The 142,286-nt window shown below is 42.0% G+C and overlaps 3 protein-coding genes and 1 non-coding gene across 7 annotated transcripts; 3 read left to right on the top strand and 1 right to left on the bottom strand.

Annotated features, from left to right (window-relative positions):
• Nucleotides 1-5,180: 5,180 nt before the first annotated feature.
• C10H11orf97 (chromosome 10 C11orf97 homolog) lies at nucleotides 5,181-26,090 on the top strand. 3 transcript variants are annotated; one of them, XM_058687441.1, is made up of 4 exons: nucleotides 5,181-5,500; nucleotides 10,462-10,566; nucleotides 22,085-22,193; nucleotides 25,778-26,090. In XM_058687441.1, exons 1-4 carry the CDS (start codon nucleotides 5,353-5,355, stop codon nucleotides 25,785-25,787), a joined length of 372 nt encoding a protein of 123 aa, XP_058543424.1. In that variant the 5' UTR covers nucleotides 5,181-5,352; the 3' UTR covers nucleotides 25,788-26,090. The 3 variants fall into 3 exon arrangements, with proteins under 3 accessions (XP_058543424.1, XP_058543422.1, XP_058543423.1); XM_058687439.1 differs by having other exon boundaries at nucleotides 5,183-5,500; nucleotides 22,085-22,277; XM_058687440.1 differs by having other exon boundaries at nucleotides 5,187-5,500; nucleotides 22,085-22,210.
• LOC131488991 (U2 spliceosomal RNA) lies at nucleotides 12,299-12,486 on the bottom strand. Its single transcript, XR_009250367.1, has one exon. It is a non-coding gene; the product is annotated as a U2 spliceosomal RNA (small nuclear RNA).
• Nucleotides 26,091-26,981: 891 nt separating the features above from the next.
• FUT4 (fucosyltransferase 4) lies at nucleotides 26,982-45,244 on the top strand. Its single transcript, XM_058686472.1, has 5 exons — nucleotides 26,982-27,052; nucleotides 27,319-27,331; nucleotides 36,332-36,406; nucleotides 40,757-41,003; nucleotides 41,137-45,244. The coding sequence occupies exons 1-5, from the start codon at nucleotides 26,982-26,984 to the stop codon at nucleotides 42,708-42,710; spliced, it is 1,980 nt and encodes a 659-aa protein (XP_058542455.1). The 3' UTR covers nucleotides 42,711-45,244.
• A 29,252-nt stretch (nucleotides 45,245-74,496) lies between these two features.
• Nucleotides 74,497-119,657, top strand: PIWIL4 (piwi like RNA-mediated gene silencing 4). Of its 2 annotated transcripts, XM_058687437.1 has the most exons (20): nucleotides 74,498-74,702; nucleotides 75,889-75,967; nucleotides 78,693-78,818; nucleotides 80,734-80,948; nucleotides 85,515-85,636; nucleotides 87,055-87,135; nucleotides 88,634-88,831; nucleotides 90,577-90,688; nucleotides 95,072-95,195; nucleotides 97,610-97,727; nucleotides 100,265-100,376; nucleotides 103,110-103,294; nucleotides 105,464-105,536; nucleotides 109,560-109,760; nucleotides 110,945-111,048; nucleotides 114,384-114,454; nucleotides 115,830-115,983; nucleotides 117,752-117,884; nucleotides 117,996-118,136; nucleotides 119,109-119,657. In XM_058687437.1, exons 1-20 carry the CDS (start codon nucleotides 74,634-74,636, stop codon nucleotides 119,223-119,225), a joined length of 2,535 nt encoding a protein of 844 aa, XP_058543420.1. In that variant the 5' UTR covers nucleotides 74,498-74,633; the 3' UTR covers nucleotides 119,226-119,657. The 2 variants fall into 2 exon arrangements, with proteins under 2 accessions (XP_058543421.1, XP_058543420.1); XM_058687438.1 differs by lacking the exon at nucleotides 109,560-109,760 and having other exon boundaries at nucleotides 74,497-74,702.
• The last annotated feature ends 22,629 nt before the right edge of the window (nucleotides 119,658-142,286 follow it).

The raw sequence follows: 142,286 nt of genomic DNA, 5'->3' as shown, positions 1-142,286 counted from the left end.
TTTTTTTAATTTAAAAAAATACTGAATTTTATGTACAAAACCATCAAAAACAATAAAATACTTTGGAATAAACAAAATGCAAAACTTTTGCTCTGTGACTACAAAAATTATTGAAAGAAATTAAAGAAGCACTAAATAAATGGACAGACATCGTGTGTTCGTGAATCAAAACACTTATTGTTGAGATGGCAACACTCTCCACATTGATCTATGGATTCAGTGCAATCTCTTTCAAAATTTTGGGTAGCTCCTTTATAAAAAATGACATGCTGAACCTAAAATTCATATAGAAATGCAAGGAACCCAGACGAGCTTGGAAAAAGCTTGAAAAAGAACAAAGTGGGAGGCCGCACGCTTTCGATTTCAAAACTTACTAGAAAATCATCTTCATCAACACATGTGGTACTGGCATAAGGATAGATATATAGATCAATGGAATAGAATTGAGAATCCAGAAATAAACCCTCACATTTATGGACTTTTGAGAGGGTGTCAAGACAATTCAGTAGTGGAAGAAGCAGTCTTTTCAGCAAATGGTGCTGGGAAAACTGGATATCCACATGCAAAAGAATAAAGTTAGACTCTTGGGGCACCTGGCTGGCTCAGTCTGTTGAGCGTCCAACTTCAGCTCAGGTCATGATCTCACAGTTTGTGGGGCTTGAACCCACAAGCTCTGCTGACAGCTCAGAGCCTGGAGCCTGCTTCGGATTCTGTGTCTCCTTCTCTCTCTGCCCCTCCCCTGCTCATGCTTTGTCTCACTGTTTCTCAAAAATAAATAAATGTAAAAAAAAAAAGTTAGACTCCTAACTGTAATGTTAATAAAAAAAATTAACTCAAAATGGTCAAAGACTTAAATGTAAGAGCTAAAACTATAAAACTCTTAGGAGAAAGCATGTAGGGGAAAAAGTCTTCACGATATTGAATTTGGCAGTGGTTTCTCGGATGTGACATCAAAAGCAAAGGCATCAAATGGAAAAACAGATAAATGTGACTACATCAAAATTAAAACTTAAAAAAATACTTATTCATTTTTGAGAGGCAGAGAGAGGCATAGCACAAGCAGGGGAGGGGCAGAGAGAGAGGGAGACACAGAATGTGAAGTGGGCTCCAGGCTTTGAGCTGTCGGCACAGAGGCCCATGCGGACCTCGAACCCACAAACTGTGAGATCATGACCTGAGCTGAAGTCGGATGCCTAACCGACTGAGCCACCCAGGTGCCCCTAAAACTTTTTAAAATACTTATTTATTTTTAAGATAGAAAGAGAGAGAGAAAGACAGAGTGCGATCGGGGGAGGGGCAGAGAGAGAGGGAGACCCAGAATCCGAAGCAGGCTCCAGGCTCTGAGCTATCAGCACAGAGCCTAACGTGGGGCTCTAACCCGTGAACCATGAGATCATGACCTGAGCTGAAGTCTAACGCTTCAGCCACCCAGGTGCCCAGGTGCCCCCAAATTAAAACTTTTTAAAATCAAAGGACACTATCAACAAAATGAGAAGGCAGCCCATGGAATAGGAGGAAATATTTACAAATCATATATCCTATAAGATATTAATATTCAAAATATATAAAGAACTCCTACAACTCAACAACAACAAAGAATCCCACAAGCAAAATACTTGAATAGCTATCTCTTCAAGGAAGATATATAGAGGGGCGCCTAGGTGGCTCAGTCGGTTGAGCGTCCAAGCCTTCATTTCAGCTCAGGTCATGATCTCAGGCTCGTGGGTTTGAGCCCTGCGTCGGGTTCCAGGCTGAGTGTGGAGCCTGCTTAAGATTCTCTCTCTCTCTTTCTCTCTCCCACTCCCCTCTCCCCTCCTTGCACACTCCCTCTCTTTCAAAAAAAAAAAAAATAAATAGAAAGAAGATATACAGATAGGCTATAAGAACATGAAAAGATGCTCAACATCACTAATCATTGGAGAAATGCAAATCAAAACCACAAAGAGATAACCACTTCGCACTCATTAGGACAGCAGACTATTATTATTTCTTTTAAAAAGGAAAGTAACAAGTGTTGGTCAGGATGTAGAGAAACTGGAACCCTTGTACGTTGCGGTTGGGAATGTAAAATAGTACAGCCACTTGAAAAAGTTTGATGGTTCCTTAAAAAGTTAAACTTGGAATTACCATATGATCCAGCAATTCCATTGTTAGATATGTACTCAAAAGAATTGAAAGCAAGAACTCAAATAGATAACTTGTGTATCAGTGTTCATTGCAACATTATTGGAAACAGCAAAGGTGGAAACAGCCCAAACGTCCATCAACAGATGAATAAGAAAATGTAGTATATCCATACATTGGAATACTATTCAACTTTAAAAAAGAATGCAGTTCTTATACATGCTATGACATACATGAACTTTGAAAACATTATGCTAAGTGAAATCAGCCAGAAACAAAAGGAAAAATATTGTATGATTCCACTTATATGAGGTACCTAAAGACAAATTCATAGAGACAGAAACTAGATTAGAGGTTCCCAGGGGCTAGGAGAGGGGGAAATAGGGAATTATCATTTAATGGGTACAGAGTTTCTGTTTGGGACACAGTTTCTGTTTGAGAGTGGTATCGGCTGTACAACATTGTGAATATACTTAATTCCATTGAATTATATGCTTAAAATTGGTTAAATTTTATGTGTATTTCACCACAATAAAAATAAAGCAGTTAGACCCCCGATTTCCCAATTCTGAGAAGCTAAATGAATGAATTCCCACCCGAGCAGAAGACTGGAGGTAAATCTGTGGAGGAAGCTAAAGAGAGGCCTTCTGGACTGGAAGGTACAAAGCACAATTGAGGGCAGGACCACCATACCAAACAGGGAAATTCTGTGAATATTTTCATACTGCATGTTGAGCCCTCGGTTGTCTTTTCCCACTCACTTCCTGGGGCACCGAAACCAGACAGACACCCTCCAGCAGGGAGATTGGAGGAATCACTCCACAGAGAGTCAGAGCAGTTCAAGAGATAAGAACTTAAAATACTGACATCAAGGGCTCCATAACTGAACGTCCCAGGCAGTCACCTATCACTAAAGCCCGTAGTCAGTAAGTCCCACTATATGCACAGATTCATATTTTCCACTGCTAGATAAGGCAAGACAGTCAAAGACCACTTGAAGATTGAGGATGATCACCTCCTAAGACAGAAACCAAAATAAACAGGAATAGGTGTCTTGGAGGAAGCAGCAATTATACAAGAAGAAACTAACATGGGAACTGAAGTATATCGTTAATATCCTCAGAGACATAAGATATTGTACCATGATACAAGGCCAAGATGTTTTGTAAAAAGAAACATTCAGAGGGCTCTGAGAAATTAAAAACATGACAGCAGAAGTGAAAAATAGAATTTAGAAAATAATATTGAGGAACTGTCCTAGAAAATAGTGTAAAAATAGACATACAAGACAGGAAAAAATAGGTCAGAATAGTAGATGACAAATCAGGAGCTCTAACATACAAATGATAGGACTTCCAGAAGAACAGAGAAAACAAAGAAATTGCAAAAAATAATTCAACAAAAATTCCCTAAAATGAAGGACATGAATTTCTAGATTGAAGCGATCTGTTGAGTGCCCAGCAAAATGGATGGAAAATTTATCCATATCAAGATGTATCCTCATGAAATTTGAGAATAATGAGAACAAAGAGAAGATACTCCAAGTTTCTAGAAAGAAAACACACACAAAAAAACAAAAAAAAAAACAAAAAAAACAGGGCCTGTACCAGCGGTAAGGAATAGAATGATTCTCTAATGGCAACATTAGATACCGGAAGACAATGACTTTAAAATTCTGAGGAAAAATGATTTCCAATCGAAAGTTCTTTACCCAGCCAAACTTCCACGTTAGTAGAAAGTAAAATAACGACACTTTCAAACTGATAGGACTTGGACATTTTATCTTCCATATACCATTTCTCAAAATGCTACTGGGGCCAGACTTCACCAAATAAGTGAGTAAACCAAGAATGAGAAAAGATGGGATACACAAAACAAGGGATCGAATGCAAGAGACAGCCAAAGGGAAATCCTTAGGCAGCAGCTGTGCAACTAGAGGTCTAGAGAGCAACCAGTCCAACCCTTTTTAAAAAAGATAAAATTGACAAAATTGCTCATGAGTTGGAACATATTAAGAGAGAGAGAGTTTAGGAATCCATCAGTGATCAGGACATTAAAAAGCAAGAAAATTAAAAACAAGGGCAGTTACCAACTCCAGGAAGTTAAAACGCTATTCAGAAGGGAAAAGTCACCATAGTATTATTATATAGCTCAGCTGTGACTAGAGTTAACTTAGTCATGGTAATACAAATGCTCTGGCCAAAATTTTGATTTATCTTTACTAGGGGTTTGAGGGGGCAGTGAATATATGGGAGGTGAGGAAAAGGAAGGAAAGATAAAGCCTTATTCTTTCAAAGTAGGAGATCAGCATATGATACCTAAAACTGAAAAACCTAAAAGCATCAAAATAAACACTTGGTTACGTGGTTGTAAATACTAAAGTGTCAGCCAAGAGACGTGAAAGTGGTTGCTTTGGGGATGAAATGGAGGCAGGTGGGGTCCCCTGCATTTGGTTATAAGTTTGTAGAACTATTTGACTCTGTAAAATAATGCACATTTACTCCTCATAAAAGTAACACCACATCGTAATTTTATTTTTCAATGACTGCAAAAGCAAAACAAAAGCAACCTCATGCCCCGAATAAAGCTCTAGGTTTTCCCGTTTGCTACTCAAATCAAATTTCTCTGAATTTGATAGTCTCATCTGTAAAAATAGTTACTATGTATAGATTGAAATAGATTGTGAATACAAAAGTGCTTGAAAACTACAAGAGTTGTTTAAAAACAACTTAGAATCCAAAAGTTTGGGATCCTCCACATGCATTTATTTGATCACGCGTGTAGCAGGGAGCGAGACAGGATGAGCTCAACGCACGTGAAACTAGCGACCTTACCCTGAACTCACCTGTCTAGTACCTGCTCCTACTCCTACCTGCTCCAGGGGGTGATCTATTCTTTGGGCCTGTGACCTCGGACAATTTCCTTAGCTTTCCTGAATCTCAGTTTCCCTACCTGGGAATAGTAAAGCTACTCCTGCGAAGTGGGAGTGAGAAACAAACGAAAGCCTAATGGAAAGTCCTTTGTTTTGGTGGGTAGGTAATCGATGCTCCCTAACTTCAGGGCCGCCCTGGGCGCGCGGGACACCAAGGGCCGTGGAGAAGCACCCTGAGAACTTCTGCAGCCGCGAAGATCCGCAGTCACTATGGCAACCGGAGACGCCCGGCGTTCCCTAGGTAGCGCGCGGAGGAGCGGAGAAGGCCGGGGGCAGCCGGCGAAGATCCCCGCGGCATGAGGCGGGAGGAAGCGGTGGCGGTGACCTCGGTGGCGGCGCCGGAGCCGGGCCGCGACGGGGAGCAGCCTCGGCCGCCGGCGGGACTGGGGTGCGGGGCGCGAGGGGAGCCCGGCGGCGGCGGACCCCAGGAGTCTTGCAAACAGTGTGAGTTCCCCTCCAGTCGCGCACCCGGCGCGGAGGGACGTGTGGCGTGCAGAACGCGTGAAATGGGGAATGGGGGGAAACCGCAGTGAGACTGGCTGGGGCCAGGAGGGTTTTGGAGGGAGGGGGCAGAGCTGCCGTTTCGGCAAAGGCAGGGGAGCTCATGGCACTGTGGTCGAGAGGATCAGGTCCCTTTCCCCAAAGCCTGTTTCACAAAAGGCTCCCTGAAGCCCAAGTAGCCTCCAACCTATAGGTAGTGGCATTGGCCTGGAAGGTATTGAAAAAAAAAAAGTGTGTGTGTGTGTGTGTGTGTGTATAAATTATAAAATTATAAATATAAAATCTGCATAGAAAATAAAATTATAAAATTATAATTATAAAAATCTGTAATATATAATATGAATTTAAAATTGTATATAATAAATATATAAGAATATATTTATATATTTATATATAATAAATATATATAAATAATGCAAATTATTTTATATACTAAGTATATGTAAATAATATAAATATATTTATATATAAAATACGTATTATATATTAATATATTGCTACATAATTCTATATGTTATGTACAATTATATATTATATATTGTATATGAATTATTATTTATATCTAAATAATACATATTAATTTCTATATAATAAAATGTATAGACATTTATAATCTGTATATATATAAATTATACACACACACACACACACACACACAGAAATACGTAGATCATTTTTGCCAATTCCTTCATTTTACAGACCAGGAAACTGAGGTCTAGATTAGAGGAAATGAAGTGACTTTCCTACAGTCGTTCAGTCAATGCCGGAGAAATACTTAAAACACTTAAACTCACATCTGTTGGACTCTCAGTTCATCAATTGTTACTACCTGAGGCTTTTAGAATCTCACAATTATGGGCCACATTTCAACACACGGTTTCCTCCTTTGCCCTGCCGAACACACAAACAATATTCGAGTGAGTAAAGGCAGCTCTGGTCCAGTCACCACCAACCTGGCTGAAACCTGAGTCTGCTCCAGACCTCAGCACTCATCCATGTTGTTCCGTGAATTTGCAGATGTTTCACAGCCCACTTGTGCTCTACAGGTTTTCAGTGAGTGCTGAGGAATGATGATGGTGAATATCATAGGCCAAAAGAGGAACACCAGCAGTTTCTAGCCCTTCTGCATTGCCTCCTTGATTGCCTCTCTAGGGACCGGCCTCAGGCTCTAGCAGTTCCTTCGGTGCCCAGGCAGACCCCAGGAGGGAGGGGTGGGCTCAGCTCCTCTGTCTCAGGGGGCCACACACTCTGCTCCCAGGACACCTCATTAAGGACCCGCAGAACCTGTGTCTCCTAATGAAAGGGCCTCTTCCCTCAGCATCAGCCCCACATTCCTTGGATTATTATCAACAGCATGGAGGGGTCTTACTTACAGCAATGAAATCTAGTATGTTTAAGTATACAGTATATTTAAGTACATCCTTATTCTGACTGAAATTCCATCTGGGAATTTTCCTTACTGCATGCCAGGCATTGGGCAAGCTGCAGAGAAGTGAGTACCGAATTAAGGCATGTGTCCAAACTTTCAGGAACTCACAAAGTCGGGGGTGGGGCATGTGGAGTTCTTGCTTCAGCCTTCCGGAGAATCTTCTCTGAAGGCCTCAGCCTAAGTAGAGCCAGGCTATTCACACCCACATGAAGTACCCATTCAATTTTCAAATGTTTCTTGGAAAGGTCTTCAGTCTCTCTGTAGTTTCTACTCCCTCATCACAGATCTGATCTGAAATAGACAGAGATGAAATGAGGTCCTTTTCCAATGAAACACCCTTAAATTGTATGAAGGTGGATATTTGAGCAGCCACCAAATCTTTTATAGACTTCAGTGTCATCTTTGAAATTCTTTGGAGCCCTCTCACCGTGCTGGCTAACCTCTTCCAACATTCTCCAGTTTATTAAATCACTGAATCCAGTATTCCAGATGTGATCAGATTAGGCTAGTGTGGTGGACGATAACCTCCCTTGAGCTGAACCTTATGCTTCTATTAAACGGATCCAGGATCACATTAGCTGTTTTGGCAGGCACATTGTATTATTAATATACATAACAAATGCAGTCTATGACATCCTTAGTTTCTCTTTCCTCTTTCGTCCAACTGAAAACATTTGGACACTTTTCCTACCTTATATTTATGCAGTTAATTGTCTCGTCCTAAAAACAAGTTAGTGTATTTATCTCCATCAATACCATTTTGTGAAATTTAGCATTTCGTTCCTGGTATGCAAGCAGCCCGTTGAGTCCTGAGTTTGCCATTCAGCAAGTCTGTGCCATTCTCACATTTGGTGAATTTATGGGCAATTCCTATACCCAAATTAGGAGGTGGTTCCAAGAGTTCCGAGTAGAGCCTCTAGAAGACCCTGATCTTTGCCATGAGTGCTCTGCCTCCTACAAATACACTTTATCAAATGCCTTTGTTGAAATGCGGATACATTATGGCTGCAACATCCCCCTAATCTAGCTGGTGTAGTAACTGGGGTTTGGGAATCAGGTAGGCTTGGCTTTTAATTTTTATGACTAGTTTTGTGATTTCTGAGAGTTGCTTTCTCAACGATCAAATTAGGAATAATTATCCCTGCCCATAGAGTGATTTTGAGAACGAGAGATGATATATGTAAGATGCTAACAACATCTGTATGGTAGCATTCAATAAATTATAGCAATTGTTAATTAGCTCTTAACAAAAGAAAGCCATTTAGTCTGGGATAACATGGTTTTAAGTAGGTCCTTAAAACTTGGTGATCACCGTTCTTCATTGTCTGTGACTCACAAGCCATCTGTTGACTAACCCACGCAAAATGTTGAAGATCAACATCCAGTTGCTATGTCAGAGTTTGTAGAATTGTTTCCTTTTTTCCTTCCTTCTCTCTTTTCCTTCCTTCCTTCCTTCCCTCCTTCCTTTCTTCCTTTCCTCCTTCCTTCTTGGAGCAGGGAATATTTGCCTAGACTAAGCTCCTTACCACTATAATTTTTAACAGTTCCTCAAAACCTTTGGTGATTTCCTCCAGAAATTCTTGTAGCAGCACAGCTGAAATTCGTCAAGAGACTTGAACTTAGAGCAGGTGATCTCTTCTGTACTACTGACCGGTTACAGGATTTTCTTCCTTCTTAGCCATGGTTCCTATACCCTTTCCTTCCTTCAGCTCCTAATTTAGCCAAAAACATTTAAACCAAAGTTAAGATTGAGTAATGCTAACTGCCACCTCCCCTTCATAGGACTCCTAACTTTTGGGAAACAAACGTGAGACCCAGAAAGTGTCTAATTTTACTTTGTTCATGTTTGAGGGCATGTTTGAGTTTTCATGACCAGGAATGACCCACATAGCCAGAGGCAACTGGTCTATTACCCCATTTGGACCAGTCTGTACACAAGTCAAATCTATTCACCAGTGTATCGGTTAGTCTGGAAAAGATGAGGCACATACCATTGTGAGTTAAAGTCACATCTTAAAATAGCTAAAGTATTTGGTTGTTTAGGTTTTCCATGATTCCTTGGATTGAGCTTTTGGGTATTAAGACTAGAACTACTTGTTCCCTTACATTGACAAGGCTGCATTGGGATTCATGCACAAGAATAGTCTTTGAACTCTATCTAATTTAACAATGCTGAGTTCTGCTTGAACACATATTTGGTCTATTATTGTGCCAGATTGTGTTCTAGGACTCGGATGGACTGAACAGACAACATTCCTGCCCTACAGTATGTATGGTCTGGTAAGGAAGGCATATATTCAACTAGTAGTTACGTAAATAATGGTAAATAAAGCAAATGAAGCCATATACAAATTGTAATAAATGAAATAAAAGAAAAGAGAGTATTATGAGAAAAAGTAACCAGGGACATTTCAAGATTGTAGAGTCAGGGAAAGTTTCCCCAAAGAACTGACATTTAAGCCTGCACTTGAAATTTGAGTAGAAGCTACTCAAATAATATTATATTATTAGGAGAAAGGCAGTTCAGGCCGAAAATAGAATGTACAAAGGCTTTGATGTGGGAATGGGCAGAAGGGCCATGATGAAGCTCAGAGACCAAGAGAGTGGGGCTGACAGGAGAGACCGGGGAAGACAGTGTCAGCACAGAGCTCGGGGCGGGGGGGTGAGCAGAAGAAATATTGCTAAAGTGCTTAGAACAAATAACCTAGTCCTCCACAATAGCAGTGATATCCTACAGGGCCAGGCTTAGAGGCCAGGAAAAAGTCATATGTCCATGTGTGGTTCATTACTACAATTCAGGTTGATCTGTAAAAGTAATGATTAAATAATGCTGGGGCTATTCTGTGTCGTGTATCTGGATTATAAACTTCATGCACACATCTGTCTTATTCATTGCTAGGTCCTCTGCCCCTAGCCAAATGCCTGGCACAGAGTAGGTCTTTACTAAGGGTTTATTGAATAGGGGCTTCTCGGTGGCTCAGTTGGTTAAGTGTCTGACTCTTGATTTCGGCTCAGATCATGATCTCACGGTTCATGAGTTTGAGTCCTGCATCGGGCTCAGTGCTGACAGTGTGGAGTCTGCTTAGGATGCTCTCTCTCCTTTTCTCTCTCTCTGCCTCTCCCCTGCTCTCTCTCTCTCAAAAAATAAATAAACTAAAAAAAAAAAAAGGATTTATTGAATAAATGAGTTATCTTGAAGCTAACGAAGGAAACTCCATCTATTTATTCATAATAACTGAAAGAGGTATCTGAAACTCACCACAAAAGTTCAGGAATTATGTGACAGCAAAAAGTCCCAAAGGAACCAAAAATTACAATGAAAGGGATTTTTCCAAAATAGAGCCTCAGGGGGAAATCATCTGCTCTCTGTATGGAAGGATGTGTCCTTTTAGAAAATAGTTATTCAGTAGGTATAATGGCCAGAAAGTTGGGCGTAATTTATGATAAGTAACTGATTTGATTCATGTCTTTATAGGGAAGAAATTCTTGTATTCAGAACCACATAAGCGAATTAAGGAAGTACTGGAAGAAGAACTTTATATTAAAAGAGATGAATGCCACATTAAAAATGCACCTGCAGGTAATCTCAGTGACAAACGAAGTGTAGTTCTGAAATGAAACTGAAATTACCTATTTGATGGGAGAGTGATTATTTTATCGATTACAAAACCATGACTATCAGAAGAAAAACGGATCCTTGGGAAATTCTTGAGCTAATTTTATAATTAGTTCACCTCTGTGCAAATAAGCTTATATTTAGGGAAAAAAATGAGCTGGGCGTCAGGATCTACATTGCTGCCCCACATTTTTGGTGGAGTTATTTAATTTAATGAGAAGTAGGATTTTTGCCAAGAAAAGCAAAATAACATCTTCAATCTTTATCAATATAGGTATGACCAATAACAGTGGTTCCCAGAGTTTAGATTTCATCAGAATTACCTGGGAGAGCATGTTAAAAGCAGAATGCTGGGACTCATTCCTACAGTAACTGGCTCAGTAGTTGGGGGGTGGGTGGGGAATGGGCGCAATTTGCATTTCTACCGAGCTCACGGTTGATGTTGAGGCTGATGGCGCAGGGACCAATTTGCAAAATTGCTGACCCAGAAGAATCGAAGTCATTTAAACAGGTCAAACAATCGGGGTGCCTGGTGACTCAGTTGGTTGAGTGTCTGACTTTGGCTAGGGTCGTGATCCTGCGGTTCCTGAGTTCAAGCCCCGTGTAGGGCTCTGTGCTGACAGCTGGGAGCCTGGAGCCTGCTTCAGATTCTGTGTCTCCCTCCCCCTGCCCCCCCCCCCCCCACTCATGTGCATGCTCTCTCTCTCTCTCAAGGATAAATAAACATTAAAAAAAACCATCCAAGAATTTTATTGTATATACACATAGTTTACGGGTTATATGGTCTGGGTATTGATAGTTCTCATTGATGGTTTGGGAAAAGATAAGCTCTAGAAGCCCAGAATCCCTCACAGATGTTATTTTGGAACCACTGGAGCCCCCTCGTTTTCGTGATTCCTTCTCAGTGACTACTGGGTGCACATTTCATGCTTTTCAAACAATCAGGTTTTTATTGCAAATCTCTTGGGTGCCAGCATTCCTAGAGGAAAGAAAAAGAACTGTAAGATGTGACTCCTATACTCAGAGAACTTGACATTTTCTGAGGAGGATTGTTGAATCCCCAGCGGGGCCCAAATTCTCTAAGGATTCCCAAGAGCTGATGCTGCAGGCCCAGAAGTGCATTTTTTCAGACTCTCCAATTTTTTTTCCCACTTTCCATCACAGAACCAGTCATACAAACAGATTTTAGGCCTCCTCTATTGCCCATTCTTACGAAAGGAGAGACCAGCAAAAATGGCCAGTTTTACTGATACTGTGTCTGGAAGGAAAATATAAAGTCTGGATGTAGAATGCTTCTACTAAACTGCTTCTCTGAAACTCTGCCCATATGTACAATTTCCCTAGTGGTTAACAAAATTTTTAAGTCTTACACTGTTTTATTTTGGGGTTATTTCATATACGCGCTTATAAATCTATAATGTATATACTAGCTAGATATTGTATTATTGTTATTGGTTACAATTGATTTTTTTGACAATATAAGTGATTAGGAAATATGATATGATTTATAAAAAATTCATTTTTCTAAGCCATCTTTGCAAATATCCTTCCTATAAAATAGAAATGCTTGGGCTGCATTTTTTGAAACAGCCACCAGAGGTCGCACAGAGGGGGGTCTTTTAGTCTAGACCGAGAACAGACTCTGGAAGATTAAAGTTTTATATATTTTTATTTTTATCTTCGTTTATTTATTTATTTTGGGTTCACCATTCCTGGAGATACTGCGATACCAGCTCGATGTGTGGACGGAGAGAGCTCCTATTCCATCTCCCTGCTCCCCAAATCCACTTAACGTACTGTCCTCAGGTAGAGGACTTACCAGGTATTTTAACTGACCAGAACACACGCTGCATTTGATCTTAGCCAAAAGCCCGAGAAAGCGATGGAAGGTTAAGTTTTAAAGGGGCTTTGCTTATGGAAAACAGGAACTACTGATTTTTTTTTTTCTTTTTCTGTTCTTAAAAAAAAAAAAAAAAAAAAATGAACAAGGCTGGCAGCTCTGTGTCCTTGGCCACAACAGGGAACTGGCACAGGGAGGGTGCTTAGTCTGAGTGTTGTCGCTCTGGGCCAGCCATTGAGCCTCCTACTGCGGGGTTTCCAGTGACAGTGACAGACTCCTTTGAATACACGATGAAAGCGATCACTTCTCTTTCTGGAGAGCACAGCTTGTCCCATACACGCAGAACTCTGCATAAAATTTTTAGGGGCTAGTGCGGCTTCCATAGCAGCTATTCCTACATGTTAACGGTAAGCACACTAGACCCGTTGCTTCCACTGCTGCACTTACTGTTTACTCCTTCACCCATTGCAAATAGGCTTCTGTTTCTGTGAATCCAAGGAAACCGTTCGTCTCCAGATGGTGAGTGACCTTCCTCTTGAAGGTCAAATCCGATGATCTTGAAAGTCAACTACAGCCCCCAAACTCATCACACTCAACTTCTCTGTAGCACCTGACGGAATTGTTGACTCCTTCCCTTTGAAAAGACTTTGTCCACTTAGCCTCCGGGTCACCATTCCAGTCTCCTGGTTTTGCTGGTGCTACTCTTTGTCACCTTTGCTGGCTGTCCCTCCTCCTCACCTCTAAACTTTGGAGAGCTCAGTCACAGGCCCTACCTTCATTTCTTGAGCGATCACATCCAGCCCCGCTGCGCTCATGACTCCCCAACTTGTATCTCTGGCCTCTGCTTTTCCCCTCAGATCCCCAAAGCTTAACTTAACTTCCCACCTGGGTGTCCGTTAGGCCTCTCAAACTTAACGTGTCCAGAACAGGACTCTTATTCTACACCACCCTTCAACAGCTCTTCCCCATCTCAGGAAATGACATCACCATCCACTCCATTGCTTAGGCCCAATATCTAAAAGTCAAATCTTCAAACTTCCTGTCCAGTCCCTTAGCTAATCCTGTTAAGTCTACTTTGGAAATACATCCTAAATCTCCCCAACTGCAACCTCGTCCAAGCCCCTTTCATGTCTTCCAAGCCCAGTAGTAGCACCCTATTACAGCTTCTACTGCTGTCCCCACCCCCCCCCCATTCTGTTCTCTACACAGAACCCAGAGGGAGCTCTCACAACATAACTCGTCGCACCTCACCTCCATACTCAGAACTCTCCGATGGCTCCTTATTACTCTTAGACGAAATCCCAGTCCCCTTGTGTGGTCTGCTCAACTTTCTGAAGTCAACCCTTATGGTTCCCCACCCCACCGTAGCCACACAGATTTTCCTGATGTTCTGGAACATGCCAAACCCTTTCCCACCTCAGAACCTTTACACTTCGCCCAGACCATCAAATGTCTTTCTCCCTTTTCCTTCAAGTTTCAGCTCAAATGTCACCTTCTTGGAGGTAACATCTCTACCAGGTTAAAATAGAGACTACCCACTCCTCCAATTACTCTCTAATGTTCTATACCACTTTCTTCTTTCTGCTCTTTAAAAGAAAAAATTACTACCTGTAATTAAGTATTTATTTGCATACTTCTTTACTGACGACCTCTCCCACATAAGCTATATGAGGATGGGGGCTTTATTTTGCTTACTACAAATCCTCATAAAAGCCATGTGATGTAGGTATTATGATCCCCATTTTATGGATGAGAAAACTGAGATTTTGAGAGGTTTTTGCTGTCCAAGGTGATGCATTAAGTGGCAAAACCAGATTCCAAACTCAGGTTTGACCCCCAAATCCCATTGGCTTTTATGCACTATAGTGTTTCCATGTTATGACTAAGTTCCATGGGTACTGTTCTGCCCGTGACTGGCTTGAGATTTCTGCAACACGAGACATAGTTGATATGTCAACTCATAGATGAGTTCTCTCCTTAAACCTCGTTTCTTCCTCACACTCCTTGATACTAAAATGTCCTTATTCTCTCACTTCTCTGCATGTTTCTTTTCATCCCCCTTTAAGAACTCTCTCCCACACATCCTCATCATCAAATATTAGTGTTTATCAGGGTGTTACCCACAGTTTTCTAAATCTTGTTCCATTGGCTTTCCCTGGATCATCACCACTATTCCCACTCTTTCTACCACTACCTCATTGTGATGTGCCTGTGTCTGAAATCTGTGTCTCCAGGCTAAGTTTCTCTTAGTGGATGTCCCATGTCCAACATCAGCACGTCCCAAACAAAACTCCTGCTTCTCCTCGGCTTCTTCCTTCCTACATATCACCTGTCCCAATGCATGACGTGGCCTAATGTCCAAGTCCAAAACCAGAGAGCCACCCTCCATACCCACTCCAGATCACCACGTCCCACATCTAGTGAGGCTGTCGGGGGCGTCTTAGTCTGGGTCAGGATCCCTAACTGTTGACTCCTCTGTCTGACAGGTTCATCTTGCAAGCAGATAGACATATTTATTTGTTCTGCGTTGTAATTTTTGAATTTATGAACCAGCTGTCAACATTTCAAAAATCAGGACTTTTTACATACAAATCTAGATGTTTAGATTATGTTGGGTGAAGAGGGAGACGGGAGGAGAAAGAGAGATGTGACGACCAAGTTGACGTTCACACCTGGCAGCAGTGGCTGGAGTTGGGTTATGCCACCCTAGCTGGCCTGCCCACTCTGTTCCCCCTTGCGTGCGAAGTTCCCCAGTCAAGTGGGGCATTTCACAAGCTATGTTCACACGTCCACTGCAGACTTTCTCCTTTCATGGTGGAAATGGGAAAAAAATGTGTTTCTCTGGCATCCATGCCTCCAACAAAAGTAGAACAAAATAAGAGTAGGAGAGCCAATTATTTCTTGCCTCTGGCCTGCTTTAAATAAAACGTCTAACTAGTAGATACATTATATATATACATATATATACAGATATATATATGTATATATCTACATATATGTATACATACATCTACATATATACAGATATATATATATATATATATATATATAATATATACATGTATTATATATATTTGAATTTATGACTATAGATAAACAATCTATACTATTTCTTAGACATACCCAAGTCTAGGAGGCGCCTGGGTGTCTCAGTCGGTTAAGCCTCCAACTTCGGCTCAGGTCATGATCTCGCGGTTCGTGAGTTTGAGCCCCCCTTTGGGCTCTGTGCTGACAGCTTGGAGCCTGGAGCCTGCTTTGGATTCTGTGTCTCCCTCTATCTGCCCCTCCCCTGCTCTCACTTTGTCTCTCTATCTCTCTCTCCCTCTCTCTCAAAAAAAAAAAAATAGACATTAAAGAAAATCTAAAAATATCTGAATTCTAAATATCTAAATCTAAATTCCAGGGACCCCAAGGTATATATGCATGCATGCAAGCATATTTGTGTAGCAAGGGTTGCATTAATTGGGTTTGTTTGCATTCCACATCCTCTCACCACAATCGGATTGAGGGAAGCGAGATTTCAGTAAGCATCCAGGCTGGAGTTTCTCTCAACCGTCGATAAAGCACCAAAACGCCAGGTCACGTAGCAAAGGGTGAAATTACCAAACAGCTTAGGCCATTTATCAAGAGGGGGGTTGGCCTGAAGTCAGGCAACTTAAATCATAGCATGTTTTGTTTGTGACCGAACTAATGATGACAATTATGGAAGTGCCCAGAAGCAGTGGACTTCACTTATTTCTGTGCTTTTTCTCTTTTCCTCTGGTTGAGTGAAATCGGTGTAAGATCAAAATTTTCTTTTTCTTGGGTTGAAGGAAGTAAATAAGAAGTCTAAGATGCATTAATTAGGTTTTGTGGACGTGTAACAGAGTAAACATTGCCCTTATTTTGGAATACTTTTGTTTGGGTGGCAGTAGGAGATTCAGGTTTGTCTTCTGGAGCCTTCAGCGAAATGAGCTACCTAGTTGTTCATGTGGTCGTGTTGTGGCAGCAGTTACTAAGAGTTGTGACGACGGGGGGCCTGGGTGGTGTAGTCGTTTAAGAGCCTGACTTCTGCTGAGGTCAGGAACTCGAAGTTCAGGGGTTGGGGCCCTGCGTCCGCCTCTGTGCTGACAGCTCAGAGCCTGGAGCCTGCTTCGGATTCTGTGTCTCCCTCTCTCTCTGCCCCTCCCCGTCTCATACTCTGTCTCTCTCTCAAAAATAAAACAAACAACAAAAAGAGTTGTGACGACATTGACATGGGCGAGATATCCCAGGTGGTTGTTACCCCTTACTTGGATCTGGGGAAGGACATCAGTGACCACAGGAAACATGGGCTTCCAGGCTGCATAGCCCTCTCTTCTCGGGGATTTTGATTCTTTCCTGGCTCCTTGTACAGAGATAGGTGGGCTCAGTGAGAAGCATTGGAGGCTGGGGTAAGGGGTAGGTGTGGGTCCAGGGTGTCTACGTATATATGATGGTGGTGGTAATCATAATAAGTATTATTAGTAACTAATAGTATTACTATTATATTTTTGCGGTTTTTATAAATTATATCTTTCAACCCTTGCAATGACCCTGCACTCTTATTATTCCCATTTTGCAGATCTGGAAGCTGAGGCTTAGGGAGGTACAGTGACTTACCCTTTGTCACACAGCACGAAAGGCTTTTCAGAAGCTGATGTCCTTGCTCTCAGCCATTGGCTTATAATGTCTGTTTTAAAACATAAGATTATTGGGGCGCCTGGGTGGCGCAGTCGGTTAAGCGTCCGACTTCAGCCAGGTCACGATCTCGCGGTCCGTGAGTTCGAGCCCCGCGTCGGGCTCTGGGCTGATGGCTCGGAGCCTGGAGCCTGTTTCCGATTCTGTGTCTCCCTCTCTCTCTGCCCCTCCCCCGTTCATGCTCTGTCTCTCTCTGTCCCAAAAATAAATAAAAAATGTAAAAAAAAAAAAAAAAAACCAAAAACAAAAAAAACCATAAGATTATTGGGGCACCTGGTGGCTCAAGTCAGTTAAGCGTCCGACTTCGGCTCAGGTCATGATCTCACGGTCCTTGAGTTTGAGCCCCGCGTCGGGCTCTGTGCTGACAGCTCAGAGCTTGGAGCCTGCTTCAGATTCTGTGTCTCCCTCTCTTTCTGCCCCTCCCTTGCTCGCACTGTCTTTCTCTGTCACTCAAAAAAATGAATAAATGTTTAAAAAATTTTTTAAATATTAAACATAAGGTTATGTTTTCTGAGGTTATTATTATTGAAATTGTATTGGTAGCAGATAGTATTCTCTTCAGTAAAAGAAAAGCTGTCACAATCTTTTCCAAGTTCTGCCTCAAGTTCAAACTTGAGGTAGAACAGTCTTCAGAGGATTTACACATTCCTGCCAGAAAGGACAGGGTCTGGCCTCTACTCAAAAACAGTCTCATCATCCTGACAAGCAAATGCCATTTTCTGCTCAAATCTTCTGTCAGATGAGAATGGAGTTTGGGGGGTGGGGGAGGGCACCTGGGTGGCTCAGCCAGTGAAGTGTCCAACTCTTGATTATTGGCTCAGGTCATGATCTCATGGTCTGTGGGATCGAGCCCCACATTGGGCTCTGCACTGACAGCATGGAGCCTGCTTGGGATTCTCTCTCTCCGTCTTTCTCTGCCTATCCTTCTCTCTCTCTCTCTCTCTCTCTTTTTCTCAAAACAAATAAATAAACTGTAAAAAAAAAAATTAAAAAAAAGAGAATGGAACTCATGGGAAAGTTCCAACTTATGGAACGTTCTGGATAGGTAAGAATTAGCCTATATCATCATGCACATATTCTTAGTGACTCCCTGAAGATTTCCCCCCTCCTTACAACTTTTTAAAATGAAGAGGTAAGCTTGTGAAACAGGTATTATCATTTATCATTTTACCATTTATCTTAAAACTATTTCTACATTTCTAAGAACTTCTGCAGAGGACTTTGTGGAAATAAATTAATGTTTTAATTTAATGTTTTCAAGTTGCAAGGGCTTTTATATTTTCCTGGCTACAACCTGCAGAGGTTATAGTAATCATGAAAAATCCGATTAATAACACTTACTAGTTTTCTGTCACACAACATTACCTTTTGCAATGACTTTCCCAAGTGTCCTGCCAAATCCATTGACTTGTGTCTATATGTCCCAGAATGCATAAAAACTGAATTTTCAGCTTTGCTTATTTATTACATTTAGTACCAATTTAGACAATGTAAAACATCGCTCGGCAAGCGTGGATATGTTTGTTATTCATTGATTCATTCAACGAAAATATTTTGTGTACCTACAATGTAAAGGAATTTACTAGACACCAAAGGCACGTTAAGGTAATTACAGAGCCTAGGAGTCACCAAAGATGAATTTAAATTGCTTAAATTTTCCTTCCTGTGGTCAAATCTCTTGACGATATTTACACAAAGGAAGCCCATATGATATGGCTCTAAACTCGCTTTTCAAGCTCCAGTGTTCTACTCAAACTTATCTTCCCTGAAAGACCAGGCCAGGTCCTCCTGGCTAAAATTTCTAGCATAAAGTCATGGTTTAGTAACCTTCACAGTCAGGACAAACACACACCTAGAAAGGTCTCTGAGTAGAAGGGGTTGGGGGCGGAGAAGGGAGGAGGGAAGAAGACGCTCCTGAAGATTCTGAGCTTCCAGAAGGGACTGAATTGCTTCCTCTCAGCTGCCCTTTCCTTTCTAGGTTGTGTGCCAGCCCTGTGGTCTCCCTGGCCCTCCTCCCCTCTTTGTCTTTTCTTCCTGCTCTCGGAATGCACATGCCCAGAACTGAGGGAGTTGGATTTCTCTTTCAAGAAGCTGCTTCAAAAGGCACTTGTGCTTCTTTCTAGGCTTTAAAAAAAATTTTTTTTTTTTAAAATGCTTATTCATTTTTGAGAGAAAGAGACAGAGCACAAGCCAGGGAGGGGCAGAGAGAGAGGGAGACCCAGAATCTGAAGCAGGCTCCAGGCTCCGAGCTGTCAGCGTGGAGCCTGATGCGGGGCTCGAACCCACAAACTGTGAGATCGTGACCTGAGCCGAAGTCGGAAGCTTAAGCGACTGAGCCACCCAGGTGCCCCTCTTGGCTTCCTTTTCTCCAGTTGAACATATCACCATCTGTAACTTCTTCATCCAAACATCAAGTCAAGTCAAAGCAGTGCTGTTTTTTTTCCCAGCAGCCTCTTTTCCTGAGTACAATAAATACTTACACATAACTATATTTTGCTTTGATTTTTTTGTCACACATTACTGAACATCTGCATTTACATTTGAGGTGTATTCCCCAGCAAGTTGTAAACCTCCAGATATTCCTGTGATTGCATTTGAAAGCTTAGTATTAGATTAGTATGATTTTTCTATCAAATTTAATGTGGTTTTTCTACATTAAATTTCTACATTCTGCCTCCTGATTTCAAATGGTTTTTCATTGGCCAGAACTTCCCACAATGTGGAACAAAACGAAATCTATTCCCTTGGTTTCTTTAAAAAAAAAAAAAAAATTTTTTTTTTTGATGTTTGTTTATTTTTGAAAGAGAGACAGACAGAGGGTGAGTGGGGGAGGGGCAGAGAGAGAGGGAGACACAGAATCCGAAGCAGGCTCCAGGCTCTGAGCTGTCAGCACAGAGCCCGACACAGGGCTCGAATCCACGAACTGTGAGATCATGAGTTGAGCCAGTCAGGTTAGCCTGGTGGCTAACCAACTGAGCCACCAGGGTGCCCCTATTTCCTTGGTGTCTTACCAGGTGTTGTACACACGGGGTATCTAATAAATACCTGTGAGCTCCTAAATCTGAGAGCATATTACCCAGAGGCTAGAGAGCAGCTCTTTTCTGTCTCTAGACAGGATAGAAGAGGAGGAAACTGGGTGGAACAGTGCAGAAAGATTTAGGTTAGGTATAAGGAACAGCTCAAACTTTGTAAGGTCTTGACAGAAGGAGACTGTGGAATCTTCACCGAAGGTCTTTGAGGGAGGGGGGAAAACTAACCTTGCCGGCTTCCGCGACTCCATTCAGGAGTGGGGAGGGAGAGGCAAGCGCTGACAACCCGCTTGGTGAGTCAGCTCATGGATTGTGCCTGTGGAAATTGAATCTGAGTCCCTGCTTGGATAGGAAGATTATTGTCCCTGTAAAACTAATAGCTACCATTTATTGAATGCAAAGCACTTTATTTCATCCAAATCCTATGATAATTCTTCAAGCTAAGTGTCATCCCTATTTCAAAGCTGGGGAAACTGAGACATCGTGGGTTAAATGACTTGCCCAAAGTCATACAACTGCTAGGTGGTGAAGCAAAGGCTGAAACCCAGATCCCCCCCTGAACACAAACACCGTGCCCCTGATCACCACATGGCACAGAATCCTTTAGGGAGGAATCAAATGTTAGCGTGGAGACCAGTGGGCCGCCGTGGACCTGTGGAGAATACTTGGCTCTAAGATTTGCAGCTTCAGAAATGGTAAACGCAACACATGGCACTAACCTGAATAACCTTACTTGACTTGGGTCACAGTTTTCTGCACGGTAGATTTTTACCAAAAGCTTGTTGATTGACTCTCGAGAGCCAAACAAATGCTTTTAGGATATGGAGGACGATCCAGTGCAAATCAAGGAACTAAAACAATACTTACCGAAGGATGTCAGGATTTAAAACTGCCGTCTGGGGGCGCCTGGGTGGCGCAGTCGGTTAAGCGTCCGACTTCAACCAGGTCACGATCTCGCGGTCCGTGAGTTCGAGCCCCGCGTCAGGCTCTGGGTTGATGGCTCGGAGCCTGGAGCCTGTTTCCGATTCTGTGTCTCCCTCTCTCTCTGCCCCTCCCCCGTTCATGCTCTGTCTCTCTCTGTCCCAAAAATAAATAAAAAACGTTGAAAAAAAAAAAAAAAAATTTAAAACTGCCGTCTGCAGGGCGCCTGGGTGGCGCAGTCAGTTAAGCGTCCGACTTCAGCCAGGTCACGATCTCGCGGTCCGTGAGTTCGAGCCCCGCGTCAGGCTCTGGGCTGATGGCTCGGAGCCTGGAGCCTGTTTCCGATTCTGTGTCTCCCTCTCTCTCTGCCCCTCCCCCGTTCATGCTCTGTCTCTCTCTGTCCCAAAAATAAATAAAAAACGTTGAAAAAAAATTTTTTAAACTGCCGTCTGCTTCGTATCAATGTGTAGTCGTCACGTTCTGAATATTTTGCTACGGTGTTTTTGCTGCGAGCTGGTTGTTTCCTTCAAGGGGAGATTAAATAGCATCGAGTGCAATGTATTAGAAGATTGTTGAATGTAGTTGATGATATGGTAGCTTTTAATTATATTATCTTTGGAAATGTTTGCACTTCTAGGAAATAAATCCGAATCAGATAGGGTTGGCTGCATGAAGTCTATGTATTAACTAATTTATTACTGATCCTTTGTGTTTTGTTATGTATGTTTCTATATTGACTTTTCATCTATTTCTTTAGGGCCAGTTAAATTATCTAATTAATAGCACTATAGAGGTTTAGTTGCCTGGGGGATAACTGAATGAACAAACTGGAATAAAAGATCAAATACTAAAGACCTTGGGTGGTTTGATTAATCACACAAAATAATGCTCCACCCAAATGACTGGAAAAATGATGACCACATAAATACTTGTAAAACATTTTGCGCTAAAAAGAAGCTAATAATTGTCATCTTGCTTTTGAAAATATTGACAGTGGCCCTGGAAGGGATTTGGAGCATTAGAAGGAATCTCCCTGTGGGAGTCTTGAAGCCAGGACTGCGGAGCAGAAACAGTATGCTGCCACAAGCCAAGTACTATTCGAGGCACGGAGGGCTGGGAAGTAAGATCCGGACACTCCTGACTTCTGCTGAAGCCCCTGAGGGCGCCAATTAGTTCACAGACCAGCGGTGCATGCTTTATTTCAAGTTCTCAATCAGAATTCAATCTTCTTTTGGTTTGCTTCTCTCAGGTCGCCTTTAGCTTAGCCGTGTAACCTCAGCGTGGAACTCAAACAGTTACAATTCAGCTAAGCAAATTATCCCACCGCTAGGATAGAAGTTCATCCTCTGAGTTGTACTCCTGACCCTTTCCTTTTTATCTAAGGAGGCCTTTGTGGCACACAGCCAGCCTCGCTGGGGAGGCATCTTGGGCTGTCCCTTTTTCCAGACGGATGATCTTTAGTTACCAGTGGAAATGGGGAGAGGGAAGAGGAGGGAATTAAGGAAGAATCAGACTACTACTTTGCTTGGCTCCCTTAGTGTCACCCCATTTGAGGTAAAAGGCCACCAAGCTGGGCCCAGTGCACTGTTCCTCACAGACACACATAAAGGTTGAAACAAAATATTATTCATTCCTCACTGTCATAGTCAGCGTCTGCCAGGAAATTGGTGGCAGGATGTGGAGAAAGCAGGGGTCTTGGCATGAAGCATAAGTAGTGTCCAGATATTCTAGGGACCTGAGATTCGGTTTACAAATCCTAAAAGTAGCTCTACAAATGGGAGGTTGCCCTAGGATGAAAAGAGATAAGTGAGTAAAAATGCCAAGCTTGGGTAATGCTGTGTTGTACTTATAATTCCAGACTCCTTATGTATAATAATCTCCTGAATTTTTACAACAACCACAGGAAACAGGTACGATTCATTTGATAGGTTAGGCAACTGAGGCACAGAAAGGGTGAATAATTTACCCAGAGCCACTCAGCTAGTGAGTAGAGGTTCCGAGATCAGAATCCAGACAGCCAGTCTCCAGGGGCCTTTAACCACTAGATATTAGAGCCTCTCTGAGTCAAACTGTGCCCAAGAGCTGGGGAGTCTGTTGAACCTAAGAGTGGGGTGAGAGCTCAGAAAAAGTGGCACAAAGGAGGAGGGTCTCCTGGGAGGCAGTCTCTAGGATCTGATTCAGTAGGGAGAAAAATGCAGTCACTAAGAGACAGAGACACAAGGTTAAAGAAAGAAAGAACCCTGGTTACTAAAGGGGATTCATTGTAGCAAAAAAGGACCAGTATGGAGACATGGGTTCAATAAGAAAGGACTAGTGGCCACCATTTGCCATGTGCCAGGCACAACAGTTAAGTGTTTTATATAGCTATGTAATCCACATGTTCACATAAGATGTGAGCTTTAATTTCCATTTTCCAGGTGAGAAAACTGAGGCACAGCGACATTACATTACTCAAGATCCTGTGTCTAAGAGGTGGTGAGGCCAGCACTACCAACCTGTGTCCGTCTGATTTCTGGGATGATGCTCTTAACCTCTGGGCCATCATGGCAGAGAATCTAGTCACTGACCCCAAGGGTGGAACCAGTGTGGGTGGGGTTCAACAGGCTGAGGGGATGTGGGGTTAGGATCCTGGGAGACGGCTCTACTCGAAATCCACAAAGATAGCAGTGTCCTGAAGTAATGTTGATTCAGCTCATGTCTGGGCCTCTTGCCCATTGGGGGCTGTTTATTTCAACTTTCCACCCAATTTGTCAGGTTCTAAGTATAGTGGGTAAATTCATCATTCCAAGAAAACTCACAAAGCAATTTATTTGAAAAAGTGAATGATTTGCTAAATGCCATATTATAAGACTGGTTTGAAGAACAAATTACCTTCACTTGAAGACATAAAAGTCCAACAGATGACCCAATTCATCAGTTGGGGACATAAGATTAAAAACACATGTGTTTCATTTTGACCATGATTGCATTATTTTCATCTGTACAAGTTAGGAGAGACTTATTGCTCCCCCTCATTTTCACTCATCCACACTTCCTTCCTAGCAGCCTCTAGGCCTCTATCGACAGCCCAGGTCAAGCACTAACAGTGATCATAATATCTTAGGTTATTATATCTATATAATCTTAGATTATAATTATTATAATCTATATATCTTAGATTATATATCTTAGGTTCATCTCTGTAAGTTATCAGCTGCGTTTTGCCATATGAAATCCTACTATCTGCTATACAGATCACAGCTGATCATTCTATGCGGACCAGTTTGGTAACAAGGAATTAGACTCTTCTCATTATCAATGAAAAAGGTAGACGCGAGGCACAGAAATATCATAGATGAACAAAATCCACAGATAGTTTTTAAAAACTGATCAGCAGTAAGGCATACGTATCAGAAACTCCATGAAAGCACAAACCACGTCTCTTCCACTAACGACCACGTACTTAGCAGGGTGCCTGGCAAAGTAGGTCCTCAGTCACCTTTTGTCATGAGAATGACCAGTGAATGACGAACCAGGAAGTACATGTTGGATGCCTACTCTATGTTCAGAATCATCTTGCTGCTAACTCATATGTGTCTCTCCCTCCACAAAAGTATATGGTTTTCCCTACTTGAGCCTGCTAAATTAAATAGAATGCAAAATAGAGGGAAAAGCAAGGGGACCTATTGATTTTAGTGTGTTCGTCATGCAAAGTTGCATGTATTGTGTAACAGCTTCGAACTGATGCTTTCAGTGACAGGTTTTCCACGGATTACAATATTTCCAGGACCTTCTCCCATAGAATATACTTCAGTGAGATAACTTAGCGGGTCCTCACCGCCACCTTTTTCCTATTCACTCGTGCTTCTTTTTCTCTTCCTCATGCACAACATGGTCATTGTAGTTGTGACTCTTCCAACATTTAATACACGCGCCTTAAAATTTAAATTTAGAATCACGATCATCTAATTGTACTTCTAAAACACGTTTCTGTTTGATACTGTGAAGCATCCGCTACCTTCCTCAGACCGACAAGTTTTATTCATGTCTTTGTATCGTTTCTTTCTTGTCGTGTGGCATATAACAACAGCAGCTAAAGTTGTCCAGCCCAGCACTTCTGAAGCTTTAATGTGCCTACAAATGACATGGGTGTCTTACTAAAACTCAGACTCCGATACAGTAGGTCTGGGGTGGGCTCTGAGATTCTGCCTTTCTAACCAGCTCCCAGGTGATACCAACGATGCTGGTCGGGACACTGTACTCTGAGAATTGAGGGTCCAGAAGACTGAGCGGCGGGTTCTTTAATTACCTGGATCGCACGGGTGTGGCTTTTACACTCTGCTCTACCAAATGAAGTGCTGTTGGGAACATGAAATCAAATTTAGATTAAAAGGGGGTTGGGACTGGGGCGCCTGGGTGGCTCAGTCGGTTAAGCGGCTGACTTCGGCTCAGTCGTGATCTCGCGGTCCGTGAGTTCAAGCCCCGTGTCGGGCTCTGTGCTGACAGCTCAGAGCCTGGAGCCTGTTTCGGATTCTGTGTCTCCCCCTCTCTCTATGACCCTCCCCCGTTCATGCTCTGTCTCTCTCTGTCTCCAAAATAAATAAACGTTAAAAAAATTAAAAAAAAAAAAGGGGGGGGGGGGTTGGGACTGAGAGCATTTCCCCAGAGTAAAAACTTGCTTATTTGTTCACTATTTTCTTTGCTCTAGGATAAGATGAATACATTTTTCCAGTGACAAGAAACTTCCTTCTCCTGATGCCTGAAAAAACAAGAGCCCGAGCTTGTTTCACAGTTTAAGATGTGTAAAAAAAAAATGTATGTTAGTCTGTAATTCTAATTATTGGTATTAATTCCCCTCTATAAATTAATCCGAGGCAATGGAAGACTATTGGCAAAGTTTGCTAAGCACCTGGAAACAAGGAAGAAGAATATTATATTTACTTTTAGTTGGCACATTTGGAATACATTGAGTTGCTAATTTAACTTATTTTATTAAATGTGTGAAACATGATAAAAACAAAGGCATGTTTATTGAGTCTTTACTTCAAGGTAAATACTATAAACCTTAACCCTTCTCTTAGTATATGTTCATCCATTAAAACAAACAAACAAATGGGGCCCCCCGGGTGGCTCAGTGGGTTAAGTGGCCAACTTCGGCTCAGGTCATGGTCTTGCAGTTCGTGGGCTCAAGCCCCGCATTGGGCTCTGTGCTGACAGCTCAGAGCCTGGAGCCTGCTTCGGATTCTGTGTCTCTGTCTCCCTCTGCCCCTCCCCCACTCACACTCTGCTTCTCTCTCAAAAATAAACATTAAAAAAAATTAAAAAGAAACAGATAGGGGTGCCTGGCTGGCTCAGTTAGTAGAGCGTGCAGCTCTTGATTTCGGAGTTGTGAGTTCGAGTCCCATGTTGACATGGAGGCTACTTAATAAACGAAACAAAACAACACAAAAATAAATCCAGGTATAGGTAAAGGTTAGTAAATGAATCATGTAGATGAAAGTCTCAGAGACAACAATTTCAATGCTAGTTTGGTAAGCTCATCATTTCTCTAGAATTTGTCTACTAAACAGTGTGGATTTTACTAATGCTATTGGGTTAAAAACAGATTAAAAAGAAGGAGGAAAAACTATTCTCCCCCTTCCCCTTGTCAAACGTAATACATGTGCTGTATAGAAAAATGGGAAAATAAAGAAATGTAATGGGAAACATATCGTCTAGAATTCAATTCCCAGAAACAACCACTGATAAAATGTTGACATAATTTTATTCTTTTTTCCTACGTGTATGTTCATTTTACATGTTCGAAATCACTCTGTATACTATATACATTCACTATCCCTTTTAACATAACATCATACAATTTCCCAGTCATTAAAATATAACTTTTTTTTTTTTAGTTAAGTAGCCACACAATGTCTCATGAGTTTCAGGTGTATAACATAGTGATTCAACAGTTCCATACGTTACGCTACACCTTCCACAAGTGAGCTACATCTGTCACCGGGCAACAGTGTTACAATATCATTGACTTGTGTGTTTCCCTAGTGTAGTGATTATCACGTTAGCCTAACTACCATCGGCTGTATTTTCTATGCTGTTGCTTTCGTCTCCAAACTTATTCAATCCCAAATTGGAAGCCTGGGTCTCCCACTCCCCTTCCCGTTTTGCCCATCCCCGCACTCTCCTCCCCTCTGGCAACCACCAGTTTGTTCTCTGTATTTACGGGTTTGTTTTTGCTTTGTTTTTTAGATTCCACATACAGGTAAAATTGTACCGTATCTGTCTTTCTTTGACTTATTTTACTGAGCATAATACCCTCTAGGTTCACTCATGTTGTCGCAATGACAAGATCTCATTCTTTTTTATGACTGAATCATATTTCACTGTGTATGTGTACCACAACTTCTTTATCCATTCGTCTGCTTTTTTAAAATTATTTTTACTTATTATTTTTGAGGGAGAGAGAGAGGGAGAGAAAGGGGGACAGAGGATCTGAAGCTGGCTCCACACTGACAGCAGAGAAGACCAATGTGGGGCTCGAACTCACAAACTATAAGATCATGACCTGAATCGAAGTCAGACACTTAACTGACAGAGCGACCCAGGCACCCCACCATTCATCTACTTTTTAAAGTTTATTTATTTATTTTGAGAGGAGGGGAGGGGCAGAGACAGAGAGAGAGAAAAAAAGAGAAAATCCCAAGCAGGCTTCCCATTCAGCAGGGAGCCTGAAGTGTGGCTCCATTTCATGACCTGAGCCGAAACCAAGAGTTGGATACTTAACAGACTAAGCCACCCAGGCACCCCTATTTTATTTTTATTTTACAGAGAGAGCAAACACTAGTGGGGGAAAGGGACAGAGGGAAAGAGAGAATCCCAAGCAGACTCTATGCTCAGAGTTGATTCTGTGAGCCTGGAACCACAACCCAAGCTGAAATCGAGAGTCAGATGCTCAACCAACTGAGCCCCTGAGGTGTTCCTAGCCATCATATAACTTTAAATGATAATTATATTTAAAAATTATATGTAGTAAAATTTTGCATTTATCACTATTTTTTGGACATTTGGGTTTTTCAGTCTTTCATTTTATACATAACTGTCATAATACTCATTCCTGTCCCCTTAAAAAATTCTTTTTCATAGGGGCGCTTAGGTGGCTCAGTCAGGTAAGCGTCCGACTTTGGCTCAGGTCATGATCCTGGGCTTCATGGGTTCGAGCCCTGTGTCGGGCTCTGTGCTGACAGCTCATAGCCTGGGGCCTGCTTCAGATTCTGTGTCTTCCTCTCTCTCTGCCCCTCCCCTGTTGGTGCTCTGTCTTTCTGTCTCCCAAAAATAAATAAACATTAAAAAAAATTTTTTTAATTCCTTTTCATAGTATTCTGGTTACATATCTCTCATTCTCTTTCCTTTCTAGGCTAAGCTTGTCTTAAAACTTCTTCCAGTTCTCAGTTCTCCAGTTCATTTCTCAGTTTTAATGTAATAAGTCAAGTCCACAAAGATTTGTTGACTGGGTATGTCCCTTCCCTATTTAAAAATATTTACACAGTGAAACAGTCAATAGTCCCTTAAGATCCAAACTTTTCCAGATTTAATATAAAAATTTCCATTTAGTAAATGCACACCAGAAGAGATCCTACATGTAAGCCAATTCCAGCCACCACCATGTTTATGGAATTCTCCATCGCTGGCTGCTTCAAAAATGGTGCTGTGGGCCAGTGGCTAAAATTGGAGAGATTACATTTTAAATCAGTCAAGAAATATAGCCCCCAAACTACCAGGAGTTGGGTAAAGCGTTCATTATTCTTACCAATCAAAAATCTTAACCTTCTAAAAATTCTTCCCATCACCTTTTTGCACCTATGTTAGGATACCACACAAAAAGTGCAGTGAGTGGGGGAGTGCTGACTTATTCATCCATTAGAAACGATGTCCTGTTTGCACTTGAACTCCAGGTGTGGCTTTACAAACTCACTCTCAGGGATTTCCTTCCTCACTTCCACTCTATTCCTGCCCAATAAACAAGCCCCGCTTTGTTCATTCTCAACCTCACTGCCTAGGCTGGGTCCTTGGCATCAGTCTCCCACTTCCTGATCAGCCGCTAGCTACCAGCACCAAGGACTGATCTCAAGGCTCTGTTTCCTAGCTAAGGTTTCTGTCCTTATTCTAGTTTGAGGTCCTGGCTCCTTTTGTGGCTAAATTCTGTTCTTCATTGCCCCATAGTACATCTTCCTAACTGGATTCCTGGACAGGATTTTTCATGCAAGCATTATGTATAATAGTGAATAACTGAAACCATCGAAATGCCAAAGATAGGGGATGGTTTTAACAGTTACAATATGATACATCTGGTTTTTAATTCAATAAGCATTTTCAATAAAAACTTTTTGAAAACCAGAATTACAAGGATACTCCTTTAAAGTGATAGAAATCTATAGCCATCTTAAATCAATAGCCATTTTAATACTCGATGAAATACACTAGAAACATTCCTTCTAAGGTCAGAAATGAAACAAAAAAAATTTTTTTTTCTAGAGCTGTTTGAAGCTTGCACTTTTAGTTTTCATTTTATATGCTCCCAGCCCAAGAGTCCTTGAATTTTTACAGAGTAGTTGCTCTGGGGTAACTTGGTGTCATAGGGCTTGCACCACACTTCCTAATTTGGCTAAATAGTCGTGGCAAAAGTATCTGTGAGCCACACAGATGATAAGATTAGAAGTAGATTCACAGAGCTAGAACAAAGAATCCTCAAACTTCTATGGAACCACAAAAGACCCGGAATAGCCAAAGCAATTCTGAAAAAAGAAAAACAAAATTGGAGGCATCACAATTCTGGACTTCAAGCTGTATTACAAAGCTATAGTCATCAAGATAGTATGGTACTGGCACAAAAACAGACACATAGATCAATGGAACAGAATGGAAAGCCCAGAAATGGAAGTACAACAATATGGTCAACTAACCTTTGATGAAGCAGAAAAGAATATCCAATGGAAAAAAAAGACGCTGTCTTCAACAAATGGTGTTGGGAAAACTGGACAGCGACATGCAGAAGAATGAAACTGGACATTTTCTTACACCAAACACAAAAATAAATTCAAAATGGTTCTCCTAAAGGAGAACACAGGCAGCAACTTCTTTGACCTTGGCTGCAGCAACTTCTTATGAGACATGACTCGGGCAAGGGAAACAAAAGCAAAAATGAACTATCGGGACCTCACCAAGATAAAAAACTTCTGCACAGGGAAGGAAACAATCAACAAAGTTAAACACGGCCTACGGAATGGGAGAAGATATTTGCAAATGACATTTCTGATAAAGAGTTAGTATCCAAAATCTATAAAGAACTTATCAAATTCAACACCAAAAAACAAATAGCCCAGTTAAGAAATGGGCAGAAGACTTTTCCAAAGAAGACATCCAGTTGGCTACAGACACATGAAAAGATGCTCAACATCCCTCATCATGAGAGAAATACAAATCAAAACCATGATGAGATACCACCCCACACCTGTCAGAATGGCTAAAATTAACAACACAAAAACCAGCAGGTGTTGGCAAGAATGCAGAGAAAGTGGAACCCTCTTGCACTGTTGGTGGGAATGCAAACTGGTCCAGACACTCTGGAGAACAGTATGGAGGTTCCTCAAGAAACTAAAAATAGAACTATCCAGCAAGGACACTATAAGGTATTTACCCAAAGGATACAAAAGTACAAATTCGAAGGGGTACATGCACCCCAATGTTTACAGCAGCATTATCAAAAATAACCAAACTATGGAGACAGTGCAAGTGTCCATTGACTAAAGAATGGATAAAGAACATGTGGTGTGTGTGTGTGCGTGTGTGTATGTGTGTGTGTGTGTGTGTATGTATGTGTGTATCACTCAGTCATCAAAAAGGATGAAATCTTGCCATTTGCAATTATGTGGAGGGAGCTAGAATGTATTATGCTAAGTGAAATAAGTCAATCAGAAAAAGATACCATATGATTTCACTCATGTGGAATTTAACAAAACAGATGAACATACAGGGAGAGGGGAGACGAGAGGGAAACAAGCCACAAGAGACTCTTAATGATAGAGAATAAACTATGGGTTGACGGAGGGAGATGGGTGGGAAATGAGCTAGATGGGTGATGGGTATTAAGGAGGGCACTTGTTATGATGAGCACCTGGTGTTGTAGGCAAGCGATGAATCACTGAATTCTACTCCTGAAACCAATATTTCATTGTATGTTAACTAAAAAAAAAAAAAGAAGAAATAAAGAAAGAAAAAAGAAAGAAAGAAAAAAAATTAGAAGTAGAAAATAAGGGGCACCTGGGTGGCTCAGTTGATTGAGCACCCACTCTTGATTTTGGCTCAGGTCATGATCACACAGTTGGTGAGATCCAGCCCCACGTCTGGCTCTGTGCCGACACTGTGGAGTCTGCTTGGGATTCTCTCTCTGTGTCCCTCCTCTGCTTGCACACATGTGCGTGCACTCTCTCTCAAAATAAATAAATAAACTTTAAAAATACATCAGAAATAAAAAAAAAGGGGGGGGGGTTAAAAGAAGCATATGTGGGTAGTCTTTTTTTTTAAATGTTTATTTTTGAGAGAGAGAGAGACAGAGACAGAGACAGAGCACAAGCAGGGGAGGGGCAGAGAGAAAGGGAGACAGAATCCAAAGCAGTCCAGGCTCTGAGCTGTCAGCACAGAGCCCGATGCGGGGCTCAAACCCACAAACTGTGAGATCGTGACCTGAGCCAAAGCCAGAGGCTCAATCGACCGAGCCACCCAGGTGCCCCTATGTGAGTAATCTTAGCAATTGTTGAGTCTTAAGGGGAATTTGGGATTCATCACCCTATTTTTTCTACGTGTAAAGTATTTCATAATATGTTGTTTTCAAGGATTTACTTTAGATATAAGGAAGCATTTATTCATGGAAATAATTGAAAGGCTGAGGAAGACCTCCCTTGGTCATCTTTATTTATTAAAAAACAAAACAAACACAGGAGTTAGTCACCTCTCCAGAACGGTTCAGCTCACAAAGGTGTTCCTTCCTCTGAGAATAGCTCACCACCACCGTATCCCTGACTCCCTGCCCCCACTAATCCACTGACCACACTGCCCTGGACTCTGTTCTCGGCCATGGCTAAGTTCACCAGGTAGACAAAGCCCAAGGTGGCCCAGTTGGATTCTTGCTGCCAAAGACTGAAAACTGAGAGTTAGGGCACCGGGGTGGCTCAGTTGGTTAAATGTCCGACTCTAGATTTTGGCTCAGGTCATGATCTCAGGGTTCTTGGGATTGAGCCCCGAGTCAGGCTCTGCATTGACAGCACAAGCCTGCTTGGGATTCTCTGCCTTTCTCTCTCTTTGACCCTCACCTGCTCTCTCTCTCTCAAAAATAAATAAACATTTTAAAAATAGTGTTAATAAAAATTTTTAGAAATGGGTTTCTGTGAGACTCGCTTCTCACCTGTTAATACGTTTTGCCCCCCATCCTGCCTTTTTTTTTCCCCCCGATCCAGAGCTGCCTCCAGTAAGTCACTATAACTGCAACTAAAAGAATCCTTACTAATAAAACTGGCTGTAGTTTTGTCTGGCTTAATTATAGCTCTTGCTTGGAGCACGTGTATGTGGGCTAAACCGCTTGACTCTGGTTTATAATCCCACATCTCTGCCACTAAGAGAGAGAGAGAGTAGAATCTACTGGGTGGAGAGACTCAGGTCTACCCTCTTTCCCCAGCAGAAACTTGTTTCCCTTTCACATGAAAAGCTTCCTTGGCAAACCGACGAACCTTGCCTAACTAGTTGTAAGCGGAGATGAGAAAGGTGCAAAGATAGGTGGCCTAGAACAACCTTCTACTCTGAGAGTGACACTTGATCAATGCAGAGGTGACAAGGGACAAAGTGACAAGGCAATCGAGGAAGTCTTGCTTCTAGAGGCACGTTCAGCAGTGACTGAAGATCTAACACATCCCAGGTTCTGATGTCAGCCTTTGGACTCTTTAGGTCTGGAATTGCTCTAAAACTATAGTTCAACAGGGTGGATTAAATAGCTAATAAATAGCTATTAGTGTAATAGTGTAATAAAAAGCTAGCATCTCCTACCAGGGCAGAAATGTTTGTCTGTTCAGATATACCTCAAGGACTTTCACAGAATTGGCCTTCAGTAAATGTTATCGCATGAAGTTACAGCTTTTGCAGTTTTCTAAGCCCAAACAAGGTCTGCCCCTAATGTGGCCCGGCAGGTGTCAATGTCGGACAATTCTCAGTACTGTGTTGTTTGGAAAACGCTTCAGAAAACAAACAAACAAAACAATAGCTCTACAAGCTGATCATGACAAAGGTGCCATGCCAAAATGTACCAAAGAAAAACTGAAGTATTTCCCCTTTCAAAGGCACACAGCAAATCCTGTCACATCAAAATCGTCTATCAACAATCCCCATCAATCTTGCTCAAACTGTGGACTGGGAAAGGGGCCAGGAGAGCTTCAAGGGCGCTGGGAGGCAAAACAGCTGGTCAGTGGTGGGAGTGAGGAGCGGTGGGCTCCGTGAACGGGCGATCAGACAGCATCTACCACTTTCCTTCACATCTGATTTCTCTTCTCCGACTTTAACAGTTGCCGCTGTTTCCCTGCTGTCTTGGATGATCCAGGAAATGAAGTCTTTGCACAGTGAGCTCACTCGAGAAAGAAGTTGCTTTTTATGCAGAGCCCCGTGGTGCTGCCAGCACAGAAGAAGCTCTTGCCATGCAGTTAGATAGTTAGGGCAGTGTTTATTCACCTGTCCTCTTTTCCCCAAGACCAAATGTTCATTGAATTGCACTAAACGTTTCTGAGGGTGAGTACAGAGCCGTTCCTTTCAGAGCGGTTGAAAATAATCCTATTATAACCAGTCTTATTAATGTGATTTCAACTTTATGCAGCATGTAAGGTTTCTGGGCTGTGGTTTATTTGGCCACAGTAAGCTTGGCCTGGAATCATAAATATGTGGCTGTCTTACTTCTTCAGGAATTTTTCTTCCCTTGCCACATGAGCAATCTAGACTTACCCTTTCATTTTCCATGCCTTTCCAAAATCATTTGTGTGCCACTAATTTGTTCATTGTCATCCAACAAGTATTTCTTTTTTTTTTTTTAACGTTTATTTATTTTTGAGACAGAGAGAGACAGAGCATGAATGGGGAGGGTCAGAGAGAGGGAGACACAGAATTGAAACAGGCTCCGGGCTCCGAGCCGTCAGCACAGGGGCCCGACGCGGGGCTCGAACTCACGGACCGCGAGATCGTGACCTGAGCCGAAGTCGGCGCTCAACCGACTGAGCCACCCAGGTGCCCCAGCCAACAAGTATTTCTTAATATTGCAAGTGCCTCAACCCCTTTTTAGAAGTAGAATCACAGGAATGAGAGTGATGGAGCCTGGTCTGAGCAGCGTTCTATTCTGATTGGCTACTTGAGGGAAATTTACTGGTCCAGGCAGAATTACCTGACTTCTAGGGGAAAAAAAAAATTATGTATCTTCTCTCCATTTTCTTTCATGACGTGTGCCCTGGGACTGTGTGAGAAGTGGGGTCAGGACAAGGGGTGGGGGACAGGTAGTCAAGATCCTTTCCTCCATCTGCAGAGGGTGGGGGGGGTGCCTCCCAGAGTCAAGGTCTGGTCCTGAGTTAGGATCTGGTTGCCTTGAGTGTAGCCACACACATAAGTACTAATGTGGGGCAGGTACCATAGAAAAGCCTAGTGTTGATATGTTTGAATTTCTGTGATTGTGTAGGATTTGTCCTAACTTGCTTTAGTCAAGTGAGACTTGGGATTGGGGTAGAAGGACAGTGCTGGTGAACCTGGAGGGGACTTGGGGAGGCCAGTGTGATACTTAACAAGATGTACCCTACACTTCGGTTGTATTATTTTCTTAGTAATTATTTTAGAGTTCAATCTTTTTTTTTTTTTTTTTTTAAGATTTTTATTCTTAAGTAATCTCTATACCTAATGTGGGGCTCGAACTCCCAACCATGAGATCAAGAGTCACTTGCTCCACCAACTGAACCAGCCAGGCACCCTTAGAGTCCAAAGTCTTTTGCATAACTTTTATGAATGCAGAAATGCAATTGTTTTGTAAGTGTCTCCTAAAATGTAAAATTAAGAGTGGTGTTCATTCACTCATCTATTCATGTATTTAAGAAATATTTATGAAACACCTCATGTTGCCAGGCGTTGCACTGTGTGATGTTAATATACTTATTTCGATGTCAAAATAACTTTCTTTTTTTTTTATTCCATTAATTTATTTTTTGAGGGTGGTGTAGGGGCAGAGAGAGGGACAGAGAGAATCCCAAGCAGGCTCCTTCCTGTCAGTGCAGAGCCTGATGCAGGGCTTGATCTCATGAAGGTGAGAGCATGACCTGAGCTGAAATCAAGAGTCGGACGCTTAACCCACTGAGCCACCCTTGCGCCCCTTACGTTCTTTTGCATAAGTCTTGTATTCCATAACTTTCACATGTGACTACAAATAATGTCTATTCTAGGAGGAAGTAGTTCAACAAGAAAAATGCAGAGGTAAATCCTGCCAATATTTAAAGAATTATATAAATATTTCTAACAGTAATTGAAATTTCACTATGTACATTTTTCGGATCTCCCAACATTCTTGTATCACTCTTCAGTCAAGGAAGTGTGCAAGAGGAACTCAAGTACGTAAAGATTAACACCCTAAAGTAAATACAGTAAGTTCTCACATTGTCTCTTCGCGACAACGCCTTTCAGGGGCAGTAACGTTTTGCACTTGGGGAAAAAGAGAAGACCTTATAAATTGGTATTAGGCTTGTTTTTCTACCAGTGATTTCACAGGGCAATGAATAATAAATTGGGGATTGTCATTGAATTTACACAATTCTTAACAATCTTTAACTAACAATCATCTCCACACTCAACTGCCCAATTACGCACAGTTAAAGAATTATGCCCGACAAAGGAAACAATCTCCACCTACTTGCATCCGGGTTAGCCTTTCCAGGCACATCTTCTCACAGACTGCTCCCCACTTCCTTGTAAGTACAGAATATGGGGAGGGGCTCTGGATTGCCCTTTTCTCTCTTCAAGGGAAAAACTGGAAAGTATACTGAGCAGGTCAATGTTGAGTCACAGGAATCTCAAATCCAGGAATCTCAAATCCATCCAGAGATAAGAACTCATCTGAGGGTGGCCTTGTGGAGCCCAGCTGGCCAGCTTGGTGCCGGTGGAAAGGCCTGAGGCCGTCAGAATGTGTTCTGGGGATTCCTAGGAAATATCAAATGTCTTTGGTGAGGAGTCCCAGGACGGGCTGCAAATGTACCATTTCCCCGAGGAAGAGCCAAGAGTGAGTTAGACTTGCAGCAACCAGAGTTGTCCTTGCCCTTGGTCTCAAAGAATTCTGTCCTATATCAAATTTTGGAACTGAATAGATCATCCTCGGACACGCTGTGTGCTGATTACTCACTTGGCTTGATAAAATAGGCCTTAATTTATGGACTTCTCTACACCGCGTTAGCAATCCTCAGAGTCCAGAAGCCCTTCTTTACACCTGACCTTGTTGTCTTCATACTTGCAAAGGAAAGCCAGTTCTTCCTGTGTAATATTCCTTGGAAACTGAGAGAACTGTAACTACACAAGAAATACTTTGGTTTATCCTTACCAAATTAAAGACAATCATAGAAACCTTAAAATTCTAAGAATCTTAGAATAACAATTTTAGCATTTAGAATAACAATTGCTTACTGACGGCTGGTAGCCAGGGTTGTTTTGGCTCGCCCACTACCCCGTGCTCTTCAGATAACAGCATTTCCCTTTGGGGAACTCCCTCCGTTGTTGGTCCATGAAGTTTAGGTAAACCTACCCTGTAGCTCCACAAGAGTATCTAAAGAGAGTCTACATCTCCTGATCACAGTGATTGTTTCAAGAATGACACTTGGTGCAGGTTGGGCCAATGAGAGTCAGCCTTATTTGATGGAGCTTCTGATGCTGGTCATCACGGCTCTAATTCATGTGTAGCATTTACACTTGAAAGCTTCAGGGGCTTCTTCACGTCACAGCAAATCATTCACATAGCCAATTTTTCCTGATACTTACACACTTTATAGTGGGGAACACATTTACCAACAGATTATTTCAGCAATACATTAAGAGCCTTCATTCATTCAACAAGTGTTCAGTGAAATGATGAAAACTACTAGATGCCTGGTTCAGTGCTAGGGATGGAGTTGTGAATGAAATATGATCCCGGCCCCATGATATTCTGAACGATGTCTGTATGGGAGCACACAGGAGAGTCATGTAACCTACCCTACATTTGTGCACATGGGGGTCCAGGAAGGCTTCCTGGAGGAAGGGCCTCCTAACTATCTCTGAATTGATTCTCCTCTAATTTTAATTTAATCTCATTCTCACATCTATCTCAGTTCAGGCATTTTGTTTCATATCTGAATTATACCAACGGTTTTCCAACTGGATTAGATACTTGTGTTCTTATCCTGGTCCTTACTCCCAATTCGTCTTTTACTAATGAAAGAATGATTTTTTTTTTTCTTAGAAACATTTTACTGAAGTATAATATACACACATAAAAGCACGTATGTAAGTCTGAAGCTTAATGAATTTACTCAACAAAACATACCCAATTAACCAGTGCCTATATCAATGAACATGGCCAGCACACCAGGAGACTATCTCATGTCAACTTCCATATGCTCACCTCCCCTCACACGTGAGTTTTTTTGTCTTGTTTTTTACGTAGGCTTCTAGCCCGTTGTGGGGCTTGAACTCACAACCTTGAGATCAAGACCTGAGATCAAGGGTTGAATGCTTAACCACCTGAGCCACCCAGATACCTGGCAAAAGATCTTTTTAAAATACTCGTTATATTGATCCTTTGCTTTATTAAAACCTTTCGAGGATTCTCAACAGCCTTCAGGATAAAACCCCATCTCCTTAGTCAAACTAAACCCCTAGTGATTTCTTTTAAAAATTTTTTTTTTCAACGTCTTTTATTTATTTTTGGGACAGAGAGAGACAGAGCATGAACGGGGGAGGGGCAGAGAGAGAGGGAGACACAGAATCGGAAACAGGCTCCAGGCTCGGAGCCATCAGCCCAGAGCCCGACGCGGGGCTCGAACTCACGGACCGCGAGATCGTGACCTGGCTGAAGTCGGACGCTTAACCGACTGCGCCACCCAGGCGCCCCTTTTTTTTTTTTTTTTTTAATTTTTTTTTCAACGTTTTTAATTTATTTTTGGGACAGAGAGAGACAGAGCATGAACGGGGGAGGGGCAGAGAGAGAGGGAGACACAGAATCAGAAACAGGCTCCAGGCTCCGAGCCATCAGCCCAGAGCCTGACGCGGGGCTCGAACTCACGGACCGTGAGATCGTCCCTAGTGATTTCTAACCTACCACCTTCATCCCGTTTGGCTGTTGCTATGCTGCTCCTTCTGTTTAGACGAACATCTCAGCCCTGTTCCCAATTTGAATCGTTCCTAATTATTCCAGGAACCACCTTCTCAAAGCCTTCTATAATTCTTTCTCTCTGCACTGTTTCAGATTCTTGAAGGTAGAAATGGTATTTTTCAGTCCAGGTTCCTAACTGGTTAAATAAATAAATGAGAACGCCTGGCTTTGTTACTTTCCCTTAACGCCTTTCCTCCTTTCCATCCCTCTAAAATAAGAACAAACCGTTGCTCAGGGAATAAATCAATGAGTATGATCTTCAATCAGTTGTTTGTAGAGGAGTCATGATTGGTTTCCATTGATCCAACTACACCCTCCTGCCAGGTAATCCCTTTCCCCAACATCAAGATAAGACTAAAGTAGGAGTTGCTGATCCCTCACTCTACCAAGGTAAGTAGATACTATGGAAATTGATATTCATGAGATAGGAGCCATTCTGCCCATAAAAAGTTGGTTTAATTGGAATATCTGAAGGACTTAGAGGAAAATTGGGAGTGGGGGAAGGAAGCAAGGAAGCAGGTTAACATTTACCAAATGCTTACCTACCTTGTGCTGGATACAACGTTAGCCTCTATCTGTGATGTCTTATTTACTTCAAGTGGGGGAGGAATGTGCATAAATATACGGGTTTTTGAATTGCATAACAAGAAAAGCCAATATATCCTTTCCTTCTTTTGGTTGAAGAAGGAAACACTTGGGCACTTATAGCTTTTTTTTTAGAATTAAAAATAACAGAGTGGGGCACCTGAGTGGCTCAGTCCGTTAAGCGTCTGGTCATGAGCGTCGGCTCAGGTCATGATCTCACGGTTCTTGAGTTTGAGCCCCACATTGGACTCTGGGCTGACAGCTCAGAGCCTGGAGCCCGCTTCAGATTCTGTGTCTCCCTCTCTCTACCCCTCTGCTGCTTGCACTGTCTCTCGCATTGTCTCAAAAATAAATAAACATAAAAAAAAAATAACAGAGTGGAACTGAAATTCATAACTCCAATGACAATTTGGTTAAGTAGCTTAAAAATTATACCATGAAATTAAAAAATAAAAAATAAAAAAACTCCACAACATTATAACAAGTTTTAGTGTGTAGGAGAAAGTAGGTATAGCCAGAACATCTAATGCTATCCGGCTCCCAAATTGTCCCTGTGGGCCAGAAGGCAGTGCCACATGAAACCATCTTTATAGAAGCTTTCGAAATCTATACTTGATTTTTTAAAATATTTATTTTGAGAGAGAGCATGTGTACACAAACGGCCAGAGAGAGAGAGAGAGAGACAGGGAGAGGCAGAATCCCAAGCAGGCTCCACCCTGTCAGCACAGAGCCCAAGAGGGTGGGGGGCTCAATCCCATGAACTGTGAGATCATGACCTGAGCAGAAATCAAGAGTGTGATGGTCAACTGACTGAGCCACCCAGGTGCCCCCTCTGTACTTGATTTTTAATGAAAAAGTTCTTCCTGGTAAATCCTAATGGCAAATCCAAATTTGTTTGTTTGTTCTGTATGCATAATATCAAACGCACCCGCCAGGTTGGCCCCATTCCCAGAAAATCCATTTCTCCTCTAACATCCCGTAACTCAATATGGCACCGGGCTGGGGTGCTGGCAATGCACAGCCGTCAAATACTAAAAATTCTCCCCAAACTGCCTCATCTCCTTAGGTCAGCAGCCCACCTATGACCTATTTGGAATTTTGCTGAAAAACAGTTTAATGACATAAATGAAGGCCTAAACCTAGAAATTCAAATTCAACTTGTAGGGAAAAAAAATTTGCTCAACTGGCTATAGAAATGCATGCCTGGATTGTTGACTCACTGATAACAGTGGAAGCAGCTGTGAGCTACTCACCTTTTATAGCCAAAACGTGGGTGCTCTAATTGTTTCTTCAGTGCTTAATAAAACTTAGTAGTGCCGTTCATTCATTCAACTCCCGGACCAAGCAGTAATTTCCTGGAGGACAAAGGCCCAAAGGGCCATATGTTTATCTTTGGTTTCAGAGGCCTCCTCGCCCTTGTACCAAGAACGTTCTGGGCCAGCAGTGAGGAGTATGTAGAGGTGGAGTGAGGGAAAAGAATGTTTCAGATTGGTCAGAAAACGTTTATTCTTCTGATCCTCTGCTGGGGAGGAAGGCGGAGGGGAGAGAACGTTCTTGTGGCAGTGGGATTTAACTATCCACCCTGAAGACTTGGTTTCACAAACGCACAACCCCTGTGGGTCGCGCCACTGGCCTGTCTCGGAGGGTCACGAGGTCACGGTCACCGCCGCCGTGGCCGCGCCGCAGCCCGCACGTTTCCGCGGCCTCTCGCGCTCCCTCCCTCCGGCAGGCGTCGCTGGCCACCGCAGGGCGGCGAGGAAGGAAGCGGACTCGACCTTCCGTCCCGACGCCCGGGGACTCGGCACCCCCGGCCCGCCTTCTCCACGAGTCCGCTCTAGCGCCCTCTGCACGCGCCCAGCGACCAACCGGGTCCTCCCTCTGGAAGGCGAAGGTGCAGGCCACCGCGACTGAACACCGGGGCGCCGCTGGGAGGGAGCCGCGGGCAGGCCCGGGCTCAAGGCCAGGGAGCTGGGCGCGCGGAAAGGCCCGGGACCCCCCGAGGTGGGGTCCGGAGAGCGGGTGAGGGTCCCGGGCGGCGCGGCCGAAGGTCCGGGAGTCCTGGACGGGGCGGGGACGGGCGGAGGCGCTGCAGGAAACGCCCGGGGCCGGCAGTGCCGGTCGGGCCGGGGGCGCGGTGGAGGGGAGGGACGGGGCGGCGCCCGGCGGGGCTGCCCCGGCCGCGCGCTTAGCCCTGGCGGCGCGCCCCGCGGGGACTCTTCGGGAGGAGTGCCAGGCCCGCGAGCCTTGGGATTCCGGGACCGCCCTCTCCCGCTCCAGGGCCGGCGGCGAGCGGCAACGACGGCCGGAGCCGCAGCGGCAGCATGAGAGCGGGCGCCGCGGCCCCACGCCTGCGGACGCGCGGCGAGCGGCGGCGGCCGTGCCTGCGCGCGCCATGGGGGCGCCGTGGGGCCGGGCGGCCGGCCGGCGCTTCGGGCGGCGCCGGGGCCGGGGGCTTCTGCCGAGCGCCTCCGCGCTGGCGGCGGCCGGCCTGCTGTGCACCGCTCTGGCCGCCTTCTGCTGCTGGAGGCAGCTGCCGCCGCTGCCCTGGGCATCCTCCGCCCCGCCGCGGCCGGTGGCCGTGCTGCTGTGGTGGGAACCCTTCGCGGGGCGCGACAGCGGCGCGAGGCCGCCCCCGGACTGCTGGCTGCGCTTCAACATCAGCGGCTGCCGCCTGCTCACCGACCGTGCGGCCTATGGGGAGGCCCAGGCGGTGCTTTTCCACCACCGTGACCTCGTGAAGGAACCCCGTGACTGGCCCCCGCCCTGGGGCGCCCCGGTGCTCTGGGCAGATGAGCTGGAGTTGCGGGTGTTGGACGACGAGGAGGCGGTGGCCGCCGAAGCCCTGGCCACCTCGGGCCTCAGGCCCCCCGGCCAGCGCTGGGTGTGGATGAACTTCGAGTCGCCCTCCCACTCCCCGGGCTTGCGGAACCTGGCGGGGAACCTCTTCAACTGGACCCTCTCCTACAGGGCCGACTCGGACATCTTCGTGCCTTACGGGTACCTCTACCCCAGGACCCATCCCAGCGACCAGCCGCTAGGCCTGGCCCCGCCGCTGGCCCGGAAACGGGGGCTGGTGGCCTGGGTGGTGAGCAACTGGGATGAGCGCCAGGCCCGGGTCCGGTACTACCACCAGCTGAGCCAGCACGTGTCGGTGGACGTGTTCGGCAGGAGCGGGCCTGGCCGGCCGGTGCCCAGCATTGGCCTTCTGCACACAGTGGCCCGCTACAAGTTCTACCTGGCCTTTGAGAACTCGCAGCACCTGGATTACATCACTGAGAAGCTCTGGCGCAACGCGTTGCTGGCCGGGGCCGTGCCCGTGGTGCTGGGCCCCGACCGTGCCAATTATGAACGCTTCATGCCCCGCGGTGCCTTCATCCACGTAGACGACTTCCCTAGTGCCTCCTCCCTGGCTGCCTACCTGCTCTTCCTCGACCGAAACCCAGCAGTCTACCGTCGCTACTTCAGCTGGCGCAGGAGCTACGCCGTGCACATCACCTCCTTCTGGGACGAGCCTTGGTGCCGGGCCTGCCAGGCTGTGCAGAGCGCCGGGGACCGGCCCAAGAGCATACGCAATTTGGCTCGCTGGTTTGAGCGGTGAAACCCCGGTGTGACCCAGGGAGGTCAGATCGTCAGCTTTTGACCCTCAGCTGCACATCTCCTTGGCTGGTCGAGTTTTCCAAACACCCATTTTTACTCTATGGGGGAAAGGTGATTTACCAATTAATATGATTCAGCATAAAGACTGGGTAGGAAGGATCCCTGGTTCTCATGGTTTTGTTTTTTTGTTTGTTTGTTTTTTGGGGGTTTTTTTTGCACAGCTAGCAGTTGGGCTCTGTCTGCTGTAGGTGGGCATCAGTGTTCACCGGTGAAGAAGGGAGCCCTCCCTCACCTTGTAACCAGGACGGATGTGAAACAGTAGCTTAACTACCAGAAGCCTTTGAGTCAGTTGCTCTTTTTTTCCTCATCTGTCACGGGCTATATAGGTGGCCTGTGCTGAATCCAAATCCATACACACTGCTCCTTGACTCACATTGCACTGGGCGAATGTGTAGCAAGCCCCCCGTTCCAGAAGGAGCCTTGTTGCAGAATAGTGAAAGGACTGTGGCCCCAAGTGGGTCTCATGACTTCCTCAAAGTCTCATCTCCTAAAAAACGGTGAGGAGGGTGGTCCAATGATCCATGGACCGTTCCTTAACAAGTACTGTTTGTTCCCCTGCCGTCTGAGTACAAAGACGATGCTAGATTGCCCTTGGGGAAGAGTTAGGATGAATATACAGGTGTACCTCACTTTACACACACGTATTTTTGAAACACTGCTTTTAAATCAAATCCCCAATTCACTGCTTTAGGAGACGTCAGTGTTTAATGCAGTCCTCTGGGGAATCCCTTTACAATGTGAATAAGCATCTCCTAACTTATTTCCTCTGTGTCTGTTTTTCTATAACCAAAATTTTTAAAAAGTGTATTAAAATTAGAGATGTGAAAAAAGCAGAAGCGACCTTCTTCTCCCCTCTGTCCAGAAAACCAGCCCGTGTTTACCAACAGAAGAGAAGGAAGCCGCAGTGCCACTTTCCACAAAGTTATTTGTTTGTATCGTTTTACTGGACGGGAAAATTAAGCAGGAACGTACTGCCGGAAGTACCTGTCTGCAGGACAGAGAAAAGAGATTGTGCCGCAATATGGCAAAAGGAAAAAAGTTTCATGGTGTCTATTAATGGCAGTTTTTGTTTCTGTCAGTTTTCAGTTAAATGTTTAATTGCTAGGGAATGGAACTAAATTAGTGCCTGCAATGAGCCGTGGTTTTCTGTTAAAATATAAATCTGCCATTCTCCCCGGGGCCGGCTGGTTCCCCTCCTAGTCTGCATAGTAGTACTTACGGTATGGCCTCACATTTCTAGTGCCCTTGAGCCTGTGCCGTGGACCAACTTTGAAAATGGTATGCATTGACTTGAAAAGGTGAACGAGCAGCATATTTACTAGGAGTGACCGCGTGCCTCCTCTGTGCCAAACACTGGGCTTGGGGTGCCAGGAGAGACACACACATGTGTAAGGCGAGGTCCTTTTCTTGAAGGCTATTAGAATCTGCCCTTGCCAACAGGTAAAATAGAACTTTGATCAGTCAATCGGCAGAACCTACTTGTTTAAAGTGACATTCTTTAATACAGGCCATAGGTCAGTTATTAGAAAACCAGTTGATTTATAGCCTCAAATAATGGTTTATTTTTCTCTTTGACTTATTACAATAAGGACCTTCAGTGACTGATTATTGTGAGCATGGTCTAAGATTAGGTTTATATAAAGTTGTGCTGTAAACTGTAATTTTGCTTTTGATTAGGGCAATTAGCTGAATCATTAAGTTTTATCTCTACGAGTATTCATTGCAGACTCACTTAAAAAGTTCACTGAAATCCAGGCGCTTCAATTTTTTTTCCTTAAAAGGAGAAATTAAAGCCCATAGATAACATTTCCTTATTAAAATATTATAGTGTGGGCGGAATTACAAAGTATCAGTCAACCAATAAAAAAAAAGGAAAAATTCTCTTCTTATACTGAGTATTTATGAGAGATTGGCAAGTGATCTTGGGGTTCCTGGGAATCTAGATGGGCAGTGGGAGAGTGGATTTTGAAGGTAATCTGGCTTGAATTCCAGCTGTGTGACCTCTGCAAGTTAGTAATAACCTTGAAGGGCACCTGGGTGGCTCAGTCAGTTAAGCCTCTGACTCTTGATTTCGGCTCAGGTCATGATCTCAAGGTAGCGAGATCAAGCCCTGTGTCTGGCTCTGCACTGGGCATGGAACCGGCTTAAGATTCTCTCTCCCTCTCTCTCTGCCCCTCCACTGCTTGCACTTGCTTTCTCTCTCTAAAATAATAGTAACAACAACAACCTCGAGCCTCAGATTCCTTATCTGTAAGATGGGGAGGGAAAATACTTCATAGCTCATTGTGAGCTTTGTGGAAACTAAAATAAGTAAAGGGACCTAACACGTGGCAATCACTCAATTGGTAAGAGAGATTTTTTTTTTCCTTTTTTGTTGCAGTGATTTCAAGGTGCCTCCATATCGATTTGTATGTCTTAATTTAAATCTCAACATACGTTTCAGGATATATCTCAAATAAAAAGGAAGGGGCCTCATATTGTATATTTCAAGTGTATTCCTAAAGCTAAACCCTATTATTTCAAGAATCATCATTGCTATTTAGATCGAGCTTGAATTTGCAGGCTATTCTTTCTTTGAAAGACAAATTGTTAAGTTATATTGTTACATGAGTATTATTTTACTGATGTTCTTCTTAGTTACAGTAAATCTTGTTAAAACTAACCACATATTTATTGAATATTTAGCATAAGGAAGGTATAATTGCATTTTTATTTGTGTGCAAATTTTGGGTCTAGAACAGCCAGAATAGTTTTTGAGGCTGATTTCATCAAAGAGTAAGAGAAATATGTCAATTGCTCATTTTATGTTATTTTTCACATCATTCTAAATTGAGTAGGTTAAAATTTCATATCTGATAATATAAAAATGCATCATATATATTTAAAAATGTCTTTTCTATGATCATCATGCCCCACCCCCCTTGAAGGCATAAACTTTACTCTCAAGTTTATTACAAATTGAATATTTTTAGCACTTGATGACTCTAATGATATGATTGTGCCTGGAATGATAGTGGCATCGGGAAGACAGTGTGACTGGCTTTCAGCATCCACACTCGTTTCTGGTGTCCAAGCCCTTCCCTGGTGGTAAGTTAGAAGAGACAGGGTGGCTTCATGGAAAGAGTTTGCAACTGGGAGTCAGAACCTGGATGTGTTTCTGCCTCTTTCTGCCCCTGCGGTCCTGATTAGGCGAGTTACTTAAACTCTCTGGGTTTTAGCTTCCTCCTTTATAATGCACAAATGCCCCTAGAGAATGAGGGTTACGTGGGACAACATGTACCACAGTGCTTTGTACATTGTGAAGTGCTGTACGGTTACAGTGTGCTCTAAGTTTTCAAAGTTCTAGAGCAGGATGAAAACAGACTTCTCTGTGTAAAGGGCCGGGGTAAATATTTTAGGCTTTGCAGGCCATACAGTTTCTGCTGCCGCTAAACTCTGCCTATGCAGCACAAAAACAGCCGTTGGCAATATGTAAACAGATGGGGTACCTGGATTTGGCCGTAGTCAGTCAACTCTGTGCTAGACATTTAGACATCTGGGGAATTTGAGAACCTACCTGATGGGTGTTTCTTAAAAGGGATTTGAGAATTGGAATTTAAGAATTTTGGAGATAGACCCTCCTCGGTTCCTAGATCAGCTTGGCAACTTTCGCTAATTGTCTTACCTTGGGTACATTATTTAAACTTTCTGTGCTTTGGCATCTCTAATTAAAGGTAATCATCTATGGTTGACAGAGGTGTTGGGGGAATTAGATGAGACACAAAGTACTCAGTACGGTGTCTGGCACATAGGAAGCACCTGGAAGATGTTAGCTACGATTATCACCATTCCATTTTATAGAGGAAGTTGAGGTCCAGACCTCTGAAGGACCTGCTTGAGGTTACGGTAGTAGAGGCAGGACCAGCCATGCTTGAGCAAGTCACAACCCCTGGAGCCTCTGTCACTTGAACTGCAGAATGGGGGAGGGGGGGTTGGACATCTTCTCTTGGGACCTTCTAGTTTCACTTGCCATCGTTCTACCAACTGGCACCCCACAGTTTAAAGAACTAATTCACCTCCCCAGGTGCCTTCCTGGTAGTCTGGAAATGACTTCCTACCCAGCAGCAATAAATGGGAAGAAAACCAGGCACCAGAGAGGGGGACTCTGATTTAGCATTATATATATATATATATATATATATATATATATATATATATATATATATGTGTGTGTGTGTGTGTGTGTGTGTGTGTGTGTGTGTGTGTATGTGTGTGTGTGTTTTAAAGTGTCACATGCCTTAGGAGGGAAGGGAGCCAAGTTCTTGGTAATTAGTATGGTGATAATCGCATTACGTTTCAAGTCCTTTTTGGATGTATCTCAGGGACTTTTATGCTACCCATTCTTGAAGCAAATCAAGTATTTATGTATGCGTGTTCAGATTGTTTTGACAAAGTGATTAAAGTGTTACCGTGGAAAATGACTCCTTGTTTATGATGTGTCTCCTCCAGGCACTAATGTGTCCCACCATGACACGTGGGAGTGTTTCTTGGTTGAGGGGTTCCTGTTGAGTTCGTCAGTCCTAGATTGGTAACTAAAATGTGACGCGTTTGTCTCTTCCGAGTGGCTCGAGGTCTAATTCCAGCTCATCCTCTTACCTTTCTTGCCTGGCTTCTTTACTTTAACCCGGTGACTTGTCTCCAAGGGCAGAAGTAGTGTATTCCTTGCTCTCCTTCCAATTTATTTTATTAACTGCTCCAACACACTCTCTGTACTGTCTTTACTTCCTGTCCAGTAGACCAAATAATGCCATTTTAAAAGAGGCAGAACAAAGACTGGGAACATGATGGTGGGCAGACGCATCCTTCTTCAACTAACATTCAAATTATTGAAAAGGGGAAAAACAGTGAGTGTTTTCTCTCCTTCCCTTTCCCCAGCACACACACACACACACACACACACACACACACACACACACACACACACTGACATGCTCATTTCAGTACAGATTGTTGAAACCGATGATGGCCAGCTGAGGGTAGGAGCAGACGGGACGAGAAAAGAAGATTCGATAGTGAGTACTCCATCACGAATCGTGAATGAGCGAAAGGCGTGCACTATAGGACAGCTGGTGAATATACGTGGGGAGGGAAGAGGAAACAGAGAAGCAAAGACATTGGGGTAAACGGGTAGGACGTGTTTGAAGAGAAAGTGAGAAGAGCAGATAGGAAGGAGAGGGAAGATCAGGGTTAAATGACCTGGAAAGAGGCAGGATCAGGGAGGAGCATGTGCACAGAGAATGAGGGAGTAGTGAAGAACCTGCCGTTTTGTGGACTCTCTGAAAAGGAACCTTTGTTCCAACTTGAAATGCAGCATCTGTTGGCACATGGGAAGTGAAATCAAGAAGTCTGAACTCACGGACAGGGAAAGTCAGGACCTTAACAAGGAATAAACTAACATTTCAGCAGATCTATAAAACTGTCCCCTGATGACAAGAGATTCTTGAACTCTTATGAATGCTTCTTTTTTATCTTGGAGAACTTAGTCATTGCTGTTTTTGTTTTGTTTTGTTTTTTTGTTTTCTTAATTCCCAGTTGGTGTACTTCAACTGTACTCAGCATCGACTTTTAGAGAAATTTATTATTATTTTTTTTTATGGAGCCACAATAACCAATAGACTCCTTTGAAGAAGAGTCAGAGGAAAATAAAAGACTTAATACATTTGATAGACTTACTAGTTTCATACAAAATAGTTTTAAATATAAAACTGTTTAAGTTGTGAAGGATTGGATTTTGGAGATCTTCAAATTCACGTTTTCAAAAATTACTGAATTTTGGGATACCTGGATGGCTCAGTCGGTTGAGTGTCTAACTTCAGCTCAGATCATGATCTCACAGTTCAGTTCATGGGTTTGAGCCCTGCTCAGACAGCGAGGAGCCTGCTTGGGATTTTCTGTCTCCCTTTCTCTCTGTCCCTCCCCCAGCCCCCAATCTCTCCCTCAAAGATAAATGAACATTAAAAATTTTTTTCTGTGTGTGTCTCTCTCTGTCCCTTCCCCACTCATGCTCTCTCTCTCAAAATTAAATAAACGTTAAAAAATGAAAAAGGGGGCACCTGGGTGGCTCAGTCGGTTGAGCATCCAACTTTGGCTCAGGTTGTGATCTCACAGTTTGTGGGTTCGAGCCCCGCATCGGGCTCTGCTGACAGCTCAGAGCCTGCAGCCTGCTTCGGATTCTGTGTCTCTCTCTGCCCCCTCCCTGCTCATGCTCTCTGTCTCTCAAAAATAAATAAACGTTAAAAAATTTTTTTTAAATTTTTTAATTACTGAATTTTATCTAAATATACTAAAAAACATTGCCCTGTTAGATCATGAGTGTTAAAAATTTTAATCTGAATTATTTTAAGAGGGGGGGGAAATGGACTATTCAACAACAATTAACGAACATTTCTTTTTTAAAAAAATGTTTATTTTTGAGAAACAGCACGAGCAGGGGAGGGGCAGAGAGAGAGGGAGACAGAGGATTGGAAGCAGGCTCAGCACTGATAGCAGAGAGTCCGATGTGGGGCTCGAACTCCCAAACCTCGAGATCATGACCTAAGCTGAAGTCGGACGCTTAACTGACTGAGCCACCCAGGTGCCCTCAAATTCAGAACTTTTAGAAATCTCTGTTCCACTATCTGAAACTTACTCTGAGATGCAATTAAGTACAATTATCTTAGTGATCAAGTCTTTAGATAAAAACAAGTCAAGGCTCCTTCTTCGGGAGGCACAAATTTGTGGCGTTTAAAACAGAATTGTTTGCCAGAAGTTCACTAATATTTATAGGCTCCTAAATACAAGGTGCTTTCCATATATATATATATATTTTTTCACCCTTTACATTAATGGCATTGTGGTAGGCAGTTTCTAAGATGATTACCATTGGTCTCTGCCCCCTGGTATCCATGCCGTTGGGTAACTTTCTCCCTTTGAGCGTGGTCTGGACTTAGGGATTCTTTCCTAAAGAATATGGCGAAGAGAGGGGCTGAAACCTTGAGATTAGGCTATTAAAAGTTTGGTTTTCTGTCTTGCGGGCTCCTTCTTGCTTTCTAGCTTGCTAGCTCTGACAGAAGTCAATGGACATGATGGGAGCTGCTGTGTGGCAAGACACCGAGGAAGGCCTTCCGGGCAACTCCAGTGAGTGACTGTCAGTCCAACAGCTCAAGAGGAACTGAGTCCTGTCAACCACATGAGTGAGATTGGAACCAATTCTCCCCAAGATGAGACGCCAGGCCTGGCAACCGTCTTCACTGCAACCTCATGAGAGACCTTAAGTCAGAGGCCCCCAGGTGAACCACGCCTGCATTCCTGACCCACAAAATCTGTGAGATAATACTTGTTTGTCGTCTTAGGGTTTGGAGGTATTCGTTATGCAACAAAAGATAACGTATACAGTCATTATCTCTACGTTAAAGATAAGAAAACTGGGTATCAAACAGGTTAATCATGCACAATTATGCAGATAATACCTGAGCCAGGATTCTGCTATATGTCCATTTGGTTCCAAATCTTTGTTTCATTATAGTATTGTGCTTTTCATTAAGTCTGAGTTTTGCAGTAACTGTGATGAATGTCCCTGTGTCCTAGTTTACCTAAGTTTCACTAGTCTTCAGCTACCGACATGGGCAATCTTCTTAACTACTCTCCGTTTGCATTTGCTCATTTGTAAAATATGGGGACACATATTTAGCACTGGCTTACCAAGAATCTTGCTGGGACTTGAATGCCTGGACATCAGAAAGAAGTAGCAGCCACGACTGGGAAGGGGGTTAGGTGAGGTCAGCCAACTCACTGGAGGTAATGCCTTTGGATGGTTGCCAGCACCCCTTGCCATGGATTCTACAGGAGCCCGAAGACCTCATGGTAAGGGCTGGTGTCAAGCTGACAGCAGCTGTGATCTTCTGGACTAAGCACAAGAGTCTCCAGGTGGACGTGACTAGGGGCCAAACAGGTAGCAGCAACCTTGCCAGTTCAGAGGGTCAGTCCCTGTGGTTTAAAGCAGGATCACATGGTAGGAGGACAGGAAATGGGGTCCAGTCCCTAGAGGGATGAGATGGGTAAGAGGTAGAGAAGATTCCACGTCTTCCGAGCAGGGCTGGGGCAGGAGAGGCTGGAAAACACAACTGCTCGTCTCGTGGTCCCTCTGGTGCCACGTTCCTCATCATGACCCCAGGTTTCTAAGTTCTCTGCGTTCTCAACGATGGAATGACAGCAAATACTGGCCACAGGAAGAAATAATGCTGACTCATGAGCAGTGTGTAGCTGAATGTAGCTTGATTTCAGCTCCGGACTTATTGTAGCCATGGCTCCGGATTTTCTCAGGTCCCCCAATTTACAATATTTTGTAATGCATGACTATTTATCCCTGTTTCCTAATTTTGGATTTTGAAAATGTGGTACCGTAACTTTGGAGGACAGCCTCCCTGCTCATGTGTTGACTGAAGGTTTATGCCATCTGTGGTGGATTCCCCAATTCAAGTTAGGACAAAATCCTTTTGGCTGTAATTGAATGGAAAGAAGAGGGGTGTGTGTGTTGGGGGGCCAGGGAGATGTTGCTGAGCTGCCCACTGGAGGCTTTGACTATTTCTTTGATTTTAGAGAACAAGAAGTTTAGGGATTGAGAGTTTACCATATTCTGGAGATGCGCTCTTGGATTGAATCTGGAAAATTGAATAAAGCTAAAAAAAAAAAAAAAAAAAAGCTTTGCAAAAGGATTTGGCAACTACCTACAGCATTTTGATCTCAAGTGTCATTGATGTAGTATGGATTTATGGATTTCTTTCATGGCTTAGAAAGCACTAGAATGTTATCTATCTTCTCTTAAATATCAGCTGTTTGTTATAGTGCCACAACTCTGGAATTATGTTCATATCTAAGGGCATCTTTCTTCCAAAATTACATTTCTATTATTAATGGGTTCATATTATTTAAACTATAGACAAAATGCAATAACTGGAAGCTATGATCAAATTTGGACAATAGCTGTTCCAATTAACAGACCTCAAAGGTATGACACTGACCTTCAATGGTATTTTAATACCAACAGTCTGACAGTCAGTTGCTTTTCTTTTGTTACCTTATTATATGTATGTTTGTAGTTACCATTTATATTATTTGAATTGTATATTGTACCAACTTACTAAGTTCAAGAGATATCTGGAAGAAAGCATTGTTATGCCAAAAGTGCATTTTTAAAGTACTTTTTAATTTTTAGGTTGCTCCCTCATGCATAGTTAATTATTTAATTTATTCATTTTGTTTCATTCATCTTAAACCTAGCGCTCTGTCCCCAGTAATTATCTAAGTAAAGCATAGCGTCCTCATCTGCCCATTCCTGCCACTTCTCCATTTCCTCAATGCAGAGGAGGAAGATTTACAATTCTATTTCAGTTACTTGATGTTATATTTGAGATTTATCTGGGCCTATAGAACCATGATCAAATTAGAGCAGTACATAGTAACTTTGATTTGCCTGGTCATGTTGATAGACTAGTGTTTCCTGAGTGGTGCTGCCATGTAGATGACCACAGCCAAGCGAAGCTAAAATATGCGAGTCCCCTCCAACCTGGGATGTATTATTTTCTACAGCTCTTGTACTCTGACTTAATTTGCATGCATATCATATCTGAAAACCGGGAGTGGTGGTGAGATAACTAGAAATCCAAAATCAGTCAATCAGATTTATTGATGAACAAGAAATACAGAAACGTATGTTTACAGTTCCCAGAATGATTTTTACATACTTATTTTATAGCCTTTATCTATGTATCCAGTCATTATTCATCCATCCAGGAATCCACTCAGCCATTCATTTAATCGATACATAGATTCACATAATAGCTATCATGCCAGACTCTAGACACAGAAGTGAAAAATGTGGTCTCTGTCCTCAAGGAGATCACAGTCTAGAAACAGACACAGACAAATGAAGCAACAGTTTTCCAGTGGCTTGATTAGAGTCAGGGCACAGGAATGTATGAAGCAAAATGGGAGTACAGATGAGGCATGTCTCATTCAGTTTGGGTGTCGAGAGGGTGAGCAGAGACCAGGGAAAGTGTCCCTGAATTTGGAGATGTCTGAGGAAGTCTTTAAGTTTGAAGAAGTTAGCAGTATGTATTTAGGAGAAATTAGCATAGGCAAAAGCCCATAAGTATGGGAGAATATGGTAGGTTAAAGAAACTGCATGTAATTCTGGACAGAAGACGGGGGTGTGCTGGGGCAGGAGTGAGGTGAGTGGGGCAAGAGATCATTCTGGAGAGCAAATCAGGATCTGATCGTGAAAAGCCTTGTCAATGAAGCTAAACATTTTGGATTGTTTCCAAAAAGTGAGGGGAACCATCAAAGACTTTGGTTTAGTTTGCCCAGAATAAATCCCAAAGAGGAGATATGGCCTTGGCAATTGCTTGCTCATTTTACATATTTCTGAGCAGAGAGCAGTCTTAGGTGTTCATTTCCCCATGTTCATTTGCATGTTTGAAGCCTAAATGAAATGTAGTGAGTTTAAGTAATTTACTCCAGTGATTCTGATGGTGCAGCACCGCTGATGCCCGTCCAGCATCTAGGAACCAACTCTTGTGGTCAATTTCCATCATTCCCCAAATTTGCCTCAAGGGCTCTTTGGTACAGTTTCTCCCACCACCCCCAGGCCTCGACAACCACTGGTCTGTTTTCTATTGCTGTCTTTTGCTTTTTCTAAAATGTTATAAATGAAACTGAGCACTATGTAGCCTTTCAATCTGGCTTCTTTTGCTTAACATAATGCATTTGAGACACTTCAATATTATTGCACGTGTCAGTAGTTCCTTTTTATTGCTGAAATGCATTCCATTAAATCTTTGTATATTCTCTACACAAGTTCTTTGTGTGTGTGTGTGTGTGTGTGTGTGTGTGTGTGTGTGTGTGTGTTGAAGAAACTTTATATTTTAGAGCAGTTTTAGATTCACAGCAAAATTGAGAGGAAGGCACAGAGATTTCCCATATGTCCCCTACCCCACACATGCATGGCCTCCCTCATTATCAATATCCCCTACCAGAGTGATACATTTGCTACAACTGATGAACCTACACTGATACATCATAATCACCCAAAGTCTGTAGTTTACATTGGGGTTCACTTTTGGTGTTATACATTTTATGGGTTTGGACAAACGTATAATGACATGGATTCACCATCATAAGTTTCATAGAGTAATTTCACTGTCTTAGAAATCCTCTGTGTTTCCCCTATTCATCCCTCCCACCCCTCTGACCCCTAGCCACCATTGATCTTTTTACTGTCTCCATAGTTTTGCCTTCTACGATATCATATGGTCAGAATCATACATATTAGCCTTTTGAGATTGGCTTTTTTCACTTCGTAATATTCACTTAAGATTCTTCCATGTCTTTTCATGGCTTGATAGCCCATTTCTTTTTCAAACTGAATAATATTCCATTGCCTACATATACCATGGTTTCTCTATCCGTTCACCTACCAAAGGACGTCTTGGTTGCTTCCAAGTTTTGGCAGTTATGAATATGAGTAAAGATGAGATAAATCTGCATGGAGGTTTCTGTGTGGATATGTTTTCAACTTCTGTGGGTAAATACTAAGGAGCTCAATTTCTGGATCATATGGTAAGAGGTTGGTTATTTAAGTTTGTCCCTTGAAATGTGCCACTTAACCATCATCTCTCAGGTTTTTATGTCCTAAAGAATAAGAAGAAATTATTTTGTTGTTGACTTAGTTACCACCACTACATTCTTTTTCTTCTTCTTGTTTAAATGTCTGATGATACTGTCCTTTTACTTAATGTACTGGAAAGAAAATGACTCAAGATATTCTTACGCAGGAGACTAACATGGCCGATGTGCCAACTTTGATTGGCACCATTCTTGGCTTTAAATCAATACTGTTTGGGGCAGGACACTTAGTAGACAATCCCACACAAATAATCAGGCAAATCTTGTTATTCATTTACTGAGAAGGACATACTGATATGATATTAAGGTCATTAATTCCTAGCAGTACAGGCAGCTTTGGTCTCTAATTCTCAATCTGTAAAGCAAATCAGTGAGACTGACTACAGAGTTCCACTTTATTTCTACTTAGCCATGTATCTATTTTGAGTTTTCAGGGCATAAACACTTTGCCTGCACTATTTTCTGAGTTCCACTTTTAAATGAGCCTCTATTTATCATGCTCCATATATAATTGAACAAAGCATCCTTAACAATTCAGATACGATTTAAAAAAAAAGTTTATTTATTTTGAGAGAGAGAGACAGCATGTGTGCGTGAGTATGGGAGGAGCAGAGAGACAGAGAGAGAGAGAGAGAGAGAGAGAATCTCAAGCAGACTCCACACTCATTGCAGAGCTCGATCTGGGGCTCAATCCCATGACCCTAGGATCATGACCTGAGCCAAAATCAAGAGTTGGATGCTTAACTGCCTGAGCTACCCAGGAACCCCTTAGATGCCATTTTAAAAATTTTCAATAAAAAAATCCATTTGCTTCTTTCTTTTTCTACTTTTCCATATTACATTTATTCTTTCCACCAGTCTTAACAGATAAGCTCACCTTACAAAATGAAATGAATGTCTTTACTTATGACATCAGCGTCATTCAATTTGAAAGCACTTTATTTATTAACAGTTCTTTAGAATGACTAATAATTTTCAACCTTTTTTTCCTTATTTCACAGTAAAATAATTGAAAATATTATATATCACGTTTGGAAATTAGTCATCCTCTATTTCTTCTTTAAAGATTTACCAAGGTCGTTTATGGCCTAGTAATTATAGAAGCATGTAGCATATACAATAAACCACGATTATTTAGACATCAGCTTTGGCAACCCTGCCATTCCTTTTGAAATTCCACTTGCATTCTCTTGGGATTATGGATATAAAATCTTGCTTTATTTATTAAGTATACTAGGACAGGATGTAGACGCTAGGCAGTGAGCAAGTTGAACTAAGTAAGCAAGATGCAAGTTTCTGTGTGTCATAATGTATGAGAGTTAAATGATTTTCTTACTTTAGTATTCTGCTATCATAATTGCCAGAACTGCTGAACCATTTGGGAAACATGATTAAAGAGTTGGAATAAAAGTTCTTTATGGAAACATGTGAAGCAATCGGACAATATTAACCAAAGAACAAAAAGTTAAGGGGCATCTTCTCATGGTCTTCAAGCATCTCCAATCATCCAACAAATAATTTTCTCAAACACTGGGACCAGATTAGTTTCTGGGGATAAAGTATCAAGCATATAAAGTTTAAGTTCTCCTGGTGGAACCACATGGAGGGAACAGAAAGTATACAAGTAAGGAGATAAATAAAATGGTTTACTATAACACATGAGGGCTCATTGTTCAGAATGATATCCAGCATCTTTTATCTTTGCTGGGGCCCAAAGAGAAAACAGGTTTCGCACCATAGAATAGGAAAGAAGTTCCTTTCACAAGGAGAGTACGTAGGGTTGCCCTGAGGGGGGAAAGAAGCAAAGAGAAGGTGAACTTTCCTGAACCTGCTATGTGGCCATATAAGCTGGATGCTTTCTCACATATGTTATCCCATTTTAGAAATCACAACACTCCCTGTGAGTTAACTTTTAGGATCCCCATTTTACAGATAGCTAGGAGCTGACTTAGTTGCTTAAGGGCACAGATCTCATCATACAGAGCCTGGGTTGATTCTCTGGGACTGCAAGGTCACTTATTTTCACCGTGCACTGCAGGGAGATGGAATATTGCCATTCTAAATCTTTAAGCTTCTTTATAGGATTCTTTAGGTAGTGTCTTGCCCAAATTAAGGGAAAAGACTATCTGAATGGCTTTCACACCTGTTTTTTTAAGGAGGAGAATCTAGTTTTTAAAGCTTTATGTGGGACCCCAATATGTGAAACAGATTAGAGCAGAGCAGCCCTGTTGGAACTGGGGTGCATTGTTAGAGGCTCAGCCACCCTTCTGCTGAATCCCCCTCAATGACTAAACTCCACTGTGACCCAGGCACTCTTTCCTTGCCTAGTGGGTGGACATTTTAAAAAAGCTATTAAGAAATAAGGTGACTGGGGAGCCTGGGTGACTCAGTCAGTTATACGTCCGACTCTTGTTTTTGGCTCAGGTCATGATCCCAGGGTTGTGGGATCCGTCCCTGAGGCGGGCTCCATGCTAACAATGAGGGACCTGCTTGGGATTCTCGCTCTCTCTTCTCTCTCTGATGCTCCCACACCCTCTCTTTCTCTCTCAAAATAATAAGTAAACTTGAAAAAAAAAAAAAAAGAAAGGTGAATAAAGTGAGTATTGATTACTATCAACTAGTGAAACAAAGAGGAAACTGAAAGGGGTAGATCATGAGATTCATCTCCTCTCCCCAGGGTGAAAATCTTAGATGTTTATTTTAAAATGGGATGAATAAAATGGATGTTGATGGGGTTAAAATAGTTTAAAACAGCACTACCTAATGTTGGGTGAGCCATCGGGACTCCCTACTGCTCTCCCAACATTAAAGGACCCCAAATAAGTCCACTCTATTCACCCTTTGGGGAAACTCAGGAAGTTAGAAGGCAGGGATTACAATGAGAAACCTGACCAGCAATCCCCCCACGGGCAATAGTTAGGTGCATTAATCAAGTTAAAGAGTCACCAAAGGGCCTGCCTTGGCTCAACTCCTTCCTGGGGGACCCACAGCCTTTTGCACAAGAGTGGATAAAATGGCGGGGGTGGCGCCTGGGTGGCCCAGTCAGTTAAGCTTCTGATTCTTGGTTTCAGCTCAGGTCATGATCTCACGGTTCATTGAGCCCCACGTCAGGCTCTGCACTGACAGCATGGAGCCTGCTTGGGATTCTCTCTCTCCCTCTCTCTCTCTGCCTCTCCCCTGCATGTGCACTCCCTCTCTCAAAATAAATTAAAAAAAAAAAAGATTAAAAGAAAAAGAGTAGGTAAAATGGTAGGAGTCTCAGGACTCTTTCATTCAGAAGTACCATAGACGGTGGTACCAAAACTCGCTGGTGAGGCCCTGACTCTGGCTACGATTAGTTTAAGAGAATATAAAAATGTAAGGACCAATAAGATTATGAAAATTAGAATGTTTAACCAGGCTTTATATGAAGTGACTATGTCTTATTGCTGATCTCAGGAATAATTCTTTTTATATGTTGCTGGATTTAATTTGCTATTTTTGTTGAGAATTTCTGTATCTGTATTCATAAGAGATGTTGGCTTGCAGTTTTATAATTGTGATATCTTTGTCTGGTTTTGGTGTCTGAATAACACTGACCTTATAGAATGAGTTGAGTAGTATACCCTCCTCTCCTTTTTAGAATAATTTGTAAATAATCATTATTAATTCTTCTTTAATAATTTGGTAGAGTCCATCAGTGAAGCTATTTGCTCCTAGGACTTTTTTTTGGGTGGGGGCAGGTTGATTACTGATTGATTTAATCTTTAAACTTGTTATAGACATATTCGTATTGTCTATGTCTTCTTGAGTCAGCTTTAGTAGTTTGTCTTTCTATGAATTTGTCTATTTTATCTAAGTGATCTAATTTCTTGGCATATAATTGTTTATAGTATTCTTTTATAAATCTCTTTATTTCTATGTGGTCAGTCATAATATCCCTTCTTTCATTGCTGATCCTGGTAATTTAAGTTCTTTTATTTTCTTTCTTTCTTTCTTTCTTTCTTTCTTTCTTTCTTTCTTTCTTTCTTTCTTTCTTTCTTTCTTTTTCTTTCTTTCTTTCTTTCTTTCTTTCTTTCTTTCTTTCTTTCTTTCTTTTTCTTTCTTTCTTTCTTTTTCTTTCTTTCTTTTCTTTCTTTCTTTCTTTCTTTTCTTTCTTTCTTTCTTTCTTTCTTTCTTTCCTTTCTTTCTTTCTTTTTCTTTTCTTTTCTTTCTTTCTTTCTTTCTTTCTTTCTTTCTTTCTTTCTTTCTTTTTCTTTTTCTTTTCTTTCTTTTCCTTCCTTCCTTCCTTCCTTCCTTCCTTCCTTCCTTCCTTCCTTCCCTCCTCTCACCACACCCCTCTTTATTTTTGTGAGTCTAGGTGAAGATCTGTCAGGTTTATTGATCTTTCAGAGGACCAAATTTGATTTAGTTGACTTTACATATTGTTTCTCTATTCTCTTCCCTTTATTTCATTAATTTCCCTTCTAATCTTTGCTTTTTCCTTCATTCTGCTTACTTTTGGTTTAGTTTGGTTCTCTTTTTCCTTTGATGTAAGGTAGAAGTTTAGGTAATTGTTTTGAGATTTTTTTTTAATGCATGCATTTACAGCTATAAATTTCCTTCTAAGCACTGCTTTAGCAGCATCTCATAAATTTTGATATATTGTGTTTTCATTTTCATGTATCTCAAAGTATCTTCTAATTTTCTTTTGGTATCTGCTTTGATCCTGGTTATGTAGAAGTGCATTGTTTAATTTCCACATATTTGTGATTTTTCTCAAATTTCTCTCAGTTACTGATAAATTTCTTTTTTTTTAATTAAAAAAATTTCTTTTAATGTTTATTTATTTTTGAGAGAGAGAGAGACAGAGCGTGCGTTGGGGGAGGAGCAGAGAGAGAGAGAGGGAGGCATAGAATCCAAAGCAGGGTCCAGACTCTGAGCTGTCAGCACAGAGCCTGAAGCGGGGCTCAAACCCACGAACCATGAGAACCAAAGTCAGCCGCTTAACCAACTGAGCCACCCAGGTGCCCCAGTTACTGATAAATTTCTAATTCTATGCCACTGTGATAAGAGAACATATTTTGTATTATTTGCACCCTTTTAAATGTATAGAGGCTTGTGGCCTGACAATGGTTTATCCTGAAGAACGTTCCATGTGCATTTGAGAAGGATGTATATGTTGCTATTATTAGGAGAAGTGTTCCATAAATGTCTGTTGGTTTGTCCTGTTGGTTCACAGTATTGTTCCAGTCTTCTCTTTTTGTTGTTGTTCTTGGGCATAGTTGTCTTATCCGTTATTGAAAATGGTATGTTGCAGTCTCCAACTATTATTGTTGTACTGTCAATTTCTCTCTTAGGTTCTGTCAGTTTGCTTGGCTATTAGGTGCATACATGTTTATAACTGTTTTATTTTTCTGAGGGATTAACCCTTTTATCATTGTAAAACGTCCCTGTTATCTCTACTCGTATTTTTTTTTAAGTCTCCTTTGTTCAATATTAGCGTAGCCTCTCCAGCTTTCTTTACAGTTGCTGTTTGCCTGGGATATCTTTTCCCATCCCTTTAAATTAAAAAAAAATTTTTTTAATATTTTTAAATTTATTTTTGAGACAGAGAGAGACAGAGCATGAACAGGGGAGGGGCAGAGAGAGAGGGAGACACAGAATCTGAAACAGGCTCCAGGCTCTGAGCTGTCAGCACAGAGCCGACGCGGGGCTCGAACCCACGGACCGTGAGATCATGACCCGAGCCGAAGTCAGACGGTTAACCGACCAAGCCACCCAGGCGCCCCATCCCTTTAAATTTTTTAATGTTTATTCATTTTTGAGAGACAGAGAGAGACAGAGTGCAAGCGGGGGAGGTGCAGAGAGAGAGGGAGACACAGAACTGAAACAGGCTCCAGGCTCTGAGCTGGCAGCACAGAGCCCAGTGTGGGGTTCGAACCCACAGATGGGGAGATCACGACCTGAGCTGAAGCGGCCGCTTAACTGACTGAGCCACCCAGGCACCCCTCCCATCCCTTTAATTTTAATCTATTTGTAATTAAATCTCAAGTGTGCTCTGCTATAGACACATAGTTGGTTCCTTTTTGGCTTTCATCCTAACAATCTGAACTTTGATTGACTTGTTTAATCCATTTACATTTAATGTGAATACTGAGATGTTGAATTTATAAGGCATTTTACTTTTTGTGTTCTATGTCTCTCAGGTCTCTCATGTACTTTTCTTCCTCTTTTACTGATTCCTTTTTAATTAAGTGGATGTTTTCTACTATAATTTTTTAATTACTTAGTGATTTTTCACTAGGTTTTTGAGTTATTTTGAGTTATTTTCTTAGTTCTTAGTTCTTAGTTCTTTTGTCATTTTTTTCTGTCATTTTTAATTTTTAATTTTTTTCTTTTTATCATCTATCATGTATGTTTATATTATGTATTTATATAAAAGTTTGGTTATGTTCTATGCCTCATCATTTCAATGTGGAATTTTTAAGAGCTTCTTTTTACTATGTATTCTTTCTACTGATTTTCAATCATATTTTGTTTTCAATTGTACTTATTCATTTCTTGCTGTAAGCTGCTCTTTTTCATTGTGCAATTATTTGTGTAAATTCTCTGACACCTAGGTTAAATATAGATTTCTTTGGAGATTTTTGTTTTGCTTTTTCAATGTTTGGGTCATCACAAATTCAGGGCCACTGTAAAGAGAAATCATGGCTTGAGGTTATTTTGGTCCCAAATGGTAAAGCAAATTTAGACTGCAAATGACAGAAGGGTTAGCTCACGATTGCAAATTCCCCAAAACAGCTGTTTGATCCTTTTTTTGCTGTGTCCAATGCAAATTTCCTCAGAATACTCTTGTGTTAAAGGATAGAGCAGATTTTGTTTTGTTTCACTCTGACTGAGGATATGAATCTTGGTTTCCCAGATTTTCAGGGAGGGGATATCTCATATGCTCCCCACATGAATAAGCTCTTGGCATCATTTCCTATTATTACAACTCATGAGGCTGAGAAAGCCAAAACTAAGATTTTTCCAGATTTGGCAAATGCCCTAAGGATAAAACCAACTTTTTTCTCTGGATTATTTCCTACATTTATATTGTTGGGGTAAATGATTATTCTCTTGATTATTCTACTATACTTTTAGATTTTTAAAATATTTTATCAATTATTTTTAGTGAAAGAGGGAACTTCTGCTTCTAAAGAGATGTTGCACCAGGTCTGTCTTCTGTTCAAAACCATCTTGTAACTCCACGTCTCACAGAAAAGCCAAAGCCTCTGCAATATCGCTGAGACCTACGTGAGCTAGCCAGACACAGGAGCTCATTTCAATTACACTCTGCTCCAGCCACACCGGCCTCCTCGCTCTTCCTTGAACACAGACACGCTCCTGCCCATGCATTTGCACCGGAGGCTCTCCCTGCCTGGAAAGAACTTGCTTAGATCTCCTCTTGGACAATTCATGGCTTTTAAATCTTTACTCAAAGTCACCTTCTCAATGAAGCCCATACTGATGATCCTAGTAAAACAGCCATCTTCCTCCCCACCCCACCCTCATTTCTACTCTCGATCACCTTCCTCACAGCAATGACCAACTGCTAACGTATACCCTTTCCTTACTTACTATGCTTATAGTATATAGTCTGCCCCTCAGTGATAGAACATCTGCTCCACAAGGCTGGTGATGTTTACCTGGTTTTTTTCACTGGGATTTCCTAGATGCAAAAATAGTGTGTCATATATCTGCCATGCAACAAATACCAGTTGAATGAATAATCAGTGTAGAGCACCTCCCTATTCTAGAGATGGTATCTTTATTAATGTGACCTTAGGCCAAATGCTGCTTTGTGGCAGCTACAGCTCACATCTGCTCACCTTGCCATCAATGCCACCTGTGCTTTTCTCACAGTGCTGCTCTCCCTCCGTCTGTTCAACTCCTCCCTCCACACCAACTTCCTGCCCCGCACACAATTATATCTCTCTCTTCAGATAAGATGATCCTCGTCTTATGAGTCCTGTTTTTTACCCAACTGTGGATCTAAAGTAGACTCTATTTTATGAATCCATGAGTTTCCATCAGAGCCACCACTTGGATTCCTGGAGCTAAGGTGCAGAGGAAGGGGGCAAGCTGAAGAGAAGGCGGAAAGCCAACAGGAATTTAATTAAGAGGAACAACTATCGGATCCCTCCTCTCTACTAATTCCAGAATCTGACTCTTTCAAAAAGATTGGCAAAGATGGAAAGAATCATCCAGGAAACAGGCCTAGAAGGAAGGGCAAGAGCTGGATGAGTTTGAAAATTAATCTCTCAATGCTATAGGTGCCTGTGACTGGGACTGGTAGGGACAATGACAGGCAGAATTGACTCCTTCTGCCGTCACAGATCGGGGAAGCCGGAGGAAAATGAGACTAGAGAAGAACAGGCATCTTCTAGAAGAACCCACAGAAGCAAAATATAAACATGCAAAAGATGGGGGTTGAGGGCTGCACCCAGGTCCGAACCTAGGCTGACCCAGCTACACGAAGCCCTTGCTGCTGATGGTCCTGGAAACAGGACAAGGTCCCCATGATATCCAAGTCTCTGTGATCAAAGGTCCTAGTGAGACAATGTTCTACTAAAGGGACAAGGACAAAGGAGCAGAGAAGATGACCCAGCTGAGGACTGACCATGTGAAAGCCCACACCGCACTGAGCACTGCCCAGGCACAAGCCTCATCCGTACTAGGCTCCTCACAGCCCTCTCCTCTACTCCCCTGCACCCCACCGCCCCGCAACAGACTCAGCACAGCAAACCTACAGATTCTGCAAGGTTCTCAGTGCCTCTACCTATTTCCTGTCTCAAACTTTAGGAATCTTCTCCTTTATTAACCCATCAACCCCACATGACAAGAAGTAGAAAAAAGAAATTCATATCCAGATTTTTATTTTTAATAGGGAAGAAAGATGTTACTACTCAGAGCAACATGAAATACAGACAGGGATAGAGACAGCTCAGCCCCACCTCTGCTGGAACCAGAAACTTGATCAGGGAAGAAACACGGAGATCATGGTGGGGAGGGGGTCCTAGCGGGCAGAGGTGGGCCAGTCTCCCCACCTCCTCACATCATGCTAATAGGAACACAGGCATGTTCAGATGCTAGTTGCAGAAAGAGAAGTCAGGGGATCTCGAAGTCACATAGTGGGAGTATGAACACATTTTTTTTGTCACCAGTCCAACGCAAGGCAGCTGTCTCACGTTGTAGAAAATAATCATGAACAAATTCAGGTCAGTCATATAAGCGTTGACCTTCTCAACAGTCCATTACATGATTAAAATGTCCTACTGAAAGAATCTCCATAACCCCTTTGTGTCTCCGCCACCCACCCCGTCCCAACCACTCCCCCACTCCAGGCCCTCCAAGCCTTAGGCGCTGTCACTGCCCGGAACAGAACAACATCAAGGTGTGGCCAAAGCCCAGAGCTGTAACTAAAGGAGGAATCATGGGGTGGGCCAGCTGCCCCCATGGGACCAGGGGTCTCAGGGATCAACCTCCCGTAACTCACTTGTAGCCCAAGAACAGCTCCCTTCTTTTTCTCCTGTAGGAAGAAAACATCCTGTGGGAGGGCAGGGAGGAGACCGGGCAATGAGAGCCTAGACATCCCCCAGCCCAGGACCAGAGGCTCTTGGCTACACACTTGGGACCTTAGTTTTGCACTTTTAGTGGCCCATCTTTTTCCATGAAGGGTAGCCTGTGTTAGCAGGTGCAGAACTTTCTTTTCAAAGGTCTACAGTGGTTATCCTACGTCCATCCCATAACCGTATTCACGTTCCCTACCCTGCCCTGAGTCTTCAGTCACAAAAGAACTTTAGGGGCACCTGGGGGGTGGGGCTCAGTCAGTTAAGCCTCTGACTCTTGCTTTTGGCTCAGGTCATTATCTCACAGTCATGGGATCGAGCCCCACATCAGACTCTGCACCGAGAGTAAAGCCTTCTTGAGATTCTCTCTCTCCCCCCGTCTCTGCGCCCCCCCAAAATAAATAAATAAAATAAATTTAAAAAAAACAAAGAATTTTAGGACTCTATAGACTCCTTTCATTCAAAATTATTTTATTTTATTTTTTTTAATGTTTTTGAGAGAGGAGTGTAAGCAGTGGAGGGGCAGAGAGAGAGGGAGACACAGAATTTGAAGCAGGCTCCAGGCTCTGAGCTGTCAGTATAGAGCCTGATGTGGGGCTCAAAGCCACAAACTGTGAGATCATGACCTGAGCTGAAGTCGGGCGCTCAACCGACTGAGCCACCCAGGCGCCCCTCAGACTCCTTTCATTTTATACTGTCTTTGCACCTTTTATGAAAATTTGGAATATTTACGTAAATCTATGCTTTTAAAAACTCATTTCAAAGTCCAGCTTCTACCCACTGCCTGATTCCAAAACTAACACCTCATTTAAGACTTTTGTTATGATAGCACCTTATTTCCAGATACCAGATCCTGTAATAGTTATTATTGCTGCGTAACAGCATTATTTTTAAAAATGCAGCTTAAAACAGCAAACATTTATTATCTCAATACTTTTCTGAGAGTCCAAATTGTCAGAGCAGGCTAGCTGGGCAGTTCTGGCTAAAGGTTTCTCATTAGGTTACTATCAATATGTTGGCTGGACCAGTAATAATGTGAAGGCTTGACTGGGATTGGAGGATGTACGTTCAAGTTCACGCAAGGGACCTTTGGCCAAAGGCTTTGGTTTGTTGTTGGCCCCTGATTGGAAGCCCCTGCCCTCTACTATATGGGCATCAACACATGTGAGCATCTTTAGAACGTGGCACCTGCTTCTTCCAAAACAAATAATCAAAGACAAGGAGAGGACAAGAGAGGAAGAGAGAGCAAAAGACCACAGACCCCTTTATGGCCTAATGTCTAAAGTCACACAACAACACATCCACTTTATTCTGTTCATTAGAAGTGAGTCACTGGGGCACCTGGGTGGCTCAGTCGGTTGAGCATCTGACTTCAGCTCAGGTCATGATCTCGCAGTTCATGAGTTCGAACCCCACATCGGGCTCTGTTCTGACAGCTCAGAGCCTGGAGCCTGCTTCAGATTCTGTGTCTCCCTCTCTCTATGCTCCTCCCCTGCTCACATCCTGTCTCTCTCTCTCTCTCTCTCTCAAGAAAAATAAAGAAAAAAATTAAAAAAAAAAAAAGAAGTGAGTCAATGAGTCCAGTCCACTCTCAAGAGAAGAGGAATTAGTTTTATCCCTCAAGAGGAGGAGAATTAAAGAGTTTGTGAACCACCACACCCTATATAATGAGCCGTCATTATCTCCTGCTGCTTTCCAGATTTTTTCCCTCTCTTTGGCGTCCACCAGTTTATACATTGATGAGCCTGGGGCAACCTTCTTTGGTTGTCTCTTTTGCTATATTGAGCATCTTGGATCTATATGCTAAGTTGGGGGCCTTTCAGACATGATTTCTTCAAGTCTTTTTTCCTGCTCTTTTTCCTCCTCCTTCTCATTTGTGAGCTCCAATCGTCTGTTGCCTCTTAGGTATTCTTCCATGAGTTTCTAAGGTCTTGTTAATTTTTCCTTCCTTTTTGTCTGTGTGTTTTTGGATTGGGCAATTCCTATGGACTTTTATTCAACTTCACTGCCTTCCCAGGACCTTCTTTTGAGCACATCCACTGAATTTTACTTCAGTTCGAGAATTTTGTTTGGTCCTTTTTATACTTTTCATTTCTTCGTTCAGATTTCCTGCCCATTCACTCTTTAATACCAAGATTTCCTTTAATTCCTTCAACATATTTTCATTCAATTCTTTGAAGTTCTTAGAGCTGTGTGGGAGTCTTTGAATCCTGAATCCAATATTGGGACATTCTGGGAATACATTTCTGTTGACTTTCTCATTATAGGCACATGCTTCTGTTTCTTTGCATGTGGTAATATTTAATTTAGAAGTGGATATCGGATATATGTTTTGGGAAATCTAGAGCCGTTTTATTTTTCTGAGGATTGATTGCCTTTTTTCCCCCCTAGAAGGTGGTTAACATGCCTGGACCACACTGTGAAATGTGAACCCCTGCAGTGTGCAACAACTGGTACGTTGGCTCCATTTTCCAGCATCTACGTGCTGCATTTTGATCCCGAATGTTGAGTGATCTATCTGGCATCTGTATAATTCACTGATGAGCCAAGGATTTGGGCGGTTTCTACTCACATGCTGGCATGCACTGTCTCTGTGGTTGCCTTGTTCTTGGTATTTCCCCTAAATTTCCAAATGCACTGCCGGCCACAAAATCTGACCTTCGATACCGCAAACCAGTAAGGTTTTTGCTCTCTGCTGCCTAAGCTTTGTGCTAACTGAAGAATTCATCAGTCAAAGTGTAGACTTGCAGAATTCATCAGGATCAGTCTGGTTCTTGCTGCTTTTTCAAGCGGTGTCTCTTGAGTGTCCCACCACCACGCACACTTTAGTGGTCAAGCAGGGCTTTCGTTGCAGCTTGCATTCAGAGTTGGGATCTCAACACTTCTGCTGCTCTCTTACTTTCATAGTTTTCACTCTACACTTCCAACTACTCTGCACCATGGACCCTATCACCCACCTTCTTGAGCCACTGGGGCGTCGTTATCTTCCTGGGTTAGGAGACCCCGTAGGTAAGAAGGCTACAGCCTGCAGTTCCTACCCATTTTGTTCAGGATCCAAGTAATTCAAGAGCAAAGTTCTTTTCGTGTGTTTTTCCCTGCCTGTATTTATTTTTCAGTGCCTTCAAATATTTGTTTTTCATATTTTCGTCCAGTTTTCATAACTGCCTTCTGGGGAAGACTTGCTCTGCCATGATAATTGCCATTATCAGGAGTTCTACCCTGTGAAGATGGCCATAGGCCATCTTTTGATCTCGTGAGACTAATATGGGCCTAGGCACCAGAGATTGGCCATTTTCAGCTTTCTCAAGCAGAAATAAGATTAGGCCTGGGGTCTGGGTGCACAAACTCCTCAGGGGTATCACTGACTTTACACAACCCACAATGACAAAGGATGCCCCCATCTGATTGCTTCTTTAGACTCGGAAGCAACAAATTATATACCTGAGAATTTTCACACGTTTTCTTCTCTTCTCTTTTCTTTTCTTTCTTTCTTTCTTTGTGTGTGTGGGGGGACCAAAGTGCAGGACTTTACATTTATTCTTTTTTTGTAAATATTTATTTATTTATTTATTTTAAATTTACATCCAAATTAGTTAGCATATAGTGAAACAATGATTTCAGGAGTAGATTCCTTACTGCCCCTTACCCATTTAGCCCATCCCCCCACCACAACCCCTCCAGTAACCCTCTGTTTGTTCTCCATATTTATGAGTCTCTTCTGTTTTGTCCCCCTCCCTGTTTTTATATTAGTTTTGTTTCCCTTCCCTTATGTTCATCTGTTTTGTCTCTTAAAGTCCTCATATGAGTGAAGTCATATGATTTTTGTCTTTCTCTGACTGGCTAATTTCACTTAGCATAATACCTTCCAGTTCCATCCACGTAGTTGCAAATGGCAAGAGTTCATTTTCTTTGCCGAGTAATATTCCATTGTATGTATCTATATATACCACATCTTCTTTATCCATTCATCCATCAATGGACATTTGGGCTCTTTCCATACTTTGGCTATTGTTGATAGTGCTACTATAAACACGGAGGTGCATGTGTCCCTTCGAAAAGACACACCTGTATCCCTTGGATAAATGCCTAGACGTGCAATTGCTGGGTCATAGGGTAGTTCTATTTTGAGTTTTTTGAGGAACCTCCACCCTGTTTTCCAGAGTGGTTGCACCAGCTTGCGTTTCCATTTCACACGTTTTCTGAATGAAGTCACCAGAAATGCAGCTACATTTGAATGGTGGCCTTGGAAGTGGTTCAGTTAAATCTGAAACAAGCTTACTTTTGTCCTCCATCCTCCTCAGGCCATGAAATTACAGTCATCTCTCATCAATCCTACAGCTGTTTGTAGCCTTTGCCAGTAAAAGTTCTCTTTAGCGGGCTCTGCGCTTTCTAACTTAACGTTTTTCTCCACCTATGAGGACTATAAGTGACATGTTACTGCGTTGGTGCGATCAAATCCTAGTGAATAACAATTATCAATGCCCAAGGAAAAGTTATGTCTTCTCATCCCCTTTGGGGCCTTCCCTGAATCAAAATCCTAATAGGTACAAAAAGCTCCCACATAAATGCAAATGGCACCTCTACTTGAAGGCTAAGCCTGGACCCAGAGGCCTGAGCAAACTGTACACATTGATGGTGGGTAGCACATGTACGCTCCTGCTGCTTTCCCGAAGCACCGACCACCAAGGGACCTGACAACAGAAGGGTCACCTGACATTGAAGCATGGTTCACTGGTGGAACAGCTCACCTGTTCCACTGTGGCACCCCCAGAGGAGTGCTGTGGCCATCCACTGTTTGGAGGTAAACTGCTGATGGCCCAGAGCATTGGAGACTCTGTGCAGTTAAGCTGAACATCAGTTGGCCAGAGAGCACACAATCTGACATTGACTGAAGTCCATGGACTCTTGGGCCTTCATTAGCAGACCTGCTGAAGAGTCAGGTCATTGGGCTTCTGAATACTTCATTTTGAAGGGCACATCATAAGGCAAACCCTTTTATAGATGCAGGTTAGACCCCAGACACAAATTAGAACTTTATATTATATCTTTCATGCCCATGAGAATGGATTTCTCTGTTTATGTAGTTAGAGGCTAAATTATTGGGGGGATATAAAATGGTCACACCTTCCTCTTGAACTGACATTATCCTTATTATGAAAATCAATCATGTATTATGATATGCCATAATTCTTCTTTCCTTAAGTCTACCTTCTCAGACACTAATACAGCTACTCCAGCTCTTTTCTGGTTAGCTTTTTATTATATCCTTTTTTTTTATTTTTTATTTTTTTTAATGTTTATTTATTTTTGAGACAGAGAGAGACAGAGCATGAATGGGGGAGGGGCAGAGAGAGAGGGAGACACAGAATCCGAAGCAGGCTCCAGGCTCTGAGCCATCAGCCCAGAGCCTGACGCAGGGCTCGAACTCACGAACCGTGAGATCGTGACCTGAGCTGAAGTCGGACGCTCAACCGACTGAGCCAGCCAGGCGCCCCTATTATATCCTTTTTAACACCTTCCTTCTTAACCCATTGCTTCCCAGTATTTAAAGTGAATCACTTAAACAGCTTGCATTGGGGGGTTTTCTTTATCTAGTCAGGCAATATTTGTCATTAAACTGGTAGTTTTAGCTTACTTACTTTCTTCGTTGTTTACATACAGAAAAAAATTAATCTTCATGGGTCCATGGGTTTTCACAAAAGCCTACAGTGTATGTCCATCACCATAGTCATGATATGGAAGATTTTCATCTTCCATGAAATTTCACCACGTTATACCCAACCTTGGCAGTAATCTGTTCTCCAACCTTACAGTTTGCCTTGTCTAAAATGTCATGGAAGTAGAATTCTACAAAGTGTCACCTTTTGCGTTCGACTACTTCTACTTAGCAAAATGCATTTGAGATTCATTCATGTTGTTGTGACATTCAATATTTCATTCCTTCTATCGCCAGGTAGTATTCAGTGGTATCAACGTAACAGAGTTTGTTTATCCATTCATCTGTTGCAAGACATCTGGACTATTCTCAGTTTTGGACGATTGTTAATACAGCTGCAAAAACAGCCAAACTATACAGGTTTCTGTGCGAACATAAGTGTTCATTTCTCTTAGATCAGTAAGAGTGGGATTGCTAGATTGTATTGTAAGTTTATATATGTTTAACTTTAGGTGACATTGCCAAACTGTTTTCTAAGGTGGCTTTACATTTTTATTTTATTTTTTTTTTAAATTTTTTTTTTCAACGTTTTTTATTTATTTTTGGGACAGAGAGAGACAGAGCATGAACGGGGGAGGGGCAGAGAGAGAGAGGGAGACACAGAATCGGAAACAGGCTCCAGGCTCCGAGCCATCAGCCCAGAGCCCGACGCGGGGCTCGAACTCACGGACCGCGAGATCGTGACCTGGCTGAAGTCGGACGCTTAACCGACTGCGCCACCCAGGCGCCCCAAAGGTGGCTTTACATTTTTACACGCACACCAACATGTATGAGAGTTCCAGTTGCTCCATGCTATTGCTAGCATTGGGCACTGTCACACTTCGGGGTGTTTTTTTGTTTTAGATACTGTACTAGGTGTGTAAAAGGGTCATACCATGGTTTTAATTTGGACTTCCCTTATGGCTAGTAATGTTGAGTATCTTTTCATATGTTTAGTTGCCGCCCACATATTTTTTTGGTGCTGTTGGTTTTTAAAAGTTTATTTTGGGTGGGGGAGAGTGTGCACACATGTGTGAGTGAGAGAGAAGCAGAGAGAGAGAGAGAGAGAGAGAGAGAGAGAGAGAGAGAATTCAAATTCCAAGCAGGCTCCACACTATTCGTGCAGATCCTGATGTGGGGCTTGATCCCACAAACCACAAGGTCATGATTGTAAGGTCATGACCAAGAGTTGGACACTTAACTGACCGAGCCACCCACATGCTGCATTTTTTGGTGCTGCTTTTACTGCTTTGGTGAAGTGTCTGTTCAAGTCTTTTGCCCATTTTTAAAATTGTGTTTTTCTCAATTTTCAATTTTGAGAATTTTATATATATCCTGGGGAAAAGTCCTTATAAAAATGTGCTTGGCAAATATTTCCTCCCATTTTCTTTGTTGCCTTTTCATTGTCCTTATAGCATCTTACACAGAACAAGGGTACATTTTTGGTAAAGTCCAATTTATCATTTTGTTCTTAGATAGACTGTGCTTTCTATGGTGTATATAAGAACTCTGCCTAATCAAAGGTCATAAATATTTTCTTTTATATCTAATTTCTAGAACATTCATAGTTTTGCATTTTACATTTAAATCTATATGCATTTTGAATGAATTTTTGTATAAAGTGTGAGGGATAGGTAAATTTTCCTTTTCTTGCAGACGGCGAATTGTTTCAGCACCGTTTGGTGAAAAAAATTATCCTTTCTCCATTGACTTGCCTTTAAAATTTGACAAATATCCATTTATTGTTTTTGTGTTGTGTCTATTTCTGCTTTTGTCCTCATTATTTCCTTTCTTCTTGCATTGAGTGTACTTTGTTCTTTTTCCAGATTTTTAAGATGGAATTTTTAGATTACCGTTAAAAAAAAGTGTTTAATGCTACAAATTTTTGTTGAAGCACTCCTTTAGCTGCATCCCCAAATTTTTCATATGTTTTAATTGGTCCTAATTTAAAAAAATTTCTTTGAAACTTCCTTCTTGACCCATAGATTATTTACAAGTATGTTATAAAGTTTCTAAATATTTGGATGTCTTCTGGAAGTAACTCCATTTGTTTTCCAGTTGAATCTTACACTGGTCACAGAATATACTTTGTATGATCTCTATTTTTAACAATCCTTTAAAGTTTGTTTTCTAGCCCAGCATCCAGTTTCTCTTGGTTAATATTCCAGATGCACTTGAAAAGAACATATATTCTGCTGCTGTTGAGTGTCCTATAATGTCATTTTAAGTTTTCCCTTTTTTATCCCTGATAATATTTCTTGTTTTGAAGTCTACTCTGTCTGATAGTATAAGCTTGCTAAGTTTGCCAAGGCTGTGCCACAGCTCTAGAGGGTAGAAGTCCAAAGTCAAGGTGTGAATTCCTTCTGAGGGCCATGAGGAAAGGATCTGCTCCAGGATCTCTCGTTGGCTTGTAGACCCAAGTTCTCCCTGTGTCTCTCCACATCATCTTTCTCTTTATGTATCTCTGTGTACATTTTCCCTTTTTACAAGGACACCAGTCATACTGTAGTCGGGCCTACGGTAATGACTTTATTTTAACATGATTACCTCTGTAAAGACCTGCTCCTTAAATCAGATCACATTCTAAGGTACTTAGGGCTAAGATTTCAATGTACAAATGTGGGGGCTCGATTCACCCCAACACATCGTAGTACAGTTACTCCATTTTTCTTTCAGTTTACATGGTATACCATTTTCCATTTTTTTTAGCCTATCTATATGCAATATTTAAATCAGGTCCTTTTTATAGACATTTCAATTGTCACATTTAGACCATTTATATTTAGTATGATTATTGATATGTTTGTTTCAAAATCTACCCTCTGGCTAGGTGTTTTCTATTTGTTCCATCTTTTTTTTTTGTTTTTTGTTTTTTGTTTTTTTTTGCTTTCTCGAGTTAATTGAGCATTTTTTATGATTCTATTTTATCTCCATAATTGACTTATTATTTATTCATAACTGTTCTTATAATTTTTTATTGATTGCCATAAGGCTTACTAATATATCAATAACTAGATTCCACCATTAAATACCATTATAGTGCTTCCTGCATAGTGTTACCTTATCTTATAATAGTGTATTCCCAATTCCTCCCATTTCTTGGCTATTGTTGGCATGCATTTTATTTTTATGTATGCTATATAAAACAATACATATATGCAACAACACATTGCTACTATTTTTGCTTAGGATTGCTATCTTAGAAAATAAAAATGCAAAAATATGTGCTTTATTTTACATTTATTTATTGCTAGACTCTTCATTTCTCTATATAGATTCAATTTTCTGTACAGTCTCATATTTCTTTTACTTGAAGACTTCCTTTTTATATTTCTTATAGTACAGATTTGCTGGCTTTGAATTCTCTGCTTTTGTTTCTCTGAGAAAGCGTTAATTTCACCCTCATTTTGAAGATATATTTTCTGGCTTTAGAATTCTAGGTTTACTCTTTTTTTTTTTTTCCTTTGGACACTTTAGAAATGGGACTCCTTTGTCTTCTAGCTTGCTTGGTTTCTGATGAGAAGTTTGATAAGACTCTTATCTTCTGGCAAGTTGTGGCTGGTTGGAGGCCTCAGTCTCTCACCACATAAATCTTGTTTTGAGGTTGCTTGAATGTCCTCTTGATATGGCTGCTGATATTCCCCAGAACAAGTGATTTAAGAGAGACATTAAGGAGGAAGCTATAGTGTCTTTTGTGACCTACTCACAGAAGTCACATAGCATCACCTCTGCCACATTCTCACATAGAAGAGAGTCACTAAGAGAAGCCCATGCTTCAAGGGAGGGAATTGTACTCAGCCTTCGGAGAAGAAGAGAATCAGAGAATTTGTAGATATACTGAAAAACCACCACACGGTTTAAAGAGTCTCACTCTATAGGGGCTTGTGAAGTAAATTTCCTGCCCTTTCCCTTACCTGTGAAGGTGCTAATTTGATTTGAATGACTCAGTCATCACTGTTCTTCTGTTCACTGTTCTTACCAGTGGCCCTTTCCTTGTGTTAACAGTTACCAGAGTTCCTAACTATCCTTTCCTGAGAGGGTAAAGTATTATGTGTGTGTATATATATATATATATATACATATATATGAACATATATGTGAACATATACATGAACATATATGTGAACATATATATGAACATATATATGTATATATTAACTATACAATGATACACGATTTTTAATGTGAACAGTACACTCTATAAAGTCAAGGAAAGAAAATAGCATATAATGTCCTTGTAAACTTAGGGCAGGGAAACTTTTCCTTTGGAAAGACTCCCAAAGCACAAACCGTGGAGCTTTGACTCCATCAAAATCAAGGATCTAGGTTAGATGAAGGGCTTCCTAGTTCAAATTAACACGGAATAGATCGGGGGTAGTTATTTGCAATGTTAAAAATAAATAAATAAATAAAATTTCTTCCAGATTGCAAAGAAAAACACGAGAAACCTGGTTTTCAAAAAAGGGCAACAGATGAAACAAAAAATGGCAGCAGATGTAAACAGACAACTCACGGAATGGGAAACGCTGTGGCTGTCACAGCTAGGTGTTAATGCACACTAGTGAGCAGAGAGGACGAACCAGAGGACCAGAAGTTCGATGCAACCTTACACACACAAGACGGGCAAAACCCAGACGGGTGGACGATGCCAAATTTGGGGGGGGGGCGTGGAGAGCAAACGGAAGTCCGGGCCTCCCCCTCCCCCCACCCCAGCCACGGGCCACAGGCCACGGGATCCCGGTGGGCGGTGCACGCCCCTCCACCCCCGCGCGCCTCCGTTGCGTCTCTCACCACGGTGGCCCCCCGGCGTCACAGCCTCGCCCTCTGGCCGCCATGGGACGAATCTCCTGACTGAGACCTCGCTGCCTTTGAAGTCGCTGTGCTCTTGGTGGCGAACATGAGTGGTCGCGCCCGCGTGAGGGCACGAGGCAGGGCCCGCAGCCCCAGCCCCGCGGACGCGCCGTCGGTGTGTAGAACGCGTGGCCGACGCGGTCTCGCTCTCTCCTCTTCTGCCTTCTTCGTGGACAGCGCGTCCTTCTGCGCTGACCTCTCCCTGTCTGCTGGGAAGGCGTGGCGTATCTTCCCTTTCCGCTTTGAGCCTTCCCGGGGTTTCTCGCATTTTTCCCTTCTGCGGTGGGGTGGGGGGGGGGGTCTCATCCGAGGAAGATATTCATGGCGATATGTTGCTTAGCGAAGGGTACTGGGAGCTGGAGGCCGGTGTGTCAGTCTTTCCTACTTTCTGAGTGTTGCTTAATTACTTGACTCGGTTCTAAGTCTCCTGGTAAAAAATTCCTGCACCTTCAATAGTACTCTTATAGGGCATATAGTCTGATATGATTTGTCTCCCCAATTCATGCATAAAAATAAGTAATTTCAAGCACAGATGTGGTTTAGATTCGATTGCTATTTCTCGACAAACAAGGCAACGATGTTAAATTGGCTGGCAAATTAGCAACTTTTGAGCTATGTGACTTACTCCTTGTCAGTCCTTCGAGCAGTCTCGTAGACCAAAGGTACTCAAAAGTGGGTAGTCTGTGGTCATTGTAGCTTTACTTTCATGGCATTGCTTTCTCTTGACTTCATGCATTTTTTTTTCCTTTGGCAGTCCAAGATACTTTTCGTCTTGAACGACAAGAAATAGTTACTGCGAGAAGAGAAAATATTAAGGGTTCTCTCTGTTTTATGAACTAATTTGGGACCCATTTATTCAGGAGAGTCCTCACCCGAGCTAGTGACCCAGGTCGCCTGGGCCCAGTTTATTTTCTTGCTACTAACGTGTTCATACTGGAGGCCCTGCGTGTGGAGGCTGTGAAGGCAGGAGCTGTGTGTGTTCGTGGGTACCACCTTCCGTGTGATGAATTCCCCGGGCAGGAGAGTCACAGCTGCCTCTCTACACCTCCAGGGTGTGACAGCAGCGTCTGGCTCACAGTCAAGATTAAGGTCTGATAAATGGGGAAAACTATAGCTTGTCCTTGTCTTTTTTTTCTAGAATGGGCAGTCTCTTCCCATCTCTCAAGCGTTTTCCCTGTTAGCATTAGCTCATGGTAATCTGATGACTTAAAACATGATACAGTTCTTATTTTGTGTTAACCTTTGGGTTTATGATTTAACATCTTAAATGTAACCAAGGTGTTTTTTTCCTCCTATTTTAGCCTACATCTGTTGATATTAGTGCCAGTGAAGCATCCTCTACTGGTGACTTTGCGGGAACGAGCAGGATTTCCCAGACACGTAAGTGCAACCCCGTCTGTCCCATCCGGCTCCTCTCCATCTGAAGGGAACAGGAGTGACCGCTCAGCGTTACAGCAGCAGGCTCACTTCTGAAACATTCCATTTACCTTTTCTTGGAGGATCCCGTGTTTGTGTGTTAGGTTTCTTTGGGACTCCCCAAACACAGTCTGCTGCTGAATTTCCTGAGACTGCTTGGTAGTTGGGCGTCCACAGGCACCAGGAATCCAGTTTTCTGATCTTTTCCGTTCACTGAATAATTAAAAAACATTTTTTAAAAATTCTTTATGAGGGGCACCTGGGTGGCTCAGTTGGTTGAGCGTCCAACTTCGGCTCAGGTCATGATCTCACAGTTTGTGAGTTTGAGCCCCGTGTCGGGCTCTGTGCTGACGGCTCAGAGCCTGGAACCTGCTTCGGATTCTGTGTGTGTGTCTCTCTCTCTGCCCCTCCCCCACTCACGCTCTGTCTGTCTGTCTCTCTCTCTCTCTGCCTCTCCTCCACTCACACTGTCTCTCTCTCCTTCGGAAATAAATACACATTAAAAAAAATTTTTTTAAAAATTCTTTATGATATATAGATGCCCATGCCACCACCCTGCGGGGATGGCAGAAACCTGGCTTACCTACGGCCACGGCTTTCTTCTTTTTTCCCCACCCATGGTAGACATCACCATTTGATGGCAGCTCTCTTCACTGCAAACCCAGATTTGGCCTCAGGGTCTTGTCAACATGCTACTGCAAGTAGCCGCTATCACAGTGTGGGGTGGCGTGCCCGTACGCTGGTTTGCGAGGGCCGCCGTGACAAAGTACCGCGGACTGGGTAGTTTGAACAATAGAAGAGTGTCATCTCATAATTCTGAAGGCTGGAAGTCCAAACCCACGGCGTCCACGGAATTGGTTTCTTCTGAGGCCTCTCTCCTTGGCTTGTAGATGGCTGTCTTCTCCCTGTGTCTTCACATGGTCTTCCCTCTGTATTTGTCTGTGTCTTGATCTCTTCCTATGAGGACACTAGTCATACTGGATTAGGGCTCATGCTAATGACGTCATTTTAGCTTAATTACCTTATTAAAGACTTCGTCTCCAAATACAGTCACATTCTGAGATATTAGGGGTTAGACCTTCAACATATGAATTTTGGGCCACACAATTCACCCCATTCGACTACTGCCAAAACCTGTTAGCCTCCTCCCTTGTTCTGACTATGAAGTGATTGATTGATTGCTAACAACCATGTAAGCTCGAAGCACTAAGGTTCTCCCAGACTCTGTGAATCAGCAGTCTGTCCACCATCATGTGCCTCGTTCTCTTGTTCTCCACCAGGGTTTTTCCAACTCTACTGAAGGACCCTCTGTGATCTGAGCTCACAGAAGTGAACTGGTCCCTCAGAAGACCTGTTCTGAGAGGCTGTACCTCAGGTCCAGCACTCCTGCCACCATTCAGAGGCTAGTCCAGCTTCTCTTGGGAATTTCTTTCCATGCCTGCTGCCCATCACTTGCAACTAGCAAGTGCTGGAGAGTGATTTTTTATTTATTTATTTATTTATTTTTAAAAATTGTGGCAAAATATACACAATGTAAAATGTACCATTTTAACCATTTTTAATTGTATGGCTCCATTGGCGTTAAGGACATTCACATTGTTGTGAATCACATCACCAGCACCAACTCTGAGTGACTTTTTATTTTTTAACCTTACAAAACTGAAACCCTACACTCATTAAGGAATAACTCCCCATTTCCCCCTCCCTCTAGCCCCTGGAAACTACTGCCTTGTGGTAGATTGATTTTTTAGAAACTACCCAACATCTTTTGAAACCAAGAGCAGTGAAGGATATGGATAATATAGCAAGAATAATTTTTATAAACGCCTTTTTAAATTAAATAAATTTTGTGATTTTCTTGGGAGACTCAGACTCCACTGAGAAGGGGATGAACAGTGGTCTTGAGCAAGTGATGGTGTCATTGGGGGCAGTTGCAGTGACTTTGTCAAAAGAGAGTAGTCAAGTCAGAGCCCTGGAGATTGGTGATATTATTACTTCCTAGTAATACTACTACACTTTGTGATGATATTCTATATTTTTCTATTTTCACATTGTTTTTGAAGTACCAATGTTGTATCCAAAAAACCAGCATCTCTTCATACCTGTTTAAACAGAAAATGTTCATTTGGAAACAGATTTGACTTTCATACTTTCCAGAACCTACGAGTAAATAACATGCCCCAAGGTCAAATGCTGGCTTTCATTTCCAAGGGAATGATCTAGAATAAAAACTGATGGCAGTGTTCTGGGCATTTCAGAGTAAGAGATTCAGCTCCAGTCTGGGAAGAGGTTGGTGTAGACAGTCTTAGTCTGTGACTCTTAAGGGTGTTTGTTACACAGGAGTTGAGGGAGGGAGAGCTACCCCCCATAAGTGAGTGTGGAGAGAGGCCTAGGGGATAGAGCTTTTTCTCCATAGCCAAGAGGAGGAGCAGACTAGATCAAAATGCTATGAGGTAGAATTAACTCATCACTTTGTTATTTCTAACAAAACATACCATGCTTCCTTTACAATTGTCAGTTTTTAAGCTGAAGACTCCTGTATAGTCATGATTGTTTTCAGCAGAGTGGGCCAGTTTTAATTAAAGCCACGAAAATCTGAGCTTTGGTTATCAATGCACTTTTGATATAGTAGTTGTAAACAATATCACTAGAAAGAAATAGACATTATGGCATTCTCTTCACATATTAGATGGTGTATCTCCTGGTGATGCAAGATGTCCTTTCATCCAAAGAGGCGGGAAAGGCAGACGGGACTTCATGGATCTGGATGTCTGTACCAGAGAGAAATTGGCCCATGTGAGAGATTGCAAAACAGGTACCCTCTCTTCACGGTACTTACTTTTTGATTGTTACCAAAGCTTGCTTAAGGAATTTTAATTTCTAGATCTAAAGTAAACAAGTTTATGTAGTGACTTAAAAGATACTTATTGAACATCTGTTACGTTCAAGGCATTATCCAGACACTAATTGTTTTAGCCTCAATTCTCTCCTTTATTAGTAGAAATATTAATATTTCCCCAAAACATTTCACTTGTTCAAAAGATTTTCTCCTTCCACCTGGGATAGGGGTTAAAAGAGATGCGCTGTCTCTTTTCCAGCACTTTTCCTATATGGGAAATAATAACCTCCCTGGACTTAAGCCGTGAAAAGAAAGATCTAGCCTATTTTTGGAATTCCTAACCCAGTTTCCAGACTCACCCTTGAAATTGCACCCAGAGTTGTACACACATGCATTTTGAGGAAAGTAGGTCTGTTGTCTTCATTAGATTGTTGAGAGGCTTTGTGATACTGTCCCAAAAGGTAAGAGAGACTCCCTGAGGCAGATCAGTTTTCTTCAAACTCCTTACAACCATGCAAAAAAAATTAAGGGATAGATATATTGTTATCTATATTATATTGTATGTCTAACATACACACGCTAACACAAAAAAATTGAAACTAAGTCTCATGAGACAATGCTTGCCCTTATTCTGGTCCACTCTGTTGCATTCCTGTCATTTCGTAAAACATAATTGGTCATCTCATATATTTCCATAACTTCAGCACTAATGGGTCATGATTACAGTTTGCAAACACTGGTATAGATGATTTCCAAGCGTCTTGCCAGCTCTGATATTCTAGGATGACTCCTCTTTGTCCACGAATATGAGCAGCTAAAATGTCTTGCCATTTCCCAGGATACAGGAAAAGAAAAGAAAGCTTTTCTTTAATTAAAAGAGCACAATTAGTTAATTCCTTGCTCCTAACAGATATCTACCGTATGTAGAAGCTGAGGAAATAGGCATACATGATGTTTTTTCTTTCTTACCACCTTGGGGGCTCATGTTTCCACTTCCTCCATGAAAGAAAGCAAAATAGTGCCCATTTGGTATAATTTTTTTTTTTTTTTTTTGTAACATGAACATTGGATGATTCCCTACAAGGAGAAGTTGGACGTAACTCTGCATTTGTGTCCTCCTTGATTCTGTCCTAGAGGGAATTCATGCCATCTTGAGCACAGAACACCTATATTGAAGCCAGCTCTGAATTTGTCCTGTAGGTTTTGAAGAAGTGAATAAAAACTTCTGTAAGGGATGCAGTTTCTGGAAGCACACGTGGCCTCCCTGTGTGTGCAGAAAACAGAAACCCAGAGGCCTTGTCTGTTTTTACACATAAAAGATGTGTGATTTCTTTTTCTCTCCCCTGTCCTGCCCCTCAGTCTCTTCCCTGGGACTTGTAGAGTGGTGTAACCACTGATTGAACTGTTCCAGAATTTTCACAAGCATGGGGGTTAACTTTTGATTATCTGGATTTCCAAGGGGCTGGGAGCTGTGTTCATGGAAGAACCGGACATTCCTTTATAATCCAAGAGCAGGATAATTTCAGAGCAGCATCTGAAGATATTACCTGAGCCAGTTTGAATTTCAGATGCAGAGCTGGAAGGCAAGTTTTGGAAGGAGTCCTGGGGTAGTTGAATTCTGACGCTTCTCTTTTCCCAAAGAGAAGAATGTCTGTGTCTTCTCTTACGTACTTATGAGGTCTGCTTTACGCATGATCCCTTTTAAATTCCTAAATGTGTTTGTAGGACTCTATAAGGTTACCAGGCTATAGGTTGTTAGAGCTTGTCTTGTGTCACTGACACAAGCAACAACTAGGCAGGAGCAAATAAAATTGTTAAATGATGCGATCATTATTAGCATGGTGTGATTTTATTTTGGTTTAAAAAAATGTTTTTTATTTGTCTCCTTCAGGTTCCAGTGGAGTACCTGTGAAGCTGGTCACAAACCTCTTTAATTTAGATTTGCCCCAGGACTGGCAACTATACCAGTATCATGTGACATATGTTCCAGATTTAGAGTCTAGAAGGCTGAGAATTGCTTTGCTTTATAGTCATAGGGAACTTTCTAACAAAGCAAAAGCATTTGATGGTGTCATCCTTTTTCTCACACAGAAACTGGAAGAAGAGGTACAGTGTGGTTAATGTTTATACTTGCACACACATGCGTATACTTACACTCATCCATGTATATTTAAGAGGTTAGCTGATTGTCTTAACAGTTGGAATGAGTGTTTCACTCTCTCCTTTCCTCTTTCCTGTTCCCATGCCTGAGAGCAAAAAGATTTCCTAATTAAGACCTCATCAGTAATTGATTTCTTAATTAAGAAGCTGATGATCTGGCATTTAAAAAAATGAGAGCTGTAATACAAACACTGATTTTTTAACTACTACTTTTTTTTTTAAGGCAAAGTGTCCTTGAAATAGGCATCCTTTTTAAACTTTTCCCCAAATAGATAAGACTTTAAGAAACGCCGTATAGCCTATGGATGGCTTCAGAGCTTTAAATTTACTCTACATTTTTTGCTCCTACACAGTTGTATCTGTGAGTCCAAATAACTTTATATCTGTTTCTGATTCAAAAACTGTCATTTCTTTTATCATATGAAATGAGTTATTGATATCAGTCTTAAGGATTTGTTTTAATGGTGTGATCATTGAAAATGGCAATTGCATGATTCATATTCCTTTATCCATGTTTTTATACCTTCAACATTTTCAGTCCTAAAATATATTGTTATTGACGTTTTTATCATATGCTTTGTTCGGAGGCAGTATTAAAATCACTACAACGATAAAAAACCTTATTAGTAATTGATTTCTTAATTAAGAAGCTGACGATCTGGCATTTAAAAAGAATAAGAGCTGTAATACAAACACTGACTTTTCAACTACTTTTTTTTAAGGCAACATGTCCTTGAAATAGGCATCCTTTTTAAACTTTTCCCCAAGTAGACAAGATACAAACCAAAAAGAACCAGTTTTTTTATAAAAAATTGAAATGGAACATTGGATTAAAACTTTATGCTTCTATTCCTGAGAAAGCTTAGTCTTTTAGTTCAACATTTTAGACAGGACAATACCAAGGCATAAATTTAAATTTCTGGACTCCACATAAATCTCTGTGAATTTCCTCAAGAAATGCATTCTTTTTATTTTTAAGAGAGTGAGAGCGCATACACACAGTAGGGGAGAGGTAAAGAGGGAGAGAGAGACTCTTAAGCAGGCTCCATGCTAAGTGTGGAGCCTGACACAGGGCTTGATCCTACAATTCTGGGATTGTGACTTGTGCCAAAATCAAGAGTCGGTCGCGTAACTGATGGAGCCACCCAGGTACCTGAACAAATGCATTAATGAGCACTTTTGGGGCCTATATCTTTTTACAAGAGCCTAACATTTATAGGAGCTACTTGAGTGATTATTTTCTCTGGATATGCAATTTGAAAGTTGTACCATAGGTTTAAATTTAGTGGCTTGGAAAATCCAGATGTGTAAATTTAGAAGCACTTGAATTCATCCTAAGTCCTTACTGATTTAGTATTTTGTTCTATGACCAGATATTGATAGCACGCTAATATACGGCGCCTCTCATACTTAAATGATATATATTTCAGGTGTATTGTTATAATTAAAAATCATCTTGTTCTTGTACATACATCTGTAGTAACAGTAAATTAGATATGTTAGTATTATATACCCACCTTGAGTAGTCCAGCTTACTTCAATTGTGACCAAAATGGAGAAATTTTACTCTACAGATGCTCGGAATAAGTTAATATTACTTGATTCCTATTCAAAATGAGCATGTGGTATGTACCTTATTGTTGGGGGTGGAATCTAATGAAGAGGCAGCTGAGTACACACCTAGTGAGACAAGCCAGGCCTATCGATTTTATTTCCCAGACACAGGTGATATGGGATTTAGACAAAAGAGTGTTGTCTTGTACCTTATCAACATATGACCTGCTACCCAGTGACAGTGAACTAGAAATAGTAAAAAGAAATAGTGTCCCAACAAACATGTTGCTATGTTCACCTTTTTATTCTGGTCTTCATTTGTCTCAGGCTTGTCCGGCACTCCCATCCATCCTCTACACACTTTGCAGGGTGCTCATTTTTGTTCAAAGAGCCCCTTCCACTAATCATTCATTGTACTCCCACACAGTGCAGTTCTAGAAGTCCTGTTCTGCTGCTCCCTGGCCTTCCGCTGTCTTGCAGACCCCATTTGTGTATCTGTGGCCATGACCTGGATGGCTGTCACTAGTCACATCTATTTGCCATTCTTATGCATTCATTCCGCACTTCGAAGGGGCCTGGTGTGTGACTGCCATCATAGAGGAAACCAGGAAACCGGGACAGATAAAACAAGGTTCTTGTCAAAACACTTCAACTTAGCGCTAAGGTCATTTCCAACTAAATACAGCACAAGGTTATTTATAAATGAATACAGGACAAGGTGACATTATTGAGTGCGTGCTCTGCCAGGCTCTTTATATGTGTGATCTCGTTTAATCCTCTCATCACTCCTGGAGCCTCAGAAAGGTTAAGTATCTTGTCCAAGGTCTTTATAGAGAGGTGGATGAAAGATCGTTCCCAGCAGGATACTTGAAGGGAAGCAATACTGGCTCCTAGGATTTGGATCAATGCAGGGGATGAAGGCGGTTAGAGGGAATTCTGAGACAGAAGGACAGGAAGGAGCAAAGGCACAATGATAGAAGGGGAGGGGCATGTTTTAGCAACTTCTGATCATTCAGGTTTAGCCAGGAAGGAATGGAAGTTGTGCGTCTAACGTAGGGAGAATCTTAAATGTCCTGGTGAGGGATAGGGACTGCCCTCCATGGACCACTGAAGCCTTTGAGAGAGGGTTTCCATGAGAGCTGTGTTACATTGCAGTTGCTCTCATCATATCCCATTGAATGGTTGGCAGGAGAAAGGGGGAAGATTGATAAAGTGCCCCTGGAAAACTCTGGGCAGGGTGTCAGAGGGGCTTGAAGAAAGGTACAAAGTGCTGCCATTTATTTAACCTTCCTGAGTGCATGGATAAGGATAAGGATAAGATCAGTGAATTATCTCATGTGATTTTCACAACCTGTGACTTCGGGGAGACTTCCTCCCATTTTAGAGATGGGAAAAGGTCTTGAGGAACTATAGTAGCTTGCTGTATATCACAGGCTGTAAGAGGCTGAGGACCAAGGTTTGTTCAATTCCCAGTCATGTGCTCTTAAGCCCTGTGGTAAATAACTGGAACAGCTAAACTAGATAAAGGTATTGTCAGTGTAGAAGTTCTAAGACTTGCCAGCCGATTAGCTGGTGGATTGACAAATGAAAGCCCACTCTGGCACCAGCAGCCCCGGCACTGGATGTGTGGGGATGGACGTTAACAGACACAGGAGCCGAGGAGTTGGCACTTGGTAGGGAGGGTATAGGCAGCATTGATGAGTTTGCTTAGAGGGCTGTTAGGAATGCAGATCCCAGGTGGAAGTCTGAGTGGGGACCACTGCTGTCACCCCCACACCAGCCCCTCAGCCAATGTCCTTTGTTGTCTGAAGCCTTTGTCCTGAAGTCCCTACGGCAGTTTGAGAGCATCATGCCTGCTAGACTTCTCTCGGATGTTGATGAGCTCTTCCTGCATCCACCCCCTTCTGATTTCTCTCAATTTTATTTGAGGAAGAAATCATTTCATGCCCCGTGAAAGGACCTGTTTCTCTTTGTTTCCATACAGTAAACCATTCCTGCCCTATATTTCTGGTTGAACCTGAAAGTGATTGAAATTACACTTTAACTATAGGAAGTAGGGATAAAATACATAAATACCTGTTAATGAGCTGACCTCTTCTGATTCCTTACCCTTCTGAAAGATCCTTGGTCATTGATTTTTATTGACTGATTAGATCATTCTTTTATTCCAAAACCCTGTACCAAGTCCTATCTGGTCTAAAAAGTTTTACATTTCTTGGGGAGCTGGTATAGAAATTTTCATGCATTCATTCTTTTGTTAGAAGATTGTTCCAAATAATGAGAAGCATACGAATTTCTCTAGATGTTTCAAAAAGTAATAAAATCAGGTTCTCTATCTGTTTTCATGTCTACTGATTACTCCCCTCTTTCCTCACATTTACTTCCACTCTTGCAAATCTCCTCTCCTTATGTTTCTTCCTCTATTCTTCTCCGTTCTTCTGTTTTATGAAAACCAGTTGAGAGACTGTCTTTTGGAATCCACAAACCCAGAATGGGCAGGACAGTCCACATATAGGCTTCTGGGTGTCTGTGAACACCCTGAAAATAGGTGTATCATTGTGGCATACAGGTATGTAAAGTTTTCTTGGGACAATGCCTGCAACTTTAATCAGACTCTCAAAGTGATTTGTGACCGGCCCCCCCCAAGTTGCCTCTGCTCCCCCCACCAAATAAGATGAAGAAACCTTGCTCTGGATTTCTCTTTGGATCAAGTCTCTGTACCCTAAGCCTGATTTTGATTCTCCATTAAGATCTTCCATTAAGAGGAGAGAAACGTGTTGCTTTTCTAGGATTAGCAAGATCGAAAAATCCTCCAAGTGTAATGTGATTAGATTATTACATTACTAACACCTGCAGTTTTGTTTTGTTAATGCATATTAAGTTGTGATGGCTGTATCATATCTAATTTTTCACACCCGGGGACAATCTGGAGTGCCTATTAAGTGCGTCTTTTCCCAGGTCACGGAGCTGTCAAGTGAAACTCACAGAGGCGGGACTGTAAAGATGACTATCACTCTGACAAGGGAGCTGCCGGCAAGTTCCTCCGTGTGCATCCAGGTCTTCAATATCATCTTCAAAAAGTGAGGCACCCCACGTGTTCATTTAATTGAGGCTAGAGACACCTTTCATCACGGAGCCAGGGTGTGACAGCTGTCAGCCATCTCATGGGCCACCTGTGAGCAGCAGTGTCGTCCGCGGGGCACTTCCCCATGGTCTTTCACGTACGCGTGCAGTACTATGCCCGCAGTCCCTCACAGCCTCTCACTGGCTCCCATCTTGTCATCCAGTGCTCCTTGAGTGGGGACAAAGAGCTTAAGGGTTGTGATGTCTCAGAGATAGCAGCTGTGGGTGGGGGAGGGTTGCCTTTTCCTTACCCTCTCTCACCCTCCACCCCAGACTTAAATATTCTCTGTTACTTGTTACCAGCTGCTTTCTGCTCTCGCCCCACCCTCAGCCCCCTGCCCTTCCCCCCATGAACCCCTGCGGCAGAAGGAAGGGTGTGATTACACCACTCAGTGTCCTTGAAATTGATGCAAGGGTTACTTGCTTCAGTGTTATCTGGGATGGGGAGTGAAACTCCATAAAATGCAGATTTCCTCGACCCTCCCTGGACCTAGTAAACAGAACATCAAGAATGGGGCCTGAAAAATCCATATTTTGAGTACACTTTCTAGATGACACACGGCAACACAAAGGCTTGTGAACCACAATTTTCCACACTGCTGGTGTGGACCAGCAAGATGATATGTCCAGAAACCTTTGACGCCAGCCCTTTGCTCAATAATGGCCTCTGGACAGGAGGAGGACGGAGGAGTTTGGTTGTTGGGTTGGGCACATGAAGGAATCCACCCCCACCCGCAGATGTATTATTTCCTAATTCTAGTCAGAGATCTTGCTGAGCAGCCTTAGGTCATATGTTCAGTATGGTCAGATATGCAGGCTGAGGCTCAGTGTCATATGGTAGCCAAAATCATGGAGTTATAACCCATGTTTTCTGACCTGAAATGTGTATACTTCCCTCATGCGGTGGGCGGCCTCAGATCAGTGATGTGTCCAGCTCCACAGGTGACCAGGATGTTAGTTGCTGAAGAGGCAGCCATGCCATGTGGGGAGCTTGAGTAGCCTCACGAGAAGCCGCTTCCCCACCTCAAATCAGAGAAGACATCAGAAGAGCCTTCAAACATGGCTTGCCTCGCTCCATCCATGCTAACCAGTATGTGACAACCACAGTCCTATTGGTGACCACGTATTTATCATTGCAGTTAAGCGCGGAGGACAAAAGCAATTTCAGTGATACCATTCTCAAATATGAGGAAGTGTTAGTTCTCATATACACACGCGTGCTTATATTTAGCATCCAAACCTTCCAGCGCTAGAAGAATGAGAGTTCTATACTTTCTACATACTTTTATCGGGATGTTCAGCATGGGTACAAACTTAGAATTATACCGTTACTAACTGATGTTTACCAAATATTTAAAAATATATATACTTGCAGGATCTTAAAAAAGTTGGCCATGTACCAAATAGGACGGAACTTCTATAAGCCTTCTGAACCAGTGGAAATTCCCCAACACAAGTAGGTTTATTTATATTTTCTGTTACTCTGAAATTGCGGTAACGTGAAGAACATAATTTACAATGCAATATTATGCGACGTTATGCCATTATGCCTCCTCTGAGAGACTGTGTATTATGAAAAGTAATGGATTTGTTTAATTTTCAAGGTTTTTTTATAGAATGGTGAATGTCAGTGTGAAGCTAGCAGCCTGTTTTCTTATATTGGTGTGCTAGATCATTATCATAAGTCGTGGAAGGAATTCAGAAACTGAGTTTTTTGTGCATGACAAGTAGTAATGAAAGCAGAATAAGCTATATTATGTTATACCACATATTGATCCTCTGCTTTCTTGCTGACAGCAAGTTTGGTTGATGTTGGGTCAGCAGAGGTCAGACGAACCAGTCGACTAAACGGGAGAAGACTTTTCACTCCGAACTGGGGAGTGGTTGCTTTCGGGAAGGTGGTCAGCTATGTCTGCAGCGGGTTGTCAGCTCTCCAAAATATGTGGTCAAGCTAAAGACAGAGAGGCAGTGGGTAACCCAAAGACAGATGTGTAAACAAAGGAAGGAGTGCATAAAAGAAAACGAGGGGCACAGTGTTTAGCCTGCGGGCAGGTAGGGAGAACATGGCGGGGTTTCCATATGTTAGTTCAGTGTGTCAGAGTAGTCCATGGAAAGCACCCTGTTGGTGCTCTCACTTATCTCCCAACCTGGATTAGAAACTCTTGTAGGTCCAGTGTTGTGCTGGGCTGGAGTGGGTGCCCAGCACACATGCTTGTCCTAAAGGCTGGCTGTGAATCAAGTCCACAAAGTAAACTGAAACAATTAAAAAAAACATATTTGCCTGTTCTTTCATGTCTTTTCCATAAATTTTTCTTTTCCAAGACTTCAATCCATGATATCCATGAATGTAGAAAGGAGTTGTAGCCTCTGCTGTGGTGTCCCTTTGTGTGTTTGCATGTGATGTCATTTAGATTATTTCTTGCTCTCGTGAAGTCTGTACACTGTCTTCACCGTTGAGTCTGCGTGCTTTTCTGAACCTTGAAGTTTTTGCGCTGGGACGCACAACTCCATAAATGTAGTAATCCTACAGCTGTGGCTCCCAACCAAGGGCAGGTTTGTCCCCCAGGGGTCATTTGGCAATGTCCGGAAGTATTTTTGGTCGTCACGGTGTGAAGGCTATGCCTGGCTTCTGGTGGGTAGAGGTCAGGGGATATTGCCAAACATCCTGTGGGGCACCGGACGGCTCCTGACACAGAATGATCCAGTCCCAAATGTCGGTAGTGCCAAGGAGGGGGGATGCTGTTCTCTGGGATGCATTTATCATAAATATATGCTTAAAGACACTCCCCAGCTAGAAATAACTAAAGATTTTAGTCAGCAACTGGAAGAAATCAGACTGAAGAAAGAGTGTTCTATAAAATCAGGAAAATTGGAATATAAAATCAAATCATCACTAAAAATGTTTATTGTTTTATGATAGGGCATTTCAAATTTATCTATCTATCTATTTGAAGGTTGTCCCTTTGGCCTGGGTTTGCTATTTCTGTGTCACGGTTTGAGAGCAGGCTCCTATTTACTGCTGATGTGAGTTATAAAATACTCCGGAATGAGACTGTTCTGGAATTTATGACTGATCTCCGCCAGGAAACTACTATGTCCTGCTTTACCCAGACGTGTGAAAAACGGCTGCTGGGTCTCATTGTCCTTACAAGGTAAGATTAAGAAAACTTCCTGAGGGAATGAATTCTTTTTTTTTTTAATTTTTTTAAATTTTTTTAATGTTTATTTTTTGAGAGAGAGAGAGAGAGGGACAAAGTGTGAGCAGTGGGGAGGGGCAGAGAGAGAGGGAGACACAGAATCCAAAGCAGGCTCCAGGGTCTGAGCTGTCAGCACAAGAGCCCATCACGAGGCTTGGCTTGAACCCACGAACCATGGATAATTAACCGAACACTGTACCCAACTGTGAGATCTTGACCTCAGCCGAAGTCGGACACTTAACTGACTGAGCCACCCAGGCGCCCCGAGGGAATGAATTCTTTATGCTGTTTGGGAACAGGAATAGCCACAGGGCATTGTCCTGAGCACAGATCTGATCAGTTTACTGGCCTGTTTAGACCTGGCCATTCTCAGTTGACTAGAGTTCAGACTTCCTGGAGTGGCCTTCAGGGACCGTCCACTCCTCACACGGCCCTACAGCATCTCTTGCTGCACCCCTCTCCCCACTCCTGAGAGTCTGCACTTTGCTGCTTCAGTGCCTTTGCCTGGATTTTCCACCCTTAATTCTGCCTTTTTAAAGTTCTATTTCCACAAAGTCCTGCTCATACCTCACTGCTTTTCTGAAGCCATCACCTGTCCACTCAGCTGGAAGTACTCAGTTACCTCCCCTGTGCTGTTCCCGTAGCACATTGCTCATAACCCTTTTATTTCATTTTATTCCGTCACAGGAGAGAACATCAGGTCCATGTCTCTTCTTCTCTGTAAGATTAGAGGGGCTTTAAGACCAAGATCTTTCAAATCCCGAGGTTTATCTGCATATAATTTTCCCTGCATGCACATTGAACTGAGTTAAACACGGATAGATTAGGTTGCTTCCTGAGTACCAACCACAAAGCTTACCATGTCCTTCTTCAGTCCACAGACAGTTCTTCTAGAGGATGTGTTAATCCTCTTTCTAATCTGGCTTGGAATTTACACTTCAAGTTGTTTTTTCTGGGTTATATAGCAGGGCCATAGGCCTGGTTGTCTTCCATACCACCTGAGGAGAGAAGGCCACCCCTTGATCCTCTTGTCATGATTGCCAAGAATTAGCTTATCACACTATTCCAGAGTAACCTTGCAAAGAACCAAGAGCCTAGGAGTCAGCTGACAAGGAGGTTCCTGTCTTGCGGCTGGGGCAGCATGCAAGAATATTCCAGGCCACACAGTGCCGCAGGGGGAAATAGACTTTAGAATGATCTTAGCCAGCCTGCTTTGCAGTTTGGCTGAGGGCCAGCCCTCGATGGGAGATCACGTGGGATACCCAGCTGGCATGGTTGATCAACCTTCTTCAGGTGCTTTTTAGCAGAAGAACTGTCTGGGAGCTCAAAAACTCTGAGTGATACCAGAAGCTGATGGGAAAGCTTTGAAAATGGGAAAGCTTTGAGCAATGCTTCACCCTTTGAACATATAGGAATAATTTATCTGAAGTTAGAGTGTCTCTCATTGACAAAGATTGTGGTCTAATGACTTCCTTACCAGTTTTGTTGGAGAATGGAGGTCTTCCTGTATCCTGAAGAGTTAATGAATGCTCTTCTCAGATAAGATCCAGTCATTAAAAAAAAAAAAAAAAAAAAGACTATTCTTGTATTATTATTGTAATTTCTGAAATTCTGGAGTCTAATACTTTGAATTAAAGCTGTAGTGAAATAGCCGCTTGTATGATTTGGAAACATTTGTGAAGATTTCTTGCATTTCCCAGATACAATAACAAAACCTACCGCATCGATGACATTGACTGGTTGGTGAAGCCCACGCACACCTTTCAGAAGCAGGATGGCACTGAGATTACCTATGTGGATTACTATAAGCAGGTTGGACTTTTGTACTTTATTCTGGTCTCTCTTCCTCTTAGTTTAGAGAAGTCTCTCTGTTCCTTTCCAGAGCTAACAAGTCCCCCAAATTGTCAGGCTGAGACAGCTTCTGACATAATTCTTCGACTTGTCTCTTCCCCTCCAAGCCTGCCTTCCCTGGCTTGGCTCAGACCTGATCCTGTCTCCTGTTGTCTTTCTTCCTGTAGTCTGAGTAATTTCCCTTAAAAGCGTATCTGATAATGTCATTTCCTTGCTTAAAGTATTTCCATGACTTTGTAGTACCTTAGAAGCCAGTCCTAAGCTCCTGGGCAAAGCCCCTTTATGATCTGGCCACTTCCTGCCACTGGAGCCTCATCTGTTACCACTTTCGTTTCCTTTGTTCTGCTGTGCTTATGTTTGTGGTTCCTTTAGTCAGTTACTCCTACCCACCCCCCACCCCCTTGCATCCTCATGCATGTTACTTCCTCTTCCTGGACTGCCCTTCACAGCCAGCCAGTCAGTCATCGACACCCTTCAATACTCAGCTCAGCCGTCAACTCTCAGGCAAGCCCCATGGCACTCTCCCCAGGGGCCCCTTCCTGCATTTAGCCCCATCACATTATCATGGGCAGGATGTGAAGGGTCTGACTTCCCTCCTGAACTTTGGGCTCTTTATTTCTGGATACCCAGGGGAACACGGTGCCTTGCCTTGCACGTAGCAGATACTCAAACATTTGTTGATGGAATCTCCCGCTGCCTCCAGGAGCGTGATTCACAATTATCACCATCACTGTTACCTCTACCCCCACCTTCTCCTCTGAGTTCCTTACAGAGGCTCCTTCTCTTTAATGTACAATCGTATTTCGGTCTCCAGAATCTCACAGATATTTCAGAAAACAAACACATAGCAAGAACTCTTCCTTTCTATACTTTCAAGAATATATATGTATAATTTTTTTTTCCTTAGCTGATTTCTTTGGAAGGTCATCTTCACTGGCTCCAAGCACCTCTTCTGTTCTTCCTCCCTGAAAGCTCCGTAGTCTGGCATCCAGTCTGCTGCTATGGAAATAGCTCCCTTTAAAGTCAAATTCAGCTACTGAACTTATTGTAAGGGGCTTTTTGTGGCACGTGACACCAGTGACCACTCCCACCCGACTGAGTGGCTCTCCTCTTTGACTCCTGGGCACAGCCCTGATGGCTTCCCCCCAGATTTTGTTGTTGAGTTTCAGCCTCCTTTGATGCTTTCCCCTTCCTTTCCCTTCAGGTGTTAAATGCGATTATTCACCATGGTTCCCTCATATAGGATCTCCTCTTCATATCTCCAGACCTCTCAAATACAGTATTTTTGCCCTTGTTCATGAATTATACTCATTTCCATTTTCAGACCATATTTTCATGAATGTCCTGCAGGCATTTCAGACTAACATCATTCATTCTGAATTCGTTGTCTTTCACACTCCCGTTTCTCCTTGGAAATTCAACCTCTTGCTTCCGTCCTCTTCTTTACCCTCACCTGCTCATTCAGTTGTCACCAACATCAGTCCTGCCTTCTTTATCTGTGGATTCTCCCAGGACCCCATCTCCCTTCCCCAGCCCTATAACCACTGCATGAATGCAAAACGGCTCACGGATCCCCACCTGGAAGATTTGGGTCACCCCCTTATGGTGCCCTTGCCCCAGCTTTGTCTTCGCTGTGCCCTGTTATCCTAACTGCCCTGTTATCCACACATCTTCCTGAAATGCTACCCAGAAAGGTGGTTAAGAGCATAGGCTATAGAATAAGGTACTCCTGGCACTGGCTGTGTGACCTTGAGCAAATCACTGAACCTGGAGGGTCATCTGTGAAGGGGAATCATTGATCTGCCTTCATGGGGCCTGTAGCGCAAGCATAGAATGAGGTAGCCGTGCCTGTAGAGTTTTTAGCCCAGTACCTGCACATGGTGAACACTGGATAAATGCTGGAGACCCGGCCCCTCTTTTCCCAGCCTCCCCTTTCTTCATCTCTGGCATCACACACTTTGGTCCCATCTCACCTTTCAGCCTCATCTGTCACCGCATTGCCACCAGGCACCCCATGCTGCTGTCACCCCATCCACTCGCTGTCACTAAATGTTTCTCAGCCTTTGCTCGTGGCCACTAGACACTGGCATAAATCCACACCACACCTTTCCCCTTCACCACCAGCTAAACCCTTAACTTGCAAGTCACGTGTCACCGCATTTGCAAAGTCCTCTCTGACCTTGCTTCCTGTCACATTCACAGAAGAGCTAGTGATTCTCTTCTCTGAGCACTTGTATCACGCATCATGTTGCTTCTAGAATGTCTTCCTTGTAGAACAGGGATGGCATTTGGCTAACCCGTGATGAATAGTGCCTAGCAGAGCATCTTGTGCATGATGTGCTCCATAAGTGTTTGTTTATTAACCACCAAGTTTGTTGAACATTTGGGTTTCTTTCCTGCATGATTAAATTTGTTCTTCCTTGAACAGAGGTATTTTTAGGACCTGTGACATTCTGAAAAGAGAATCATGGTAAAATCCCACTCAACTTTCTTTGTAATGAGTTGCGGTTCACTGCATGTATGTTGTAATTAGGGAGAAAAAGAAAGAAATTGTGCCAATTCTAGAATGTCTTCCTCCCTGTCCCAGGGAAAGGAACACTAAATTACAATGTAGTCAACTCTCAAAGTGGACATCTTGATTTTGACTTTTATATTTCTCCATTTTATTTTGTCATGAAAAATATTTTCAAATGCTAAGAAAACTGGGCAAGGGAGAAAGTAAAGATTACCTTATGACACAGTTTAGGGGAGACAGTTCTTGGCCACGTGCCAGGTAAATGCAATACCCTCTTCCTGGAACATGCCCCGGCGAATCTTTATACTCCCGTATTCCCTTCAAGGTGCTCTTTTGGGCTCTGCTTCCTTCGTGAAGCCTTCCCTGATTTACCATCCATGTATTGTTTTCCTACCACCACCTTTCCTCCCCAGGGATCCAGTACTGAATGGTGTAATAAGCAGAAGTTCCCAAGTCTTAGAGGATAAATCCTGGCTGTGCTGATTTCCAGTTCTGGGACCTTGGGAGGGTTGTTTCACTTCCCGTGATATTTCCTCGTCTGTGGAGGGGATGAACTAGTATCTGTCTCATAGGTTTGTTGTTAAGATTAAGTGAGGAAAAGTAGAGGTGCTTAGCACGTCATCCTTGTACTTCTCATACCTTGTTTGTAGAAGGTGTAGTTGTATCAGGTAGGGATTGTGCCTCTTCCATTTTTGTGTCCACTGTGGTAGTGGCGTGAGATGTTTACTGTACTGACAAAGTCACGTACCAAACTCTCCTTCTATGAAGACTTCGCCAAGCTTTTTAGCTATAGCATTCGTTGCAATTAGCACTTCAAAGGGCAATTTCCTGAATTGTTTTATTTTAATGACTAGAAGTCCTTACTGAATAGAGAAACTCTCACTTCTTGCCTCCTTAATTATGATTATTGATGTCAGCATCACGTAGTGCCCAGGCATTTTGTAGATTATAATTCCAGTTGTTCTGTCATTAGTGTTGAGTAAATTACACCGGAAATGAGTGGTAATTGGAACCTCTGCTGTTGGAAGGTAAATGAACTTTTGGCAAGGTGAGAATGTTGAAATTCAAGGTTAGGAAGGGAAAGGGGGTGGGATAGGAGTGAACAGTTGCCAAGGACTCATTAGAAACCAGACACCATGCTAGTGGTTTATGTCAGATGCCTCTGAGCTACTGTTCACCTCATTTCATAGATGAGGAAAGGTAAGTTAACTTCCCCAGTGTCACAGTCCAATTAAACAGAAGAGCCAAGGATCAGGTTCACATTTGCCAGACTTCAAAGCTGCTTCCCTATAACATCAGGCTGTCCTGGAAATTAAGGAGACAGTCATGCTTTTTGGGGAAATCTGAGGTTCATTCAATATAACCCACACCCCCAATTTGTGTGTGGATATTTTCAGAATGACTATAGATGCTCAGAGCCAGTTAGTTACACATGGAGTTGCAGGCCTCAGTCATCAATAGTGGAAAGGCTGGCACTGAGTCCCCTCCACTGGGGCCACTGAACTGTGTACACAGCCAGCTGGAGGCTGTTCTGACTCTGGATGAGGCAAGGAAATAACTTCTTTTCTGTTTTAATCTACAAAATGCCTGGGCATCGCATTGTAAAAGATAATCATTAAAATCATAACACTGACTCTGAGAAGTAAAAGACGAGTCCTAGGAGGGAAGTAGAAATGAGTGGGTAACCATAGGGATTCCTAGGGATTTTTTTTCTTTATTGGAAAGATTTATCTATTCACTTTAGGATTACCTTGTGGCTTATAAGCAACGATGCTTATTTTACAGTGTTTCCATATTAATTTTTCCCTCATTAATCTTGCATTCTATAGCAATATGATATTACTTTATCTGACCTAAACCAGCCAGTGCTTGTTAGTCTGCTGAAAACCAAGAGAAATGACAACACTGAGCCTCGGGTGGCCCACCTGATACCCGAGCTCTGCTTTCTAACAGGTAACGTTTATGCTTTATACTCTATCAGTCAAGCTCTTGATCCAAGGCTCAAGGCATACGCTCAAAGCATATCAAGGCTCAAGGATCCAGGCAGTGGGCAGCTAGTGGAGTGCCAGAGCATTCATTTAACCCATGGACGGTGGGCCCACTAAGTGATGTGTTTTATAGAGGAAAGTGGGAGGGTAGAGTGCCCTTTGGAAATTGCTTGGCACAATAGGGGTTATATGCTTTTTTAATCTCATGCGTTCTGTTTGTTACTTTGACATAAAAGAGGCCACCAGATATTTTCTGAAAACCAAGCTTCTCTTTTTTTTACGTGCACTATTCAGTCTTTTATGTATGTATCTTGAGCCACTTCATTGAGGTAGTGATTGACATGTCAAAAGCTGTGCATATTTAACTAATACCATCGAATGAGTTTGGGTTAAGTGTACACTTAGAAAACCGTCAGCACCCTGAAGGTCGTAGGCCTGTCCTTCACCTACCAAAGTTTCTTGCTGCTCCAATTATTATTATTATTATTATTATTATTACTATTATTATTATTTTGACGCACACTGTTCTATTTGACTTCTGTGTGATTTAAGTATAATTATAATTATCTCCATTTTATGAGTGAGGGAACCAAACCTTGCAGATTGCTTTAAGTCCCATGCCTTTTAATAGGCAGGATTAGGATTTAAACTTTTACCTGTTTGATTTCAGATCTTAATTTCTTTCTTATGGTACCTCTCACCCCAGAATAAGAAAGGGGATTCTAGGGAGTCAGTTAAGCTTAGAAGTAGAAACCTTTACTATGATGTTATCCAGTTAGAGAGCTAAAAGGGAGTAGCCAAAAAACCAGTGTGAGTTAACTTTATTTGTGAGAGACTCTAGAGGTGCTAGTAATTAATAAGAAATAAGCTCTCAAGGTTAAACTCTTCTAATACAGGAATAGTTTACAAATGGTAACACCATGTATACTGTTACCTCAGGGCCTTTGCATTAACTGTTACCTGTGCCTGAGTATTTAAAAAAATTTTTGTATTTATCTTTTTAATTCTAGTATAATTAACATACAGCGTTACGTTAGTTTCAGGTGTACAGTATAGCGATTCAACAATTCTGTACATCACCCGGTGCTCATTTGGATACGTGTACCCTTCCTCCCCTTCATCTCTTTCACTTATCCCCTCACCCACCTCCCCTCTTGCAACCACCAGTTTGTTCTTCATATTTAGGTGTCTTTCCTTTTGTTTGTTTCTTTTTTTTTCTTTGTTCGTTTTTTGTTTCTTTCTTAAATTCTATGTATGGGTGAAGTCATGTGGTATTTGTCTTTCCCAGTCTGACTTATTTGACTTAGCATTATATCCTCTAGATCCATCTATGTTGTTGCAAATGGCAATGTTTCATTCTTTTTTATGGCTGAAAAATATTCCGTTGTGTATGTATGTGTATGTGTGTATATGTCTGTATATACACACATACACACACACTAGATCTTCCTTATCCATTCTTCTATTGATGGACACTGGGTTGCTTCCATATCTTGGTTATTACAAAGAATGCTTCAATAAACGTAGGATGTATATATATTTTCAAATTAGCATTTTCATTTTCTTCAGGTAAATACCTAGTAGTGGAATTGCTGGATCATATAAAACCAAGCTTGTCTTTAACATTTTTGAGCTTCCCTAGCATAGGAAGCAATATGACTTTGATTTTCTTCAGGTACATTGTTTGCATGGTACCAAAGTGATCCTTGTTTTCCTTTTGCATGAGTTCTAGAAAGTAATCCTCACTCTACAGTAGAATCTGAGTAACTGTCCCGAGTACTTTTGATCATGTTCACTTGATTAATAGGGTAGGACTAAGCAAGGAGGACTTTCTGCCTTTTGCATTTTGGGAATCAGTTACGATATGTATATATTTATTTCACAATTAGAAAAATTAATAAGGATATAATATTTGAAGGAAGGGATGATCCTTGTTCATGGTATTCTAGATCTGCACAGTCCCATATGGTGGCCACTGGCCACATGTGTTTAGTGAGCCCTGGAAAAGTGACTGAAGGGCCAGCTGGAGACATGGGAGACATGCTGTGAGTGTAGAATACAGACTGGATTTCTAAGACTTAGTATGAAAAAGAGAAAAGAGCTCCTTAGTTTTTATGTAGTGATTGCATGTTGAAATGATAACATTTTGGATATATTGAGTTGAGTAACATATACTATTCAAGTAACTTCATCTGTTCTTTTTGGCTTTTTTCCAGTGTGGCTGCTAGAAGATTTAAAATGACACGTGTGGCTTGCGTTTCTTTTGCATCCAGATGCTAGATCTGAGTCCATTTAAGTGGAAAGCTTACAGTCTGCCTGAGCTGGGCTGGGTTACATTGCATGTTCATTTTTCCACTTTGTTTTCATTTACATTAATAGGGCTGACCAGCCAGGCAACCTCTGACTTCCGGCTGATGAAGGCTGTGGCTGAAGAAACACGCCTCAGTCCTTTGGGAAGGCAGCAGCGCCTGGCCAGGCTTGCTGACGACATCCAGAGGTACTGGGCAGCTTTGTGGGGTCAGAGGGTGTCCTTCCTAAGGCCTAGTTTATGGAATTGGATGGTCTACAAAACGTTTCATTCCTTGATGAACATGTCTCTTTCCTACTGACTCAGAGCAAGGCACTTTTGAATTGTGTTGGCCGGAACCAGGGGTTCACCCCAGATGCTCAGGACTACAGCCTGCAGGGGGGTGGGGGGGAGGTGGTTGGGGCCCATGCTGACAGAACTACCACCCGGCTTCAACAAGATGACTCTTGCTTTCTTCTTTGTAAAACATGGAGGTTTGGGTAAAAAATTGAATGAAGAAAAATGTGGTAATTTAAAAAACAAAAAACCCCCGCCACCTCAGCCCCCCAATATTCACGGTCAAGAATGTTCAGTCTCAATATAGTGGCCTCAGCACAGTGACCATTAGAAGATTTCTACTGTGTGTTCTTTAAGCTTAGGAATGCTGTGTGCCCTTTGGGTTAGCCCATCTGGCCCTCAGACTGCACTCCTGTCCTCTTTCTGACAGTTGGCTGTCTCTTGGGATCCCAGCTGCTCCTGTTTTCCCTTCTGACCTAGTAAAACTTCACTGCCCCCTGCTACAGCCTCATGTAACTGTAGGACATATGTGGCTAGTGCCCACATCTTGAAATGATCACATTTTCAACTTACTGAGTTAACGGCATATATTTTAAAAACAATTTTATTTGACAGTTTTTACTTTTGTAATGCAGCTATTTAGAAAATTTTAAATTACATATGTGGGTTGCTTTATATTTCTACTGGACAACATTGTAGAATGGCCTTTTTTTTCTTTAAAGATACAAAACTTGGAGGACGAATTTGGAAATTTATGTAGACTGAAACGTGTGTGTGTGTGTACTCAGTGAATGTTTGTTTGATGCGTGAACGAATCCTGATTGGTGTATATCATTTCAAATATTTTTAAACGCATGTAATAATGTTCATTTTAGGAAAGTGGCATAGCACTGTGCATTGTGTTTTTTTTCAGTTTTTTTTAATGTTTATTTCTGAGACAGAGAGAGACAGAGCGTGAGTGGGGGAGGGGCAGAGAGAGAGGGGGACACAGAATTCGAAGCAGGCTCCAGGCTCTGAGCTGTCAGCACAGAGCCTGACGCGGGGCTCGAACAGACAGACCGCGAGATCACGACCTGAGCCGGAGCCGGACGCTCAACCAACTGAGCCACCCAGGCACCCCTGTGCATTGTTTTTGTAACTTTTTCTTGAACATTTCCATAGGATAAATGTGAATCTCTAATATCATGCTCATGATTTCATAGTTTTCCATTTTGTGGCTATGCTTTATGTCGTTCATCCTGGGTACCCCCCAGGCTTATGCCTGCTTGAGAAGTTTCCTGGTTCTGTCCCCTTATTCTGGGCTCTGGCTTACTCTTCCTGCCGCCTCTCCCTGCCACCTTTCAGGAATCCCATTGACTTCAACCCAGTTTCCTGACTGGAGATTACCCTACCCATCTCATCTTGGGCAGATAGCATCTGCCGGAAAATAATTCCAAGTATTCAATGTGACTGGACCACACATAGCATTAACAGATGGAAATAATGAGCCGTTGCACAGAGTCACTGTAAAGGGGTTTGAGCTCTCTTAAGGAGAGAGGGGAGGCTTTACTAGGCAATGCATGGGTCTCATCAGTGTCTTCAGTGAGTGCCCGGCTTATCATGTGCCGGCTACCATGGAGGCCGGGAGGTGAAGTCGGTACGGTACCTCTCCTGAAGGAATTTACAGCTTAATAGAGATGACCGTGTATCATAATCCAGTGAGGTTATACATCAGCTGTGGTTAAGATTTACTAAGTTATAACCTTGAAGTACTATACAAATATAAAGCAGTTAATGTTGCTAATACTAATATTCTCCCCATGATCTTCCTGCTGCCATGTCTATCCAATGAGTCTTCTGAAGCCTAAGTCCATACGCTCCCTCCTTTGTCATCATTCATCCACTCCTAGGCCAACTAATTCACATATTCCCAGAAGACATCTCCACCGGCAGAAGCTCCATAATATCTCTTTGTTAGCAAGTTTATTATCAGGAAAAATAGCTCACATTTATTGAGCACATTAGCATGTGCCCAGTCCTGTGGTAGCAGTTTCCAGGTGTTGTCAGTTTAATCATTACATCACCCATTTGAAGGAGTTAACTTTATTATGCCTACATTTTGCCAATAAGGAAACCATAACTTTAGAAGATTTGAGTCTTACTCAAGGTCACATATTAGGAAGTGTGAGCACTAGGAGTTAAACCCTGGTCCGTCTGGCTCAAAGGCCCGTTTTCCTAACCAGTGTGCCACATTGGAAGCCTTCTCCATCCCTGCATGTCCCAAATGGGTTCAGTTGTCCCATAATTCTTTTGAGCAGGGGAAAACAATGGTGAGTAGAAATGAAAGTCAGGAATCCTAAAAAATAAAAAAAAATTAGTCCTTGACTAATTCAGTAAGTTATAGTTCTATCTCTAATAATTAAAATTCCTTAGAAGATAAGCGCTTTAATGATTTAAAACTCTGTCAACAGAAACAAGGATGCTCGTTTTGAGCTGGAGACCTGGGGGCTGCATTTTGGATGCCAGGTGTCTCTGACCGGGCGGGTTTTGCCTTCGGAAAAAATACTAATGCAAGACCACGTAGTAAGTGCTATGATTTTATTTTCATTTAAAAGTATTTGCTTGAGTATGTGTAAGTTTGATCATATGCCAGAGTGACTAGTGGGCTTGTAATAATCATTTAGTTTCTCTAGGGCCATGTCCATGCCTTCCCTTTGTCCTAAACCTTGACGTCCCCTCTGTTTTCAATCTGAGTGTACTTCTGAGGCTTAGCACCCACCGGACACGATTTGGGTCAGTGTGGTGTGGTTTCACACTTAAAAACACATTAGAAAATGGTATTTCAAGCTATGGCAATTAAAATGTTCCCACCTATTATTAATTGTTGCAGTGCTTTTGTGTCACTACATAAAAGAAAAAGAAAAAAAAATCTATAGTACCCGAAAACTTTTTTGGAGCTGGCGAAGGTTAATTCCAATAGACTATGTTTCTTGATGCCAGGTTTCTTCCCCCCCCCCCACCCCCCAAGTGAAATGCTGCTTGGTTGCTATCAATGTGAAGAAACGCAGGGAGTCCGTCCCCAGCCGTAGCGTTTAGGGAAAGAGGCACTCTGAAACCCAAGGAAACACATCTCAGTTGAAAAAATGAACCCATTTTATGCAAAAATGGTAAATTATCTTTGCACTTTCCCCTCTGTTTTTGCCCATTTTAAAAGCTAATTACAGGTGCACCTGGGTGGCTCAGTGGGTTAAACGTCTGACTTCGGCTCAGGTCATGATCCCGTGGCTCGTGGGTTCAAGCCCTGCATCCGGTTCTCTGCTGAGCCTGGAGCCTGCTTCAGATTCTGTGCCTCCCTCTCTGCCCCTCCCCTGCTCATGCTCTGTCTCTTTCTCACTCAAAAAAAAAAAAAAAAAAAAAAGAACAAAAAGCAAAAAAAACCAAACATTAAAAAAATTTTTTAAAAACTTAAAAAAAGAAAGATTTTGGCTAGAAGTCAGTAAAAAGAAGCTCAGTTTCAGTTCCACACATGAAACAGGATTTAAATATTTAATGATCCGTCTCATCATCTCTGTAAGTAAAATCATATTTCTCGGAGCTTTTTTGTTGCATTTTTTTTTTTTTTTTTTAGTGTGGAAACAGGTCTCCATAGGAGAAGAGGCATTAAAATAGGAGAACCTGCCCGCTAGTGGTGGTGGTGACTGGGCTAGAGTTGACTGTGTCATGGGCTTCCAGACCAATTCTGCTTTTCTGAAATTGGGTTCTAGGAACTGAGTAGAAGAGAGGCTCCCAGGCCTCAGAGTGAGCCTTGGACATTTGTCCTCGGTCTCTGTTAGCCCATAGCAGGTAGGGGTGTAGGTGAGAGTGCTGTGGCTCTCCTCATACTGGTGGCACTGGAAAGAATGAACCATGACTCCAGATGAAACCACTGATGGAGAGCTAACCTTTCCCCTTCATTCTTTAAGGTCGCCTCCTGGACCTGGCTGAGTCTCTTCCTGGCCAGCTAATGCCACCTAATGGCAAGGCATTATGAGGGTGCCTGTGGTTGGATTTCAGACTGCTTGGTGGAAGGTGCCCTGATTGCAACATCAAGAAGACTGATCTAAGTCTGTCACTAACACCAGCTGGCTCCATAATCTCTCTCAGCCATAGCTTTGAAATCTGTAAAATAAGGGGATTTTAATGCTTCTTAAACATTCATATGCTGATGTATGAGTCCAGATTCTGGTGCAGTGGGTCCAGAATGGGACCCAGGACCCTGCATTTCTTTCTTTCCTTTTTTTTAATATTATACCATTCTTTTAAAAAACTTTTTTTTTTAACATTTATTTATTATTGAGAGAGAGAGAGAGAGAGAGAGACAGAGCGTGAGCATGGGAGGGGCAGAGAGAGGGGGAGACACAGAATCCGAAGCAGGCTCCAGGCTCTGAGCTGTCAGCACAGAGCCTGACATGGGGCTTGAACCCATGAACTGTGAGATCATGACCTGAGCCTAAGTCAGATGCTTAACTGACGGAGCCACCCAGGTCTCCCAAGAGCTCTGCATTTCTAACAAGCTCTCAGGAAATAGCCATGTTGTTACAAGGCAATACTGAATAGCAAGGGATTTGATTCAGGGTGGTCCTTTTAAATTCTAACTGGCTCTTCCTAGCTCACTATACCAAAGACATTTCCATTCATTTCCGGTCTATGGATATAAGCAGAAGGCTAGTGACCAGTCCAAAGTCTCCCCTCTTCAGTGCCGGGAGCTGAGTTTTCCAGTCACCTGGGGGACCATCCAAGAGTGAGAAAGGAGCCTGTGCCCTGGCCTCATCTTTGCTCCTAGACATAGCTACTTCTAGCATAAAATACACTCTTAGCTACCCTGTAGCGTGTGTGAGTTGTAGTGTAGTGACCTGGAGTAGCATTTGACAGCGTTTCTATTTGAGGTAGCATTATGCCTAAAGAGACTGAATCAGACAGCCTGTTTGCTTAGGGATTCCCATTAAAGGGCACCCATCCTAGAGCTGGAAGGGAGCCCAGAGATCCTTGAACCACACACCTTTCTTTGCACACAGCGGAAGTCCGTGAGGTAAAGGGCCTTGCCTTCTGATCTGCAGCCGGGGAGTGGCCGACCCGGTGGGGGGTATGGGGGGATGATCAGATGCCTCCACTTCCAGGAAGTCTGTGTAATCTGTCCAGATGTGCAGTCTGTGAATAGCAAGTGGTACTAAGTAGCTCTCGTAGGACAAACTTGGAACAACCACCTTCATGCTGTCTTTGTTCAATCGCTTTCCGAATAAATGAGTTCAACCCTTTCATGATCATTATTTTTCTCAGTGTCAACCTGCGTCTGCAGCTGATTGGTCCAAGGATATGCGAAATTGCAAGATTTTAAGTGCACAGTCTTTGAATAGATGGTTGATTCTATGTAGCAACAGAGCTGAATATGTGACTGAGAACTTCCTGCACTGCTTGAGAAGAGTTGGAAGTTGCATGGGATTTAATGTGGACTACCCCAAAATGTGAGAATACACAGAAAATCATGCCAACTTTTTTTGGTATATTAATTGGGTTTGGTTAGAAGATCAGAAATAATGGCTCATGTAGCTACAAAAGCTTTATCTCAGTAAAGTTTCCTAACACAAATTACCAAAAAAATAGTTCTAAGTAGATTTTGCAGTGATTAAGTTTTTATAGTTAAAATATATTTTATATTGGTCTTTGTAAAACTGTTTTCATAGTTCTTAGGCAATAGTCTCATTATCTCCAAATCTTTTCAGTACTGGTTGGGGCATAAATCCATTAACTTTTTCTCCTTAATTCTTTCATATCAGTTATTTATAAACCTTAACAGCAAACAGGGTATTGAAAAATGAAAGTTGCATTTCCTGACTTATGTGATAGACTTTACGCTTTAAAATTTAATGTAAAAATAGATCTAAAATAACCTTTTCTGATTCTGTTAACCGTAGTATAAGATTATTTAGATAGTGTTCTGATAAAACCAAGGGCAGTTAGCCTTTGAACATTTATTGAGTATCTGCTATTAGATACTATGCCAGTTGCTGGGGATGACAAAGATAAATAAATTGCTTCCAGTTTAGTAAGGGATCCCCATATACACAATCACACTCAAAATTGGATACTCTTTGCTTTAGAAAAGCAATGAAATTGCTCCTGCCTCATTTTATTGAGCTTGATATGCTTCATAAGGAGGAATGCATACTTCATTTTGTTGTTATAGTGGAGGTGCAGTGTCCTAATTGGCAAGGTGGGAAGTTATTCTTTAAACACATGGTTACTAATTAATTACATCAGCTGTACAAGCATTGTTGAAAGCCATGCTCATTTTACAACCAAGTCTCACTTTCCACTGTAGTTTAGAATTCTCGTCTTATCACATCTGTTAACAAATCACCTGGTTTGAGTTTCACCTGCTCTAATTTCTCTTAACCTATGAGCTAATGAAGCAGGAAAAGATTAATGAAAGAAGCCACAGTCACAGACCCGGGGATGACATCACAGTCTTCTTTCTTACATGAATTCCAAGAACAAGCCCTTGCCACGTTCTGTTCTTAGCCTGTTTTATCTGAAAGCCCGTATTTTATTCCATCCTTTTTCTTTCCCATGAAGCATCCATTTACCTGTTAGATTTTTTATATGCACGGTTTCTCCCATCTGAAACATTTGCCTGATGAGTTTAGAAAGAATGGACAGTAGGGTAGTCACAGAGTCTGCATGCAAGAGATCAAACTGGAAAAGTCAGAAACATTTAATTGTTTTTACAGAGCTGCAGGCCATTCCTGTAGCTCAGTTAGAATCAGTGATCAGGAAACAGCCGTCCCGCCACCTGCTGGGCAAGTCTGAAAAGGCCACTGGGCATTAGGACACTCCAATTGTTCATACATATCAGAAGCGGATTCTACATAAAGAAACCAAAGCTGTGAAGTCGTCTGTGTGGGAATTATTTCTGTAGCGTCTGGCCCCTAAGGTAAACACAGGACAGTTAAGTACTTGCTGCCTAATTGGTTGAGGCAGGCTAAATATTCCAGGCTCCAAGCAAGCTGTCACTGAAAGAAAAATCTTTCAATCTGAATCATTTTGATTAGCTGAATATCTTGGTCTCATTAATCTGATGATTTTTGAGACTTTTATTTTAAAGTTCTCATGGGGATTTGGTATTAGAGAAATTTTTTTTTTTAAGTTTGTTTATTTATTTAGAGGGGGGTGGCAGAGAGAGGGAGAGAGAATCCCAAGCAGGTTCCACACTGTCAGCGCGTAGCCCAACTCGGGGCTTGAACTCATGAACCTTGAGATCATGACCTGAGCCTAAACCAAGAGTCAGACACTTAACTGACTGAGCTACCCACGCACCCCAGTGTTAGAGAAATCTTAATCCCAATTCAACTCAAACCAGCTTCAGATGCTTGGTGTTGAGGCTTGTGATGTCAAAAGCTCACTTTCAACCTCATTTTGGAAAAACAGAATTATTAATTGTAGGGGTAACATATAATTGAGGAAATTGCATTTTCCACCAAACTATTTTTAGGCTAATAAAAATGATTATCACATATTTCTGGTGTATCTTGTAGTGGGGATTATAAAATTCTGTTTGGAGTAGTTTTGACTCTGCATGTTATGTGCTTCTAAAAAGGGAATTACGTATTGTCAAAATGAATCTTTTCATGTAGCATAAAAGCACAAGAAAACCCAGCTGCATTCTTTAGCGCTGTACAGAAACATGTTGATCCTGATGTTCAGTTGGTAAGTATAGGATAATTTTGGTTTTGATGTATAATTTTTATTTTTTCCTTATATCTAACAGTCTTCTTTCCTTGAAAGAATGAATGTGAGCATATTCTCCCATGGTATGTTTGCAAATTGCTGTGCATTTCCCCAAGAACCCAAGAAAGGATTAATCTTAGCATTTTAATCAATATTTTATTTCCTTTTCATATTTCTAATATTAATTTTTAAATACTTGTTTTTACCCCTGTCTCAGTCTCTTGGATGTCTACATATTTTTAACTTGTTGGGGGCCATCTTTTATTTAAGATTTAAGATAAAGTGACTCCCATCTTACCCCATAAATGCTGGGTACCCAGTGCTCTCTCCAGTTTTTTGGCAGACTCTTGGAGGGCTTAGGTTTTTCCATGTCACCCACGGCTGCTTCCTCTGAATTCTTGCCCCCTTTCCTGAGTGCCGTCTCCCCCTGCACTGCATCCGTTTCCACAGCTCTCCCATTTCCCAAAGTGTCCTGTGTGTGTGCCCCTGTGCAGCTGACTTTGCAGAGGGTTTGCGTCCGAGGCAAGGTTACGGCACACCCCAACGTCCCAGACGAGTTACAATTGACATCCTTGCTCTTAAGGCTCTCTCAACCATGTCTCTTCTCCCAGGCCTCAGCCTCCCACCGCACAGCAGTGTCTCTTACTTACCTCGCTCACGCTTCTGGGCCCCAGCATGCCGGTCCCCATCTCCTGCAGAGCAACGTAGCCGTCTCTGTTCCTCTTTTAGTCAGACACAAAAAAGGCCCATAAGGATGTTATATTAAACAAAGGGAATTCTAACCCTAAGAGCGTCTTTTTTTTTTCTTAAAAATAAAATAAAACTTAACAGAAAGATTGCAAGAAGAGTGCAAAGAACTCCCAGATACCCTTCATCCAGATTCCCCAGTTGTTGACATTTTATTATATTTGCTTCATTGTTTCGTTCCTTCCCTCCTGCCTGCCATCCTCTATCTATCTACCTACCTACCTATCTACTTACCTACCTACCTACCTATCTACCTACCATCTTTTTTCCTGAACCATTTGAGAGTAGGTTACAGACTTGATGCCCCATTGCCCTTCTGTGCGTATTCTCTACAAACAAGGTCACTCTCCTACAGAACCATAGGACAACCATCCAAATCAAGAAACAGTAAGACCAGCTAATCCACAGACTCCCATTCACATTTCTCCATTAGTCCCCAAAATGTCTTCTCCAGTGAAAGGATCTAATGCATTGCATTTAGTTGTCCTGTCTCTTTAAGACTCTCCTTCAGTCTGGAACAGTTCCCTAGTTTTCGATGACTTTCCAATTTTGAAGGGTCTAGATGAATTACTTTATATAATATCCCTCAATTTGGGTTTGTCTGATGTTTGCTTATAATTAAATTCTGATTATGTACTTTTGGCGGGATTATCACAGCAATGATTCTGTGTTCTTAATGCATCCTACCAGGAGGTACTCCATTAGTTAAGGTATCTGCCAGGTTTCTCCACTGTACATTTACTCCTTTCTTTGTTAAGCAGGTGTTTTTGGTCTGGCGTTTTGCAGGGAGACACTTTGAGACTATGTAAATCTCCTGTTTCTGATCAAACTTTTACCTCTAGTTTTAGAATCCATTGATAATTCTTGTCTTTTGTTATTATTACTATTTTATTTATGTATGTGTTTATTAACTTAATTAGTATGCAGCTTTGTATGCCTTCTACATTTAGTGGGTAGCCTTATGTTATAAGGAAGAACTTTCTCTTCTCCCCATTTCTTTGTTCATTTATTTTTATCAGTTATGGATTCATGGTTTCCTGTTTTATTTACCAGCTGATAGTCGATTACCAATATTATTTATTTTGATGCCCAAATTGTTCGCGATTTTGTTGATTGGAGACTCATTCAGGTTGGCTTCCGTGACTTTTTGACATGTCCCCATTGTTTGGGGGACACTTCCTTACCATCTGGCACAATAAGGTATTTCAGGTTAATTTTGAAATTTTGCTGCCTGGCTCTGGAATTAGGTATTTCTCCAATGAGCCATGATTACTTTTGGTAGAGAACAGTATTTAGAAATCAAAATCTGGGGGGTGCCTGGGTGGCTCAGTTGGCTAAGTATCTGACTATAGCTTAGGTCATGATCTCTCAGTTTGTGAGTTCGAGCCCTGCTTTGACCTCTGTGCTAACATCATGGAGGCTGGAGCCTGCTTCAAGTTCTGTGTGTCCCTCTCTCTGCTCCTCCCCCACTCACGCTCTCTCTCTCTCTCAAAAATAAGCATTTAAAAAAAATCAAAATCTGGGCAGCTGGGTGTGCTTATTTGGTAATGGGGTGTCACTGCCCCCAGACTTTCTCAATGGGCAAAGCTAGGAATATTGTGTACGCGTGTGTCTACATACGTATACTCAAACACTGCTGATCCTTGAACAATGTGGGGGGTTAGGGGTGCAGACTCCCTGCATAGTCCAAAATCCCCATGTGACTTTTGACTCCCACAAAACTTAACTCCTAATAACCTATTGTTGACTGGAAGCCTTATAACATAGTCAATTAACACATATTTTTGTATTTTATGTACTATATACTGTACTCTCACACAAAAGCTAGAGAAAACACAATGTTATTAAGAAAATCATAAGGAAGAGGAAATACATTTACAGTACTGTATTATGTTTATTGAAAAATCTGCCTATAAGTGGACTTGCATGGTTTAAACCTGTGTTGCTCAAGGTTTAGCTGTATATGCATACACCCTTACATCTCTGTTACTACCATGTCTGTCTATGTATATATTGAAAACGTGTTCACACTTCCAGTTCCAGTCCCAACACCACGGGAAAACATTCTCCATTGCCATATTTGTACCTCCCTTCTCTGATAAGGGGAGTGTGGCCCCTGTTACCCTCCACTTATCACTTCACATCCTTGTCCCCTTGTAAGCAACCAGTCTCACTTGTCTCCCACCTTCTTTCGGCCCCCATCCCTGTTCAACCACTGCCTTGGTCTGATGCCTACCTTGCTTGGCTCCAAATTCGTAGGATGGAAAGCAGGAAGACCCCCTAAGATACATTTCCCTATTTTACGTACTTAAGTGTAAGTAATTTTGGCCCTTCACATTATGATTTTGAACAGATCTATAGGTGAAAAATCTATTTGTTCTCTGCTGGTCATGACAGTGCCTGTTTTTTTTGTATAATTTGGTAGGTGTTGAAGGTAGAGAATAAAGGGTGGAAAGGAGATGGAAACAGGCCAGGAGAAGCCCTTCCGAGGGAAACACCTGCTAAGAAACAGAGGTGCTGGCAGAGATGGGTGGAATTTAAAAATACCTGAGGACCTGAAGCTTCCTTCTCCTTATCCCCCCCCCCCACCCCTCCACCCTGCCATAGCCTTATTCTCAGGTCACAGTAAACAAAACAATTGTGGTTGGTTTCTTTTATTTTGGTTGTCTAGTACCTGCTGGGAAGGAGACCACCCTGTAAGCTAATCCTGCACTTGGCCTATCTGTGGGCAAGGATGGGAGAGGGATGGTGGGATGAGGGTTGGAGAGCCACAGGAAAAGCCAACAGGGGGTGGGAGGGAGCTGGAGTAAGACCTAGGTTAGGAGGGAATTTGAGGAGCCTAACAATCAAATCAGAAGAGCTAGGAGGAAGGGAAAGCCAGCGGGTGGGGGGTTGGGGGGCTTTGGAGCGGGACTGCAGAGCCGATGGCTGATAAAAAGGCATTTCAAATGGGATTGTCAGTGGTTAAAGGCCATTTAACACAACTGTAGGCATTTTAATATTTGTTTCTTGGGAACTTGGAGGCAAGATGTTTAGAGAACCCATGTGTTCATTTTTTTAAAATTCTTATTTGTTTATTCATTTAGAGAGAGTTGGGGAGGGGCAGAGAGAGAGAAACGGAGACAGAGAATCCCAAATAAGCTCCATGCTGATCATTTTTTTTTAAAGCTACTTAAAAGCTACTTTATTTTAAAGCTACTTCTAAACATAAGTAAATTGACTTTTTTCTCTTCTTTTTTTTTTTTTTCCTTTTAGGTAATGTGTATTCTACCTTCTAATCAGAAGAACTACTATGATACCATTAAAAATTATTTGAACTCCTTCTGCCCAGTGCCCAGCCAGTGTGTGCTCACTCGGACCTTGAATAAACAGGGGATGATGATGAGTGTCGCCACCAAGATTGCCATGCAAATGGCCTGTAAACTCGGAGGCGAACTGTGGGCTGTGGAGATCCCTGTGAGCAGTCTGTCAGTCTTTTAGTAATCAGTCCATTTATTAATTTAAAAATGAAATCCGAGTACGAGACATTTTCACATGATTCCAGAGGTATTTGTTTTGTGTGGTGGGTTTGTTATTTGTCCGCTCTGGGTTGTGGCATGACACAAGACACCGTCCAGAAGGTGAGGTGAGGCTCCTGTTCCCCAGGAGCTTTGAGTAAGCTGATAACAGAATGTTTCATGAAAGAGAATCTAGGTTGGCACAGCCTTGCGGGGTGGCTTGATCTGGAGCTTCCCGCTGCCACGTAAAATCCGTGCCCTCTGGCCTCTACTTTCACCTACTCTTCGCAGTGCACTAGCTCTCAGAGTAGCCCCGCACCCTGGAGGGGGGCCTCCCCACAGCTTGGGGAACCGGCAGAGCTATGATTTTGAACTGTGGTGGGAACTGAGAAAATCCATGTCCACTGGGGGAGGAAGTGAGGGGGTGAGAAATGAGGGGATGTCGTCCATTCCCTTCCATTTCCATAACCAGGATGTGTGCGCTGAGCCCCAGCTGCCCCCCTGGAGGCTCATGGCCAGTGGCAACTAGGATCCCTTAGACATCTGAACAATAGGGAGTGGACTTCCTCTTCAGATCCCACCAGCCCAGAAGCCAGGGATAAATGACTGATCACTTCCCCAGAATCTCTTGAGCCACACTAAGGGCACTTGTCCACCTCCACAAAGGATGGTAGCTATTTTGCACTCCAGTGAGTCTCTTAAGCAAATTAGGTACCGTATTCATCCCTCCATCTTTTTTTTTTTTTTTAAGTAGATTTCTTTATTTTGAGAGAGAGACAGAGCTAGAGGGGGAGGGACAGAGAGAGAGGGAGACAGAGAATCCCAGGCAGGCTCTGTACTGTCAGCACAGAGCCCAAGGAGGCTCAGACCTATGAACTATGAGATCATGACCTGAGCTGAAACCAGGAGTTGGATACTCAACCAACTGAGCCATCAAGCCCCCCACCCCACCCCATCCCTCCATCTTCAAGTCTCTTTGGTTTCTGTTTTAATGATCTGCTTCATCTGGACCTTGATCTCCCTGGCATATAGCTTAACTTAATTTAATAACCAGGGACAGTTTTTTTCAAAACTTCATATGAAGTCATCATTTGGGGAAATAATGTCCCATTTTATTAAATCATGAAAAATTTACTTCTACAGTTAAAGTCCCTGATGGTGGTCGGTATCGATGCCTGTAAAGACGAAGTCAGCAAGGGAATGGTGGTGGTTGGATTTGTGGCCAGCATTAACCCCGGAATCACCAGGTATTTTTACAATTACCCCAACATATTCCATAATTATAGTTTGCGGTTTAACTAAAAACCATGCAGCAGGAAACAGTTTGTATTCTTCCCTCATTTGAAAAATATGAACATTTTAGTCATAAATTATACTTACATATAAAGTGTGATTGATAATATTAAGATAATATGTAGCCTTATGAAAAAACTATGTTTATACCCACATTAGGACAAGCTAATACTCGTATGCCAGGCAGCTTCCTCAAACGATGGATGATAGAAATTTTCATGTACTTATTTTCTGTACATGTGCACTGTATTAGGTACTGTACTAGGAACTTATATCCAGCAGCAAGCTTTGGAATCTGATTGCTTGCTTCTGTGTCCCGATCTGCCACTTATTCTGTGTATGACATCTGGCTATTTAATGTTGCCGTGACTTAGCTGTGGTCTCATGTAAAATGGGCATGAAGATGATGCCTATTTCTTTTTTTTTTTTTAATTTTTTAAAATTTACATCCAAATTATTTAGAATACAGCACAACAATGATTTTTCAGGAGTAGATTCCTTAGTGCCCCTTTCCCATTTATCCCATACCCCCTTCCCACAACCCCTCCAGTGACCCTCTGTTTGTTCTCCATATTTATGAGTCTCTTCTCTTTTGTTCCCTTCCCTGTTTTTATTATTTTTGTTTCTCTTCCCTTATGTCCATCTGTTTTGTCTCTTAAAGTCCCATATGAGTGAAGTTATATGATTTTTGTCTTTCTCTGACTAATTTCACTTAGCATAATACCCTCCAGTTCCATCCACATAGTTGCAAATGGCAAGATTGCATTCTTTCTGATTGCCGAGTAATACTCCACTGTATATATATATACCACATCTTCTTTGTCCGTTCGTCCATCGATGGACATTTGGGCCCTTTTCATACTTTGGCTGTTGTTGATGGTGCTGCTATAAACATGGGGGTGCGTGTGGCCCTTGGAAACAGCACACCTGTATCCCGTGGATAAATGCCTAGTAGTGTAATTGCTGGGTCGTAGGGTAGTTCTATTTTTAGTTTTTTGAGGAAGCTCCATACTCTTTTCCAGAGTGGCTGCACCAGCTTGCGTTCCCAGATGATGCCTATTTCATAGGGTATTTATGGAAGTTACATAAGATAAAATGCTTAAAACATAGCCTCCCATAGCAGATGCTCAATACATGCTTGTTGTTATTAACACTTGAAGGCAGTTGATGTAGTTGTTCACACAGCTGCTGAAAACATAAGCAGGTTTGGGGATAATGCATTAAATACTGACTCATAGTATCTATTTAATTGTAGTTCCTAGAATTGTTTCATTATATGTAACTAAGCAATGTGTTTTGAGGCTATAGGAACTGTTTGCACCATATTTTATTCCTGGACTTAGGTTATTTGATGTACTCTATTAAGCCTGTGGTCAGGTATATATTTGGGCTGGTGAGAAATAGGATAAGTAGCAGTGTGCCTGTGACTTCATTCCAGGTTGTGTGAGATCCCTGTTCCATGTGTCACTTAATGTGACACATTAATGTGTTAATCAAGCAGGAAAAGGACTTCCAGTTTGTTAGCCACATTCCTAATTGTGTCATTATTGGCATATATAATAATGTTGATGCGCACTTACACAAAGTCATGATCTTCATTTTGCAAGTACTTTTGTTTACTTAATGTCTTTAACAATAGAACTTCTTCTGAAATTTAAATAAGTTAATCATGTTCAGATTTCAAGTCCAAAAGCCTCTCCTATGGAAGTGGAACTTTATGCTTGAGAAATCTTTGAATATTTTTTTGTTTATTTGTTGTTGTTGTTGTTTTTTTACTATGTGATTCCATTTATTTATTTAATTTTAATCAATTAATTTAAATTTTAGTTAAAATACAGTGTGGCATTTGTGTCAGTGATTCAAGACTTACATATACCACCCAGTGCTCATCCCAACAAGTGCCCTTCTTAATCACCCACTTAGCCCATCCCCCTCCCATCTCCCCTCCAGCAACCCTCAGTTTATTCTCCGTATTTGTCCCTTATGGTTTGCCTTCCTCTCTGTTTCTTATTTTATTTTTTCTTCCCTTCCCCTATGCTGTTTTGTTTCTTAAATTCCACGTATGAGTGAAATTATATGATACCTGTCTTTCTCTGACTGACTTATTTTGCTTAGCATAATACACTCTAGTTTTGAATATTTTGAAAGTAAATTTGGTAAACTAATAAATTCCTTTATAATAATAACATAGTGTTTCTATTTATGATTGCTTATCTTGTGCTAAGTACTTTATATATATTATCTAATTTAATTTTTATAACAACCTTGTGAGGTAGTAACTACCTTACCATCTTGTGTGTTTCCTTGGTACAGATGAGGAAACTGAGACTTAGGTTGACGTAGCAGTCACATGGCTGATAAGTATGCCAACCAAGATTTGAACCCAAGCGTGTCTGATGTCAGCACTATGCTTTAGTTTCTCTTATCGATAAATTTCTTTTGAGGGGAGGTTTTTAATATAGTTATGATCGTATAACATATATAGGCTCATGAACATTAAATTTGCTCATAATATCTAGTTCTTTTTATTTTGATTGAGCTGTAATGACATACAACATTGTATGTTCATTTGTTGTGTTTCTCAGATTCCACATAAGAGTGAAATCATATGATACCTGTCTTTCTCTGACTAATTTTGCTTAGCATAATACACTCTAGTTCCATCCACATTGTTGCAAATGGCAAGATTTCATTCTTTTTCATCACTGAATAGTATTCCGTTGTATATATATGCTACATCTTCTTTATCCATTCGTCAGTTGATGGGCATTTGGGCTCTTTCCATACTTTGGCTATTGTGGATAGCACTGCTATAAACATTGGGGTGCTTGTGCCCCTTTGAATCAACATTTTTGCATCCTTTGAACAAATACCTAGTAGTGCAGTTGCTGGGTCGTAGGGTAATTCTATTTTTAATTTTTTGTGGAACCTCCACACTGTTTTCCAGAGTGGCTGCACTGGTTTGCATTCCCACCAAAAGTGGAAAAGTGTTTCCCTTTCTCCGCATCCTTGCCAACATCTGTGTTTCCTGAGTTGTTAATGTTAGCCATTCTGACAGGTGTGAGGTGACATCTCAGTGTGGTTTTGATTTGTATTTCCCTGCTGATGAGTGATGTTGAGCATCCCTTCATGTGTCTAATAGCCATCTGAAGCATCACATTTTCTTTACCCATTCTTCCACTGATGGACACTTAGGTTGTTTTCTGTTTCTTCATTTAATTCTAATGCGTTTATGGTAGACATTTTGAAGTTGGACATTCTTTTCTTTTCTTTTCTTTTCTTGCTTTAGGTGGTTCTCTCGGTGTATCCTTCAGAGAACGGCGACCGATGTTGCAGACTGCTTAAAAGTTTTCATGACCGGTACTAAAAGTATAGCAGTGGCGGTGGGCCCCAAGCGCTATTCCTTCAGGCCCCAGAGTCCGCGTGCCTATAGCAGACCAGATGGCGGAAGCAGACTCCCCAAAGCCTGCCTGAGTCAACCATCACCCAGATGGAGATTCCCAAAGCTGTATCCTGATCCACGCTAACAGATGCTGTAGAATTTGCATCTGTCATCTGTGTATGATAAACAGAAAGCCTCTAAGAGGCAGGGGAGTGTGTAGCTGCTGGTGGCTCTGGCAAGCAGTGTGAAGGCCAAAGGAATCTACCTGGAGAGACAGGGATTATGACAGAGTGCTGTGAGGTCTAGAAATAGGAAAGAAGCCTGTGGGGTGGGGATAGGAATGCTGGCAGATGAGGGCTGGCATCGCAGGAGAAGATGGGGAAGAAGGCAGACAAGGAGGGGAGCCTATTCACAGTGGGGGTACAGTGGGAACAGATATCTGGGGCTCCCGTCCCCTGCCCAGTCCTGGCCAGGATCTGGCTTTGCCACTCCCTGTAGTACTTCTTGTGTGATTCACTCCGTCTCCTGATCCGCATTTTCCCATCTATAAGTTTGGGAAAGGGGTGTCAGTATTTTTTCCCAAAAAATTGAATTTGCTGATATGTGTTGGTTACGGCCTTACAGATATGATCATCTTCTATTGAACGCAAATGGATTTCCTGGACAGTGAACTCTTCTAAAACAGTTGCACAGTATATACATGAAAACAATTATTATATTACTTTGCCCTCACTTCAAAACTTGGTTCTTTTTTTCAAGTAGTTGTGAAAAGTTTCTGTTGAGTAGGAGTTACTGTCTGGTCTCTGCTCTTTAGGCAATTTCTAGTTGGAGTGGGTGGAAATGTTTTCAGAGTTCATATTGTCAGTGTAACTTAGAATCAAATTGGGTGAGTCCATGGTAAGAGATGCTTCCAGGAGATCAGCCACGTCCTCTCCTTATGTTTTCATAATTATGCTTATTGGAGACGAAAATGACATGAAATTATCCAGTCTGTATCCATTGATAGCATGTGAAGAGTTGAAGAAACTAAATTAGTATTAATTTGGTTTTGGGAATTAATCTTTTGCACGACTTAATTTATTGCTTAAATATTAAAATTTTACTAAAGGGATATGTTAAGTTTAAGAGTATGTTTTGCCACAGAAACCAGTATGATTCCTCAAATAGCAGATGCCAGATGTTAGCCCTAAAGTTATCCATTTTTATATTAGTGCAGTCATGACTGAAATTAGGAATTACCCTATATTACAGTGGTCGGAAATAATGAACTTAAAACATTGAACTACATGGGAATTTTGTTCTTTATTGGCGTTGGACAAGTCATTCTTTTCTTCCCGACAACAAATTCTGCAGGAGCACTCAACAAATGGTACAAGCACAACCATGGCTTGCCGGCACGGATAATTGTGTACCGGAATGGGGTAGGGGACGGTCAGCTAAAAACACTGATTGAATATGAAGTTCCACAGCTGCTGAGCAGTGTGACAGAAGCGAGTGCAAACACCAGGTATTGAGTTACGTTTTTTTCCCCACACTTGCAACCAGGGCACATTTTATCATAGCTATTCAGATTATTGCACTCCAGCACCTTGTTTTCATGCGGGCGAGCTTTGCTCTTGTCTGCATCATGTGAGTACAGCTGGACGGACGGGTTTCCCCTAGACTGGAGGGTGGTTGAGATGGTCCTCTGTGAATAGGGTGGCATGAGCCTGGGTGGGGGCCCCCGGAAGAAGGCAAGTGTCCCCCAGAGCAGCTGACACTGAGACTCAGCACGAGGGTGAAGACACTTCATACATATTGCTATGCCGCGGGATTAAACAAGCGGTGGTTTCCAATTCGAGGCCCAAATCCACACCAGGGGCTAAAGTCCCTGCCGTGCAGGCCCTGGTGTGCAGGTGGAGGTCGATGGAGGTGCTGAAAGGAGTGTGAGGGCAGTGCAGGCTGCGCTGCAGATGGAAGTCAGACCGCCCTCACCTCCCTTGCCACGTTTCTTGATTCAGTGTTGCAGTACATTTTCCTCGGTGAGTACGTCAAGTGGCGGGTGCAAGAAGAATATTAGAAGTGGCAATTCGGGGAGGATGATAATCTTAAATGGGCTTCCTAAAATATTCGGAAGGCATCCTATTCCAAGCAGGGCACAGCATTCATCCGTCAGGTGTGACTGTCATCACCACCATCAACCGAAGTTGCAGCCACAGGCCACAGGGGGACTGAGCCTTGACCTCACCAGTGACTGTCAGAGTGGAGGGAGAGCACGGTGGCTTGGGGGGCAGTGTCATCTTCCCCTGAGTCCAAACCCTAACAGCCAACCCTATCTCCCTCCCACTGACCTCAGGTGACTGCGCAGAATCACAAGTATGCAATTTTGGGCTAGCAGGAGTGAATTTAGCAGCTGACGGTGCTGAGGAGTTTTGTTGCAGTATAACATCAGCTTTTGAAAGTTTCAATACTGAAAACCAATAATACATTTTTAAGATAATTAAACTGCTTGAAAGTGAAATTTCACTGCAATCTTTGCCTCCCAAAAGCTCCTTTGGGAATTATGGCCAGTAAATGGATTTGACCCTGGCTTTACTAAATCCCGACTTTAATATTTGATCATTCAACATTTGGCACAAATGTACATTTGGTCTGTCCATCCATCCCCCCAGGTGTGTGTCTTGCAGGGTTCAGAAGCGATGATCTGGGGAATGAGAGAACTTGCGGGTCTCTTTGCTATTCAGAAATTGAGAGGAAGAGTGAAAGTGAAATAGGGACACTATTGCTAATGGAAAAAGAAATCTTGTCTCTGTGGAATATTCTGGAAAGCCCTCCTTTAGAAATGTGAATTGAAGTTCGTTGCCCTATTAACTGTTCCTCCCTGTCCCCTTCAAATGATACAAACCGGCCAAGTGACTGGACACACCACACTTTTGCAACAAGGACGGACAGTCTCTAATTTTAAAAACTATATGGGGGGGCACCTGGGTGTCTCAGTCGGTTAAGAGTCTGACTCTTGATTTCAGCCCAGGTCATAATCTCACGGTTTGTGGGTTCTCTCTCTCTCTCCCTCTCCCACCACCCCCCAAAATAAATAAACTTTTAAAAAATAAAAAAAACTGTATGCACCTCTGAGGGAGGGGATAATTTTTATTTTCTTCATTTTTGCAGTGTTCTTCTAATGAATGAATTTATTTATTTATTCCATTTAGAAATTACCAAATAAAGGTCATTAGGTAAGCTGTAAGCTTGGTTTTAGTTCTCTGCATCTTTCCTTTTGCCTTTCTGGTTCCAAGCTCCAAACTGTCCGTGATTGTGGTCAGGAAGAAGTGCACGCTGCGATTCTGCATGGAAATGAACCGATCCCTGCAGAACCCGCCACTTGGCACCGTGGTGGACTCAGAAGCGACGCGTCCTGACTGGCAAGTGCTGTTAGCAAATCTGTTCTTAATGAAACGTTTTCCTTGTGTTCTTCAAGTGAGGCCTTATTCTGTTTGCCTTCTTTCTCATGTTCATTCCGTTTTCCCCCTCAGGTATGACTTCTACCTCATCAGTCAGGCTGCCTGTCGGGGAACTGTTAATCCCACCTATTATAATGTCATCTATGATGACAATGGCTTGAAGCCCGACCACATGCAGAGACTTACGTTCAAACTGTGTCACCTGTACTACAACTGGCCGGTGAGTGACAGCTGTGTACTTGTGTGGGTACTGACTCTCAGGGTTCCCACCCAGGAACTGTCACCCAATTCACGTTTGTATCCCTATGTCCTGACTTCACAAAGGAGGAAAGAGTGAGTGAATGAATCAATCAATCAATCAATCAATCAATCCTTGAGAGAAACACGGTCTGTCATAGAAATCAAGTAGCAATAACTGTTAACATCATCATTATCATCATTATTTGTAACATTAGTATTTACAATTTCTGGAGGACTTCATTCTATGCATTATCTTTTTTATAATTAAAAAAATTTTTAACATTTATTTTTGAGAGAGAGAGAGAGAGAGAGAGAAAGAGAGTGTAAGCAGGGGGAGGGGCAGAAAGAGGGAGACACACAATCTGAAGCAGGCTCTGGACTCTAAGCTGTCAGAACAGAGCCCGATGTGGGGCTCGAACTCTTGAACCATGAGATCATAACCTGAGCCGAAGTCGGACGCTCAACTGACTGAGCCACCCAGCGGCCCCATAGTCTATGCATTGTCTTATGCAAGCCTGGGAGGAAATCAGGGTATTGTTATTTCCAAGTTACAGTTGAGGAAGTTAAAACCAACTCAGACGCTGTCTCATGGGAAGGTAACGGGCTCGTCTGTCCTGTGTTCCTGTGCGCGAAGCCAGGAGCTACTCTCGAAGTCCAAGGCCAAGATTTGCTCTGAGCCCCTTGGAGCATCAAGTCATGGGAAACTTAGATTAGCGCTAGGTGTGATGGCACCCAGTGCTCAGCTTCATGAAGGCAGACTGGGCCTCCATCCCCTCTTGCCCAGCGAGCTTGTGTTCCCCATGGATGAAATTACCCTTGGTTGAGTTTAGTCACTGTGTACTCACAAATGCATTCTATCATATGTAACTAGTAGGGGATAAAACTCAGGAAAATGTATTAATTTGGAGAACAAGTTATCCTCTTAACTGCTACCAGTATGTTTTCTCCTCAGGGCTTAATCAGTATCCCAGCGCCTTGTCAGTATGCGCACAAGCTGACCTTTCTGGTGGCACAGAGCATTCATAAAGAACCCAGTTTGGAACTAGCCAACTCTCTCTTCTACCTGTGATGACGTGAACTGTGGGCACCCGAGATGAGCAATCTGAGAAGTCATTGGTGTATTTTGTGCAAATCTGCCGTAAGTGTGAGGCTGTGCCTCAGGAAAGGAGATTGAGCTTAGTTTCAACTTCCTGAAAAAGCACCCAACACAGCTTCATCTGAAATGGTTCAAAAGAAATGTATATTGTTTTAAAGAGTTTTATGCTTCGTGGAAATTCTCATTATGGTACATGGAATTAAAATGTACCATCGTCTGTAAGTAATTCCACGAAGCTAAACATCCTCTGAGAAAAGAAGTGTTTGCATGATGTTTTGATGATAGGGAAATGGGGTCTGATTCCCACCCTAAGTTTTGCACAAGTTTCCTTAAATAATGTTATAGAGTGTTTTATAGAGTGGTTTAAACGGTTATTTGAAAATAAAGGAAATTCAGAGCATCGCATATATGTTTATTGTTATTTGAATTTCAATTGAAATTACATGCAAACCTCGTCATTTCCGGAAAAGGCTCTTACACGCTAAACTACATTGCCGTCACTCTTTGAATGATTATTTCTTTTTTTTATTTTATTTTTTATTTTTTAAAATTCACATACAAATTAGTTAGCATATAGTGAAACAGTGATTTCAGGAGTAGATTCCTTAGTGCCCCTTACCCATTTAGCCCATACCCCCTCCCACAACCCCTCCAGTAACCCTCAGTTTGTTCTCCATATTTATGAGTCTCTTCTGTTTTGTCCCCCTCCCTGTTTTTATATTATTTTTGTTTCCCTTCCCTTATGTTCATCTGTTTTGTCTCTTAAAGTCCTCATATGAGTGAAGTCGTATGATATTTGTCTTTCTCTGATTGACTGATTTCACTTAGCATAATACCCTCCAGTTCCATCCACGTAGTTGCAAATGTCAAGATTTCATTCTTTTTGATTGCTGAGTAATACTCCATTGTATATATATATACCACTTCTTCTTTATCCATTCATCCATCGATGGACATTTGGGCTCTTTCCATACTTTGGCTACTGTTGATGGTGCTGCTATAAACATGGAGGTGCATGTGGTCCTTGGAAACAGCACACCTGTATCCCTTGGATAAATGCCTAGTTTATTGCTGGGTCATAGGGTAGTTCTATTTTGAGTTTTTTGAGGAAGCTCCATACTGTTTTCCAGAGTGGCTGCACCAGCTTTCATTCCCATGAATGATTATTTCTAAATCTTAACATGCCCCTTGCTCTCTTGATGGTACTTTGTTTCACTTAAAAACAGCTACTCCCATTGATGACCTTGCTTCGTACCTTACTGAGAAAGCAGAGTCCACAAGAAGAGAGCTTGCACAGGCTCCCAGTCCATCTGCCCGCCTGAGGGCGGTGTGCGTAGATGCCTATATGCGTAGACGCTGCCCCTGGCCTTGTTACTGGAAACGAACCATGTCTGTGCTCCCGTGTGTACCAGATCCCCTCGCGCTGACCTAGGAGGAGAGCTGCTCTCCCAATTCTTCCCTCTGTCCTCTGAAGCACCAGTCGGCCCTCACCCCAGATCATTCCCAGCATCCCTACTAACATGCTGTGATTTCTCCCATCTTAAAAACGAAAATATTTCCTCCCCCAGCGGCCACCCCATCTCTTTGCTCCTCTTTATAGAAAAACCTCTCTGAAGAGTAATATATGCTTGTATCAAATTCCTTCCTCCAATCAGAATTCCACATCAAAATTGCTTTTGTCCAGGTCACCAATGACCTCCCTTTACTGAATTGGATTGTCAGCTCCTGGCGGTGCGTACTGACCTATCACAGCGTTTACCCGGCCAGTCATTTCCTCCTCCAGAGATGCTGAGGTGGCCTCGAGGGCAACACACTCTCCTGGTTTCCCTTCTGCATCAGATGCCTCATTCTTGGTCTCCTTTGCTGGCTGCTGCTCATCTTCTCATCCCTTCCAGGTGAGACTGCCCCAGGAATGAGAACAGGACTACATGCAGAAAACATGTTTAAGACGGGGCGCCTGGGTGGCGCAGTCGGTTAAGCGTCCAACTTCAGCCAGGTCACGATCTCGCAGTCCGTGAGTTCGAGCCCCGCGTCAGGCTCTGGGCTGATGGCTCGGAGCCTGGAGCCTGTTTCCGATTCTGTGTCTCCCTCTCTCTCTGCCCCTCCCCCGTTCATGCTCTGTCTCTCTCTGTCCCAAAAATAAAAAACGTTGAAAAAAAAAATTAAAAAAAAAAAAAAAAGAAAACATGTTTAAGGGGAAAAATGACCTGAGGGGGAGTGCGGAGTGCTGCAGGTTCTGTCAGACGTGTGAGATCCCAGATGGCACTGAAAACATTTTTTCCTATTTGACAGTGTTTCCCAGGCCTGGTAAAAATGCACCTGACACGGGTCAATTTCAGTGATAGTAATCATCATCATCTGTGGGGCTTGAGGGTGGAGGAGGTTAATACAGTCCAGGCGCAGTGCACTTTACAGGCGCACTCAGTCTCCACAACACTTGTAGGAATTGGGCACTATAATGACCATTTTACAGGTGATAAAACTGAGGGTGAAAGATGCCATGTGGCTCACTGAAGTGTGTAAGATTAATAATTGTAGAGCTAGAATTTGTCCTCAGGAATGTTTGACTCCAAAAGCTGTGAGATGAACCATAGGGCTGCCTTAGGTACAGTTACTATAAGGTTTAAAAAATTTCTCCCTTGAGCGCTTGGATGAGGAAGTGTCGCGCGCGATTTAAAATCGGCTTTGTATGTGGCGTCTTTGGAGGCAAGGCACTGTACCAATCCAGTGTGGTTTTTGTGTAGAAGTTGGTTTGTTCCTTCCAAGGGCGGGGATGCTGTAAAGCGCCACCAAGAGGGAAGCCGGCTTGTATAAATCAACATGCGGCATTGGGATCAGGCAATACAGAGACCCTTAGAGCTCTTCACTCTTTTACCGGTTGAGTACCTATTAAGGCAGTGGCTCCTTACCACTTTAGCCCACCAGGGGGCACACAAGAACTGTCATGTGGGCCGAGACTGGCCCCCGACACCCCCCCCCCACCTCCCCCCACCTCCTGCCTTTGCCCAGGGGATGCAAGAGATCGAGGAAGAACTGTCAAATAAGCTCCCAGAGGGCAACATGGGATTAGGGAAATCTTTTTGCACTCTGGTTCCAACACTTTTAGCTGTGGAATGCAATAATCTCCCCTCTCTGAGACTCTGTTATCCAATCCGTGAAAAGAGAAGGGGTTGTTATAGATCAATGGTGCTCAACCTTGGAAACAATAGAACATTCCACATTTAAAATATTTTTTAAAAAAGAAGTGCAAATGTCTGGGCCCACCTCCAGAAACAGTGATTTAATCACTCTGAAATGAGTCCTGATTATCTGAATATCTTAAATTTCTGGAGGTGATTCTGATGGTTAGCCAGAATTGAAGATTACTGGTCTGGAGCAGTATTGGGCTGGAATCCCAGAACCACCACTTATTAGCTGTATGACCCGGATCAAGTTACTTAACCTCTCTGAGCCTCAGTGTATCTACTTTAAAGACACCTAACAATGTCCGCATCATAGGGTTGTTATTACAAGAATTAGAAATATCAAATCTAAAGTATCTGGCTTTAGGGGCACTTGTGTGACTCAGTCGGTTAAGGATCTAACTTTGGCTCAGGTCATGATCTCACAGTTTGTGAGTTTGAGCCCTGCGTTGGGCTCTGTGCTCTCAGTTCAATTTTTTTTTTTTAATGTTGTATTTATTTTTGAGAGAGAGAGAGAGAGAGAGAGGAAGAGAGTGTGCATGCTGGGGAGGAGCACAGAGAGAGGGAGACACAGAATCCGAAGCAGGCTCCAGGCTCTGAGCTGTCAGCACAGAGCCCGACATGGGGCTCGAACTCATGAACCGTGAGATCATGACCTGAGCCGAAGTTAGATGCTTAACTGACTGAGCCACCCAGGTGCCCCTCTCAGTTCAGAGCCTGGAGCTTGCTTCAGATTCTGTGTCTCCCTCTCTTTCTGCCCCTCCCCCACTCACACTCTGTCTCTCAAAAAATGAATAAGTGTTAAAAAATTTTTTTAAAAAGTATCTGGCTTTAATGAAAAATGGCATATTATTATGCTTCACGAGAGGAAAAGAATCATAGAAATACCATGTGATCCAGTAATTCCACTACTGGATATTTCCTCAGGGAAAACAAAAACACGAACTCAAAATATATGCACCCCTGTTTGTTGCAGCATTGTCTACAATAACCATGACATGAGAACAACCTAAGTGTCCATCAGTAGATGAATGGATAAGGAAAATGTGGTATATATACATAATGGAATATTATACAGTCATAAAAAAGATGAGATCATGCCATTTGAGGCAACAAGGATTGATCTAGAGGGTATTCCACTAAATGAAATAAGTCAGACTGAGAAAGACAAATACTATATGACTGCACTCATAAATAGAATTTAAAAATGAATAAAAAGCAGAATGAGAACTACAAATACAGAGAACAAACTGGTGATTTCTGGGGGGGCAGTATGTGGCCAAAATGGGTGAAGTGAAGAGGGAGACACAGGCCTCCAGTTATGGAAAGAGTATAAGAAATGCAGTCAGTGATATTGTAATAGCGATAATCCATCAGCGCCTACTGGAAAGATGAGGTGAGGGCTTATGTCAAAGGGGGAGAAGCCAAGCACAACTGAAGAATTTATGGCTCAAATCAAGTTCCTTCCAATTTATTGAGAAAGTTTTCCGTGAAAATAATAGAGGTACATTATGGAATATCTGGACAGTACAAAAAAGTATAATGAGGTAGGAAAAACACCCCATCAGGACAACTACTACCCACGTATATATGCTGTCAACACTTTGATACATACTTGTAGTTTAATCCTTTATCTGTACCATATGTGTAGTTTTCTACGCTTGATTTTTCACATAAGATATGGCTTGGGTATTTTCATATTTTATTAAAATATTTTTGTAAGCCTAAGCCTTTTTTAAATTTCATTCCAGTGTAGTTAGTGTTATATTAGTTTCAGATATACAACGTAGTGATTCGACAATTCTATACATCACTCAGTGCTCTGATATCACCATAAGTGTCCTCTTAATCCCCTTCACCTGTTTCACCCATCCCCGCCCCCCCCCCCCCCCCCTGCACTTACCTCCCCTCTGGCAATCATGTATTTGTTCTCTATAGTTAAGACTCTTTTTGATTTCTCTGGTCTCTTTTTTTTTTTTTTTTCCTTTGTCACTATTTTATTTCTTAAATTCCACATGTGAATGAAATTACATGGTATCTGTCTTTCCTTGACTGGCTTATTTCACTTAGCATTATACTCAGCTCCATCTGTGTTGTTGCAAATGGCAAGATTTCATTCATCTTTTATGGCTGAATAATATTCTATTACATATATAATATATAATACCAATACGCATCAATATATCACATCTTCACATCTTCTTTATCCATTCATCTACTTATGGAAACTTGGGTTGCTTCCACAGGTTGGCTCTCGTAAGTAATGCTACAAGGAACATGGGGGTGTATGTATCCCTTGGAATTACTGTTTTCGTAATCTTTGGATAAATACCTAGCAGTGCGGTTACTGGACCATAGGGAGTTCTATTTGTAATATTTTGAGGACCCTTCATACTGTCTCCATAGTGGCTGCACCACTCTGCATTCCCACCAACACTGCACAGTGTTCCCTTTTCTCTACATCCTTGCCAACTCTTGTTGCTTGAATTTTTGATTTTAGCCATTTTGACAGGTGTGGATGATATCTCATGTGGTTTTGATTTGCATTTCCCTGATGATGAGTGATGTTGAGCATCTTTTCATGTGCCTGTTGGCCACCTGTATGTATTCTTTGCAGAAATGTCTGTCCATGGCTTCTCTCCATTTTTTAATAGGATTATTTGTGTTATTTGGTGTTGAGTTTTGTACGTTCTTTATATATTTTGGATACTAAGCCTTTATCAGATATGTCATTTGTAAATATCTCCTCCCATTCAGTAGGTTGCCTTTTAGTTTTGTTGTTGCTTCTTTTGCTATGCAGGAGCTTTCTGTTTTGATGTAGGCCCAATAGTTTATTTTTGCTTTTGTTGCAGTAAAGATATCTAGAAATGTTGCTATGGCCCATGTGGGAGAAATTACTACCTATGTTCTCTTCTGGGATTTTTAGGCCCTTAATCCATTTTGATTTCTTTTTTGTGTATGGTCTAAGGAAGTGGTCCAGTTTCATTCTTTTGCATGTAGCTGTCCAGTTTTGCCAACACCATTTGTTGAAGAAGCTTTTTTGCACATTGCATCTTCTTGCCTCCTTTAGCAAAGATTAATTGATTGCATAATTGTGGGTTTGTTTCTGGACTTTCTATTTTGTTCCATTCACCATGTGTCTGTTTTTGGCCAGTGCCATACTATTTTGATCACTACAGGGTAAGCATAAATCTCAAAGACTGAGTAGTAGTATTTTCTTGTACAGATGTAACAGTTACTTTTCCCCCTCTTTATTGTACCTCTAGATTGTTTCCAATTTCTCTTTCCCTCAGAAGATGGCATAAAGTTTTTTTCCCCCAGTATTTGGGATTGATGCCTTGGGTTAGATTCCTAAAAGTGAAATTAGTATATCAAAAAGGTAGCATACTTAAAAAAATATAGAGAATAGTTGTAAGTTGCTTAGTATATATTGCACAATGTTTTCAAAACTATTGTATTTTATGCTCTCATAGCAAGCTTTGTATATTCTTATTAAAAGCAAAATATTTTAATATGGTAGATGTCAGAGAATTTGTTTTCTTACTATTTATTTAATTATTAGTAAAGGAAGACAATTTGAATGTTTATTAGCCATTTATATTTTTATGTTTTTCTTATCAATTTCTAGGAGTCCTTCATATGTTAAAGGTAGTGATACTTTGCCATACTTCTGTAGCTAGGCCTTCAATTTACTATCTGATTTTAAATTTTGCTTATGCTGCATCTTTAGCTGTAGACACTTAAAGTCTATATATTCAAATTATCACTATTGTTTTTTAAGATTACAAAAGTAGATATGGGATTTTTGAAACCTAGAAAATCTATCCTCATCTAGAGATTTGCAAAATATTTTTTCTTTTAATTTCCATTCATTTAACTCTATAAATCCATCTAGATTTTATTTTATTTAAAAACTTTTTTTAATGTTTATTTTTGAGAGACAGAGAGAGACAGAGCATTAGCGGAGGAGGGATAGAGAGAGAGAGGGAGACACAGTCCGAAGCAGGCTCCAGGCTCTGAGCTGTCAGCACAGAGCCTGACACAGGGCTCAGACTCACAAGCCGTGAGATCATGACTTGAGCCGAAGTCAGACACTTAACCACCTGAGCCACCCAAGCGCCCCTAGGTTTTATTTTAATGTAAAGTAAGAACTAAACAAATTTTTTCCAAATAATTCTGGAAAATAATTGATGGATTTAAGAAATAATGAAGTGGGAATCCTATAAATGAAAACAGAATCACTGAAATAAGGACGCCTGGGTGGTTCAGTTAAGCATCCGACTTGGGCTCAGGTCATATCTCACAGTTCGTGGGATCAAGCCCCACGTTAGGGTCTGTGCTGACAGTTCAGAGCATGGAGCCCCCTTCGGATTGTGTGTCTCCCTCTCTCTGCCCCTCCCCGCTCATGCTTTGTCTTTCTCTTTCTCAAAAATAAACATTTTTGAAAAATTAAAAAAAATTATCACTGAAATTAAAATCTCAATAGATTTGTTAAGACTAAAAACAGGTGAGGGGCGCCTGGGTGGCGCAGTCGGTTAAGCGTCCGACTTCAGCCAGGTCACGATCTCGCGGTCCGTGAGTTCGAGCCCCGCGTCAGGCTCTGGGCTGATGGCTCGGAGCCTGGAGCCTGTTTCCGATTCTGTGTCTCCCTCTCTCTCTGCCCCTCTCCCGTTCATGCTCTGCCTCTCTCTGTCCCAAAAATAAAAAAATTAAAAAAAAAAAAAAAAAAAAAAAGACTAAAAACAGGTGAACACAGAATTAACAAATTGGAAAACAGCCTTTGGGAAATCACTTAGAATGCAGAATGAAGAGACAGACACAGAGTGTAACAGGAGATATCCCACCACACGTTTCGTGGAAGTTCTGGACTCGGGCAATACAGAGAATGAGGTAGAAGGCAGAATCAACTTTGAAAGAGCGAATGCCTGTGTTCCAAATTTAAACATACATTCTTACAGTGGAATGAAAAACCACAAGTAGGATAAAGAAGAGATTTCACACCTAACACATGGAACATCAGCAGTGAAGGGAAAATCGTAGAGGATTCAAGAAGGAAATGCAGACTTGGAGACAACCTGCAAAGAAGCAAGTGTACTCTGTAGACTTCACATTGTAAGAGCAGGTGAGAAAGAATGGAATATCTTTCAGTTCGCTAGAAAAAAGAAAAATGAAGTTAGAACTGTGTGCACAGATCAATGGTTTTTGGAGAAGGAGTGATAAATGAAACAAATGTACAGACAGCGAGTGTTTACTGCCCACAGCCCCTTGTTGGAAGAACCGCTGAAGAATGTGCTTCATGAAGGAAGACAGAAAACAAACCCACTGAACAAAGCAAGAAGGAGAAAAGAAAACAGTAAAATATGTTGGAAATCTAAATTAGTATTGGGCGTTTTAGAAAAGCAAATCACACCAAACACGTTCCTTGTTCCTGTTAATAGAAGGTCAGAAGTCAACACGGGCAGCAGTAAGCCTGCGAGATGCGAGCCTTTGGAAGGAAGCTATAGTGCACAAGAGTCCTTATCGTGTTAGGGAGGAGGCTGCACGTAGCAACTTTACAGTCCGTTAGAACATAAGCTTAAAATGTATGCGGGCTTCTTCTAAAAGAATAAAGACTTCATTACCCTGAATCAGTAGAAGGGAAGAAAAGAGGATAGATGATACTATCGATTCAGTAAACATCAGGAAAAGAGAAGAGGAAGGAGTAAAGAAAAAATGAACAGGATGAATTGACACATCAGATAAGAACGGTGCATATAGGGTGGCTCAGTTGGCTGAGCACCCGACTTCAGCTCAGAAGCCATGAGCTCAAGCCCCACTTCGGGCTCTGCTGTCAGTGCAGAGCCCACTTCAGATCCTCTGTCTCCCTCTCTCTCTGCTCCTCCCCTGCTTGCACTCTCTCTCTCTCTCACACAAAAGTAAATAAACATTAAAAAAACAATGGTGCATTTGGGATGAGCACTGGGTGTTGTATGGAAACCAATTTGACAATAAATTTCATATATTAAAAAAATAAATAAACAGGGGCGCCTGGGTGGCGCAGTCGGTTAAGCGTCCGACTTCAGCCAGGTCATGATCTCGCGGTCCGTGAGTTCGAGCCCCGCGTCAGGCTCTGGGCCGATGGCTCGGAGCCTGGAGCCTGTTTCCGATTCTGTGTCTCCCTCTCTCTCTACCCCTCCCCCGTTCATGCTCTGTCTCTCTCTGTCCCAAAAATAAATTTAAAATGTTGAAAAAAAAAAATAAATAAATAAATAAATAAATAAACAATGGTGCATATACACTAAAAACATAATTCATCTTAACATAATCTATGTAAGAATGTAGTTTCACTTATTATTGGAGATGGTGAAATAAAATAATATTAGCAATAAAAAATGTATGGTAGAGATTTCAAAATATCATGTATTATAATACTCTTAAGCGAATCATTATGGAATTTAAGAGAAAGGTATGATTTTCCAGGAATATGTAAATTAACACAATTTACCCAAAATGAAATAGAGAAATTCACTATACTCTAGTGGTTAAGAGCATAGATTCTGCAGCCAGACTGCCTGGGTTTGATTTTGGCTCTGCCATTACTGTGTGAGCTTGACCAAACTACCTAACCCCTCTTTGCCTCAGTTTCTTCATAAGTAAAATGGGAATAATAATTGTATCTAGGTCATAAGACTGTTGATTAAATAAGAATTAGTTGTCGAAAGGCAAGGATAAGAACAGGGGGCTCGCACTGTGTGTTACCTGCTGCTAATATGGGAATAGCAAAATAATGAGATTGCATCAGCAGTAAAAAATATCTTCCCTAAAAAGAAAACAGAGCCAGAAAGATTTCTAGCTGAGTATTATTATGATCACTAAGGAACAGATAATTCCTATCTTATACACACTGTTCCAGAGAATAGACAAAGAAAAAAAGGCATTCAATTTATTTTATGAGACAATCTAATTTGAGTCCAAAATGTGTCAAAGACAGTATAATCCAGAAAACTACATGCCAAACTCACTTATAGATATAGATGTAAAAACTCCAAGTAAAAGACTAACAAATCCAGTTTAGGACCAGAGAAGAATATGTTTTAAAAATAAGACCAAGCCTGTTTACCCCAGGAATGCACAGAAGTTTTAACTGAAGACAATCTATCAGTGTCATTCACCAAGTAGCAGATTGAAAGAGGCAACCCACGTGCTTCCTGCAATAGATGCATTCCAAGCATTCAGGAAAATTTACAACCCATCCGTGACTTACAAAGACAGTTCTTAACAAAGTTTAAGTACAAGGGAAGCTGAACACACTGGACTTTAAAAGAAAAAAGGCATCTAACAAAAATCTCTATCATATCAAAATACATTTTGTCCAAGATCCTAAAATAAGTATTTAGTCAGGAAGTATGAAAGTCAAGAACAAGACAAAGATATCCACTACCCACTGGTGATACAGTTATCAGCACTGCAGTAGAACTTGTAGCCAATAAGGCAATGGAGAAACATGGATCTAAAAGGAAGCGACAGGCGCTCCTGGGTGGCTCACTCCATTAAAAATCTAACTTCAGCTCAGGTCACGATCTCACGGTTGGTGGGTTTAAACCCTGCGTCGGGCTCTGTGCTGACAGCTCAGAGCCTAGAGCCTGGTGCCTGGAGCCTGTTTCAGATTCTGTGTCTCCCTCTCTACCCCTCCCGCACTCATGCTCTGTTTCTCTCTGTCTCAAAAATAAGTAAACATTGGGGTGCCTGGGTGGCTGAGTCGATTAAGTGCCTGACTTTGGCTCAGATCATGATCCCGCGGTTCGTAAGTTCAAGCCCCGCATCGGGCTCTGTGCTGACAGCTTAGAGCCTGGAGCCTGCTTCAGATTCTGTGTCTCCCTCTCTCTCTGCCCCTACCCTGCTCACACTCTGTCTCTCTCTCTCTCTCTTTCAAAAATAATTAAACTTAAAAAAAATTTAAATAAATAAATAAATAAACATAAAAATTAAATAAAAGAGACAAATTATCATTATTTGTTCGTGGTATGATGGTCTATTTAGAAAATCTAAGAAATCCTACAGAACTAATAAAATTATTCAACAAGACGGATCATATAAAGTTGCCTTCAAAAACAAATGGAATTCCTACAAGCTAATATTTGCACAAAGAAATTTAAAAAATCTAATCTAGCAATAAAAGTAACTTGATGCCAAAGAATAAATAAAACAAAAAAAGTAAGATTTTTTTTGCTGAGAAAATTTCAAAACCTGTATTGAAAACGTATCTTAAAAAAGAAACTGTCTCATGAATAGAAAGGTTCAGTATGGTAACGATGGGGATCTTCCCCCAAGTATATCTAACACTAGTGCAATTCCAATGAAAACTCTAACACGGTTTTCTACAAAACTTTGCAAAGTTGTTTTAAAATTCACCTGGTAGAACAAAGTGCAAAAAAATCCAAAGAATTCTGAAAAAGAATAACAAGAAGGGAATGCTTATTTTACGGGGCTTGGGAGTTTATTATGAATAAGTACTAAATAAGTACCACAGTGTGGCTTTGGCTGACCCATAGATAAGAGTTGAGCAGATTAGAAGTTCCAAAATAGGTCACTGCATATATGGACACTGACATTTAATGGAGCTGGCATTACAGTTCAGAGAGGGAAGGATAAACTACTCGATAAAAGGTCCTGGGCAGCTAGGCTTCCTGCAGAAAGAAAATTAGATCTCTATCTTATGCAGAAAAAAGAAAAGGAATTTCATGCAGGTTAAAGACCTACACATTAAAAACATAGAAAAAATTATAGCAACTAGAAGAAAATAGAGAATATTTTTAGGATATTAGGGTAGGAAAAAACTTCTTAAGCAGTAGGATACAAAAAGCATAAAGTATACAGGGATAGAATGAAAATTTTGATTATGTCAAAATGTCAGATTCTGAATGACAAGATCATCATTATACTAAAAGACAAACAGCAGACTAGAATAATGCATTTGTAACATATACAACAGGAAGGGATTATTACCCAAAATATGTTTTTAAAAGTGCTATCGAGTTGGGGCGCCTGGGTGGCGCAGTCGGTTAAGCGTCCGACTTCAGCCAGGTCACGATCTCGCGGTCCGTGAGTTCGAGCCCCGCGTCAGGCTCTGGGCTGATGGCTCAGAGCCTGGAGCCTGTTTCCGCTTCTGTGCCTCCCTCTCTCTCTGCCCCTCCCCCGTTCATGCTCTGTCTCTCTCTGTCCCAAAAATAAATAAAAAACGTTGAAAAAAAAATTAAAAAAAAAAATGCTATCGAGTTAATTAAAAAAAAAAAAAAAAGAAAAAAGAAAAAGAGATCGAAAGTCAAATAGGCAAAAAAGTGAACAAGCAATTCATAGTAAAGGGAAACAAATGTTAATGAATATTTGAGCTGATGTTCAAGTTCACCAATAATCGGGGAAGTTAAAAACAAAATACCAGTGTGGTTTAATTTCGTTTTCATATGTTTGGAAAAAAAATTTGAAGTCTGCTGTTTCTGGGAATGTGGGGAAATGTTGCTGCTGGAGTGTGAACTGGTACAATCATAATGGAAGGTTCATACCCTACAAACTAGAAGTTCTACCTCCAGATGGGCACTGTAGAGAGTCTCATGTGTGTATGTACAGGAGGGGAATAGATACGATATATGATATTCCTACTCTAGAAAACTAAATTAAAAGAAAGGGGTTAAGTAGATTTACATGGATGGTTCTCAAAAACGATGGTGAGTGAAAAATGAATGAGGTGTGCATGATGCCATTCCTGTTACAGGTTGTTTTTTTTTTTTTTTTTTTTTTAATTTTTAGATGGAGAGAGAGAGAGGGAGAGAGAGAGAGTTTTAAGAAGGCTCCACTTTCGGCATAGAGCTGGACTCAAGGCTTGATCTCACAACGCTGGGATCATGACCTGAGCCGAAACCAAGAGTCAGACACTCAACCAACTGAGCCACCCAGGTGCCCCTAAAGTTTTAAAATACACGTAAAATAGCATATATTTTCCTGGTTTTATGGGGTGCATATACACAATGTAAAAGGGGAAAGTGCAGATAGAAGGTTACATGCTGAATTTAAGACGGTTTCATCTATAAGGCAAGGAGTGTTTTTCAGATTGTAGATACGGATGCTCAAGAACAAGGATCTAACTTCAATCCTATTCATTTTTTCAAAAAAGGATCAAATATCACAAAAATGGTAACAGCTGGCAATTCTGGGTTGAGGCTACGTGCATGTTCAAACTCCAGTCTAATAATGAGAAAACATCAAATAAATCTCAGTGAAAGGACATCCTGTGAAACGTCTGGCCAGTATTCCTCAAAACTGTCAGGGTTGTAAAAAATAAGGAAAGTCTTGTTTAAGAAACTGTTGTAACCAAGAGGGGCCTAAGGAGACATGATCAGTAAATGCAATGGGGTGGTTTCCTGGATCTGGTCCCAGAGCAAAAAAGACATAATTAAGGAAATCTAGATAAAATATGGATTTTGTTAACAATAATGGATCAATACTGGTACATTAATTGTGACAAATGGGAAGCTGGGTGTGGGGTCTATGGGAACTCTTTGTACCAACTGTTATTTAAACCTAAAATTATTCTAAAATGAAAAAGCTGGGGCGCCTGGGTGGCGCAGTCGGTTAAGCGTCCGACTTCAGCCAGGTCACGATCTCGCAGTCCGTGAGTTCGAGCCCCGCGTCAGGCTCTGGGCTGATGGCTCGGAGCCTGGAGCCTGTTTCCGATTCTGTGTCTCCCTCTCTCTCTGCCCCTCCCCCGTTCATGCTCTGTCTCTCTCTGTCCCAAAAATAAATAAAAAATGTTGAAAAAAAAAATTAAAAAAAAAATAAAATAAAATGAAAAAGCTTATTTAATAAACACAATAGGTTACAGAATCCTCCCAATTTTGTGTGACTATGTGAGTGTGTGTGTGTGTGTGTGTGTGTAAAAACAGAAAGACAAGCAAAATATTTAGCAGAACTATCAGATAGTGATTAGGTCTGGATGGTGGGACTGTGGGTGGCTTTCACTTTCTCCTTCATTGTTTTATTTTTCTTTATTTTCTCATTTTTCTAGTTAGTTTTGATATCAAAAAAATATCTATACATTTTCAAATTCCTGCCATCTATTATATTGCAGTCATGATAAATTGATACATGCCGGACATCAGGGACATTATCAAGACCTGATGTTGTTTGTTCCTATCTGAACTTGGGAATTATTGGGCCCATCCTCCTAACACCTGTTTCCTAGATTTGCCTGAGGTGCTGGCTGAAAGTGCGAACTCTAAGCTCTCTGCTAGGAATTTCTGGGAAAGAAGCTTGAGAATTTCTTTTTTTTTCTTCTTAAAAAATGTTTATATATTTTTGAGAGAGAGACAGAGTATGAGTGGGGAAGTGGCAGAGAGAGAGGGGAACACAGAATCCGGAGCAGGCTCCAGGCTCTGAGCTGTCAGCACAGAGCCCGACGCGGGGATCGAACCCACAAACCGTGAGATCATGACCTGAGCCGAAGTCCGGCGCTTAACCAACTGAGCCACCCAGGCCCCCCCGAGAATTTTTTTTAACAAGCCTCCAGGTGATTTTTTTGTGGTGGCTGTTCAGATGAGTTTAGGAAACAGACTCAGCTAGTTCTCAAACTGTAAGACTCCGCTCAGCTCGGCTTGGCTCCACTGACAAGCTTTCTCTACCCATGAGAGGCATTTACGACCTCCCCTCTCTGGGGCCTCACTGTACCGCGCACAGAGATCCATCCTTGCCCTCCCTGCAATGTACCGCAGTTAGCTGATTACACGTTTGTGGCTCCGGCTGCTTTGCTGTTTTTTGATTTCCGTGAGAGCTTATGGTAGGCTGTCAATATGTGTTGGACGCATCCATGGAAGGATAGGTCGATGAATGGCTGCTTTTAAATTGGGCAAGTCTGAGAACTTCACCAGCATCTGCCTTAGGCCCTGGCATCCCTAGTTGCTTTGCGATGGGTGGGATCTGTCTCTTCTATCACTCTGCAGAGTGAAGCATGGTAATATTTATTTTATTCTATTCCATTCTATACTGCTTTAGACTTGGGTAACAGTCAGAGACACTTGAAGGCATAAACATGTTTCTGCATATCTGGGAAATTATCCAAACCTGAGCTCCCATTTGGTGAGTAGAGCTTACGTGGGGGCAGGCTAGTCAGTGCTTAGAGCGCACTATTCAATATGGCAGCCTCTGGCCACATGCGGCCTCTGAAATTTGAATGTGAAGTGATTAACACTAAATGAAATTTAAAAACTCACTTCCGTGGTCACACATTCTCAAGTGCTCAAAGGTCACATGCAGTAGTGGCTACTGCGTTGGAAAGGGCAGGTATAAGACATTTCCGTGATCACAGGAAGTTCTGTAGAAGAGGGTTGACAGAATATTCCTCTTCATCCTTCAAAATCCAAATTAGAGGCCTTTCCTCATCCCTCCAAGCAAAGTTCTGTTTGGTGTACAGTTCCAGGCATGTCCTTGGCACTGGGAATTCAGAGGTAAAGACAACGTGGGTGCTGCCTTGCAAGATCTTAAAGCAGGGCTTCTTAGCTGGGGACTTTTGCTGCCCAGAGGACATCTGGGCCCGGAGATATTCCTGGTTGTCATCACTGGTGCAAGTTGTGTGTGTATGTATGTAGGCATGTGTGTGTGTGCGCGATACTGGCAGGTAGAACATAGAGCCCAGGGATGCTGTTAAACATTCTGTAATGCACAAGACAGGCCCCTCTCCCATCAAAAATATATCCGGTACAAAAGGTCAATAGTGCTGACGTTGAGAAACCCTGGCTTAAAGCCTTGTTGTGGGGAGAGACCCCAGAGCAGACAATGCCAAGTAATGTGAAAAGGGAAGAGAGAGGGGAGGTTACGGAAATGGGGTCAGGATGATTCCAGAACCGAGTCTGGAAGGAGCTAGATGGTTAGTCGGTCCTTCTTCCACGATCCCATAACGTTTTGCGTGTTCCTCCGAACAGCACTGAACACCGCACTGTATTTTAACCGTTAGTTTGCACATACTTCTCCCTGTCGCACTGTGCATTCTTCAAGAGTAGGCCCTGTGTCTAATCCACTGACGTGTACCCATGGTCTTGCTGAATGACTGGGCCATGGAGGAGAAACCCGAGAAAATTTGCACAGGTGAACAAATGGTAGGTGGGTACGGTCTCCCACACCTCTCCTCAGACAGAAGTGCTCACACAAATCATTGTGCTGCCTGTTAAAAGCATTATCTGAAGCAAGGTGCAGCACTCCGTTGAGTAAAAATTGTCATCAGAGCTTATGTTTTCAGAAAGAACCCTGTCCTCAGGCAGTTGTGCCTGAGAGAGGAGTTGGGGGATTTAGTTCACATAGTTTAGCGGCTTAAAATGCTGCATATATCCGCCTCCCTGACAATGTCAATTCATCATGCAGTACATTGTCAAGTCAGAACAGCCAAGGCTGAAAACAGAAATTCCATCTCATGATGCAGTCCATCTGGAGCCAGGGGACAAGGGGACAGCAACTCCGAGGAGAAGACGAGCCTTAACTTAATGTAGCCCCTTTGAATTTTATACACGTTTCTGTTAATCTCCAGTACTGTGGGGGGAAAATATCCCCAAGTGAGCAAATACAGCCTTGCCTTTGGTTGGTCTTTTCCTTTTCTTTGAGGATGATTAGGCAGATTCGGATATTTACAAAACCTCATCCCAAGCTGGTGAGAGTTAGGTTACAAATCACATTTTATGCAACAGTCTAACATCTGGAATAAACATACAGGCTTACAAATCATAAAGGAAAAGAGAAACAATTCAATAAAATGTAGGCAAAGGATGCAGATCGGCAATTCACAGAAGGGGAAACCCAATGGCCAATAAATATTTGAAAAAGATAGTTGCTTTCATTAGTGATCCCCAAATGTCAACTAACACGATAGGATGATACAATTTCACACACATTCTGTTGGCGAAAATTAAAATCTGAAACACTGAGAGTTGGTGAGGCTAAGAAATAGCAACTCTTGTGTGTTGTTGGTAAAAATATAAATTAGTACAACCGCCCTGGAGAGTAATTTGGCAATTTCTAGTAAAGCTGAGAATGTTTAAACCCTGTGAGCCAGGGCGTAAAATTGCTCATTGCAGCACTGATTGAATAGGGAATATTGAAAACAATGTAAATATCCATCAGCAGGAGAACAGATAGAGTGGAACACTATTCAGCAATTAAGATGAACGAAACATATTGATATGTACTAACATGCACATATCTTCAAAACACTCCACTGAATGCAAAAAGTGAACTATATGGGGGCGCCTGCGTGGCTCAGTTGGTTAAGTGTCTGAGTTTGGCTCAGGTCACGATCTCATGGTTCGTGGGGTCAAGCCCAACATCAGCCTCTCTGCTGTCACCATGGAGCCTGCTTCAGATCCTCTGTCTCCCTTTCTCTCTCTGCCCCTACCCCCCTCACACTCTCTCTCTCAAAAGTAAATAAACATTAAGAAAAGTGAATTATATGTAGAGCATGAAAACATTTATACAAATTTTAAGATGTCAACATAATGCTATCCAGTGTTTATTTATTTTTTTTTTTCAACTTTTTTTTTTTTTTATTTATTTTTGGACAGAGAGAGACACAGCATGAACGGGGGAGGGGCAGAGAGAGAGGGAGACACAGAATCGGAAACAGGCTCCAGGCTCCGAGCCATCAGCCCAGAGCCTGACGCGGGGCTCGAACTCACGGACCGCGAGATCGTGACCTGGCTGAAGTCGGACGCTTAACCGACTGCGCCACCCAGGCGCCCCATCCAGTGTTTATTTTTATATAAGTCATGGAAGTAAAACAAAACCAAAAACAGAACATGGCCACAAAGGGCATACGCCAAATTTATAACATTGGTTATCTTCGATGAGGGAGGGGAGTGGAATGGTGGGGTGAACCAAGGAGACTTTCAACTGTATCTGTAAAGTTCTATTTATTTATTTTTACATGAGAAGCAAAAATAACAAGCTGTCACCACTTCTTAACTCCAGATGAGGGGTTACGTGGGCATTCTCTGCCCTCAAGAAGCACGCTTACCTTCCTCCTCTACCTACTGTGGCCCTGGGGGCTGCCCTCTCTGCTCAGCTGCCCAGCCCTGCAGCTCCCACTGAGTTTAACCAGTTGGGAACGGGGCAGAGATGGAAGGGAGAAGTGAGAGAGACTCTGGGTATTTATTTGCCCAGTCCCCTCCCGCTCTGTGGAAATGGAGGCTCCTTTCAGGAAGTTCTATCTTGTCAAATTCTTGACGGCTCTCAACCTTGCCCCTTAGAGATGCTAAGGCTCCTGAACGTGGGGGTACGACACTATCTCTTGTGGTTTTCCTACACCTCGCTCATGCCTTTGCCATATATTTCCCGTCAGGACCCTTCTTGATGCAGGGTGTAAAGTGTTTGCTGCTTCTCTGCAATCTTTGCATTTCTAAAACACACAAAAAAGAAAAGAAGTATTAGAGACGTAAGGAATTGAGAGGGAAGAAGCCCAAGAGTATGAAAAGCTGCCCAAGAACCTGGCGTGCCTTGAAAAACTAGGCATTAGTGGAAATAAGACCCTCTCATGCTTGTGCTTTAGGTGAATTGTTCCCCCCCCCCCCCCCCCCCCCCCCCCCACTGCCCTGTCCACCAGATGTGCCACACAAGAGTCCTGCCCTCCTTCAGAGACACAGCCTGGGACATTTGCCCCTACCCTGTCGTCAACTTGACACGTAACAGATATTGCGATAAGCCAGCAGTTTCCTCTCCCTGTTTGGTTTTGTTCAACAAACATGACTGAGCATCTCTGTTCTGTCAACCAATGGGCCAGATGCTGCAGGTGCAGAGTTATCACAGCTGTCCCTGCTCTCCAGGGCTTTACTGCCTGCTGGCAGAACATTGCCCTGAAGGATGGCCATTTCAATATGAAGCAGAAACTTCTATTTTATTATTTTATTTTATTTTATTTTATTTTATTTTATTTTATTTTAATTGTATTTATTTTACTTTTATCATGGTATGAACACTTAACATGAGTTCTACCCACAACAAATTTTTAAGTGCCCAATGCATAATTTTACTCCATAGGTACGATGTTGTACAGAAGCTCCCTAGAGTTTATTCACTTTGATTAATTGAGATTTTATGCCCATTGATTAGTAACTCCTCTTTTCCCCTTCCTCCCAGGCCCAGCAACCACCATTCTGTTCTCTGATTGTATAAATGGGACTATGTTAGGTCCCTCATGTAAGTAAAATCATGCTGTATCTGTCTTTCTGTGACCTATTTCAATGAAGTCCTCTAGGTTCATCCATACTATTTTATGTGACAGAATTTCCTTTTTTTTTTTTAATGTTTATTTACCTTTGAGAGAGAGAGAGAGAGAGAGAGAGAGAGAGAGAGTGGGGGAGGGGCAAAGAGAGAGGGAGACACAGAATCTGAAGCAGGCTCCAGACTCTCAGCTTGTCAACCCAGAGCCCGATGTGGGGCTTGAACTCATGAACTGTGAGATCATGACCTGAGGCAAAGTTGGATGCTCAACCAACTGAGCCTCCCAGTTGCTCCCAGAATTTTCTCTCTTAAAAAAGACTGAATAGTGTTCCATTGCATGCATATATCACATTTTACAAAATCTATTCATCTGTTGATAGACATTTAGATTGTTTCCACACCTTCGATATAAGTGAATAGGGCTGAAATGAACACAGGAGAACTAATTATCTCTTCAAGATCCTGATTTCAATTCTTTTGAATAAGTACCCATAAGTGGGATTGATGGATCATCTGGTAGTTCTATTTTTAACTTTATGAGGATCCTCCATGTTTTTCATAGCAGGAACTATTTTGTAAGGGTTCCAATTTTTTCACATACTCACCAGTGCTTATTATATTTTTGTTTTCTTTTTTTGTTTTTCTGAATTTTAATTTTTGAATTTTATTTATTTTAATTCTAGTACAGTTAACATGCAGTGTTATATTAGTTTCAGGTGTATAATATAGCGATTCAACAATTCTATTTATTACTCATTGCTCATCACCATAAATGTACTCTTAATCCCCTTCACCTGTTTCACCACCCCCCCCCCCTCTGGTAACCATCAGTTTCTCTCTACAGTTAAGAGTCTGGTTCTTGGTTTGTATCTCTTTCCCCTTTGTTTGTGTTTTGTTTCTTTTTTTTTTTCTTTCTTTTTTTTTTTTTCTTTCTTTCTTTTTTTTTTTTTAATGTTTATTTATTTTTGAGACAGAGAGAGACAGAGCATAAACGGGGGAGGGTCAGAGAGAGGGAGACACAGAATCTGAAACAGGCTCCAGGCTCTGAGCTGTCAGCACAGAGCCTGACGCGAGGCTCGAACTCATGGACCATGAGATCATGACCTGAGCCGAAGTCGGACGCTTAACCGACTGAGCCACCCAGGCGCCCCTGTGTTTTGTTTCTTAAATGCCACACATGAGTAGAATCATATGGTATTTGTCTTTCTCTGACTGGCTTATTTCGCTTGGCATTACACACTCTGGATCCATCCATTTTGTTGCAAATGGCAAGATTTCATTTTTTTATGGCTAAATAATATTTCATTATACATATAATAAAAAGATGTGAGACATCGATATGTATATCATCTATATCTATATCATCTAGATCTATATCTATCTCACATCTTTTTTTGTCCATTCATCCATCATGGACATTTGGACTGCATCCAAACTTTGGCTATTGTAAACAATACTGCAATGAACATAAGCATGCATATGTCCCTTCAAACTAGTGTTTTCATGCTTTTTGAGTAGATACCTAGTAGTGTGATTATGGACAATATAGTAGCTCTATTTTTAATTTTTTGAAGAACCTCCATGCTGTCTTCCATAGTGGCTGCACCACTTTGCATTCCCAGCAACACTGCACAAGTGTTCCCTTTTCTCTACATCCTTGCCAACTCTTGATGCCTCTTATGTTTTTTTATTTTGGCTATTCTGACAGGTGTGAGATGATATTGCATGTGGTTTTGATTTGCACTTCCCTGGTGATGAGTGACACATCTTCTCATGTGTCTGTTGGCCATATGTATGTCTTCTTTGCAGAAATGTCTGTCCATGTCTTCTGCCCATTTTTTAATTGGATTATTTGTGCTATTTGGTGTTGAGTTGTGTAAGTATATTTTGAATACTAAACCTTTATCGGATGTGTCATTTGTAAATATCTCCTCCCATTCAGTAGGTTGCCTTTTAGTTTTGTTGTTGTTTCCTTTGCTATGCAGCAGCTTTCTGTTTTGACGTAGGCCCAATAGTTTATTTTTGCTTTTGTTTCTCTTGCCTCAGGAAAGATTTCTAGAAAATGTTGCTATGGCCTATGTTGGAGAGATTATTGCCTGTGCTCTGTTCTAGGATTTCTATGCTCTCAAGTCTCACATTTAGGTCTTTAATCCATTTTGAGTTTATTTTTGTGTATGGTGTAAGAAAAATGGCCCAGTTTCATTGTTTTGCACGTAGCTGTCCAGTTTTGTCAACACCGTTTGTTGAAGAGACTTTTTTCCATTGCATATTCCTGCTTCCGTTGTCAAAGATTAATTGGTCATATAATCATGGGTTGTTTCTGGGCTTGCTATTTTGTTCCATTGACTTATGTGTCTATTTTTGTGCCAGACCATACTCTTTTGATTACTACAGCTTTTTAATATAATTTGAAGTAAGGAATTCGGATACCTCCAGCTTTGTTCTTCTTTTTCAAGATGGCTTTGGCTATTTGGGGTCCTTTGTGGTTCCATACGAATTTTAGTATGGAATTGTTGGTTCTAGTTCTGTGAAAAATGCTGTTGGTATTTTGATAAGGATTACATTAAATCTGTAGATTGCTTTGGGTAGTATGGACATTTTAACAATATTGGTTCTTCCAATCCATGAGCATGGAATATCTCTCCATTCATTTGTGTCAACTTTATTTACTTTCATCAATATTTTATGGTTTTCAGAGTGCAAGTCTTTCACTTCCTTGATTAAGTTTATTCCTAGGTTGGTTTTGTTTTTTTTTGATGCAATTGTAAATGGGATTATTTTGTTAATTTCTCTTTCTGCTGCTTCATTATTATTGTATGGAAATGCAATAGATTTCTGTACATTGATTTTGTATCCTGCAAACTTAACTGAATTCATTTATCAGTTCCAATAGGTTTTTGGTGGAATCTATGGGGTTTTCTATATAGAGTATTATGTCATCTGCAAATAGTGAAAGTTTTACTTCTTCCTTACCAGCTTGGATGCCTTTTATTCCTTTTTCTTATCTGATTGCTGTGGCTAGGACTTCCAGAACTATGTTGAATAAAAGTGGTGAGAGTGGACATCCTTGTCTTGTTCCCGACCTTAGAGAAAAAGCTCTCGGCTTTTCACCCTTGAGTATAATGTTAGCTGTTGATTTTTCATAGATGGCTTTTAGTATGTTGAGGTATGTTCCCTCTAATCCTACTTTGCTGAGGGTTTTTAATTATGAATGGATGTTGTACTTTGTCAAATGCTTTTTCTGCATCTATTGAAAAAATAATAATATGGTTTTTATCCTTTTGCTTATTGATGTGATGCATCACATTGATTGATTTGCAAATATTGAACTACCCTTGCATCCTGGGAATAAATCTTATTTGATCATGTTGAATGACTTTTTAAAATGTGTTGTCGGATTCACTTTTCTAATATTTTGTAAGGATTTTTGCATCTATGTGCATCAGAGATATTGCCCTGTAGTTCTCTCTCTTTCTCTCTCTTTTGTAGTTTCTTTATCTGATTTTGGTATCAGAGTAATGCTGGCCTCTAGAATGAATTTAGAAGTTTTCCTTCCTCTTTTATATTTTGTAATAGTTTGAGGAGAATAGGTATATTAGCTCTTCTTTAACTGGTAGCATTCACC

This window comes from Neofelis nebulosa, chromosome 10 (genome assembly GCF_028018385.1).
Source record: "Neofelis nebulosa isolate mNeoNeb1 chromosome 10, mNeoNeb1.pri, whole genome shotgun sequence".
Lineage (NCBI taxonomy): Eukaryota > Metazoa > Chordata > Mammalia > Carnivora > Felidae > Neofelis > Neofelis nebulosa.
The sequence above is the reverse complement of the archived record's forward strand: the minus strand, read 5'-3'. Positions and strand labels throughout refer to the sequence as shown.

Coding starts and splice junctions, on each gene's coding strand:
- FUT4 (XM_058686472.1), top strand. CDS start 26,982: ATGTCTCATGAGTTTCAGGTGTATAACATAGTGATTCAACAGTTCCAT. Junction 36,407..40,756: donor TCCCCGAGGAAGAGCCAAGA/GTGAGTTAGACT, acceptor CCTGTCTCGGAG/GGTCACGAGGTCACGGTCAC. Junction 41,004..41,136: donor CCTCCCTCTGGAAGGCGAAG/GTGCAGGCCACC, acceptor AGAGCGGGTGAG/GGTCCCGGGCGGCGCGGCCG.
- PIWIL4 (XM_058687437.1), top strand. CDS start 74,634: ATGAGTGGTCGCGCCCGCGTGAGGGCACGAGGCAGGGCCCGCAGCCCC. Junction 74,703..75,888: donor GCCCCGCGGACGCGCCGTCG/GTGTGTAGAACG, acceptor CTCCTATTTTAG/CCTACATCTGTTGATATTAG. Junction 75,968..78,692: donor GAGCAGGATTTCCCAGACAC/GTAAGTGCAACC, acceptor TTCACATATTAG/ATGGTGTATCTCCTGGTGAT.
- C10H11orf97 (XM_058687439.1), top strand. CDS start 5,353: ATGAGGCGGGAGGAAGCGGTGGCGGTGACCTCGGTGGCGGCGCCGGAG. Junction 5,501..10,461: donor CCAGGAGTCTTGCAAACAGT/GTGAGTTCCCCT, acceptor ATGTCTTTATAG/GGAAGAAATTCTTGTATTCA. Junction 10,567..22,084: donor CATTAAAAATGCACCTGCAG/GTAATCTCAGTG, acceptor AAATATTGACAG/TGGCCCTGGAAGGGATTTGG.